This window comes from Phacochoerus africanus, chromosome 4 (assembly GCF_016906955.1).
Source record: "Phacochoerus africanus isolate WHEZ1 chromosome 4, ROS_Pafr_v1, whole genome shotgun sequence".
Taxonomy (NCBI): Eukaryota; Metazoa; Chordata; class Mammalia; order Artiodactyla; family Suidae; genus Phacochoerus; species Phacochoerus africanus.
In genome coordinates this window covers 60,279,405-60,393,086 of record NC_062547.1, presented here as the reverse complement: position 1 = coordinate 60,393,086, position 113,682 = coordinate 60,279,405, and the positions used below count along the sequence as shown (strand labels likewise).

The 113,682-nt window shown below is 54.0% G+C and overlaps 3 protein-coding genes across 10 annotated transcripts; 2 read left to right on the top strand and 1 right to left on the bottom strand.

Annotated features, from left to right (window-relative positions):
• Positions 1–8,728: 8,728 nt before the first annotated feature.
• Positions 8,729–92,467, top strand: CRTC1 (CREB regulated transcription coactivator 1). 8 transcript variants are annotated; one of them, XM_047776518.1, is made up of 16 exons: positions 8,729–8,883; positions 62,792–62,908; positions 64,099–64,146; positions 65,661–65,798; positions 66,841–66,902; positions 68,493–68,587; positions 71,062–71,147; positions 74,581–74,621; positions 75,113–75,333; positions 80,133–80,251; positions 82,179–82,331; positions 82,440–82,490; positions 84,666–84,770; positions 88,105–88,191; positions 88,831–89,011; positions 90,319–92,467. In XM_047776518.1, the coding sequence occupies exons 1-16, from the start codon at positions 8,758–8,760 to the stop codon at positions 90,528–90,530; spliced, it is 1,842 nt and encodes a 613-aa protein (XP_047632474.1). In that variant the 5' UTR covers positions 8,729–8,757; the 3' UTR covers positions 90,531–92,467. The 8 variants fall into 8 exon arrangements, with proteins under 8 accessions (XP_047632474.1, XP_047632476.1, XP_047632470.1 ...); XM_047776520.1 differs by lacking the exon at positions 64,099–64,146; XM_047776514.1 differs by having other exon boundaries at positions 82,179–82,490.
• On the top strand, positions 40,460–41,085 carry LOC125125484 (60S ribosomal protein L27a-like). Its single transcript, XM_047776563.1, has one exon. It carries the CDS (start codon positions 40,506–40,508, stop codon positions 41,025–41,027), a length of 522 nt encoding a protein of 173 aa, XP_047632519.1. The 5' UTR covers positions 40,460–40,505; the 3' UTR covers positions 41,028–41,085.
• Positions 92,468–95,847: 3,380 nt separating the features above from the next.
• Positions 95,848–103,697, bottom strand: COMP (cartilage oligomeric matrix protein). The gene is made up of 19 exons (XM_047776509.1): positions 103,595–103,697; positions 103,259–103,344; positions 102,849–102,900; positions 102,231–102,400; positions 101,434–101,571; positions 101,080–101,154; positions 100,829–100,987; positions 100,638–100,742; positions 100,443–100,550; positions 100,081–100,240; positions 99,440–99,558; positions 99,185–99,237; positions 98,900–99,081; positions 98,505–98,683; positions 98,329–98,377; positions 97,951–98,147; positions 97,168–97,340; positions 96,441–96,580; positions 95,848–96,358 (listed from the first exon to the last, which is right to left on the bottom strand). Exons 1-19 carry the CDS (start codon positions 103,671–103,673, stop codon positions 96,312–96,314), a joined length of 2,271 nt encoding a protein of 756 aa, XP_047632465.1. The 5' UTR covers positions 103,674–103,697; the 3' UTR covers positions 95,848–96,311.
• Positions 103,698–113,682: the final 9,985 nt, after the last annotated feature.

The following is a 113,682-nucleotide window of genomic DNA, read 5'->3' as shown; positions in this document are numbered from 1 at the left end:
AGTTTTCTGACAGCTTTCTGAAAGGGCAGGGGGATCACCCTGGGATCACCCTCAAAACTGACCCTCAGGCCTGGTGCTCCAGTGCAGCAGCGGTCGGGGCTCCCAGGGGAGGCCGTGTGTGTGTGTGTGTGTGTGTGTCTGTCTGTCTGTCTGTCTGTGTGTTGGTGGGGGGGAGGGGGCGTGGCAGTGTTGAAATAGGAACTTGGTTGGGAACCAGTAAGAAGCCCATGCTGCCAGGGGCACAAAAATGAAAACAGCGGCCCTTGGGAACTTACCAGAACATTCCAGCCCCTTCTCATCCCCCCAACCTGAGCTCTTCCAAAGAGAACCCTTCCCTGCTGGAGGCACGGCCCCTTCAGGGGGGCAGTGAGAAGCCTTTGCCAGCTGCAAGTCCCCCCAGATCAGCTCACACCTCAGAACATCTTGTCCCCAATGAGCTGGCAGTGGTGCCGGCGCAGGGTGGGGGGTGGGGGTTGCTGCCGTATCTAACCGGGTCGATTGTGCATAACCGTCTGGGCTGGTTCATGGAATGTTCTGTGGGGCCCCCTGCCCCTCCCTCTCCACACCCACTCCCCCCCCCCGGAAGAAAGGAAAATTATTTTTCGTATTGTAAACTTTAAACACGAAAAAGCTGTTTTTAATTTAGCAGAAACTGGCTTGAATCTTCACTTTGTGCACATTTGTGTCCTTCAGAGAGTGAAGAAACGTGTGCACACATGCATGCAGACGTTCACATGCACACCTGCACTCACGTATCATGACACTCACATGCACGCAGTCACGCTCACCTCACAGGTAGTCTTGCTCCTAGGCTTTGGAATGCGCTCACATGCTCACTCACACACAATTAAACACACACTCACATATGCACACACTCCTGACCAGCCTGGCCCTCCTCTGCACAGCACCCTGAAGGGGTCTGGAGCCTATCACGGCGTCACCTGCTCTCACCTTTTGCCCAGGCAGCTTGGGCATGTAGGGACTGAGCTTGTGGAGAGCCTGTCTGCTTCCAGATGTCCTGCTTCCCTGCCGTGGCCCTGGATGCGGTCGGCAGGAGCCTCCCTCTGCACCTGGCCTTGGGCTGTGGGAAAACGCCATCTCCTGGGACGGTGGGATGGAGGCCCGTGAGAGGGAGGCCAAGTGTGACTTCTGGGGCCTCACAGTAAGCGAGGGCCAAGAGGGCCTCGGGGGAGCCGTGTGAGGTGGGAATCTGCCCCGGACCTGGCCAGCTTGGAAACCCGCCCCTGGCTTCATCTCTGAGAACGCAGCTCCAGCTCCTCTGTTCTCATGGGCCCCAGAGATTTTGCTTCTCATGGTGGAGCTTCGGCGCACAGGTTTTATTAGGGGCACCTGGCCATGTATCCCAGGACGTGCAGCCTGAATGTTTGTTGCACAAATGAGAGATTCTGGTATGGGGAGGTGGGAGCAGACCCTCATCTACTCCAGCGTCTGTGGGCACCACCGGCTTACAGACCTCAAGAGCAAGAGGGCCACAAAGCTGTGCTCCTGCCCGCAACAAAGGCCCCAGCTTCGTTCTTGTGGCTGACCTGGCTGGTTGCCATCCTGGTGGCCATTTTTGCCCTCCTCACAAACAGAGCCATGATTTGGTGCCAGCAACAATGTGCCCAGCCTCGGGGGTTAATTTAGGATTTGGCTGAACCATTCTTGGCAACATGTTTTGTGGGGTTTGTTTTTGATCTGGGCGCACTTCCAAGGTCTGGCCAGCAAGTTTTCATGGGAGGTCTAGGGTGGGGGTTTCTGGGCAGAGGAGAGGTGTTATTACCCCCTTCCCTCTTTTATTGCTTCCTATGAGAACATAATGCCAGGAGCTTCTGCAGCCATCTTGTGGCCATGAGGAGCAAGTCAAGAGAGGCACAGAAATGCTGCCTTCTGGAACCCTGAAACTACGGGGGCACCAGTCCTACCCTGGAACCTCTGACCTTTGGACTTCTTTTTTTTTTTGTCTTTTGTCTTTTGTTGTTGTTGTTGTTGTTGTTGCTATTTCTTGGGCCGCTCCCTCGGCATATGGAGGTTCCCAGGCTAGGGGTTGAATCGGCTGTAGCCACCGGCCTACGCCAGAGCCACAGCAACGCGGGATCCGAGCCGCGTCTGCAACCTACACCACAGCTCACGGCAACGCCGGATTGTTAACCCACTGAGCAAGGGCAGGGACCGAACCCACAACCTCATGGTTCCTAGTCGGATTCGTTAACCACTGCGCCACGACGGGAACTCCTGGACTTCTTTTTATGAGAAATCACAATGTCTACGCTGCTTAAGATCCCAGTGGTCAGATATTCTGACAATTGTAACCCAAACAGTTCAAAGATTATACATGTAACAGATGCTGGGGTTTCCCCATCTTATGTAAGTCAGGGTTTTAACTTGCAAGCAGCAGAAACACTCTGGCCAGTTTAAATAGCAAAAATGTGCATTGGAAGACTATTCAGTTGCCCACAGAAGTGGCAGGAAGGCTAGAAAAGCAGGCTCAGAAAATAGTAGAAGAGTTCCGTGGTGGCACAGGGGAAATGAATCCGACTAGGAACCATGAGATTTCAGGTTTGATCCCAGGCCTCACTCAGTGGGTTAAGGATCCCGCATTGCTGTGAGCTATGGTGTAAATTGCAGACGCGGCTCGGCTGGCAGTTGTAGCTCCGATTAGACCCCTAGCCTGGAAACCTCCATAAGCCGTGGGTGTGGCCCTAAAAAGGAAAAAAAATTTTTTTTTTCATTTTCAGTCATAACTGTGGCATTGAATTTCTAGGGCCAGGAATGGAATCGGAAGCAGAGGTGTGACCTATGCCACAGCTATAGCTACACCAGTTCCATAACCCACCCTGCCAGGCCGGGGATCATACTGGTACCTCCACAGAGCAAGCCAGGTCATTGACACTACGCCACAGTGGGGACTCTCCAAAATTAATAATTTTCCCTCAGGTGGTGGGGGGCTGTTCTAGTCTGCCCTCGACTGGGCAGCTCTGCTTCCAGGTGCAACCCTGGAGTAACCGGGAGGCTCAGCTCCGCCTGCCTTGCATCCTCCTGGGACCAGCAGCTAGTGAACATAAGTTCTCTAACAATGGTGCCAGAGGACAAGTGGGATCATATAAAGCCTCCTAAGTCCAGATTTGGAACTCTTGTGCTGTTGTTTCTGCCCGTATTCCTTTGGCCAAAGAAAATGACATGGCCAAGTTTAAAATCAAGCCTGGGGAAATATCCTCGACCTCGTGCAGGAAGAATACACAGTGGTGTGGCAAAGGACAGGACACAGAAACAAATGGGGAACAGAGGGCTGTTGTTTTCTTTCTTTTTCTTTTTTTGTCTTTTTGCCTTTTCTAGGGCAGCTCCAGTGGCATATGGAGGTTCCCAGGCTAGGGGGTCTAATTGGATCTGTAGCCACCGGCCTACACCAGAGGCACAGCAACGCAGGATCTGAGCCGCATTTGCGACCTACACCACAGCTCATGGCAATGCCAGATCCTTAACCCACTGAGCAAGGCCAGGGATCGAACCCGCAACCTCATGGTTCCTAGTCAGACTCGTTAACCACTGCGCCACTATGGGAACTCCCAGGCCTGTTGTTTTCTTGATCATGCCATTGGCTTTGGAGTTTCTGTTCCCAGTCGCCCCCCCGGGGGGGGGGTTGCGGGGGGGGCGGATTCCAGTTAATAGGGATGCCCCAGCCTCCAGATGCTGGGCCACCAAAGAGGAAAACCAGCTGTATCTATTCTGCAGCTACTGCCCCCTAGAGGTTGGGGAATCCTCCTCTTTTATTGTTGAGTAGATTGTGGCTGTTAGTGTCCTGGGCTTTTGGACAGCAGGGAGGGAAGGGGGTCTATGCAGGGGAATTCAGCTGGAGCTCAGCCAAATCTCTGGGCACTGTGGTGTCACTGGAAGGTCTGCCCCAGATATCCCTTCAGCACAGTTGTTGGTGGGGGCTGGGGGTGGGGGGATCGGACTGCTGGCTCTGCCCCTGCCCTGCCATGTGCCACAGCCACCCCCCTGGTCCCTGCCCCCTTGGCAGTCCCACCCTGTCTCACTGTCTCACCTTCCACCCTACACTCAGCCCAGTTTTTGCTTTTTAGGGCTGTGCCAATGGCATATGGAGATTCCCAGGCTAGGGACTGAATTGGAGCTGTAGCTGCCAGCTTATACCACAGCGACAGCAACATCAGATCCGAGCTGTGTCTGTGACCTACACCATGGCTCACAGCAATCCAGATCCTTAACCCAGTGAGTGAGGCCAGGGATCAAACCTGCAACTTCATGGATACTAGTCAGATTCATTTCTGCTGTGCCACCAGGGGAACTCCTCATCTAACCTCTTCTTATTCAATTGTAAGGAGTGAGCTCCATGTCTAGTGTTTCTGGCTCTCATCAGGTTCTTCCCTTTCACTTCATAATCGAACCTGGCTCTTGCTTTGCCTTTCCTAACTCTGACGAGGGCCTGGTTTGGAAGTCAAAGATGGGTCCTAGATAGTTTTCCTCTTTGCTTTCCCACTCCAATGGCCCGAATTCACCTCCATGCAATGTGGGTACCCTGGATTGACTAAGATTCCATATAAGGCAGTGCAGAAAAGCAAGCCATGAAAAATAACATCTTGAGGTAGGGTTTTGCTTCCCTAACAGTTATGGAGTGCTTGCGAGGAAGCAGGCGCTGAGCTAAGTGCTTTACATGCATTATCTATTTAATCTTCCCGAGAGTGGGCTATGAGGAGTGCCATTATCCACATTTTACACAGGAGGACAGTGAGGCTTAGAGAGATGATTCGCTTTCCTGTTGTCACACAGCTGGAGAGCTGGCAAGGGCTGGGCCATACAGAAATGCTCAGGAATTTAGGTTTTAATTTCCCTTGTATGTAGAAGCTTTATGTTGAGGGGTTCTATAGCCTGGGCGCAGGAGAAAGGGCATTCTAGGCAGGGAGACAGGCTGTGTGAAGGCCCTGGGGCAGGATGCAGCGAGGCTGGAGAGAGGACACGAGAAAGGGAAGGGTGGGAGATGATGCTGGGGAAACTGGTAGAGAACAAATGGAGCTAGGCAGAGCTATGGAGCAGAGGAGAAAAGACTGTATCCAGGAGGCAAGAAGTAGCTTATAGGACCCTAAGTGTGCCTCTTAGCTCACACTTGGATGAGTTCTGTAATTCAAGTGAAGCAACTCAAGATTGGGATATTTCTGGTCCCCATGGATCAAGGCTGGCTAGAGAAGAACCCAGGGCTGTGTGAGTCTAGAGTGAGAAACAGCTCTGCTTTGGGGTCAGGAATGGCTTTCTGGAAGGGACATTTGAGGTGGGTTTTGAGGGATAGATAGGAGTTTCCTAGGCAGAAAATAATTCATTCAACAAACACTTCCTAATTCCTTCTCTCTGCCTAGTCTCATGTTAGCTCTGGGGATCCATGGAAACAGTATAGGTATAAAATGTGGCCTAAAGGAGTTCCTGTCATGGCTCAGTGGTTAGCGAATCCGGCTGGGAACCATGAGGTTGTGGGTTCAATCACTGGCCTTCCTCAGTGGGTTAAGGATTTGGTGTTGGCCGCGAGCTGTGGTGTAGGTTGCAGACACAGCTCGGATCCCGCACTGCTGGGGCTCTGGCGTAGGCTGGTGGCTACAGCTCCGATTCAACCCTTAGCCTGGGAACCTCCATATGCCGCGGGAGCGGCCTAAGAAATGGCAAAAAGACCAAAAAAAAAAAAAAAAAGTACTCAGAGTCATCAATAGAGAACAAGCCTTAGGTGTAGGGAATTGGGTGTGTCTGTGACCTTTCTGCATCACACAGGAAAATCAAGCCTCAGAGTGTTTGAGAAGGGTGAATGGACTTGAAGCTTCTGATCTCTGCTCAGTCTACAGGGACACAGACAGTACCCCAGACACCGATGCCTTCAGGGAATGGGATGTTCCTGAGTCATGGGACACAGACCCAAGGGTACATTTCAGATATGGCCCTCTGGAGGGTCTCTCAGAGATGAGACCTGAAAGATGAGAAGGTGCTAGCCGTGAAAGGATCTGGGGGAAGAGCAGTCAAGAAAGGATCTGGGGGAAGATCAGTCCGGGCAGAAGCAACAGCACATGCAAAGATCTGGAGGCGGAATAACAAGGAAGCTGGAGTGGCTGGAGTGAGGGGCCAGGGTGTGCGCGGACCCTGTGGGGCCACTGTGAAGTGGGTGGATTTTTTTTTTTTTCCCTAAGTGTGATAGACAGCATGAGATCTGCCTCATTTTACAAAGACCATGAGCTGCTCCAGAGTCCTGCCCGGAATACACCGGGTAGCAGAAGCTGCCTTTGATGAAGAGAGAAAGTGAAAACATCAGGCTGGGTTCTGCCTGGGTCACCAGACGCCTTGGCCTTACTCTCTTCAGGGCTGGGGGTCAGTGGAGCGGGACAAGGGCTTGGGTCACTGTCCGGCCATTTCGCAATAAACAGGCTTGTGGCTTCCTCTGACTCATCACCAGGGTTTAGGATGGATCGAGTTACCGCCGGGGTGTGGGGTAAATGGGGGTGAGTACGGCGGGCACTGGTCCCTTGTCTCTGCCCTGTGGGCATGGCTCCTTGCTGTGGCCCCTGCTATCCCCCCAATGTTTTCTCCTCCATTTTTATGTGCAGAAACCAGCTTAGTGGAGCCATATGTAAGTGATCCTCATGGACACTACATCAGGTTCTTAACCTGCCACCTGAGCCACAACAGGAACTCCTCCATAGAGGATGAAGGTTCAGTCCCTGGCCTCACTCAGTGGGTTAAGGATCTGGCGTTGCCACAAGCTGTGGCTTAGGCTGCAGATGCGGCACGGATCTGGTATTGCTGTGGCATAGGCCATCCAGTTGTGGCTGTAAAAAGAAAAAGAAAATCTCTGAGAGTTCTTTGGTGGCTCGGCGAGTTAAGGATTTGGCAATTCACTGCTGTGGCTCAGGTTGCTGCTGTGGTGTGGGTCTGATCCCTGGCCTCAGAACTTCTGCATGCCATAGGCATGGCCAGAAAAAAGAAAATCTATATGTGTCTATATAGTTAATGTGGACATTTCATTAAACTGTTGTAAAATGTAAATAAAAGCATGCTTAGAAAATGTTGGTGTCCCCCTACGATATCCATTAGCATTCCCTCCATCTATCTCTCATCGTGGTAAAAAGTGCGCTCGTTGTGCAATTAAAGCCACTCCAAATTCTCCTGGCTGTACCTCTTGAATTCTGCCCTGCCCATGTCCTGAAATCCCTGGAGCCTCCTGAATATAACCTTTTTTTTTTTTTTTCTTTTTAGGGCCACACCTGCGGCATATGGAAGTTCCCAGGCCAGGGGTCAAATCGGAGCTTCAGCTGCCAGCCTACACCACAACCACAGCAATGCTGGATCCTTAACCCATTGAGCGAGGCCAGGGGTCAAACCTGCATCTTCACAGACTCTACGTCAGGTTCTTAACCTGCTGAGTGGCAAGAGGAACTCCTAAACTTTTGATATTGGTGGTTGGGGAGGGACAACTAGGTATCAGAACCCCTCTGGTTTCCCTAGGTCACTCTCCTGTCACTGGGGAGACTCTGCTATTCCTTTCACAGCTTGGTCTGGGTGGGATTTCTGGACCCGTCCTTTAGCCCGCCATGGCAGATCGGCTTCCTTGAGCAAGATCAGGCTGGAGAAGTTCATGGAGAAGAGGCTGACTCTGTAGTTCCAGTTCTCTGAGCTTAAGGATCCAGAGAATAGGAACTGGATAGGGTATCAGGATAGGGAAAGACATCGGGATTTTGGACTGGGGACTGATCACATCCCCTGAACCATGGTGGCATAGGCGTTTCCCTTTCCAACATCACTCTTCTCCTGGCCCATCAGTGATTTCATTTTTTTTTTTGTGTGTGTGTGTGTGTGTTTTCTAGGGCCACTTCCCGCGGCATATGGAGGTTCCCAGGCTAGGGGTCTAATCGGAGCTGTAGCCGCCGGCTTACACCACAGCCACGGCAACGCCAGATCCGAGCGGCGTCTGCAATCTACACCACAGCTCACCGCAACGCCAGACCCTTAACCCACTGAGCAAGGCCAGAGATCGAACCCGCAACCTCATGGTTCCTGGTCGAATTTGTTTCCACCGCGCCACGACGGGAACCCCGCCACGACGGGGTTTCATTTTTCATATTACATTGACCGCCATCTGAAAGGTTCATTTGTTGGTGGGTTGTTTTCCCCCCTCCCTGACCTGCGCATCCCATGAGGGCAGGGACCAAGTCGCCTTGCTCATGCCTTTTCTCCAGGATACTTGGCACATATAGGGTCTCAAATGAATAAATGCATGCCTGGATGAGCAACGCCCTAAACCAGTCTCCGAAATGAACTGGTCCGAGCCCAGGCTCATACTCGAGTGCTGCCTGGGGTGGGTGCTGCCTTCATCCTTATGACTTGGAAGATGTTGAGTCCAGCAAATCTCTCTACTGGGGGTTCCAGCCAGTCCCCGGACCTTTCTCAACAGCCAGGCGGCCGCTGTCCAGCGGGCCAGGAGGCGGTTCACTGCGCCTGCGCCGAAATCCCCACCCTCCCTCTCCCACCTCCCCTGTGCCCCCACAAGTGCAAAGCCGAGACGCGCGCATGCGCTGTCGCCCCCGCGCCGCGCGCTACTTCCGAACGCATGCGCCGCTCTCGCGCCCGCCGACGCGCCTGCGCACTGCCCGCCGCCCGCGGGTCCGGCTGGCGCTTGCGTGGTGGCACCCGCGATTGGGGGGGCGAGGAGGTGGAGGAGGAGGAGGAGGAGGAGGCGGCGGCGACGGCGGCGGCGGCGGCGGCGAGAAGATGGCGACTTCGAACAATCCGCGGAAATTCAGCGAGAAGATCGCGCTGCATAACCAGAAGCAAGCGGAGGAGACGGCGGCTTTCGAGGAGGTCATGAAGGACCTGAGCCTGACGCGGGCCGCACGGGTAAGGGGGTTGCCCGCGCCGACCCCTCAGGGCCGGAGAGGGAGGGAAGGGGCGCGTGTCCAGCGCGTGCAGAGGGAAGGGGGGCGCGGGACGGGGGCGGGGCGCCGCGCGGCGGGGGCGGGGCTTGGCACGGCCCGAGGGGACAGGTGTCCCCACGCTCCGGGCGTCGTGGGCGGGACCGGTACCCCCACATCATCGATACCTGAAGGGGTACAGGTGGCCCTACAACGTTGTTACTTGAAGCGGGGGCCAGGTTATTACTATATCATTGTTATTTGTAGGGGCAGGGACCTCTACATCATTACTACCTGGAGGGAACAGGTGCCACTACATCATTGTTACCTGAGGGGGTAAAGGTGTTCTCACATCATTGCTGCCTGAGGTGGATAGATGCCCTGATAGCACCATGGTCTAGGGGAGACAGGATGATACTGAGATGTGTGAACTGGGCGCTGCTTGCAAGCATCCCTGTTACCTGGGGAGGGGAGATAGGTGCTCCCATATCATTGGTATCTAAGGGGTGGCAGATGCCCACACATCACTACTGCCTGAAGGGACAGTGTCTCTACATAATTGTCACCTGTGCTCTCACACCCTGGGTCTTGGGAGAAGGACAGGAACCCCTCCTTGCAGACCTGAGATGGAATATGTATCTCTCCCTTTTGGAAACCTGAGGGCAAGATCTGGTGCCGTCCCCTGTGGGAACCTGAGGGGGATTGGGAAGGCAGATTGGGCTCAGTCTTGGAGATTGGAGTGGAGCCCGTCCCCATGCAACCTGTATGGTGGGGGCCAGGTGATGGACAAGAGACAGCTGGCCACAGATGGCCCCTGGCCCTTCAGGACCAGGGTGGAGAGTTAGTTCTTCCTCAGATGGCTGAGCGCATTTCATGTGCAGGGGCAGGCCAGGTTACCTGCTAACCTAACCTGGGAAGCTGCTGTAGGCCTGGAGCAGGGGCTTGTTTGTGGCTGGGGTGGGAGACCTGGCCTTCTTGTGGGCCCTAGCGTCTGGCAACCGCCTCACGGTGCCAAGCTCTTCAGCTCTTGGTGTCCTCTCTTGTGGATTTTGTCTATCAAGCCCTTCCTCATGGGTCAGGGAGTGGAGCATGCTTTGCACAGGTGGCAGTAAGTCTCTGATCCTGCAGAGTGATGGGACCCCTGCGCTGCACCCTGGTGCCTTGGGGGAGGGTCGAGTGGGAGCTGCAAACACCCACTTCACTGGCTTTTGAATTTGGCCTCTGATCTGACTGTCCTAGGCAGACCTAACTCTGTGATGTGAGCCTCAGTCTCTGATTCCTCAGGTGGGGTTTTTGGGTGATGTTATTTTTTATTAGTTGCTTGTTTCTCATTGAGGTCATAACCTTAAGACCAGAATGTATATCTTCATTTCCATGTATTTGTTCAGCACATATTATTCGGATGCTTGTTGTTGGCCAGGTGCTACCTATCCCTGCTCTAGTAGCTCTTGGTCTCACTGAGGATGTGGTTGGTGAGTGAAGGAATAAATGAATGAATGAATGAATGAAAGAGTGCAACTTGAGTGTCCCCCATAAGTCAGGGCTTCTGAGAGCATCTTCAGCATGTAGCGGTGTTGTATGCAGTAGGTGTCAGATGTTTGTGGTATGACAGGGAGCAGGGGGTCACACTAGGTTCATGGCAGTCTTCATGGTCGGAGGTCTGGTTTCTGCTTTAGGGTTGGAAATGAGTTGTTGAAAAGATTTCTTTAAAATAACATTATTGAGGAGTTCCCATCGTGGCGCAGTGGTTAACGAATCCGACTAGGAACCATGAGGTTGCGAGTTCGGTCCCTGCCCTTGCTCAGTGGGTTAACGATCCGGCGTTGCCGTGAGCTGTGGTGTAGGTTGCAGACGCGGCTCGGATCCCGTGTTGCTGTGGCTCTGGCGTAGGCCGGTGGCTACAGCTCCGATTCAACCCCTAGCCTGGGAACCTCCATATGCCGAGGGAGCGGCCCAAGAAATAGCAACAACAACAACAAAAAAGACAAAAGACAAAAAAAAAATAACATTATTGAGATATAATTCATGTGCCATATAATTCGCTTGTTTAAAGTGTATATAGTTCAGTGGGTTTTAGTACATTTACAGGGTGTGCAACCATCACCACTGTGTAATTCCAGAACATTTTCATCACTCCCCAAAGAAACTCCGAACCCATTAGCAGTCACTTTTCATTAACCTCTCCCCTAGTCCCTGGCAACCACCAGTTTTTCTGTCTTTATGGATTTACCTATTCAGGACATTTTATGTAAATGGAATCATACAAATGTTGCCTTTTGCGTCTGGCTTTTTTCACTCACCATAGTGTTTTCAAGGTTCATCCATGTTGTATGTATCAGGAAATTTATTTCCTTTTTATGGCTGAGTAATATTCCTTTGCACATTTGTTTATCCATTCATTCATTGATGGATTTAGAGAAGATTTTTAAGATTAAGATTCGCAGAAAGCATTTCTCATGACCCTGATAACCACTCCCCATCTCTTTCCTCCCTCTGTTGCCTGCCTTTACATCAGGATTTGGGTAGGTGGGGTGAAGTGGGCTTGGGCCCTGGGCAGAGGTGAACTTACACTAGATTTTTGCTGACAGGTGTGTTATCTCTCGGGGGTGATTCTGTCCTCAGGGGACATTTGGCAGTGACATTTTTGGTTGTCTGGACGAGAGGAGGCAGTGCTTCTGGTGTCTAGTGGGTAGAGAGCAGAGATGCTGCTTAATACCCCACCATGCACAAACGACCTTCACCACAGACAGTGTTCTGGCCCCAGATGTCAGCAGCGCCAAGACTGAGAAACCTTCAGTTTGAAGGAAACGTTGTAAGGGCAGGAGTGTGAGCTTTGTGCTTGGGCAGATAGTTTAAAACTCTGCACCCACCAGTACAGCTGGGCCACCTTGGGCAGACTGATGGCTTTTCCTGTACCTGAGACCGGGATGGGTAGGCTTGTCTCCAGCCTGTTCCGGCAATGCATGTGGCAAGTGCTACATCTGCAATGTCTGGTAAGTGAACCCACCTGATGCAGGGGCCCCTCCTGCTTACCCTTCTGTGCTGCCTCCCCCTGCTGTAGACCCCAGGGTTTCACCTGACCTGCAAGTGGGTGGGAGTGGCCTAGTCGGTATCTGCTCCTCTTGGGAATTTCACAGGTCAGCATTGCCCACTCCTGGAGCAAGCAGGGCCACTTGCACCAATATGTGTCTGTTCACAGTCCTCAGTCGTGATGGGTGCTCCAGCAGTGCCTTCCCATGTGAAAGAACAGTGGGTATGAGCCTGATGAGTAAATCCATCCTGTCACATCACCTGGAAGCAGGGACCGCAAAGGCTAGTTTGGGTGAGGGGATGGAGCTTGATGATGGGGACACTGCTTTCAAGTTGCAGGGTAGAGGAGTGAATGAGTGAGCATTCCTTTCTGGTCCTCAGACTTGGGCAGCCTGATGTTCAGGGAAGGTTGTCACTTTGGGCAGGGTTCTTAACCTCTCTGGGCCTCAGAATCCTGATCTGTAGAGTTAGAGTAGCTGGCTTATTCCACAAAATGGCATTTTCAATTGCCTGGGACGTCTGGGGATTCTATTTGGCGAGCCAGCAGCATAGGAGCCATGTGAGGACCATATTTTCTGGGATCTGACATGGTTTCAGGGGGGGACAGGAGAGAATTGCTACAGATGAATGAGGCAGATGCTCTCAGAGAGAAGAAGCAAAGCAATGTGCTAGGACTGGCTAGGGTGGGAGGCTGACACCTGTGCAGTGAGACAGGGCCCCCCATGGTAGGGAAGGGTACTCCTCATGAAGGGGATGAGTGCAGATGCCTTGAGTTGGGAAGGGCTTGTCAAGGTTGAGGCTGGCATGTTGACAGAGAGCAGGGATGAAGTTGGCACCCTGGGAGGGTTTGTGGTGGTCAGTGGCCTGATCCTTTGCTTGTTTTTATGGAAGCCTTTTTTTTTTTTTTTCTTTTTTGGCTGCCCCATGGCATATGGAGTTTCTGGGCCAGGGATCAGATCCGAGCCATAGTTGCTAAAGCTGTGCCAATGCCCAATCCTTAACTCACTGTTCCAGGCTGGGGATTGAACCTGCGACCCAGTGCTCCAGAGATGCTGCTGATCCTTTGCCCCACAGTGGGAACTCCTATAGAAGCTGTATTGAGATAGAAACTTTTTTTTTTTTTTTTGCTTTTTAGGGCCACACCTGCAGCACATGGAAATTCCCAGGCTAGGGATTGAATTGGAGCTGCAGCTGCTGGCCTCCACCACAGCCACAGCAAGGCAAGATCTGAGCCGTGTCTGCAACTGACACCATAGTTCATGGCAATGCCAGATCCTTAACCCACTGATCGAAGCTGCGTCATGGGTACTGGTCAGATTCGTTACTGCTGAGCCACAATGGGAACTTCTAGTTCTTTTTTTTTGCTACACCTGTGGCATATATAAATATTTGGGCCAGGGATCAAACCCACACTTCAGCAGCTATCTGAACTGCTGCAGAGAAAACATCCAATCTTTAACCTGCTCTGCCACAGTAGGAACTCCGAGATATAAGTCTTAATAGATTCAAACAATTCATTTAAAATGTACCATCGGGGGGGAAAAAAAAAAAAAATGGAGTTCCCGTCGTGGCGCAGTGGTTAACGAATCCGACTAGGAACCATGAGGTTGCGGGTTCAATCCCTGCCCTTGCTCAGTGGGTTAACGATCCGGCGTTGCCGTGAGCTGTGGTGTAGGTTGCAGACGCGGCTCGGATCCCGTGTTGCTGTGGCTCTGGCGTAGGCCGGTGGCTACAGCTCCGATTCGACCCCTAGCCTGGGAACCTCCATATGCCGAGGGAGCGGCCCAAGAAATAGAAAAAAGACAAAAAAAAAAAAAAAGTACCATCGTGTGGTTCTAAGCATATTCACAGAGTTCTGCAACCATCACTAGTCAACTTTAGATCATTTCCATAACTCAAGAAGGAAACCCCATCCCCATTAGCTCTCACTCCTATTCCCCATCTCTCTCCAGCCCCTGGTACCCACTAATGTCTGTATGGATTTGTCTGCTCTGGACATTTCATATACATGGATTCTTATTAGGTGGCCTTTTGTGTCTGACTAATTCAGCGTGATGCTTTCAAGGTTCATAGGTGTTTGTAGAGTGTATAAGTGTTTGGTTCCCTTTTTAAAAAAGGGGCAAATATACAAAACATACAATTTACCACCTTAACCATTTATAAGTGTACAGTTCCATGGTATTGAGTACTTTTGCAATGTTGTGTAGCCACCATCACTATCCATTACTTCATTGCTTTTTAGGGGGGCTGTGCTTGCAGCATGTGGAAGTTCCCAGGCCAGGGGGCGAATCTGCTCCATGGCAGTGACCCAGGCTGCTGCAGTGACAATACTGGATCCTTAACCTGCTGCACCATAAGGGAACTCCATACTTCATTGCTTTTTAAGGCTGAATAATATTCTGTTGTGTGGATATCCCACATTTTGTGTATCCATTCATCAGGGGACCCTTGGGTTGTGGTCACCTTTTTGGTTACTGTGAATAGTGTTACCGTGGACATTTGTGTCCAGGTGCTTGTGTGGACGCAGGTCTTCCTTTTCCTTGGGCGTATATGCCAAATAGTGGAGTTGCTGGGTCAGATGGTAAATCTCTGTTTAACCATTTGAAGATGCTTTGGGTCTTAGAAAGGTGGCTGTGAGCTGAATGGGCATGGGGGTGAGAAGGGAAGCAGGCAGACCCGAGAGGTCACTGTAGCATCTGGGTTTGGGAACGGGAAGGTGGCTTGAGCAGGGAGGTAGCCATGGCAGTGACCCGGAACAGTGGATTTTGGTGATGTTTTGACAGCAGAGATGACTGGACATGTGGGTGGATCGGATGTGGTGGGTGAGAGGAAGGGATGGGGCAGGTGTGTTGTCCATTTGCCAGGAGCTCAGGGCACAGGAGGCTCTGCCTGTGCCTGATCATCGAGCGTCCCGGGGAGCAGCACCTGGGCCAGAAAAAAGCCTGCATGCGAAACAGTCCACTGTGGCCCAGCCAGGGTTGCCGGCTCCAGCTGCACTGAAGGAGGATATTCTCCTGGCCCTACCCTGTGATGGGGGTGGCTCTGCACAGGCTGTTGGAAAACAGGTCCCTGGGCAGCAGGCACAGCGCAGTGGTGGCTCGGGTTAGCTGAGCGTCAAGGCCGCCCCCAGTCCTGGCCCCCATCCTGGCTTTGGCACCGTCTGCCTCTGTGCCGGCTGCTCCAAGTGTCTGGTGCCATCTGCAGCCTTGACACACAGGCATGCATGCAAGACTCGCCGAGCTGCTCTGTTGAGAGGATGGGGTGCACTGTCCCCTATTATCCAGAAAGCTCCAGCAGTCCCAGTGCTCTCCAGGTTGTGAGCTGCCCACCCAATAGTAGGTTGAATGGGGGCCCTAAGAAGATATGCCCACGTTCTGACTCCCAGAACCCGTGATAGTGACCTTGTTTGGGAAGAAGGTCCCTGCAGGTTAAGTAGGGTAGGGATCTTGAGGTGAGGTTGTCCTGGATTTAGGGTGGTCCTAAGTTGGATGACTGGTGTCTTTATGAAAAGGGGAAAGGACATAGTCTGACACAGGAGAAGGCCATGAATGATGGAGGCAGAGACTGAGGTGATGTGGCCACGAAACAAGGATGCATGGAGCCCCCAGAAGCTGGAAGCGGCCAGGGGGATCCTCCTCTAGTGCCTTCAGAGGGAATGGGACCCAGCTGACACTTTGGATTTGGATGTCTGGCCTTCCGAACTGTGAGAGAATTACTTCCTTGTTTTCTTCCCCCTACCCCCCGCCCCCAGCTATTGGCAGTCATTTGTGATGGCAGCCCCAGGACACTCTCCGCTGGACTGAGACAGCCTGCAGAGTCCGGGTACCTTTTGGAAGACACCTGGGACAGTGGGCCGAGGGGTCGTCTGCAGATGTGCGCATTTGTCCTCCTCTGGCAGCTCACACAGTTCATGTTCTCCTCGAGTCCTCGAGTGGACCCTTCATTCACCCCTTGTCAGGAACTGGGCACTCTCACTGTAGTGGGCCTGGCGGTGATGGTCGAGAAGCCAGAGAGACAACAACAGGGGCAAGGGCCCCAAAACAGGAGGGGACATCTTGTCAGGAGCTGACCAAGAGCGGGATGAGGATGTGGTGGGGGCAGAGGGTGAGGATTTGTAAAGTTTGCTCTCCGAACTCTCGGTTCCTGCTCCCTGCCAGGGACTGTGTGGCTTTTGCTCAACCCTCATTCTTTTTTCTCAGTCCCTCCCCACTTGGAGAGGAGGTGTCGTCTTTGCCCTCTTGCAGATGGGGAAACTGAGGCCCAGAGCAGCATCCCACTTGGGAAGAGGCAGAACTGGTGTTTGTGTCTGAAACAAGGAATTGAGAATACAAGCTAGGAGCTCCCGTTGTGGCTCAGCGGAAATGAATCTGACTAGTATCCATGAGGATGCAGGTTCTGTTCCTGGCCTCACTCAGTGGGTTGAGGATCTGGCATGGCTGTGGGCTGTAATGTAGGCTGGCAGCTGCAGCTCTGATTTGACCCCTAGCCTGGAAACATCCATATACCAAGGGTGTGGCTCTAAAAAGACCAAAAAAAAAAAAAAAAAAGAAGAAAGGAGAGAAAAGAACACAAACTAGAACCTTCTGTTGCTTGCTAGAGGCTGCTTGGCCTCACTGGGGCTTTGGTTTCTCTGAAGCATGACTCAGTTTCTGCAGCTATGACCATGTTTCTTTTGGCCACCCCATGGCCTGTAGAGTTCCCAGGTCAGGGATCAGATCTGAGCATAACTTGTGACCTGTGCTGCAGTTGTGGCAAGGCTAGATCCTTGAACTCACTGTGCAGGGCTGGGGATCGAACCTGTGTCCTCCTGTGTCCTGGCTTTGCAGAGATGCTGCCGATCCTGTTGTGCCACAGCGGGAACTCCTATGCCCACATTTCTTTTGTGACTTGGGCATTTCTGGTCGCCAGTTGTCCTCATCTTGGAGGTGGTGGCCTTGGAACACCATCGTCTACACCTTGTGCATGGCCCATGGCTCTTCTCCCCATGAAAGCAACGGTCTAGACCAGGCTGGCTGCCCAAGTATCCATGGCTGGCATAGGACGTGCTCCTAGGTCAGTCCGACCAGTTATTGTGTGTTTTATTATTATTATTATTTTGCATTTTAGGGCTGCACCTGTGGCGTATGGAAGTTTCCAGGCTAGAGCTTGAATTGGAGCTGCAGCTGCAGGCCAGTGCCACAGCCACAGCAATGCAGGATCTGAGCTGCATCTGTGACCTACACCGCAGCTCAGGGAAACACTGGATCCTTAACCCACTGAGTGAGGCCAAGGATTGAACCACATCCTCAGGGATACTAGTCAGGTTCATTTCCACTGAGCCACAGTGGGAACTCCCGACCAGTTACTATTTGGTTTTTCGGGTTTTTTTTTTTTGCTTTTTAGGGCCATACCCACGGCATATGGAGGTTCCCAGGCTAGGGGTCTAATTGGAGCTCCAGCTGCTGGCCTACACCACAACCGCAGCAATGCCAGATCCGAACTGCTTCTGTGACCTACACCACAGCTCAGGGCAGCACTGGTCCTTGACCCACTGAGTGAGACCAGGGATCAAACCCGCAACCTCATGGTTCCTGGCCGGATTCTTTTCCGCTGGGCCATGACCAGCTACTCTTTGGAAGGAGACTTCTTTGGGGAGCCCAGCTATGCTCCGACCTTTCCTTCATGCATCCCACAGGGGATGGTTGAGTGGCCCTGCCAGTCTGGGGTTCTGTGTAGAGAACCCTCCCAAAGCTCGTGGCTAGCCGGGGGCCTCAGAACCATGCAGAGTGACTTTTAAAAAAACTTTTAAAAAACCAAAGCGAGGAGTTCCCGTCGTGGCGCAGTGGTTAATGAATCCGACTAGGAACCATGAGGTTGCGGGTTCGGTCCCTGCCCTTGCTCAGCGGGTTAACAATCCGGCGTTGCTGTGAGCTGTGGTGTAGGTTGCAGACGCGGCTCGGATCCCGCATTGCTGTGGCTCTGGCGTAGGCCGGTGGCTACAGCTCCGATTCAACCCCTAGCCTGGGAACCTCCATATGCCGCGGGAGTGGCCCAAGAAATAGCAACAAAAAGACAAAAGACAAAAACAAACAAACAAACAAAAAACCGAAGCGAAATCCATATGAAATGAACCTTTTTTTTTTTTTTTTTGTCTTTTTGCCATTTCTTGGGCCGCTCCCGCGGCATATGGAGTTTCCCAGGCTAGGGGTCTATTCGGAGCCATAGCCACCAGCCTACGCCAGGGCCACAATGTGGGATCTGAGCCGCGTCTGCGACCTACACCACAGCTCACGGCAACGCAGAGCCCAAACCCATTGAGCAAGGGCAGGGACCGAACCTACAACCTCATGGTTCCTAGTCGGATTCGTTAACCACTGTGCCACGACGGGAACTCCGAAATGAACCATTTTAATGTACATTTTGATGACATTTAGTGCATTCACGTGTTGTACAACCATCACCTCTATGTAGTTCCAGGACATTTCCATCATCCACAAAGGAAACTTCATCCTCATTAGCAGTCCCTCCCCAACTTCCCTCCCCCAGCCCCTGGCAGCCACTAAGCTACTTTCTTTTTCTAGAGATTTGTCTGTTTTGGACATTTCATGTAAATAGGTTCATACAGCAAGTGGCCTTTTATATCTGGCTTCTCTCATTCAGCATGTATCAGAGTTTCATTCCTTTTTTTGTGACCAAATTATATTCCGTTTTGTGGATGAACCACATTTAGTTTATCTGCTGCCTTTTGGTGGGTATTCGAGCTGTTTCCACTTCCTCACTGTTATGAATGGTGCTGCTGTGAGCCTGTGTGTGCAGGTGTTTGCATGAGCCTGTTTACACCTTGTGGCCTTATGCCTGGGAGTGAAATTGCCTTCACTAGGTTGTGACTGGTGGTCAGGGTGTGCAGTGGGCTGCTCTGGGGAATCTAGGAGGGCTTCCTGGACTTGCAGTAGGTGTGAAATCAGGGGTGTCTGTAGCTGGGTGAGGTAATGGTGTTACTGGCTGAGGGACAGGCATGGGAGCAAGGGCTTAGTTCTAATGCTGCCTTCTCACCTCCTCAACTGTGACCCACTGTTAGAAATTTGTGTTTCGGGCTTTCCTGCTGTGGTGCAGCGGGTTAAGAACCTGACTTCAGCGCCTTGGGTTGCTGCAGAGGCATGGGTTTGATCCCTGGTCAGGTGCATTGGGTTTAAGGATCCATTGTTGCCACAGCTGCGGTGAAGTTCGCAACTGCAACTCTGATCCATTCTCTGTCCCGGGAACTTCCATGTGCTGTGGGTGCAGCCGTAAAGAAATAGAAAAAATTAAAAAAAAAAAATAAAACAAAAAAAGAAATTTGTGTTTGATGACATCCCAGCAGCCACCAGCAAACATATAATTGAAATCATTTTCTTCAAGGAATCCACCTCTCCCTGTGTATGGGGAAAATTGTTATAGTTGGTTTCCTTCTGTTTAAAATGCCAGTGGGGACCCAGTGAATTGATTTTATAACCCAGTTATTCAGGGCTCGACAAGGTACACTTGCTTTTTGTAAATAAAGATTTATCAGAACACAGCCACACCCGTTCATTTATATCTTGTCTGTAGCAGTTAAGTCACTGTGACAGAGACCTGTGGTCCGAAGAGGGGGAGGTAGCTACCATCTGGCCCTTTACAGAAGGAATTTGTCATTCCTGAGCCAATGGGTCTTGCCTGTAGTTTGAGACCCACTGATTTAGGGCAACAAAGAAGGCTGGGAAGATGGTGGGCAGTGGTTCTGCCACTCTCGGGAGTCTCTGAACCACCTCAGAGCTAAAGGAGGCAGACTCCTGGGCCCCTCTGTAGGTCTAGGTAGAGGCCGGAGTTCCGAGTGGGGCTCTGAGGATCCTGTCATGCAGGCCTTGCAGGCATCACCAGGGCTGTGCCAGGTGGAGGGAGTGGGTTGGCCTTGGTCATGGGAGTGAGTGGGCTGTCTGGCCCTTAGTTGGTTGCGTGGTGATGATTGTTGGTCCATACAGCCAGGGAGTGCTCTCTGTCACTGTCCCTAAGGCTGGCCTGAGGGCACAGTGCCAGGTGATTCTAGTCCAAACAATGGGCCTTCTGGTCTTGGTCAGAGTTAATCAGGTTGCTCTGGGTCAGAGCTGGGCTGTAGTGGGCGTTGTGGAAGGCTGAGCTTTGGTCTTTCTCTGCTCCTCTTGACACCCGGAACTTTCTGATTTCAGCTCATTGGTATGGGCTCCCCTCTGTGCTGTTCCGTGAGGAGAGCAGGGTGTGTTTCAGAGACTGGGATTCAGAGTCCTTGGTGCTGGGGATTTCTTTTTAAAGAGAGATGCTCTGGAAAGTGCCATGTGGATGTCTGGGGTGGAGTCTGGTCTGGGGAGAGACTGGCCTGAGCGCTGTAGTGGGGAAGCATCAAAAACGGCCAGTATACGGGGTTCCCATTGTGGCTCAGTGGAAACGAACCCAACTAGTATTCATGAGGATGCAGGTTCAATCCCTGACCTTGCTCAGTGGGTTGGGGATCCTGTGTTGCTGTGAGCTGTGGTGTAGGTGGCAGAGGTGGCTTGGATCCCACATGGTTGAGGCTGTGGTGTAGGACGGCAGCTGCACCTCTGATTAGACCCCTAGCCTGGGAACATCGGTATGCAGCAGGTGCGACCCTAAAAAAAAAAAAAGCAAAAAACTCCCACAAACCCCCCAAAAACGGGTGGCGCTGGAGTTCCACCATTGTGGTGCAATGACATCAGTGGTGTCTTGGGAGCATTGGGACACAGGTTCAATTCCCAGCCCAGCACAGTGGGTTAAGGAGTGGCTCAGATCTGATCCCTGCCCCACGAACTCCATATGCCGCAGGGCAGCCTAAAAAGAAAAAAAGAAAAGGAAAAAGAGGTGCTTACCCAGCCAATTCTGCCTCCAGGGGCATTTGGCAACATCTGGTGACATTTTTGGTTGTCATGACTTGGGGTGGGGATTCTCTGGTGAATGGAGGCTCTGGTGAATGGTGCTTCTCTGCACCCTACAGTGCACAGGAGGTCCCCAGTGCTGGCAATGCCAAGGCTGAGAAGGCCTGCTTTTGTGACCCTCCATGTGCCAAGATTGTGCAAGGGCAGAGAGGTTGGTGGAGGCCCCGGTTTTATGACATGCAGACCTTGTGCCTTGTGATGTGACAACACCCTGGGCAGCCAATGGCATCCTCCCGGATTTCCAGAAGAAGAAACTGCAGCTCGGAGAGCAAATGTTGTAGAGCATTAGGTGAGGGAGAGCTGGGGTTTGACCCTGGTTGGACTGACCCAGTCCCCCCACATTTTTCTCCTGTCCCATGCTGCTCTGGGAGATGGCCAGCTGGTCTGGGTGTGGCAAGGCCTTCCAGGCCGATGGGACCCATGTGTGGAGGGAACGGCTTGAGGAGCAGAGACTGCACAGGCAGAGAGCCTGGGAGGGAGGCCCCTAGGTAAAGCCCTGTTTGTGGACCATGAGGAGTTATGGAAGGTTCCAGCAGGATGGTGATGTGAGTGACATGAAGGTGTGGGGAGTGGCAGGAGCCAGACTTGCTAGAGCCCATGTGCGTATGTCCAGCAAGTTGTGGCAGTCAACCCCCAGAAAGAGCCTGTTGCTTCCCCTCTTTGGCAGATGAAACATCGAAGCATGAGAGGTTGTGTAGTTTGCTGTATTTGGAGGGCCTGGAATCGAACCTGGGTCTAAATCCAGGGCCCACTTTTTTTTTTTTTTTGTCTTTTTGCTATTTCTTTGGGCTGCTCCCGCGGCATATGGAGGTTCCCAGGCTAGGGGTCGAATCGGAGCTGTAGCCACTGGCCCACACCAGAGCCACAGCAACGTGGGATCCGAGCCGCGTCTGCAACCTACACCACAGCTCACGGCAACGCCGGATCGTTAACCCACTGAGCAAGGGCAGGGATCGAACCCGCAACCTCATGGTTTCTAGTCGAATTTGTTAACCACTGTGCCACGACGGGAACTCCTCACATTTTTCTTAATGTAGCCATGGAGCACTCTGTTGGAGGCTGAGCTTCAATTCATATCCATCAGTTGAGGACCTTGGAGGTCATGCCCGGTTTTTGCAAATCACATGTTCACTGTGTTCGTCCCCATGCGTGCCCCACCTGTGTGTGTCTCTGCGCCCCTTGCAGCAGGGAAGGGAGTGTGGCCCCTTGGGCTGGGCCGTGGTGAGGACAGAGGGAGGGCCAATTCAGGGTGTTATTTCAGAGGTCATGATCACGGGGTTTATTTGGAGAGGAACAGGAGGGAGGGCTGTGATGGGGGAACCAGTGAGGAAGGGGTAGGGATGGGAGAGTCTCATCTCACCTTGGAGTTTATAGGCAGGAATGGACCCTATTTCTGGCTGAGGTGTCTCTGACACCTTCTCCTCCTCCTCCTCCTCACCTCCCTCCACTCTCCTGTGATGCCCCAGAGCAGAGGTGGGTGTGCCCTGCCCCAGCCAGGTGTGGCTCTGGTGCCACCAGCCGGATGGGGGTCCAGGTGCGCAAACAAGGAAGCCACTGCAATCCTTGCGGGCCAAGGATTCAGAGAGAGTCAATATTTATTATTTGCCAAATGGAAATGAAGCCTGGCCGGGGCTTCCTCCTCAGGGTTCTCAGATGGGCATGTAGGGGAGAGAGCACTTGGGGTGGTGGGGGACGGGGAGGTTCTGTAGCATCTGGTACCCAGCCTGGGGCCATGTTGCGGGGCTTCTCCTCACTTCCTCCTGGGTGAGCTTGGATTGCAGTCCCCTCTGGGCTTCTCTCCCTCTTCGTGAAGCTGGGGTCATAGCGCTTATCTGCCTCCCGAGATTATGGTGATACTTAGATGGGTTAACCCATGTAGTGTGTCTGGAATGGGGCTCACACATAGATGCTGGCTGCGTGTTTGCTGCTGAGATTCTGGAGGCGTGTGCGCAGTGAACACACAGTGGTACTTAGTGGCACTTGGTGGGTATATGGCAGGCATTTGGTAGGTGCTCAGCAAGTGTTCAGCAGGCACATAGCTATTGGTGGGCACACAGCAGACCTTCAGCAGGCGTGTAGCAGGCAGTTAGCAGGCACACAATGTGTATTCAGTAAGAATGAAGTAGGTGTGTATTCAGCAAGCATTCAGCAGGTATTTAGCAGGCCCATAGGATGTCCTCATCAGGTGCTCAGCAGGTACTTGGCAGCAGGCCTATAGTGGGCATTCAGCAGGCTCTAAGCAGTCCCTGGACTTTGACCTCCCTGAAGGCAGGCCTATCTCTAGATCGTTCTGGAATCTTCTAGGTGCAAGTGTCCTTTAAAAGGACCAGTTTCTGGAGTTCCTGTCACGGCTCAGTGGAAACGAGTCTGACTAGGAACCATGAGGTTGCGGGTTCGATCCCTGGCCTTGCCCATTGGGTTAAGGATCCGGTGTTGCCGTGAGCCGTGGTGTGGGTCTCAGACGCAGCTTGGATCTGGCATTGCTGTGGCTCTGGCGTAGGCTGGCAGCTATAGCTCCGATTTGACCCCTAGCCTGGGAATCTTCATATGCCGTGGGTGCAGCCCTAAAAAGACAAACGACAAAATGATAATAATAAAAATAAAAGAGCCAGTTTCCCATTGCACAGCCAGGCTTCTCCCTTTAAGCAGTGGAAAAGTAGCATGGGGTCCTGTTTTCCTTCTGGGAATGTGTACCAGGTGCCAAGGGACCATGGAGTCAGTTGGGGAGTGTGGTCTTTCTGGAGCTCTGGTTTTTCTAAACAACATGAGGGGGAGACCATGAGGTCGTATTGACCATGCACAATGTGTTATGGGTGGACTGGCAGACCCCCATGGGCTCCAGATGGACAGATGCATGGGCCTGGGACAGCGTGGTGCCTCCTTGGCCCTGTGAATACCCTGGGGGGAGGAAGGGGGGCGTGGGAAGCACCAGGCTGCCAGATGAGGTCTCCCTGCAGTGGCCATGGTTTGGACTGGAAAGTCCACTCCTTCGGTCAGTATTTATTGAGTACCTGCTTTGTGCTGGGTCCTGGAAGCACCTTGTAGAACAAGTCAGATGGAGCCCCTGTCCCAGGGGGAAACCACGCTAGCAGTCAGCTGGTCCCCAGCCCCAAGATCCTGGCTCTGAGTGAAGTGGGGTGGGAGTGGGGGGCTCTCTGGGGGAGATGACGTTTGGCCTGAGCCTAGGGGCAGAAGGGTGAGCTGTGGGGATGGAAAGCATGAAGCCTGTTGTTGGGGAGAGCCTGGCCTGGCCAAGCTCCATGGGTGATGCATCATGGGCCCCTATGAGGGGTTAGAGTCTGGTTCTGGGGTGGTGGGGTGTTCCAGGAAGGTTATGAGCAGGACAGTGGCATGTGATGCAGGTTTAGCAAAGATCCCTCCAGCCATCATTTGGGGACAGGCCTGGGGAGAGTGAGGACAGGGACTGCAGGGACCTGTGAGGAACAGATGCCCCTCTGAGGGAAGGTGGGTGCTGAGGGAATGAACTCTTTAACCACCAGGACTTGCTGACTTGGCAGAAGTTCTTTCATGTAAGAATTGGGAATCTCATTCCCCAAGGGGGCAGGGAAGGTTTATATTAAATAGCTTTCACTTCATGCTCTGGTGGCCCCCATAATGAGGAAGGGCATTTCTGCAGCAGGGAAGAGTCTTTAGGTCCTAATTTCATATGTGAAATTCCTCCTCTGTGGTTCCATCCTGACACCCTGCTGGTCACAGGGGTTTCACCCCAAAGCCAGGTCATGGCATTCTGTCCAGAGGGGCGAGTCTGTTGTGAAGGATAGACCTCTTCCCTTGTTGGCTCTTGAGTGTTCGAGTGTCCATTCCTGCATCCAGCCTCAGAGCTCAGTGGTCCCTCCCAACTTGCCCTGCTCCTTTGAGGACACCCTCCTGGGGAGAAGCCCTGTGTGAGCCTGTGCAGGCTGTCCAACCCTGCCAGCTGGGGTTGCGGAGAAGCACTCTGCCATACTTTTTTTTTTTTAATAAAAAAATGAAATTGTTTATGTCTCAAAATTTTGCTGAAAATTGAAAACAGAAAACCCAGAGCAAGCACTTCCCTTTTCCTCCATGCATCTGATACAGCTCACCTGCGCATGGAGGGTGGGTGGGTGCATGCCAGCTGGTCATTCGCCTGGAAATCTCAGGGAGGAAGTGTCGGCCCAGCCAGGCAGAGTGCCCGGGGCTGGCTCTGCAGGGCTGGCCAGTCCTTGGGCTGGGGACACAGGGAGGAGGAACATGCCACACAAAGATCAAGAGCTGTCTGCCCTGCTGGAGCCTCGAAGGGGCTGCTCTGTGTTCCTGCCCGGCTGGCTAAAGAGCCTCTCTCATGTTGAGATCAAGTTCAGTGTTTCTCAAGTGACTGAAGAGGCAAACTACTGCGGCCTTCCTCAGTGGGTCCTCTTGTACCTGTGAGCATCATGCTGCCTGGATCCCTTTTGTCCTCCCAGGCAGGAGGGCTCTGATAGCTGTAATTAGGATGGGAGAGGCTCATGAAATCATCACAGAATCAGTGCACAGCCTGAGGAGTGATTTATGGGCCCAGCAGCCGAGGTACCAAGGAGATGCTAATTTCATCCCCAATGGCTCAGCAAATGCAGAGGGAGGAGCCCTGAGGATCAGAGGCAGGGGCCTGCTGGGGGCCACTTGTGCCCAAGAGCCCCTCCATACCCACCCCCAGCGCAAGGCTAGTTGGCTGTTATTGTGGCTTAAAGCTTCTCCTCTGCTGGCTTCCCCCAAGGCTCCTCTTGTGCCTCAATTTCCTCATATGTGGATTGTACAGATGAGATGATGTGCCCACCCAGAGTGCTTAGCCCTGTGCCTGGTGGGCATCAGATGCCCCATGATGCAGCCGTGAGGGCAGGGTCTTACCCTTTGCTCCCACGTGTGGTGGCTTGACATGGGACAGAGGCCACAGCATGGCTTAGGAATGGAGTGTTTAGTTTTATTGGGGGAAGGTATTCATTTCTTTTCACTTTTTCTTTTCAGACAGTTTTAGATTAAGTCAAAAGTTGCACAGACAGTGCAGTGTCCGTAGCCCCTCACTGTGAACGTCTCATGGGACCCAGACATCAGCATCATCACAGTCTATCAACTGGACTCCAGTTTGTGTTTGGATTTCCCCAGATGTCCCCCACACTGATGTTTTCCTGGCTCAGGACTCTGTCTAGGCTCCCCTGTTGCATTTAGTTGTCAGGTCACCTCAGTCTCCTTCAATGTGTGGCCACTGCTCAGGGTTTCCACATCTTCCCCTCCTTGAGAACTTCTCTGTCTTTTTGTGGAATGTCTCTCAGGCCTCTTTGTCTGATGTTTTCTTGTCATTGGGCTGAGGTAGTATTTTTTTGGCAGAAATCCCATGAAAGTGAAGTGGTAATTTTCTTTTTATGTTTTTTTTCCTTTTTTTGGCTGTGACTGCAGCATGTGAAAGTTCCTAGGCCAGGGATCAAACCCCCACTGCAGCAGTGACCTGAGCCATAGTGAAAACTGCCAGACCCTTAACCCTCGTACCATAAGGGAACTCCCTATTTTTCTTTTTTTCAAAATTGCAGTAAAATATACACAACAAAATTGACCGTCTTGACCTTTTTTTTTTCTTTTTAAGGCCATACCCATGGCATATGGAAATTCCTAGGCTAGGGGATGAATCGGAGCTGCAGCTGCCGGCTTACGCACAGTCTCAGCAAAGCCAGATTCCAGCTGTGTCTGTGATCTACACCACAGCTCATGGCAATGCTGAATCCTTAGCCCACTGAATGAGGCCAGGGATCAAACCCACGTCTTCATGGATACCAGTCAGATTCATTACCACTACGCCACCATGGAAACTCCCACCATCTTGACCATTTTTTTTTTAAAGTGATTTTTATTTTTTCCATTATAGTTGGTTTACCGTGTTCTGTAAATTTCTACTGTACAGCAAAGTGACCCAGTCACACACATATATACATTCTTTTTCTCTCATTATCCTCCATCATGGTCCATCATAAGTGAATAAATATAGTTCCCTTGCTATACAGCAGGATCTCATTGCCTATCCAAATGTAATAATTTGCATCTATTAACCCCAGACTCTCAGTCCATCCCATTCCCTCCCCCTCCCCCTTGGCAACCACAAGTCTGTTCTCCAAGTCCATGAGTTTGTTTCTTTTCTGTGGAAAGGTTCATTTGTGCTATATGTTAGATTCCAGATATAAATGATATAATATGGTATTAGTCTTTCTCTTTCTGACTTACTTCACTTAGTATGAGAATCTCTAGTTCCATCCATGTTGCTGCAAATGGCATTATTTTGTGTTTTTTAATGGTTGATTAGTATTCCATTGTGTATATATACCACATCTTAATTCATTCATCTGTCGATGGACATTTAGGTTGTCTCCATGTCTTGGCTACTGTGAATAGTGCTGCAATGAACATATAGGTACATGTATCTTTTTCAAGGAAAGTTTTGTTCGGATATATGGCCAAGAGTGGGATTGCTGGGTCATATGGTAGTTCTATATTTCGTTTTATGAGGTACCTCCATACTGTTTACCATAGTGGTTGCACCAATTTACATTCCCATGAACCGTTTTCTCCACACCCTCTCCAGCATTTGTTATTGGTGGACTTGTAATGATGGCCATTCTGACTGGTGTGAGGTAGTACCTCATAGGAGTTTTGATTTGCATTTCTCTAATAATTAGTGGCTAAAATAATAAATTAAAAAAGAGGAGTTCCCGTCGTGGCTCAGCAGAAATGAATCTGACTAGGAACCATGAAGTTGTGGGTTTGATCCCTGACCTTGCTTGGTGGGTTAAGGATCCGGCATTGCCGTGAGTTGTGGTGTAGGTTGCAGATGCGGCTCTGATCTGGTGATGCTGTGGCTGTTGCATAGGCTGGTGGCTACAGCTCTGATTAGACCCCCAGCCTGGGAACCTCCATATGCCTTGGATGCGGCCCTAAAAAGCAAATAAAATAAAATAAAATAATTAGTGATGTTGAGTGTTTTTCTATGTGTCTGTTGGCCATGGTATATCTTCTTTGGAGAAATGTCTATTCAGGTCTTTTGCCAGTTTTCCAATTGGATTTTTGGCTTTTTTGCTGTTATGTTGTACAAGTTGTTTGTATATTTTAGAGATTAAGCTCTTGTCAGTTGCATCGTTTGAAACTATTTTCTCCCATTCTGTAGGTTGTCTTTTTTTTTTTTTTTTAATGGTTTCTTTTGCTGTGCAAAAGCTTGTCAGTGTGATTGGGTCCCATTGGTTTATTTTTGCTTTTATTTATGTTGCCTTGGGAGACTGACCTAAGAAAACATTTGTACAGTTGATGTCAGAGAAAGTTTTGCCTGTGTTCTCTTTAAGGAGTTTGATGGTAGCTTGTCTTATGTTTAAGTCTTTCAGCCATTTAGAGTTTATTTTTGTGCATGGTGTGAGCATGTGTTCCAGTTTCATTGATTTTACATGCGGCTGTCTAGTTTTCCCAGCACCACCAGTACAGTTCAAGGGTTTTAGGTACATTCACACTGTGGTGCCACCATCCCCACCATCCATCTCTGGAACTCTTTTCTTCTTGCAAAACTGAAACTCTGTTTCTATCTCATCCCCTCTCTTTCAGCCCCTGCTACCCACCATTCTGCTTTCTGTCTCTGAATTTGACTATTCCAGGAAGCTCATGGAAGGAGACTAATAATATTTGTCCTTTTGTGACTGGCTTATTTCACTTGTATTATCCTCAGGGTTCATCCATAGTGTTGCTGTGTCAGAATTTTTTTCCTTTTTAAGGCTGAATAATACTGCATTGTATGGATACACCACATTTGTTTATCCATTTATTCTTCGGTGGACACTTGGGTGGCTTCTACCTTTGGCCATTGTGAATATGGCTGCTGTGAACATGGGTGCATCTCTTCAAATCCCTGCTCCCATTTTTACAGGGTATATACCCAGAAATTGGATTGCTGAATCATTTGCTCATTCTATGTTTAATTTTTTGAGGAACCACCATACTGTTTTCCGCAGTGGCTGCACCGTTTCACATTTCCACCAGCAGTGCACAAGGGTTTCAGTTTTCTGCGTCCTTGCCAGTACTTTTTATTTTATGGCTTTTTGATTACAGCCATCCTTGTGGGTGTGAGGTGGTGTATCATCGTGGTTTTGCATTTTGCTAGTGGTTAGTGATGTTGAGTATCTTTTCATGCACACGTTGGCCATTTTTGTATTTTCTTTGGAGATACATCTTTTTGAGTCCTTTGCTCATTTTTTTTTTATTTTTATTTTTTCTTGGGCCGCTTCCGCGGCATATGGAGATTCCCAGGCTAGGGGTCTAATCGGAGCCGTAGCCACCAGCCTACGCCAGAGCCACAGCAACTCGGGATCCGAGCCGTGTCTGCAACCTACACCACAGCTCATGGCAACGCCAGATCGTTAACCCACTGGGCAAGGCCAGGGACCAAACCTGCAACCTCATGGTTCCTAGTCGGATTCGTTAACCACTGAGCCATTTTGCTCATTGTTTTAAAAGGTAAATTTCAGTTGTATATATGAGTGAAATGATATGGCATTTGTTTTTCTTCATCTGACTTATTTAACTTAGTATAACACTCTCATATCCATTCACATCTCAAATGGCAAGACTTCATTCTTTTTTATGGCTGAGTAGTACTGTGTGTTTGTATGTGTGCACATAAATACATATATAAAAAACATTTTCTTTATCTGTTCATCCATTGATGGACACTTTCTTTGGTTGTTTCCTGCATGTTGGCTATTGTAAATAATACTGAAGAGAACATAAGGGTGCATATATCTTTTTTTTTTTTTTGTCTTTTTGCCATTTCTTGGGCCACTCCCTCGGCACATAGAGGTTCCCAGGCTAGGGGTCTAATCAGAGCTGTAGCTGCCAGCCTACACCAGAGCCACAGCAACGCGGGATCTGAGCCGTGTCTGCAACCTACATCACAGCTAATAGCAACGCCAGATCCATGAGGCCAGGGATCGAACCCGCAGCCTCATGGTTCCTAGTTGGATTCATTAACCACTGTGCCACGATGGGAACTCCTGCATATATCTTTTTGAATAGCTTTTTTGTGTTACTTTGCCCATTTTTTTAATTGAGGTTTTTTTTTTTTTTTTTTTTGCTGTTGAGTTTTAAGAGTTCCATGTATATTCTGGATATTAATCCCTTATCAGACACATGATTTGCAAATATTTTTTCATGTTCCATGGGAATGGGGCCTTTTCACTCGGTTGATGGTATCCTTTGATACGCAAATGTTTTCAATTTTGACAGAGTCCAATTTATATATATTTTTTCTTTTGTTGACTGTGCTTTTGGTGTCATAGCCAAGAAGTCGTTGCCAAATCTAATGTTATGAGGCTTTTCCTCTGTTTTCTTCTGAGTTTTATAGTCTTAGCTTTTATAGTTTTAGTTCTATAGTTATAGTTTCATAGTTTTAGCTTTAGGTCTGGATCCATGTTGAGTTAATTTTCTGTATATGATATAAGATATTGGTCCAGCTTCAGTCTTTTGCATGTAGAGATCCAGTTTTCCCAGCACCATTTGTTGAAAAGACTGCCCTTTCGTTATTGAATGATCTTGGCACCCTTCTCAAAAACCATTTGACCGTATATGCGAGAGTTTATTTCTGGGCTCTCTGCTCTGTTCCATTGGTGTGTATGTCTTTATGTCAGTACCACACTGTCTTGATTGTTAGAACTTTGTATTAAGTTTAGAAATCAGGACGTGTGAGTCCTCCAACTGTGTTCTTCTTTTTAAAGATGGTCTTGGCTATTTGGGATCCCTTGAGATTCCTTATGAATTTTACAGTGGATTTTTCTATTTCTGCCAAAAATGTTTTCGGGACTTTGATAGGGACTGCACTGACTGTGGGTTGCTTTGGGTATTATTGCCGTCTTAACAGTATGAAGTTCTGTTCCCCTCCTCCGAGCTGCGTTACCTTGGGAAAGCACATAACTGGCTCCTGTCAATCTCCCCATCACCGCCCGCTCCTCAGATGCTCTGTGGAGGGGGTTAACAGTCCTTAGGACTGTACCTGCGCACAGTTGGTGCCCTGCACTGGTGACTTGGAGAGAAGAGACTACTGGAGTGTGGGGCCACGCCAAGAGGGCTCTCTGGAGGAGAGCTCTGTGCTGAGATTGGAGGGGGGTAGGGAGGGACTGTGTCTTTGGGTGGAGGAGGAACAGAATGTCCTGAGGTACACAGGCTGGGAACGGGACTGTCTGGGGCATGACTTTGGGGTGAGGGGAATCTGGGTCGGGGGCCGGTGGCTAAATTGGAGAGAGGTAGGTGGGAGCCAGATCCACAAGAGCCTTGAGAGCCAAGCTGGCTTTTAAGGTGGGAAAGGGGAGGAGTTCCCATCAAGGCCCCGTGGTTAACGAATCTGGCTAGGAACCATGAGGTTGTGGGTTCGATCCCTGGCCTCGCTCAGTGGGTTAAGGATGCAGCATTGCCGTGGGTCGCAGACCCACGTTGCTGTGGCTGTGGTGTAGGCCGGCAGCTGTAGTTCCGATTCGACCCCTAGGCTGGGACCCTCCATATGCTGTGGGTGTGGCCCTAAAAGGAAAAAAAGACAAAAAATAAAAATAAAAAAAATAAGGAGGGGAGGGGGAGATCTAGCATCAGCTTTTGAGTTTTAGGAAGAACTTGAAAGATTGGCTATGGGAATGGAGAGACCAGAAGCAGGAGGTGTGGGGTCTAGGGGTTCAGGAGCTGTGGCAGAGAGGTGACCTCTAGGCCGGCCACAGTGGGGAGATCTGAGGGAGGAACAGGGCCACCCCTGGGTTTCTGGCTGCCACACAGGGAAGATTGTGGTGTTGTTTGGTAGGGCCAGGAGGAGCGGGGGTGTGGAGCGGGGATGTGGAGTGGAGGATTTGGGAGGACACAAGCCTGGTGAGGGGCTGCCGAGGTGGAGGAGGTTCCTGTGAGCATCTCGGCGAGTGTTCTGAGCACAGGGCCAGGTGGTGTGCTGAAGTTGCCGGCTGACTTGGCATCCAGGGCCTCTCCGGAAAGGGTGACGTGTGAGAAGCACCAGAGGCCTGAGTCCTTAGAGAGCCGTGTTGAAGGGCGCTGGGAAGGGACCACAGGGTGGACGCTGGAGGAGGAGCACAGTAACAGGGAGGAAGGGGGGCCCCTTACAAAAGGAGCCATGGACACCAGGCTAGAGAGGCACTCCCAGTTGACAGATGTCTGACCAGCGCCTGCTCTGAGCCTGAGTGGTACTTGGAGGTGCCGGGGCTACAGTTGCTTCGGGAGCAGTGGGGGCTGCATGGTTGTGACCTGAGAACACTTGGTCCTTGGGACAGATGAGTCTCCAGGTCTCATTTGCCCTAGGTGGTTGTCCTTGTGCCTACACAGCCACTTATCTGTCCAGATGTCACATTGGGCCCCATCCTGGAAGGTGGCCGGGTTAGGGGTCTAATCCCCACCTGCCGCGTGCTGTGGACCAATCATCTGCTCCCCCTTTGCCTGCCCAATGCTGCTTCCTCTGTGTGGCTCCTCCCAGCAGGAGGACTCTGCCTCAGATCACTGGCTTTAATAACACATAGTGGCTTCTCATCACACTCAGTGAGATCCCATGAAACTCTGAGCCCTCCTCCCCCACACTCCTTGCTCATTTGTGGGAGGCCTGGCCTGCCCCCTTGTTCCCCTCCCCACTGACCATGCCCCTGTCAGGCTCACTTTGACCTGAGGGCCTTTGCACTTACTGGGCCTCCTGCCTGGAGTGCTCTTCCCAGCTCCAGTATCACCTCCTTGACCACCTGTTCCTGTACCCCCAACCCCATTTCCTGCTTGTTTTCTGCACAGCCCCTCTCACTCGGAAATCCTCAGCCTTCACCAGCCTGGTGCCTGGAGTGCCCCAGAACCTCTTTGTGCTTGTGGGTGAGCTTGTCCCCGGCCCTGCCGGTTTCTCTGCCATCCTCCTTTCCAGCACCCTCGGGCCTCCATCTGCCTGCTCAGGCCTCCTGCTGGTCCTGGGCAATGCCTGGTAGATCCTGCTGGCTGGGCCAAACATGCAGGATTTTCTGGGATTGCTGGATGGTGAAGACAGGAGCCAGTGTGGGTGGTGGGGCTCCTGGGTGGTGTTGAGCTCTTTTCTCAGGTCAGGGCTCTGACTGGGGGTGTAGTGTGGGCTCTGCCCCAGGAACCCCCGGCCCTTGAGCAGGGCCTTGTTCCTGACCCCTTGCCTTCGCCACTGTCTTCTCCCTGGGGCTTTGCGGGTCCCTTGGTGTTGGGGTGTCCACTCTGGCTGGGGTTGCTAATGGGTAAATGCGGAACAGGCAGCAGTGGATTTCCTTGGGGTTTTGGCTCAGGGTGAGACCTGCATTCTGGACCTCCCTTGGCCCACATGTAGCATCCTAGCTCTGTACCTTCTTATCCCAGTTGGCTTGCTTCTGGGGGCAGGGTGGGGGCTTCCTCCCTCCAGGCCTTGGGTCAGTCCACACAGCTGCTGAGCTGGAGTGAGGGGCAGTGGGGACAAGCTGGGCTTGGCGGCCCTGGATCTGCAGCCAGCTGGGTGACTTTAAGCTGGCCAACCCTCTTGGACCCCAGACTCGCACATGGGGCATGAGGGGACCCATGCTGCCCCCGTGTCTCGGTGTGGGGAATGTGGCCCTGTGCTGGCTGATAATAAATCACCAGTGAGGAATCTAGGCCCCAAGTTGTTGGCACTTTTAGTGTTTGAGGGGGAGCCAGCAATTCTGATGTTTAAGTTAATTTAAAAAAAAAAAATTAAAAGTTGGCCACTAGTTTGCATTTTTTGAAATGCTTCTTAGACCTCAGAAAGACCACAGCTGCGGCTGCAGTGCTCCTGCCTGTTGGGTTGCAGGCACTGACGTGGGCTGATGGACCCCAAGGCCCTGTGGCTTGGCAGTTTGTGGGTGGCTGTACCACTCTTGGGATGAGTGCCTGGCAGGTTGACCCATTCCTGGGCTGCCTGGAGAGGGGACGTGCTGTGGCTGAGAAGCCTCATGGTCCAGTCAGCAGTCCGCATTCCTCTTCTGCTTGCATGCATGGGGCTGTGGTGGCTTCCCAGAGAGATGACACTGCTCTGAAGGCAGGGACATAGTCCCTGGTAACTATCCCCCCACCCATGCTGTTGTCCCGCAGGCAGGGTCTCTGACAGGTCACTCTGGGCCTCACCTGCCTCTCACCTCCATGCTTACCTGTACTTTGCCCTTGGCCAGAACCTTGGGAATACTTTTCTTTTATTGGAGGGGGGTTGTACTTTTCATTTCTCTCACATATTGTTTTATTGTGGTAAAATTCATATAACATTAAATTTACCACTTTAAAGTGCACGGTTGAGAGGCATTTCCTACATTCACAAGGTTGTGCAATTGCCACCTTTCTCTAGTTCCCTGGGAGACCCCATCCCCATGAGCAGTCACTCCCCATCCCCCTCCCCCAGCCCCTGGCAACCACTACTCTGCTTTCTGTCTCTGTGGATTTGCCTGTTCTGGACATTTCATATAAATGGGATCATGCAACATGTGGCCTTTTGTGTCTGGCTTTTGTCATGTTTTCTTTTTAATTTATTTTGTATTGAAGTAACATTGGTTTATAATACAAGTTTAACATGTACAACATTATATTTCTGTGTCTGCGTACCCTAGAGTGTGCTCTCTGTCAAAAATCTGGTTGCAAAAATTTAGTTGCCATCTGACAGTTTATCTCCTTTACCCGTTTCACTGCTGCCCCCCGGCTCCTTCCCCTCTGGTAACCATTACTCTGTTCTCTGTACATACATGTTTGTTTCGTTTGGTCTGGTTTGGTCATTTATTTGTTTTTGTTGTTTGTTTTTTATTTCACATACAAATGAAATCATACAGGATTTGTCTTTCTCCATCTGACTTAAATTCACTTGTAATATCTTCAAGGTCCATCCATTGTTGTTGCAAGTGACAAAATTTCATTCTTATTTTGTGGCCAAATAGTATTCCATTGTATTACACACACCATATCTTTTTTACTCACTCATTTGTTGATGGGCACTTAGGCTGTTTCTGCTATTTTGGCTGATGTGAATAATGCTGTGCTGAACATACGGGTACATACGTATATTGTAGTTGATTTACAATATTATGTTAGTTTCAAATGTCCAACAAAGTGTTCAGTCGTATTGAATATATATTTTTGTAAAAGACAAAAAAAAAATTAATAAAAAAGGGATTTCCCGTCGTGGCGCAGTGGTTAACGAATCCAACTAGGAACCATGAGGTTGTGGGTTCAGTTCCTGCCCTTGCTCAGTGGGTTAAGGATCCGGCGCTTCCGTGAGCTGTGGTGTAGGTTGCAGACGCGGCTCGGATCCCATGTTGCTGTGGCTCTGGCGTAGGCGGGTGGCTACAGCTCCGATTCGACCCCTAGCCTGGGAACCTCCATACGCCGCGGGAGCGGCCCAAGAAATAGCAAAAAAAAGACAAAAAAAAATATTTTTTTGTTTTTGTTTTTTCTTTTTTGACCACGCCCACAGCACAGGGAGGTTCCCAGGCCAGGGATTGAATCCGAACTGCGGCTGCAACCCACACCACAGTTGTGGCAACACTGGATCCTTAACCCATTGTGCTGGGCCAGGGATTGAACCAGCACTGCCATAGAGACAACACTGGATTATTAACCCACTTTACTTCCTGCATATGTATTTTTGAATTAATGTTTTCATAGTTTTTGGGTAAATACCCAGAAGTGGAATATTTGGATTATATGTTAGTTCTGGTCTTAATTTTTTTTTAGGAACCTCCATACTGTTTTCCATAATGGCTCCAACAGTTTACATTCCCACCAACTGAGCATGAGGGTTCCCTTTTCGCCATGTTCTCATCAACACTTGGATTTCTTACTTTTTTGATAATAACCATTCTAACAGGTGTGAGGTGATATCTTATTGTGATTTTGCATTTCCCCAATAATTAGTAATATTGAACATCTTTTCACAGCCTGTCAGCCATCCGTATGACCTCTTTAGAGAAATATCTATTCTGCTCCCCTACCCATTCTTCAATTGGTGGTTGTTGTGTTGTGTGAGTTCTTTATATATTTTGGATAACAGCCCCTTATCAGATCCTTGTTTGCAAATATCTTCTCCCACTTAGTAGGTTGTCTTTTCATTTTGTTGATGGCTTCCTTTGCTGTGCAGAACATTTTTAGTTTGATGTAGTCCTATTTGTTTATTTTTTCTTTGGTTTTTCTTGCCTGTATAGAGGTGTTAGAAAGATTTTGCTGAGAAAGATATTTCTGTATAGAAAGATATTGCTAAGACTCATGTCGTAGGGTGTATTGCCTATGTTTCCTTCTAGGAGTTTTATGGTTTCAGGTTTTACATTCAAGTCTTTAATTCATTTTTTTTTTTTTTGTCTTTTTGCTATTTCTTGGGCCACTCTCGTGGCATATGGAGGTTCCCAGGCTAGGGGTCCAATCGGAGCTGTAGCCACCGGCCTACGCCAGAGCCACAGCAACGCAGGATCCGAGCCGCGTCTGCAACCTACACCACAGCTCACGGCAATGCCGGATCGTTAACCCACTGAGCAAGGGCAGGGACCGAACCCGCAACCTCATGGTTCCTAGTCAGATTCGGTAACCACTGCGCCACGACGGGAACTCAAAGTCTTTAATTCATTTTGAGTTGATTTTTGTATATGATATGAGATAGCGATCTAGTTTCATTTTTTTTTCTTTTGCATGTCGCCGTCCGTTTTTCCCAGTACCCTTCATGAAAGAGACTATCTTTTCACTGTTGTTCTTTGCTCTTTTATTGTAAATTAATTGTTCATATATGGGAGGGTTCATGTTTAGGCTCTCAATTCTGTTCCTTTGACCCATGTATCTGTTTTTCTGCTAGTAACATAGCATGATGTTTTCGAGGTTTACCTGTGTCGTAGCGTGTCTCAGTGCCTCATCCATTTTTATGGCTGAGTAATATTCCTTTGTATAGATGGACCGAGTTTGTTTATCCATTCATCTGTCAATGGACATGTGTGCTGTTTCCACCTTTTGACAGTTGTGATCAAGCTGCTCACATGGGTGTCAAGTTTTTGTTTGAACACCTGAGCTCTGTTCTTGGGGTCTATACCTAGGAGTGGAATTGCTGGGTCATGTGGTAATTTTATGTTTCCCTTTTTGAGGACCCACCAGACCACCTTCCAAGAGCCAGCTGGTTTTGCAAAACCACCCTTTCCATGTTCTCTGTGGCATCCCAGCTTGGGAGCTGGGGCTTGTCGCCCACTTATGGGCACTCCGCCTCCCCTCCCCACTTATTCTCCATTTTATTAGGCATGTTTTATTTTGTATTATTGAGGTTTGTGTTGTTTGCACGCAGCTCTGTGACTGTAGGGCTCACTGCTGATTGCTCCTAGCTCAATGTGTGGGGGCTTGATGCAGACTGGGACTCCTGCCCTGGTCCATCTGGAATGTTCCATTTATATGCAAAAAAGTGAAGGCCCAGGGATGTTACACAATCACCGCCCAGGCACTGAGCGCAGGGCGTGGGCCAGAGCAGGGAACCCCTTTATGCACACGTAACTGCATGTCCAAGGAGGTGCCCCTGGACACCTGTGCAGTGGCTACCAGTGAGTCCCTGCCCAGCTGTGCCCTGTCCCCACTCAGTCCATCCCCTATCCTGGTGGCTCAGCCTACATGTCTGAACCCCCCACCCCCACCCCGGAAAATAGCAGCCACATGCCTCCTGTGAGAAGCCAATGCTGGCCTCCTCCCCTCACACCTAGGACCACCGAGAGGCAGCGCAGTGGCAGTGCTCACTGGGGTCTGCACAATCCCTCCACTGTGATACCAGGCAAGCCATACACACCCAGGGAGACTGAGAAGCAGGAGGTCAAGGGTGCCCCAGAAACAGCAGGAATCACATTGGCTCCATTTCTAGGAAGAGGGCACAGTGCGCCTGCAGACCTTAGGGGGTACCCCCAGTGGGGTCTGCGCAGCCTCACAGTATGAACCTGGAACTTGTTTGCAGCAGAACTGATGCTCTGTGAACAAACAGGAGTAGTCTCCCATCCACTGGCCATGATGCTGCTGGCACGCCTGTACCACACTCACCAGAAGGGTCTCTGCAGAGCTTTCGTATTTCAGGATGGTGGGTTAGGGATTCAGAGGGGTGGTGATGACCTCAGGGGCCTCCACCATCTGGCTGCATGCCTGCACCTCCATGCTTCCCTCAGCACCTTTCCAGGGCTCTTCCTGCTGCCACTGGGCTCTGGTGCCACTGTACCCAGATGGAAGCGGAGCTTGAAGGGGTGCCCTTGGGAGTCTTCACGGACCATTCAGGCACTATGTTTATTAGTTTCCTGGGCTGCCACAACAAATGACCACAAACCTAGTGGCTTAAAACAATAGGAATTTATTCTCTCATAGTTCTGGAGGCCAAAATTTGGTTTTGGAGAACATCCAAAATCAAGACGTTGCCATGGTTGTTTCCTTCTTTGGACTGTACAGGAGGATCGTTCTTTGCCTCTTCCAGCTTCTGGGGGCATCAGGCATTCCCTGGCTTGTGGTCACAGCATTCCAGTCTCCATGTTCTGTTTTCACATCTCCTTCTCCTACCTGTCTTTTCCTCTTTTGAGAATGCCTGTCATTGGATTAGGGCCCACCCCCACTCCAGCATCACCTCATCTTAACTTGATGACACCTGCTAAGGTGACCCTCCTGGGACAGGTCTGCCCTCCCTCTTCACCATGACTCTCAGTGCACTGGCATCACACCTTTGTTTTCATCTGTACTTTCTTGTATGCAGAGGAACCCCCAGGGCTGGAGTTTCTCTGATTTGGCCTCAGCTGGGGGGTGAGTACACCTGCCCTTCCTGCCCTGCTCACTGCCATATTATGTTCCGTGGTCGAATTTGCCATGGCTGCTATTCCTTCCTGCTGTTGCTTCTGGTTTGCTGCTGTTTGCAGCTGCACCGGCATCCTTGCACTTGTAGCTTGGGGTGTGTGTGCAGCCATGAGACTGAAGTAGGGGGGGAGGTCACTGAGGGGAGATGACACCAAGGGCTGGGCCTGCAGTCAGGGAGAAGCCTGGGAGCTCGCAGCCACCTCTGGGGATTCCACTGTGTGCACAAAGCCCACGGCCCCCCTCCTGGGTCCTGAAGTCCAAGGAGCAGGACCTGGGTTTGAGCATCATTGTTGGAGGTGGTGCTAGTTCATGCATGGCTGGGGGCAGAGGCAAGTGTGCAAGAGGAGGGCTCATGCGCTGGGAGAGGCTGCTGGTGGAGTTAAGGGTCAGAGGGCCAGGGGAGGAAAGGTGCTCCAGTTCTAGGACCTCTCTGTTCAGGTGGGCAATTTGACATGACTCCGGCTGCCCCCTGCAGAGAGGATTGGGCACTGCAGAGTTGATTTGGGGCCCCAGGCAGGAAGCTCCTGCATTTGTGGGGCCAGGGGTGGTGGGGCTTGGGCCCGCATGTGGATAGAAGAGATGGGAGAAGGTGACAGCTGGGAGTGGGAGGGCCGGGTGCTGGAGCAGATGTGGGAGTGAGATGAGGGGGATGTCTCTGGGAGATGCAGTCCCAGGTGGGAGGGGTGGAGGGTGCACATATGTCAGTGTGCACCAGTGAGTGAGCACACATATGTGTGGATGGGTATGCATGCATGTGTATGCATTCAGTACTGGGTGTGTGAGCATTTGTGTGAGGGTGTGTGCCCAGACATGCATGTCTGCCTCTGTGCACACACGTGTGAGTGAGGTGTGTACAAATCTTGCTTGCGATGTTAGCCTCTCTGTGAGGATAATGGTTGCTGGGCTGGAAGTCATGAATTTGGGGGGGCTTCAAGGGTATCCTGACAAAGCGTGAGATGGGGACTGAGAAGAGGGTGGTAGATTTGGGAGTCAGAGTCTAAGTGGACTTCAGTCAGGAGCCAAGGGGAGGGCTCCTCCTGTTTACTAGCCTCTGGGTGGTGGCCCTCGGGGTACAGTGCAGCCCTGGGGCCTGGTCCAGTCTTCTGGGTGGACCATGAAGAGGATCAGGGTTGCAACCTCACACTGGGGCCTTGCAGAGCCAAAGGGCCAGGAGTCCCCCTCCTCATCCACAGGCCCATTCGACCCTAGGTGGCTCGGAGGCCTGCAGGTGCTGCTCCTGCCCTCCTGGGCTCAGGGGAGGAGGCAGGGTCGAGTGTTGGGCAGGGAACAGTGCAGATCAGGGCTTTGTGGTGAGGCAAGGCTCCTCGGAGGAGGGGGCTTGGTATGTGACCCCTCAGGTTGGGGTGCAGCTGTTCACAGAGGTGGGGGGAGCTTGGGCAGGAGGAGGGGCTGGTAGAAACAGAGGTTCTGAGGGGAGAGGGACTCAGCCATCTAGGGGAGAGAGCAGGAAGAAGACCTGAATGTCAGGGCAGGGAGCAAGGGAGAAGATGGCACAGCACCACTGGCCCCCATGACAGGGTCGGTGCAATTTTCATGGATTGATGGATTATTGCAGTGGATTTCACATAACATGAAATTAACCACTTAAAGTGGACAGTTGGGAGTTGTGGCTCAGTGGGTTAAGGACCTGATGTCTCTGTGAAGATGTGGGTTCAATCCCTGGCCTTGCTCAGTGGGTTAAGGATCCGGCATTGCCACAAGCTGTGACATAGATTGCAGATGTGGCCCAGGTCCAGTGTTGCTATGACTGTGGTATAAGCCTCAGCTGCAGTGCTGATTTGACTTTTGGCCCAGGAACTTCCATATGGCCAGGTGCCGCTGTAAAAAGAAAAAAACAGGGAACAATTGCTCTTTCATTGTGACTGCCAACATGTCACCCAGACTCAGGAAGACCTGGAAACTTAGGGGCCATGTGAGCCACGACCATGGTAGCATTGGCAAACACCAGAAGCACTCAGGAGGCCCCGGTAATGCTGGTGGCATGCACCACCACAGAATCAGCTTCAGCAAATATCACCCAGGATACTTTGGGAAAATTGGTTTGAGGCATTACCACTTAAAGAGGAACCAGAGCTTCTGCCCAACTGTCAACTTTGATAACTTGTGGACCTTGGTCAGTGAGCAGACACAGTTAAATGCTGCCAAGAACAAGACTGGAGCTGCTCCTGTCATTGATGTGGTCCTATTGGGCTGCTACAAAAGTCTGGGGAAGGGAAAGCTCCCAAAGCAATCTGTCATCGTGAAGGCCAAGTTCTTCAGCAGAAGAGCTGAAGAGAAGGTTAAGGGTGTGAGTGGTGTGAGTGGGGCCTGTGTCCTGGTAGCTTGAAGCCACGTGGTGGGAGATTTCAATAAATGTTAACAAGTGGGGGAGTTCCCATCATGGCACAGCAGAAACGAATCTGACTAGGAACTACGAGGTTGTGGGTTCAATCCCTGGCCTTGCTCAGTGAGTTAAGGATCTGGCCTCCGGCATTGCTGTGAGCTGTGGTATAGGTTACAGATGCGGCTCGGATCTGGCATTGCTGTGCCTGTGGTGTAGGCTGGCAGCTATAGCTCCGATTAGACCCCGAGCCTGGGAACCTCCATATGCTGTGGGTGCGGCCCTAAAAAGACAAAAGACAAAAAAAGAAAAAAAAATGTTAACAAGTCGGGACAGAAGTTAAATAAGTAAAGTGAACAATTGAATGGCATTTCAGATATTCATAATATTGTGCAACCACCACCACTCTCTGGTTCTGAAGTATTCCTATCACCCTAAAAGGAAACCCCAGCCCCGTGAGCAGTCACTCCCCAGCGCTCTCCCCCCGCCTCTGGCAACCAGAGATCTGCTTTCTGTCTCTAGGAGACAGAAAGCCACGCTTCCCGTTGTGGCTCAGTTTACCTGTTCTGGATATTTCATATAAATGGAATCATGTGGCCTTTGGTGTCTGACTGCTTTCACTTAGCATAGTGTTTTCAAGGTTTACCCACAATGTAGCCTGTCAGTGCTTCATTACTTTTATGGCTGAGTAATATTCCATTGTGTGGATGGACCATGTTTGGTTTATCCTTTTCCCCATCAATGGACTTTTGGGTTGTTTCCACTTTTTTGGCTGCCGTGAACACGTGTGTGCAAGTGTGGGTGTGGCTTTAGGTTGGCGTTTCATTGGGGTGTGTACGGAGGAGTGGAACTGTTACATCCCACGGCACCACTTTTTAACTTGTTCAGGAACCACCAAACCTGGGTCGGCTTTGATTTTAAATAGGATGGCAACCTACTGGTGTGTTTAAAACAGGAGCGTGACACGATTTGAATTTAAGAAAGGGAAGGAAGGTGTTACTGGCATTGGTGTGTGGTGAGGAATTTGGGTACAGGGGGGTTGGGGAGGAGGTTGTGCTGGTGTCCTGGTGCAAGGTGACATAGGTTGGGACCAGGGAGGGGGCTGCACAAGAGCCCTGGAGGTGGAGCTGCTGGGATTTGCTCACGGAAGTGACAAGGGGTAGAGGGAAAGGGGAAGCCGTGAGACTCTGGGCTGCTCCCCAGCCCTGCACTCAGGCCCCCTCCAGACTGCCCCGGCCACCTGTCTGGCCTGACTTTCTCGTGGTCTCCCCACCACATCTGCCTGCCCAGCCACCTGTGCCACCATCCATCTCATCTGCACAAGCCCTTTGGCGTTCACCTTTCTGGGCCTTTGTCCTTTTTTTCTTTTCCCTGGGTGGGGGCACAACTCTGGGCTGGTGATGGTTCTGCCTCAGTGAGGCCTGTCCTGGGATGTGTGCGCTGGACACCCACAGTTCCTCGTGGGACCCACCCTACTAGGCTGAGAATATAATCTGAGCTCAGTGAGGCAGCCCTTGAGCTGACCCTGCCTGTCCCCATGCCTGGAGCAGGTGCTGCCCAGGGCTCCTATGGGGGGCTGCAGGGCTTAGGAGCTCAGACAGGACTGTGAAAGTGCCCCAGAGGGGCACAGGATGGGCCGGGGCAAGCCCAGGATCCTGCCTCCCAGACCGCAGAATAGCGTGCAGTGTTATTATATAACTCCGTAGTTGTGCTATCTCTAAAAAATGGAGCATAAAAGCTATTTTGGGCCTTTGGTAATGAGGGCATCTCGCTTTTGTCTTATCTTCCCATGGCCTCTGTCATCCTGGGGCGGGGTGGGGGGTGGATGGCAGCATCGAAGAAGCTGCTCGAGAGAGGCAGTTCCAACCCAGAACCTGAGTTGTGTGTGGAGGCTGGTTTCAAAAGTCATGCATTTGGTGTTGGCCAGAGCAGCTGCTGGCAGATTGCCCCACGGTGCCTGGGATCCTGAAGGCCGGCAGGTGCTGACCTCTGCAGTGTGAAGCAGACCATGTTCCCTGCTACAGCTGGGACCCCACTTCCTTGAAGTGGGTCAGGCGCCTGTCAGAAACTCAGTCTGATGTTTTCAAGGCAGGCCGGGCAGAGGGCAGTAGCGGCCGAGTCCAGCTCCCTCTCCCTGCCTGGGCCAAGGGGCTGCGTGTTGTGAGGCAGCCCTGGTTTCCATTGGCCGTTCTCCTGGCTGGTGGTTTATGTTACTCAATTGGTGATGAGATTTAAAATCAAACTGTGGGATTTCCTGTTGTGGCTCAGCGGTTAATGAATCCGACTAGGAACCATGAGGTTGCGGGTTCGATCCCTTGGCCTCACTTAGTGGGTTAAGGATCCCACGTTGCCATGAGCTGTGGTGTAGGTCACAGATGCGGCTCGGATCAAGCGTTGCATAGGCTGGTGGCTACAGCTCTGATTAGACCCCTAGCCTGGGAACCTCCATATGTCGCGGGTTTGGCCCTGAAAAGACAAAAAGACAAAATAAATAAATAAAATTAAACCGTGAAGGGTCTCTTCCTTCAGCTCCAGAGACCTGTGCTCAGATGTTCCAGAAGCCGTATGTGTTTGGTCAGGGTGGAGAGACCATGTGTTTTAGAGTCCGCCGTATCTCTCTGTGGACAGCATGTGAGCACGTGGAGGGTCTCAGGCCTGTCTCAGGGTCTCAGTGTCCTGGGGCTACTCTAACAAATGACCACAAACTGGGTGGCTTAATAACAGAGATATATTCTCTCACAGCTCTGGAGGCTGAATGTCCCAAGCAAGGCGTGGACAAGTCTGTGCTCCCTCTGATGGCTCGAGGGGAGTAGCCCTTCTTGCCTCTTCCAGCTTCTGGGGGCTCCAGTGTTCCTTTGATTGTGGTTGCATCACCCCTGTCTCTGCCTCCGTTTCTACAGGGCCCTCTCTCTTGTGTGTCTGTGTCACCTCTCATCTTATAAAAACAGTTGTCATTGGATTAGGGCCCAGACTACAGCATGACCTCCCTTTAACTAATGAAATGTGCAAAGGCCCTGTCTCCAAATAGGTCACATTCCCAGATACTCGGGAGTAGGATATGGATGTATATATATTTCAGGGGGACACAGTTCAGCCCATAGCAGACCTTCCACCAGGCAGGTCCTCTGGCTCTCAGTGAGGCCCCTAGGTCCCTGAGGGGTGCAGTGGGTGACACACCCCACCTTACAAGCGCATAGGGGTGCTCGGGTCCCAGTAGGGCCAGGGCCTCAGCGAAGTATGAGTAGGGCCTTTAATGTTTGGGTACAAAGCCGTGGGTTGTGGGCATGTGGGGCACCTCCCCCCCCCCAGTGTCCCTGCATAGGCTCTCCATGTCCCAGGCACCAGGCCCTACTTCCCTGTGATATCATCCTGGCCCCTCTGATCTTGGAGAGGCAGCAGTAAATGATGGCTTAAAGGGAGACCTTAATTCTCTGCTCTGGAATTGAACCTGGGCAGCCTGGATGAAAACCAGGAATGCTGGCCCCTAGACCAGGAATCCTCGCTAGAGGTTAGAAGCAGAATTGCCCTGATTCTTGCCCCCTTTGAAAGCAAAAATGGTTCAAGGAGGCAGAAACTGTAAAAACAGGTATAAATTTTATTGTTAGAGTCACAGTACAAGTGAGAGAGCACACTGAGGAGTATTTTATTTATTTAAGTCAGAGGCAAAGAAGTAATGTACATTCTAAAGAGGAGTGTGGGTGCGGGCATCCCCTTGAGTGAGGAACGCACCAGAGAGGTGATTTAAATCACTTATACAGGACAGTTCTTCCAGGTCTTTGTTTTCCTTTGGCCAGTTACCTTGTATTCTCTCTCATACCTGGCTGGACACAGGAGCATCCCTGATATGTGTGAGCATCTTTTAGCAAAGATGGATTCCAAAGTGGAGGGTGCTGGGATGGTATCAGGACTTATGGCCTGGAGCCCCTCCGTTTTTGACCCTTAGGAGTCTTACTGTGCATGTGTAATTGGGGAGCTCTCCTTGACACCAGGAGTGATTAAAGTGGTCCACTTATCTTTCTACTCCAGCAGAGCTTAGCTCCTGCCATTAACTTTTTCTATGATGTGTTAAAGAAACAAGGCCCAATTTACTAGGCCTAACAAGTCCCAGCTGTTCTCAGCCCAGGGGTCCAGCTACCTCCTACCTCACTTCCACCATCCTGCCAGGGAGGCACTCCCAGCCCCATATTACAGATGAGGAAACTGAGGCCAAGAAGTGACAGATTTGGAGTTCCCATTGTGGCGCAGCGGAAACAAATCCAACTAGGAACCATGAGATTGTGGATTTGATTCCTGGCCTTGCTCAGTGGGTTAAGGATCCAGCATTACCGTGAGCTGTCGTGTAGGTTGCAGACGTGGCTCGGATCTGACCTTGCTGTGGCTGTGGTGTAGGCTGGCAGCTGTAGCTCCGATTCAACCCCGAGCCTGGGAACCTCCATGTGCCACGGGTGTGGCCCAAAAAAGAAAAAAAAAAAGTTACAGATTGGTCTGTGGTCCCTTGGCAGAAGAATGGCAGTCAGGAGTCTGGCGTGATAGAGAGGGTGGGCACTTAGAATAGCACTGGTGAAATAAGTTGAATGATGTCCCCTAAACATGATGTCCCCTAAACATGTATGTCTAGATCCTGGCCCCTGGAACATGTGACAGTGACCTTTAGGAAGAGGGTCTTTGGAGGGGTGATCTTGAGAGCATCTTGGAGTAGGGCTCCGAATCCAGTGACTGGTGTCCTTCTGAGAAGGCTGGGGAAGGGTGGAGGCAGAGATTGGCATGATGGATCCGTAAGCCAAGGAACACCAAGGGATTGCCAGCAGCCACTGATTTTTAAATTGAGGTGAAATTCACATAACATAAAATTCACCATTCCTCAGTGAATAATTCAGTGGTATTTAGTGCATTCACAGTGTTAGGCAACTATGATATCTGTCTAGTTCTAGAACATTTTTCTTACCCCCAGGGGAAACCCTTTTCCCATTAGCTGTCCCTCCCCACACCTCTCCTGCAGCCCCTGGTAACTTCTAATCTGCTTTCTGACTCTGTGGCTTTACCTGTTCTGGACATTTCATACGAGTGGAATCATATACTTTGTGGCCTTCTGTGTCTGGCTTCTTTCACTCAGCCCGATGTTTTTGAGGTTCATCCACATTGTAGTGTGCCTCAGAGCTTTGTTCCTTTGTATGGCTGAGTAATACTCCTTCGTATGGCTGGATGTTTTATTTATCCCTTCATCTGTTTGATTGTTCCCACCTTTTGGCATTTGTGAACAGTCTGTCTATGGTTTGTAAATGTGTTTACATCTCACCTGCAGTCTGCCTACTTCCATCTCCATCTGCCCCAGCGTTCCTGTCCCTGGAGCAGTGCACAGAAAGTGCCTGTGAACGAGGAATGAATGAAGGAGGCCACGCAAGGGCGGGTGATCATGCTGCCAAGGACAGCAGGTGCTGAACTGGATCTAGCTTTGGGGCCCTCTGACCTCTGAGGACGAATGGCACCATCACACTGAGGTTTAAAGTGTCACAAGTTCGTGGCTGGGAGTTCCATTGTGGCTCAGAGGGTTAAGAACCTGACTAGTATCCATGAGGATGCAGGTTCCATCCCTGGCCTTGCCCAGTGGGTTAAGGATCTGGCGTTGCCACAAGCTGCAGTATAGGTTGCAAATGCAGCTCGGATCTGCCGTTGCTGTGGCTGTGGTGTAGGCCAGCAGCTGCAGCTCCGATTCTACCCCTAGCCTGGGAGCTTCCATAAGTGACAGATATGGACCTAAAAAAAAAAAAAAAAGTTCGTGGCTGTGATGGGTTCAGGGCAGTGTTCCCAGCAGTGGGCTTGGTGCCTGCTGGCCGGAGGACCTTGTGAAGATCTCTGGAAAGCCAGGGGCATGTGCTCACCTGTTTGTTGTCTCTAACCTTGGGCCCTTTGTTTGGGGGCAAGGGGTGCGTGGGAGAGCCATGTGCCTTGGATAGTCAGAGGGGCCCATGAGCCAGAGGAGTGTGGGGCCCTGATGGAGCCCCATGGTTCTTGCCTGGCCTCTGTCCCCTCTGAGCCTGCAGAAGGCAGGACATGAGTCAGTTTGTCAAGAGTGGTGGTGTCCTTGGGCGTTCCCGTTGTAGTGCAGGGGAAACAAATCCGACCAGTACCCATGAGGATGTGGGTTCGATCCCTGGCCTGGCTCAGTGGGTTAAGGATCCAGCGGTGCTGTGAGCTGTGGTGTAGGTCCCAGATGCGGCTCAGATCCTGCATTGCTGTGGCTGTGGTGTAGGCTGGCAACTGTAGCTCTGATTCGAGCCCTAGCCTGGGAACCTCCATATACAACAGGTGCATCCCTAAAAAGCAAAATAAATAAATAAATAAATGAAGAGTGATGGTGACCAATGTCATCCAGAGGAGAGCTTGGCAGGAACATGGGCACCTTGGTGGCATCCTCAGGGCTCCATTGTCCACTGCAGAATGAGAAACCAAAATGACTGAGCTGTGACAGCTTAGGTCTTGGGTTGTGGTGTGTTGTTCTTTGTGCCTGCTGGAGTTCAGTTTCATTTTCAGATTTAAAGAAAGAGGTAATAGGGCACCATCTGTGGGTGGGGGAGGGGTTCAGGGCCTGCCTATCCTGCCTCAGCTTCCCTCAGAGGGGGAGACTGCTACCTCTCCTGGCATGGGCCATCTGTGGCTATGACTGTCCCTGGGCTGCCCTAACAAGTACTGCAGACTGGGGGCCCAAAGCAGCAGGATTTTATTCTCTCACAGTTCTGGAGGCTGGAAGTCTGAAGGCTGGGTGTCAGCAGGGCCATGGGTCTTTCTGAAGGTCTAGGGGAGGGGCCTTCCTTGCTTCTTCTAGCTCTGGTGGCTCCAGCGTTCCTTAGTTTGTGGCTGCATCACCCCGATCTCTGCCTCATCTCCACGTGGCCTTCTCCCTGTGTGTGTCTCCTCTTCTGTCTCTGATAAGGACACTTGCCATGGGATTTAGGGCCCACCTGGATAACACAGCAAGATTTCTCCATCCCAAAATACTTACCTTAATTAGATCTGTAAAGGTTCTCTTTCCAAATAAGGTCAAAGTCACAAGTTTGTGGGGTGGGGTTGTGGAGTTAAGCTTTTAGGGACACAAGTGAAACACACTGCATGTGCCTGTGTTCACCTGTATCAGGTGCTTGGATGGTACCCGAGTGGGGTGTGGGAAGGTACTATTTTGGTCTTGCTGTCACCATCTTCATTGCCCTTGTCATAGGGGCTTCTGGACCTGTCAACTACCCAACCCCCAACCCTGTCACCCCAGCATGCCTGCCCTGTCCCTCCCACTTCCCACATCCTTTTGGGGGGCCTGTCCAGATCTTGGGGGTGCCTCTCTGCATCCCTCCAAGTATGCCAGGCAGATATCTGTGACCTGCTGTCCATATGTGAGATCACCCCCCCCCCCAATCCCCAAGCCCCTTGGCCTGAGTAGGGGGACTTCTTCTCTGGCCTCTCCCCTTGTGCAGTCTCCCCTTCCCGAGGTCCATCCAGCTGGGACATCCCTCCCCATGGCCTCCAGGGAGCCCCCCACCCTCACAGAACCCCTCACTGTCCAGATCATTACATTGGCCTGTTTTCAGGTTCATGTCAGTCTCTGTCCTGTAGAGGACGAACCTGGAGTGTTGGGTCCCCGCCTTGAGCCCAGGTGGCCTCAGTGACTCTGGTTATGTGGTTTGCTGTGGTCCTTCCTTTGACCCAGAGTTCCTCTCTCGTCCCATGGGGCATTTCCAGGGCTTCCGGCCACCTTGTAGCCTGTACACTCCAGCCCCTGTTCCTACGTGGGGATGTCCCTGGAACGAGGGTGGCCCAGCCTTATCCCCGGTCTGCCTGTGCCTGCACAGACCAACTACAGAGACATTCCAGAAATGGCGACCAAGGGCGGGTTCCCCACCGTCCACCTGCAGGCCTAGGGCACGTGTCCTCTGCTCTTCTTTGGAGGTGAGCCCCTGGCCTGATCCTGCCTCACAGCTCAGGCTCCTTGCTCTGCCTATCGATGATGCAGGAACATCTTTAGGCATAAATCTGCCTTTTGGATGATCTCCCTCAGGAGAGCTTCCCAGAAGTGGGATTACAGGTCGGAGGGCAGGAACATCATTCAGGCTCCCGATGGATGCTGCCAAATGGATTTGCAGACACTGCCGGCCACCTGCCTCTCAGGGTCTGGGTCATTTCCTCTGTGGCTGACGTGTGCTGGGCGGGTCTGCATCCTGGCCCGGCTTCACCCCTCAGCCCCTGGGTGACAGCAGAGGAAATGAAGGGGGGAGGACTGCCCTGGGGGCCCAGGGCTGCAGGAGCAGGGTTGGGGCTTGAGCTTTGAGGTGTTGCCACTGTGGGATTTTTTTTTCTTTCCATTTTTAACAGTACTGTTGATTTACAACATTGTGATCATTTCTGCTGTGTGGCGTAATGACTCCGTTCTGCATATACAAACAACCATGCTTTATCAGGTTCTTTTCTTATATAGGTTATCACAGAATATCAGGTGGAGTTCCCTGTGCTGTACAGCAGGTCGCAGTTGACCATCCATTCCATACACAATAGTGTGCACATGCCATTCCCAAACTCCCAATCCCTCCCTCCCCCCAACCTTTTCCCTTTTGTGAGGGTACATTGTTTTCAGAGTCTGTGAATCTGTTTCTGTTTTGTAAATAAGTTTATTTGTATCTTTTTTTTTTTTTGGATTCCACATGTAAGTGATATCATGATACTTGTCTTTCTCTGTCTGACTTACTTTACTTAGTATGAGAGTCTCTAGGTCCATCCATGTTGCTGCAAATGGCATTATTTCATGTGTGGCATGGTTCTTAGTGTAGGACTTGAGGTGACACAGGATATAGTGACTGTGATGGGTTGAAGAGTGTGCCATCATCCCCCCCCTCGCCCCTGCCCCAGTCCCCATTCACATTTAACCAGAACCTGTGAATGGGACCTTATTTGGAAATAGGATCTTTGCAGTCAACATGAAGTCAACATGAAGTCTTCTTGGAACAGGGTGGGCCCTAAATCCAGTGACTGAAGACAAAAACAGAGTCACACAAGGTGAAGGCCGTGTGAAGATAGAGGCAGAGATGGGGACAGAACTATAAGCCCAGGAACGCCAGCTAAAGCCACCAGGAGCCTGGAGAGAGGCCTGGGATATATTCTCCCTCAGAGTCTCCAGAAGGGTCTGCTCCCGCTCAGACCTTGATTTCAGACTTCTGGCCTCTAGGATGGTGAAGGAATAAATTCCTGTTTTTTAAGTCACCCAGTTTGTGGTTATCTGTTACGGCAGCCCCAGGAAACTTATATAGTGCCCAAAAGTTGGGGGTGGATCTAGAGGGGCTTTGGGGGCCTGCAGAAGCATCCCCTCCCACCGTGCCTGGCCACCCAGTGAGGTCACTGGGGGTCAGGTGCACTGTCCTGCCCCCCATTCCCTTCTTCTTCTTTTTTTTTTTTTTTTTGTTACTAGGCAAGGACCATTATTAACCTTGTTCCAAACTTTATTCCCAGGTTTCTTCAGCTTAATTAGCTTCACAGAATGAATCGTGGATGAGCAAAACTGGGAAAGAGCTGCAGTGTCCAAGGGGTTTGGGCTTAAAAATATCAGCGATCTAGATCTTACCAGCTCCAGAAATCAAGTCACATTAGAACACAGTCCTAATAGAAACAGGCAGCTCCAAGTAACTACTTCAAATCTGATCTGCTTTCAGAGTTCACTCCATTCTGTTTGTCTCACTCTTGGAAGCCTCTCTGGCCTTGAGGCTCCCAACCCTGGGGCCTCCCCCAGATTCTCTTGCTGGCCCGGGCTGAGTAGACCTGTGGAGGCTGGGAGAACTTCCTGAGGTCACAGGTGAAACTGAATATCCTTGGTCATTTGGACTGGGCCTCACTGTGTGCTGGGCTTGGCAGCCTGCCTTGGGGGGATACTTGGACCCACCATGGGGGGACTTGGTGCTCAGGCAGATGGGATTGGGGTTGGCTATCCTGCATCAGTGGCTTCCTTTCTTGTGGACACCAAGCTGTGGAACCAGGGGAGCAGCATCTCCAGGTGGCCCTGCTGGCAGCTGGGCTTTGCCTCTGGGCTCTGTATGGACCTGCAGAACATGGCTCCTCTCTTCCCACTTGGGGCTCCTCGTGCCTCTCCTGGACCTGTCAGGGCTTGTGTAGGGCAGGAGTGGGTGAGCAAACACTAGGCTCTCCTGGCCTGCTGTACACAGCCCCCCATAGACCTGACGGTGACAGGCTGTGGTGCTGCAGTCTGTGTAGGAGAGGGGGTTGGGGGCAGTCATACTGCCAAGGCCTCTGCTCATTGGCTCCTGTATCTGGGCCCCAGCCTCCTGGGATGCGGTGCCCAGATACAGGCCAGAGATAGGTGCGCAGCCAGGACTGGTCCTGGGAAGACCCCACATCCCTGTTCCATCCCTAGTTTAGCCCCTAGGATCCTGGGGTAGGCTTGGCATAGGCTCTGGGAGGGGTGCTTTGAGGACCTTCAGAGGGGGGAGCATGTCTTAGGGACGGGCCCCTCTGTGGCTCCCAGTGCACCAGGACTCTCCACCTGGTGGGCCCACTATGATGTCACCAGCCCCTGGGTCTCTAGCCAGGTGACTGCCTCCCTGTGCTGTCCTGGTGTGGATATCTGTGTTGCCTTCCCTGCTGCTCTGCAGTGACTGGCCATGTGAGCCAGCCTAGCCCTGTCCTTCCTCCCTCTCTTCCTGGGCTTCCACTTCTCCCCTGCTGTTGCTTCTGCTTGAACCCTTACTAGCTCATTCTCACCCTAGAACATTGATTTGAGGGTTCCCATTGTTGGCCTTCCCCGACCATCCAATCTCAAGGTCTCTGCCTCCCCCAAGCTTGGCTCTGAGTAGCTTTGCCTTCTCTCTGGACCCCTGTGGACTCTGCTCTATGGCAGTTAGTTTCCTGGGGCTGTTGTAGCAAAATACCTTAAACCGGGAGGCTTAAACGTAAGCCTCATACTGCCTCCAACCCCCTCTCCCATATATCCCCTCTCCTGGGCATATATTTGGAAAAGATGAAAACTCTTATTTGAAAAGATACATGCACTCTGGTGTTCATAGCAGCACTGTTTACTATAGCCAAGACATGGATGCGTCCCAAGTGCCCACTGACAGATGGTTAGGTAAGAGACATCTAGAAGTTCCCTGGTGGCTCAGTGGGTTAAGGATCTGCCATCATCACTGCTGTGAATTGGGTTCGATCCCTGGCCCAGGAACTTCTGCATGCTGTGGATGCAGCCTAAAAGAAAGAAAAAGATATCATCTATATATACAATTGAATATTACTCAGCCATAGAAAAGAATAAAATAATGCCGTCTGCAGCAACACGGATGAACCTAGAGATAGCAAACTAAGTCAGAGGAAGACAACTAACATATGATATCATTTATATGTAGAATCTAAAAAAATGATGCAAGTGAACTTACAAAACAGAAATAGATTCACAGACATAGAAAACAAATTTATAGAGTTGCCGTCGTGGCTCAGTGGTTAACAAATCCAGCTAGGAACCATGAGGTTGCGAGTTCCATCCCTGCCCTTGCTCAGTAGGTTAAGGATCTGGCGTTGCCGTGAGCTGTGGTATAGGCCGCAGATGCGGCTCGGATCCTGCGTTGCTGTGGCTGTGGCATAGGCTGGCTGCTACAGCTCCGTTTCCACCCCTAGCCTGGGAACCTCCATATGCTGTGGATGTGGCCCTAAAAAGATAAATAAATAAAGTAAAGTAAAATAAAAATAAAAACCTAAAATGTATTCCCTCATAGTTCTGGAGATGAGAAGCCCAAGATCAAAGTATGGGCAGAGTTGGATCTTCTGGGGCTTCTGAGGGGGCGTCTGTCCCAGGCCTCTCTCCCGGCTCTGGTGGCTGCTCATAACCTTTGAGATTCTTTGGTTGTAGCTGAATTGCCTGATCTCTGTCTCCACCTTCACATGGCCTTCTCCCTGTCTGCCTGTTCTCAGAAGGACCCCAGTCATTGGATTAAGGGTCTCCCGAAATCCAGGATGACCTCACCTAAGAGCCTGAGCTCATCACAGCTGCACAAGCTACTTTCCTTTTTTTTTTTTTGTCTTTTGTCTTCTTTTGTTGTTGTTGTTGTTGTTGCTATTTCTTGGGCCGCTCCCGTGGCATATGGAGGTTCCCAGGCTAGGGGTTGAATCGGAGCTGTAGCCACAGCAACGCGGGATCCGAGCCGCGTCTGCAACCTACGCCACAGCTCACAGCAACGCCAGATCGTTAACCCACTGAGCAAGGGCAGGGACCGAACCCGCAACCTCATGGTTCCTAGTCGGATTCGTTAACCACTGCGCCACGACGGGAACTCCTCCTTTTTTTTTTTTTTTTTTTTTTTTTTGGTCTTTTTCCAGAGCCGCTTCTGCAGCATATGGAGGTTCCCAGGCTAGGGGTCCAATCAGAGGTATAGCCACCGGCCTATGCCAGAGCCACAGCAACACGGGGATCTGAGCTGCATCTGTGACATACACCACAGCTCACAGCAACGCCGGATCTTTAACCCACTGAGCGAGGTCAGGAATCAAACCTGCAACCTCATGGTTCCTAGTCGAATTCGTTAACCACTGAGCCATGGTGGGAACTCTGTGCACAAACTACTTTCAGACAGAGTTACTCCCTGAGTTCCCGTGTGGGCACGCACATGAGGAACACTCGTCAGTCCAGGACAAGGCTTGAGCGGGTCACCCTGGGCTGTACCTGCTCTGTCGTGCTGCCTTGCACTTGCTCCCACCCAGCCCCCAGTCTCTGACCCTGGTGAGCAGGCTCATGACTTTATATTTGGGCAACTGATTCTAAAAACGCCAGCCATAATTTTCCACCATCATGTCTCTGTCACCAGCAGCCCTGGGACAGCACACACGCCTGTCACCCCCGCTTCACTGCCTCTCATGCTCTCCAGGGCCAGACCCATAGAAGGCCCCTCCTCCCAGGCCAGGGGGCTCCTGCCGGGAGAGTCCTGGGGTCCCTCTCTGGGCTTTGCCTGGGCCTGGCTACTTGTAGGTGTTCCCAGAGGACTCAGGGTATGGGGCAGTTCTTGGCATCCCAGTTCCAGATACAGCTGTCAGTGGTTGCTTCCTTGGGACGGAAGCTGGTCCATGAGGCGCCCATGGAGGCCAGGCAAGCAGGGCCCCAGCTGTCAGGGCCTGCTGGCCCATCAGACAGACACAAGCCGGCTGCTTTCCCATGAGAGGCTGCTGTGGACCCAGTTGCACCCCCCCAGGTTCCTCTGTGGACGCCCTAACCTCCAATGTGACCATGTGTGGAGATGGGGCCCAGAGAGGTGATGAAGGTAGAATGAGGTCATAAGGGTGGGTTCCTGATCCAATAGGCCGGGTGTCCTTCTAAGAGCAAGAGAGAGAGACTTTTCGCTGAGCACACCCTGAGGAAAGGCCGTGTGAGGACACTGGGAAAAGGCAGCCTTCTGCAGGCCAGCAAGAGGGCTCTCACCAGAGGCTGGGCCGGCACCCTGACCCCGGACTTCCAGCCTCCAGAACTGTGAGAGATACTTGTCTGTTGTTTAAGCTGCCCGGTCTGTGGCCCAGGCTAACAAAGAGGGTTATTTTGCAAGTTAGGGGTCAGGGAAGGCTTCTTGAGGATGTGATGTTTGAGCTGAAAGCCAGAGGATGACAAGGAGGTCCACGGAAGGTTCCAGAAAAGGGTGAGGTGGAGGCAAGGGCCTAGAGGCAGGAGGCTGGGGAGGGCTTTGCGGGCCACCGGTAAGTTGGGGTTTGCTGGGCATAGAGCCTGGATTGTAACCGAGGCCCCCTCCCATTTCCAGGTGACCTCAGGGCAAGCCTGTCATCCCCCAAGGCCTCAGTTTCCCCACTTGTGAAACAGAGGGGAAACCATGTCTCCCCCTCTCCAGGCTGCTTCAAGGCCCCACCCAGAGTGGGCGCCTGGCTGCTGGGCAGGGGAGAGCGGCCCCCATGAGCCAGCTGTGCTGCACTCAGACCCCCAGGACCCTTCCCACATCCCAGCCGGAATGTCTGCTCAACAACCACCACCAACGAGGGAAACAAAACGTGCTCACAGTGGACCCTCTGATTCAGCTGGGGTTGGGGATTTTGGCAGCAGCAGCAGCGCCTGATTAAAGGCATTCCGAGGCACACTTGGTGTTTGTGTATCTGGTTCTGTATTTACACTTTGGGAACGAGCGAGGAGGCAGCTGGGGAGTGTCTCAGTCGGCTGGGGGCCGGGGGCCGGGGTGACTCAGCCTGGAATCTGCACTCGGCCACATGTCTGTGACGCTTTCATTCATTCCCTGATTCATTCATTATTCCTTCCTGTGCTTGGCAGATGTGTAATGAGAAACTCCAGTGTACCAGGCACACTTCAGTGGGGTCAGCCTCGTTCTCCTCGTTGTGGAGCCCTCAGTCGGCGTGGGCCGGTGATGAGGTGGGGCTGGGCCAGCAACAAGGTTTACAACAGGGAGTTACAAATGTAGCAGAAACCTAAAATGTAAGAGTGCAATCTATAAAATTCCTAGAAGGAAGCATAGGTGTAAATCTTTCTGGCCTTGGGTTAGGTGATGGAGGTTTAGATATAACACTAAAAGCACGAGCAAAGAAAAATAGATTAATTGGACCCTATTGACATTTAAAACATCTGTGCATCGTGAAAGACTGTTAAGAAAATGAAAGGAAAAGACAAAGAAAGGAAAGAAAATGTTTGCAAACCAAATAGCTGATAAGGGATTAAGAGCCATAATATACAAAGAACTTTTAGAGCTCAGCAAGGCAAAGCCATACAGTACAATCTAATCTTGAAAAAGGCAAAGGAGGAGTTCCCGTCGTGGTGCAGTGGTTAACAAATCCGACTAGGAACCGTAAGGTTGCGGGTTCGGTCCCTGCCCTTGCTCAGTTGCTGTGAGCTGTGGTGTAGGTCGCAGACGCGGCTCGGATCTCGCGTTGCTGTGGCTCTGGTGTAGGCTGGTGGCTACATCTCCGACTGGACCCCTAGCCTGGGAATCTCCATATGCCGCGGGAGCGGCCCAAAGAAATAGCAAAAAGACAAAAAAAAAAAAAAAAGGCAAAGGAGGAGAGTTCTCTGGTGGTGTAGCAGGTTAAGGATCTGGTTTGTCACTGCAGTGGCTTGGGTTGCTGCTATGACTCAGGTTTGATCCCTGGCCCAGAAACTTCCACATGCTCCAGGCGTGCCGCCACCCTCCCCAAAAAAGGCAAAGGACTTGAATAGACATTTCTCCACAGAAGATATACAATGGCCAATAAGCACATAAAAAGATGTTCAGCCTCACTAGCCATGAGGGAAATGAAAATTAGAACCTCAATAAGATACCACCCCCCCATCAGGATGGCTGCTATCGAAACAACAGAAACTAAAACTTTTTTGTTTGGTGTTTGTTTGTTTTGCTCTTTAGGGCCTTACCTGTGGCATATGGAGGTTCTCAGTCTAGGGGTCCAATTGGAACTGTGGCTATCGGCCTACACCACAGTCACAGCAACTCGGGATCCAAGCCATATCTGTGACCTACACCACAGCTCACGGCAACGCCAGATCCTTAACCCACTGAGCCAGGCCAGGGATTGAATCCGCAAACTCATGGTTCCTACTCGGATTTGTTTCCGCTGCACCACAGTGGGAACTCGGAAACCTAACAAGTGTTGCTGAGGATGTGGGGAAATTGGAACCCTTGTGCACTGCTGATGGGAATGTGAAAACAAAACAGGGGTGTTGAATGGAGCTGTGGAAAACAGTCTGGCAGTTCCTCAATAGATAGTATAGAATTACTATATGATCCAACAATTCTACTCATAGAGATACACCTCAGGGATTTGAAAACAGGGACTCAAACAGACACTCGTCATACATGTACATCCCCAGCACTGTTCATAGTTGCCAAAGGTAGGACAGACACGTCCATCAGTAGATGAATGGATCAGCAAAATGTGGTTCATCCACACAATGGGTACTATTCAGATGGTAAAAGGAGGAGTTTCCTTGTGGCTCAGCAGAGTAAGGATCTGGTATTATCACTGCTGCATCTTGGGTTGCTCCTGTGGTGTAGGTTTGATCCCTGGCCCCCCAAAGGTGGCCCATTCAAGGCCCCCTCTGCCATTGACAGCCTCCTGAGACTCCACCTGGGGGAGCCCTGTGAGGGGCAGGGCTTCAGGCCAAAATGAGCAGATCCCCTGGGGTCCCCGTCAGCACTCAGGTCCCAAAAGGATCATGCTTGCGAAATGGGTTTTTTGCTCTCTACCTCCCTCTCATGGTGGTTCTTTGCCTGTGTACTTGAGAAGCCATCTGTTCTTTTTTGGGCCTCAGTTTCCCCTAAGATGGGGGTTGGGCAATGCCATGTGGGCACAGGCAAAACGTGGTCCCTGCCTGGCATCCTGAGCATATACACGGTTGTTTCTGCACTCATGTGTTCACTTGTTGTCTGGCCCCTCAGTCCCCACTGGGTGCCAGGCTACTCCATGGTGCCAGGGTCCTCGTGGGGCTCACAGTCTTGATGATAGGAGATAGACCTTGGTCAGGTGGTTTTGGATAGTATGCTGTGGAGGAGGTGACCCCGTGGGTGTGAGCTGCACGGCATTGGGCTGGCCGAGTTGGGAGAGCAGAGGGCCAGACAGTGCAGGCCTTTGTGGTGAGAGGGGGAAACAGGTCTCCTCAGAGCTCACAGCTCCTCCCTGGCCCTCCACAGCTTGGCCCCCAGGTCTGCCTTGGCTTTGCAGGACAGAGCTCAGCCTTTAGCACGGCTGCTCCCCTTCATCTCATTACAAGACTGGCCAGTTGCCATGGTGGTTGCTGATGGGCCTGACTAAGGCCGGCTCCTTCTAGAGAGTGAGGCCTGAGAAGAGGTTGGCAGGTGGGGGTGTTGCTGCAACCTCTGGGGGTCCCAGAGGATTTGGGGCTGCCTCAGAAAAGTGACTGTGTCTGCCATGTTTTGTCTTTCCAGGGCCACTGGCCCCTGTTTGTCCCCTGGCCTCATGGTTCCCACTCCTCCTAGCCCCTTGGATGCTGCCGAGATGAGGGGGGCGTGCCCAGCAGGGAGGCAGACACAGAGGCTGGGGACGCATGCTGCACTGGGCAGCACTCTCCCTCTGTGGGGAGGGGGGGGGACTGGGTGATGTCCCACAAGCAGAGTGGTTAGGGGAGGCCAGAGAAGCTACCCATTTACACAGCGTTCTGCAGGGGAGTGGGCATAGGGTGGGGATAGGGGAGAAGAACTTTGCAAAGGTGGGGGACCCTGCTTGGAAATGAGGGGCCCAGGGCTAAGGCCTGAGGTGGCTTTTCACAATGAGAGTTGTGCTGGGCTCCCCCTTGACAGAGCCAGTGTGGTTGGGTTGATGCTCTGACTGCTCCCAGAGGGGCTGGTGTGCTCTGATCTGCAATGTGGTGGAGCCTCTGTGACACTCTGTGGTTCCAGCCATGTGCTGGTCCACAGGTTTATGCAGGAGTCAAGTTCCAGTTTGATGCTTAAATGAACTGAGACCTGAGAAGGGCTCTGTGCCCCATGGCAGGGTGTTGGGGTGCCGTCTGCAACATGGGGTGGGGAGATGCTGAGCAGAGGGTGGCTCAGGGCTCTGTTGTGCTCCTGGTCATCCATCGGCCTCAACCCTGAGACACCTCTGAACCCTAGGGTGTGGTGTCACTTGGTTGGTTGGTTGGTTCATCCCTGAGAGCAAGAGGGTTTGAGAGGCACAAACTGCACTGTTTTGGAACGATTTGGGGCTTTGGGATGCTGGTGAGAAGTGAGGCCCGACATACAACAGGACTTTCCAGGGGTGTAGTGTGGCCACATGCAGTGCTGGCACCAGACATGTTGTGTGACCAGCAGACTGAATCTCGGGTACTCACCACCTGGTGGGGACAGGATGGGGACCGTGGAGAGGGTCATGAGTCAGGCATTTTGGCAAATGTGATTAGGCAAACCAAGACGCATATGAAAAGGATCTGCGTCAGTCAGTAGTACTCTTACTGCTGTCATTTTCTTACTTTTTTTTTTTCCTTTTTAGTCACCCTTCGGCATATGGAGTTCTGAGCCACTGTTGTGACCTATGCTGCAGCTGCAGCAATGCTGGCCCAATGTGCCAGGCGGGAATCTAACCTGCATCCTGGCTCTGCAGAGATGCTGTTGATCCGTTGTGCCACAATAAGAACTTCATGTCATTTTTTTTTTTTTTCTTTTTAGGGCCGCACCTGCAGCACATGGAAGTTCCCAGGCTAGGGGTCGAATTGGAGGTATAGCCGCTGGTCTATGCCACAGTCATAACACCACCAGATCCAAGCCGCATCCATGACCTCCACCACAGCTTGCAGCAACCCTGGATCCTTAAACCACTGAGCAAGTCCAGGGATGGAACCCGCATCCTCATGGATACCAGTTGGGTTCTTAACCTGCTGAACCACAGTGGGAAGTCCAAACTCAGGATACTTTGAGGTCAGGTGGCCGGAGAGAATAAGGAATAGGGGGAGCAGAGAGCAGGGAGACCACAGTAAAAACATGGGTGACTCAGGCACCTGCCCACCCTCAGCCCAGGCCCTCAGAATCTGAAGTGGGGTTCACTGTCACTGTCAGGGAGCCTAGACTTGGACCCCAGGCTATCTACACACAGGCCATAAGCAAGAGGGAACTTGCTTATGGCCTATGGGTAGATAGCCTGCAGCTCCCCTATGCCAGTGGGTAACTTCTAGCATCTAGCACATTATGGCCTTGTCTAGGCTACACTGTCCTGTCTGCTCCCTCCTCTGCCAAAACCCATGAGGACGGAGCAAGGTGAAGGGGAGGCCCAAGCCTCTTTAGGGCGTTGGGAGTTGTGTCAGTGTCCTCAGAGTTTCTGAATGGCCTCAAGTGGGACTCTCACCTGGCTTGTGAAAGTCAACTTCTGAGGGTGGGAACAGTGGTGTTCATTGATTCATTGATTCATTCATTCATTCATTCACTCACTGGTGTCCATACCCTCCTTGGTTCTACCAGCAGATGCTGCTGAGTATTAGGCCCTAGCTCAGATGCCATGCTTATTATGGTGAGAGGTTGGGGACAGGGCAGGATGGGAAGTGCCATCAAGGGGGCACAGAGTGAGGACTGGTGGGTGGACAGATGTGTGGGGGACTATGGCTTGACAGCAGAAGGAGGCATGAGCTTCCGTATCCAGCAGCTTGTAAGACCCTGCCCAGTATTGTCACTCTGTTGCCCTCCTTGTGGTCCCTCTGAGGCAGCATGTCTGTGAGTGGAGTCCAGGCTGGCACTTCGTGGCCCTAGGACCCTACTGCTGGGGTTTTGTGGCCAGGCCTGGGGTGGCAGTGAGCACCTGCAAAGTTAGCGGGTACCCTAAGACTTACTACCTCCACATTTGACACTCCTTGCAGAATTTGAGGGTTCCCAAGACCACATTCAGCTCGACAGTTCACTAGAAGGACTTAGAAGTCACTGAAAACTCTTGACACAGAGTCGCTGGTTATCCTTTCTCCGTGGAGTCACATGGGCAGTACTTGCTTCTCCCAGGACCAGCACCTAGGGATGCTCTCCTAGCCTTGGTGTCCGGGGTTTTTGCTGGGGTTCACCATGCAGATTCGGCTGACTGCCAGCTCCAGCCTCCGCAGAGGGCGAGCTGGTAACACACTGGCCTGAGACCCCACTCTCAATCACACTGTTGGCATAGATACCCCGTTTGAGCCAAGGCCCCAGGCAAACAAAGACTAGGCAAGACTCTCCTAGAGCTTTCCAGGAGCTGGGGGCAAAGGTCAAACTGCCTTGGGCCAGGTTAACTCTTTCCTCCACAGCCCCGCATGCAACCAAGGATGAGCCTGGGGTCCACCTAAGGAAGATTGGGGCCCCATGCTGGTCCCCTCCAGAGGCTGTGCCACAAAGCCTGGCATTCCTGTAGCAAAGTGGGTGGTGGTGGGGGAATCACAGGAAAGAAAGGCTCTGACAGAGATGGAGCCTGGGAGGGCCAGGGTTGCAGTAGCACACAAGCTGTGATCATGCTGTCAGTCCCCAGTCCAGGCTCCCTCTGGCCTGGAACATGGCAACCGTACAGAGAGATGGATGCCAGGGTTTCCAGAGCTGACAGTTTAGCCTGTGACAGAAATGTGTGTGGGAGTTCTCTGGTGGCTCAGTGGGTTAAGGATCTGATGTTGTTATTGCTGTGGCTCGGGTCACTGCTGTGGCACAGGTCTGATCCCTAGCCTGGGAACGTCCCGTGTGCCGCCAGCGTGACAAAACAACAACAACAACAAACAAACACATGTGGTGCGATCACTTCCTGTATCATATGCCTGGTGTTTGCACAAATACTTTCCTGGATAAGCTATTCTAGGGAGGGGAAAACCGAGTCCCAGAGAGGGCTCTAGCCCTCCAGGGCCACATGGTACTTGAGAGGCAGACACAGTGCAGGTTCCTGCCACATGGCTCAGGCACCAGAAGGGCATAGGGGTGGGTCTCAAGTCCAAGGCATCCTGTGCCCAGGCTGTCCCCTCCCTCCTCCCCCGCCCTCCTGGCTGGGAACCGGCCTATTTCATCTCATGTGACTGGAGAGAGAGACATGGCGGGGTGTTCACGGTGAGCCTCTCCAGTCATTGGAGACAGACCCTGGGCCAGGCCCCGCAGACGCCTGAGAACTGCCCGTGCAGGAACGGAGCAAGGTCAATTTCCCTCCCAGCTCCACTGCAGTTCTCAGGAAACAGCTGTTTACCTGGGTGAGGTACTCGGCCGGGCAAGCAGCCAGTTCCTGAGCTTCACTTCCCCCTCCGGTGTCCGAGGCCCCCCAGGAAGCCAGGGCTGGCGTGGGAGAGTGGGGCGGCGTGGGCGGCCAGCGAACGGAGTGCTGCCAGGAGCTGTTTGTGAGGGAACGTGAGCCGGTCTTGTTGTGTATACAGTGTCGACCCTAGCAACCGCCCCAGCCGGCCTGAGTGGACACCCACCCCTCCCTGAGTGCCCGGCTACTGCCCCTCCAGCACAGCGCCCACGTCCCAGGGCAGCTTGACAGGCCTTGTGGGCCTGTGGCCCCGAGGACCAAGGGTGGTGTCAGGTCGGTCAGGAGCATCTGCCATTTTTGACAAAGAGGAATCACTACTCTGGTGAGAAGAGGCTCTGAGACAGCCGTGGCCGGTCAGGGAGCCCCAGGCTCCTGGTTCTGAGGCCTGGCACAGAGGGACATATCCCCTGGCAAGTGAAGGGCGAGGATTGTGCAGGGATGTGGCCCGCCCAGATGAAGGCTCTCCCATGGGTGAAGTTAGCGGGACGGGCAGGGGAGCCTGAGGGCTTGGGCAAGACCCCTTAGAGCCAAGGTGGGGTCTGGCAGAATCGGTCAGTCGGTGTGCACTGCCTGAGGAATGGTACATGCTGCACTTTGAAAGCCAGCGCTGCACTTCTGAGCTGGCCCCTCCGATTCAGGCCATTGGAAAGACAATTTCTCCCACGTCCAGGCGTAAATTCGCAGCCTCTGGCCCGAGCCCCAGGAACGCAGCCTTTGGCGTGATAAGAAATGGCTCCCTCGGGTGGGTGAGGGGCCTCCTGCATAGGTTCCAGGTCTGCTTGATACTCTTGCTTATTCACAAACTGTCCGAGTCAGCCAGCAAAGCTCCCTCAAGTTCCTGGAGACAGCACCCCCAGGGCAAGTTTCCCAGCCCAGGGAGGGCCACCTGGGGCATCTTGGGTTTCTCATTGTGCTGCCTTTGGTGGAAAGACTTGTGGCTCCTTCAAGAATCTGAATCATGAGGGGGACCCACGTCCTCTGTGACTGGTGCCACTGACCCCACAGCTTGGGGCCCTCTGCCCCCGCCATAGCTGCTGGCTTCTCTCTTGCAGCTCCAGCTCCAAAAGTCCCAGTACCTACAGCTGGGCCCAAGCCGTGGCCAGTACTACGGCGGGTCCCTGCCCAACGTGAACCAGATTGGGAGCGGCACTGTGGATCTGCCCTTCCAGGTGAGCCCCCATTTCTCCCCCATCCCACCTCCCACCTGGGGCGTGTTGCAGTCTGGGTCCCATCCTGGCCACAGAGCAAGTGAGCGAGCATGACAGCCTGTGAACAGCTGGGGTCACCAGACGATTGCCGCCACCGCCTACTTCTTTGCTTCCCCTGGGATGGCCTGGCCAGGCCCCACCCGGATCCGCACTCCCCCCCCCCCGCCCCCATCCCATCCCCTGTCAGCAGACCCCGCAGCAAGGCTGAGGTCTGGCTGTGAGTGTTTCGGCAGCCGCTACACCTGTTGGCCGGCTGTGCGGCAGCGGGAACCGCTCAGGGCCTCTGGGGCTTGGCTCCGTCCTGCTTCACTAATCCGCAAGCCCAGCAATTCTCAGAAGGAGGCCCCGCGGCCTGACCCCACTTGTCTGCAAACGTTTCTTGGCAGAGACCCACACAGCGCAGCTCCCGCAGGCCGCATAGCTGCCGAGGACGTCCTTATCATAAATAAGAAGAGATAAGGCCCACTGCCCCGGCCAATGCAGGGCCAGCCTTTTCCTCCAGGCCATGTTCTCCGAGCCTGGTCTGCAGGTAGAAATGGGGGCCAGCTGAGTCCAGGAGCTGGGCCACCCCCAGTACGATGTCTGTGCTCTGCAGGAACAGGTCCATTGGACAGCCACACACCTGTCCTGTTGCTGGGACAGAGCCCCAGAAATAGCAACATCCGTTACCGTGTTGACAGGCCAGGTGGAGCTGGGTCAGTCCCACAGGGAGCTCAGTCCCCCACCCACCCACCCCAATCACTTCCCAGCTCGTACTCCTCCTGCACTGCTACTAGGATGTGGCAGGGCACCAGCCCAGGTCCTCCAGGCTGGCTCAGGGTCCTGCCTGCTCAGCTCTGAATCCCCTGGGTCCCTTGGCGCACAGCCCTCCCCAGGTGGCCTCCTCCTCAGAGCAGAGGCCTGAGGCTGTCATGCCGATCCTGGTCTGCTCCCGAGGCCTGACCTCTTTGTCAGGACCCTTCCTGGTGGGGCCTTTCTCCTCTCCTCCCTGGCTCTCCCCTTCCTCTGCTTCCCCATTCCCTCCCTGCTCAAGGAAGCTGGGCTCTGCCTTGGGCCCCTGTCCGAGGGTGCACGGGGTCCTATTGGGCTTCCCACTGGGGGGCCGGGTGAGGCAGGAGTGTCTCAAAGTCTCGGTTCTTTGCATTTTTCAGCCCAGCGGATTTCTGGGGGAGGCTCTGGCAGCGGCTCCTGTCTCTCTGGTAAATGAGCCCCTGGGCTGAGGCCACGGCATTCCCGGCACGTGCACGGGCGCTGGGCATCCCTGTGGCCCAGCAGGAGAGTTGACCCGTCTGCCAAATGGAAACATATCTACTCTGCACCCCCTCTTTCTGGGGAAGTGCACGTGGTTGTGTCAAGAGACCCCTGCCCTGGAGATCCGAGCATGCACACCAGCGCTGCATGGTTCGTTCCTGTGACACACGCACACATGCGTGTGCGAGGATCCCAGACTTGGCCTGGCGAGCAGGGCTGTGGCTGGGCCTGAGCTTCTCTCTGCCTCTGGCTCTGCTTCCGCCACCTCAGTTTCTCCTCCGGGCTTCCAGGCATCTCTGGGAGGTGATGAATGACCCCTGTCCTCTTGGTGTCTGTGCCTGGACGGCGAGGTTCCTACCCTCCCTCAGTCTCCACTGTCTCCCAGACCCACAGCTTTTGGAGGCAAAATCGTGGAAAGACCCAAGCTGGCAGGGTCTTTGCTGGGTCAGAGAGAGACAGGGGTCCCCAGATGCCAAGGAGAGCAGCCAGCCCTGAATGCTAGCTGAATTGTTCGGATGGGTGGAGGAGAACAGTGAGCCAGCCAGTGGCGGTCTTCCGGAGGAAATTGCCTTTTGCCTGGCCGCCCAGAGAAGACAGGAGGGCGTAAGGGCCAGATGGCCGGGTATGGGGACCAGCTGCACCCAGAGCTAGCTAAAGCTGTCAGTCTTGCCCCATTCAGATGGTGAGGGACCCCATGGCGCCAGGGCAGGCGGAGAGCAGGCTCCCAGGGGCCCCAGGAACATGGAGCCAGGAGTGGGAGCAGAGTCTGGTCAGGGGCTTCATGCCATTCCCAGGTGCTGGAAGGGAGCCTGTCCAGCCAAGCCCTGGGCTAGGGCTCCAGAAAGCGCCTGCACCTGGCTCTCGGTGGTGCTGGGACAAGGCCATGGGGGAGGGCAAGAGGGGCTGAGTCTCAATCAAGACCAGCCCCAGGCTCAACAGGGAGCCTCCAGGGAGCCAGCACTTGGCCAGGTGGGCCCCTTGACGTCCTGGGCTGGAAGCCCCGGGGCTGTCTCTTGGCAGGCCCCTCCAGGGATGACGTAGGTGGGGAGAGAGGAGGCCGGCCAGGCCCAGAGAGAGAGGGCGGAGGTCTGACTGCACCTGGCAAGCCTTGCGGGGGTGCTCCGGCCGTTTGCATCCCTGGCACCTCAGCCGGCACCGGGCCCCGAGCTTGCGCCGCTCTGCCTGGCCCGTGCATGCCGGCTGCACTGCACTCCTGCTGCCCTGGTGCCTGGGACCCCTGGCTCGCTGCCACCCCCACAGCGTTCTGAGGGCAGGGGCTGCAGGAGGGAAAGAAGCTCGTCTGGAGTAGCCGAGGGTATCTCAGGGACTGGGTGGGGAGGGGATGGTGGGGGGGCCCTGAGGTCAGATCCTGGCCACAGCTGATAACCGTGGTTTGGATTCCTTTCTTTTTTCTATCTTTTCCTCTCCTCCCTCTCCACATTGGTCTCCTCCCTGCTCCCAGACACCCTTCCAGTCCTCGGGCCTGGACACCAGCCGAACTACCCGGCATCATGGGCTAGTGGACAGAGTGTACCGGGAGCGTGGCCGGCTCGGCTCCCCACATCGCCGGCCCCTGTCAGTGGATAAACATGGAAGGCAGATATCCTTTTCCCAGGGGATGTGGGCTGGGGTGGGGGTGGGTAGGGACTGCTTCATCCAGCTGATAGAGTTGCTTGCTGCCAGCCAGCTCTGGAATGGAATCAGGGCCACTTTAATTCTCCAGGGCTGTCGGGCAGCACTAAGAGGGAGTGTAGTTACATGGCAACCCCTGAGGGCTTCCTGGAGGAGGCAGCTGAGGAACCTCAGCCAGGTGAGGGCTAAGGAAGCACAGGGAACAATGGCACAGTAGTGGCCACTGAACCACATTGTGCTCAGATGCCTGGCTGGGACCCTGGAAGGCTGTGAGCAGGGCACCCCCTCATGAGGGCCATGGTGGTGGACCCCTCTAGGGACTGTATGGAGGGCAGCTGAGCCCAGGCAGCAGGACTGAGGGGAATCTGAGCCAAACCCAGACTGAGGGGAATCTGAGCCAAACCCAGACAGATCAGAGGGAGGCTTGATCTGAGGACACAAAATTTGCCTTTGCACCTCAGCCAAGCAGAGACATTGTCAGAAATCCCGCCCCCCTCCCCCGACTTGGCTGCCCTTGGCCAGCCAAGTTCCCCCACCACTAGAATCTGAGTGGCTGCTTCTGGGGTCCCTGGCTCCCTAGAACAGATAAGCTTATTTTCTCCTGGTTTGCATTTCCAAGGGCTGGGGAAGCCTGACCGGCTGGGCCCCAGACCAAGCCCTCAGGCCCTGAGAGCTGACCCGTCGGCCCAGAATTAAGAGTCAAGACCGGGGTCAGTTGAACTAGACTCTCCACAGCCCCTCCCCCACCACGGACCCCCGTTTCATGGCTGAGGCCCTTCTTGGAAGGGGTGCAGCCCGCACGTGCACTTGCGGGGGGTGAGTGCTGAGTGCTAGGTGGAAGGGCTGTACCCTGGAGGCTGCTTGCAGCCAGGCAGGAAAGGCCTCCGCCCCGAGGCCCCAGCTGTTTGCAGGCTCCCAGCAGCCTGGCTACTCCGGCTGGCCAGTGCAGGGTTCCTCGTGCTCAGGGCAGGGCCTGAACTGACAGCACTGACCCCTTAATGCATGCTCACTCAGACAGCTGCCCATACGGGACCGTGTACCTCTCACCACCTGCGGACACCAGCTGGAGAAGGTCAGTGACCCAGAGCTAACCCCTAGCCCTCTCATTGGAAACAAAATTGTGCTTTCATCCTGGTCGTGCTTGGGAAACTGATAACGCAGTCACTGAAAAATGACAAAACTAAGAAGCATCCAGAAGTTTCTAGAAATCAGTTCTATCCCTGTAACAATGAAGTCACAGTTTAGGGGTCTTCCAGGAATTTTTTTCTCCTCTATTTATGATCTTTTTTTCTTTTTTAAACAAAATTGGGATTGTATGGAATATTCAGTGTTGTGGCTTACCTTTTTTCATTTTGTGCTCTATTATGATTGGTTTCCCACAGTCTTAACAGCCATAGACAATACGATTGGAAAAGTATTATATATTTATTACTAGAAGATTAGGAAAATACATAAAAAGATAAAAACCCATAGTGCCATCATCTAAAAAGATCTAAAATAATGACAATAGTGTAGTTAATATAAATACCTATAATGACGCAGGTGACAGTTGCACACCAGTGTGAATGTACTTAGTGACATGGAATTGTACACTTAAAAATGATTATAAAGGCAAATTTTATGTTCCATTTATTTTACCACACATATGCAAAAGAGTATACATGGGTGATTTCAGTTAACAAAGGCTAAAATAAGCAGGCTGTTAAAAAATACGTGTGTGTGTATTAAACTACATAAAATATATAATTCAATAACATATATAAATACCCTTGAAGCCCATATTCATATATCAGGTCCCATTTCAACTGGCATGACGTATCTTAACTGATGTAAGACACACAGAGCTTTGTGGATTGTGTGCTGTTGTCCTCATCTCATAAGAAAGAGCACAGAGAGCTTAGAACACTTGCTCACGGACACACAGCTAGTGGGGTACCAGGCTCCTCCTGGCTTCTTGCTGCTTAGCTGGCCCCAGGGTCAGAGGCGGCCTGGTACTTTATAACCTGTTCCTGTCCTTGAGCCAAATTTGCTCCTCATCACTCTCTGGGACGTCCCTGTTGAGTGCATATGGCTTTTACTCTCATTCTCAAATTGGCTGTGCAGCTGGACCTGCCCTTTGCATGTCTGCCCAGCTCCCTGTGGCTGCCCCTGGTTTCCTAGGCAACTGAGGGGTTTTTCCGGGAACCTTCAGCCCGGGGGGTGGGGGAGGAGATTGTGTTACTGGTGCAGAGAGTGGAACCTCTTCCAGGCTCCTGGCCTGGGCTGGATGGAGCAAGAACCCCCCGCTGGCCATTTGTTACCAGTAGGGGACTCCATGATGGGCTCGTACCCTCAAGGCTGGGCCACTGTGGGGCTGTCAGGCCCTCTCTCTGGAGAGTTTCAGTGGGGAAGCACCACCCTTTCCCTAAAGCTGAGAAGCCCATCAAAGAGGCAGGGATGGGCAGGGGCTGGTTAGGAACAGAGGGACGTTTCTGCTGCAGCCTTTGAAGACAAAAACCAGTCCCCTTACGGTTCTTTAGAGTTCTGCTGAGGTACAGCCGCTCACAAAAACGACCCGTGACTGCCATCCTGTCCCATTGGGCATGTCCCAGAGAGAGCGGGGCCAGGACTATTCCTTCACCCTCTTTGGGGTCGAAGCTCACTGTCTCTCTTCTCTCCCCAGGACCAATTCTGACTCTGCCCTGCACCAGAGCACAATGACGCCCACCCAGCCAGAGCCCTTTACGGGTGGGTCCCAGGACACGCACCAGAAAAGAGGTATTAGCAGGGCGCACGGGCGTCTTTCCTAGGATCAAGCAAGTCTCCAGTGGGTGGCTGCTGTATTCCCAGAGGCCACAAACTCATGGGTGGACAGGCCTGAGAAGAAAAACTCAGCAGATGATGTCTTCCAAAGGGAAGGGTTTAGGGAAACGTTCAGAGATGACACTACTTGAGTTGGATTTTGAGAAGTGTGTAGGAGTTTTCTAGGCAGAGAGAGAGAGAGTCCCTGCAAACTCACATTTGGCCTCTGTTCATGGATTGAAAGTATGGTCATGTAGTCTGGAGGGCCTTACAGATTCCTTCAGATGTTGGGAGCAGCAGGCCCATGCAAAAGGTGTGTTTATCAGCTCATGACCAACAGTTAGGGCTAGATGTTTGGCTTCAGGTACGGTTTGATCCAGGCCTTGACACTGGATTGTTTCTCAGTTCTGATATGCCGAACCCTCTTGGGGTCTACAGCCCCTGAGCCCATTCTGGCTATGGTGGTGGAAAAGAAACTGTTTCCTAACTCTTTCCCAGAGCCTCCTTTCCAACTAGGTCATGCACACACCCCTACAGCTGGGGCAGATCTGTGCCCAGTCCCCCAGTCCTTCTTTGGATCCAGGTGTGGAGGCAGCATCCCCGGGACCTTCCAGGAAGGTACATGGCATCTTAAAAAATGGGGCATTGTCAGAGTTCCTGTCGTGGTGCAGCAGAAACGAATCTGACTAGGAACAATAGGTTGTGGGTTTGATCCCTGGCCTCACTCAGTGGGTTAAGGATCCGGCGCTGCTGTGAGCTGTGATGTGGGTCGCAGACGCAGCTCGGATCTGGCACTGCTGTGGCTGTGGCATAGGCTGGCAGCTACAGCTCTGATTGGACCCCTAGCCTGGGAACCTCCATGTGCCACGGGTGCGGCTCTAAAAAGACAAAAGACAAAACAAAACAAAACACTGGGGCATGTCATCCAGAGAGGGGAGTGTGGTGCTGTGAGGCCAGCTCAAGGAAATCCCACACGGGCCTGATCTTCTCCAAGACACTGAAACCAGAGAATTAATCATGTACACGAGAGGCCCAGAGGTTCTGCTGATAGAAGAAGGATGATCAATCAAAACTTCACCCCTTGGTGGGCAGGGGCTCTCCTCATGTGTTCTTCCTGAGATCCCAGCTCATGAGGCAGCAAAAGCAAGATGGCAGAAGGAGCTGTCTCTGTAATAAAAGCAGAGATTCCAGATGCCTAGGGGCGATGAGGGTGGACCTGGCACTTCTCTCCTGTTCCTGATGCTGGGGGCAGTTCAGAGGGTGCTGGGGGACATGGGGCTTTTAGGGTGAGCCAGTGGGCATTGCCATCCCCAGGGACTCTCTGTGACCATGGAAGGACCCCTGGCAACCCAGAGTCCAGTTGGCCTTGGGGTGGGGGAGGGAAATACATCACCTCTCCCTCTTCCTCTAGGAGGGGCCCAGGCAGTAACAAATCAGGGTTAGCCTGGCTGCCCTCCCATCTCCCAGTCTGAGTGGCAAGAAGAAGAAATGAACCCATCTGGCTATGTTCATAATGGCGCTATTGCAGGTGAAAAACTGAACTTTCAACAAGCGTAAAGAAATAGGGTCTCCTGCGGAAAATGTTTAATCTCACTCGAACTAAAAGGTTTAAGGAAAGAGGTCTTAAGGCATAGCTCTTTCCAGGGCCTTGAATAATGCCCCTCCAGTGCCCGAGACCTTCTCTCCCATCCTTTCATCCTCTGGGGCTGGTTCGAGTTGCCGCCAACTCATGGGGCCATAGCTACCATGGGTGGGTCAATGTCAGCCCATGTTGAGCTACCCAGACGGGCCCAGCCTCTGAGTGTTGACCCAAGGGGTGGCCAGGTATCCACAGGCCCACAAGTGGGGCACTCGGGGCAAAGCAGCCACTCAGAGAGGCAGGAGAAATTCTTGGCTCTTTGCAGACTGAGGCCTCCAAGGCCAGAGTAGGGTATGTGAGAGGCAGAGTCGACACACAGTCCTTAGCTCCAGAACTTTCGCTTTTGCTCCTTTTTAAATCACAGATTCTCTGACCTTCTTTTTTACTTTTCTTTCTTTCTTCTTCTTTTTTTTTTATTATTTTATAATGATTTTTACTTTTTCCATTATAGCTTGCCTACAGTGTTCTGTCGATTTTCTGCTGTACATCAGGGTGACCTAGTCGCAGTTACATGTATACATTCTTTTTTCTCCCATTATCATGCTCTGTCGTGAGTGACTAGACATAGTTCCCAGTGCTCCATAGCAGGGTCTCATTGCTTATCCATTTCAAAGGCAATAGTTTGCATCCTTTTTTTTCTTTTTAATGAAACTTTTGTACTTTAGTGCAGTCCCCAGAAGTTACTGTTGGGTGGTTACATTCATATCAGTCATGACTCTGTATGTCAGGGAAGTGCCCTCCTGGTGCCGCCACACAGCTGCAAAGATTCCTTTTCTGCTTCTCCTTCTCCTCCAAACCCACCCCACCCCAGTCTTACTATTAACAGTCCCGGGAATGGAGGAGACCACATCGGAGACGGACAAGAACCTTTCTAAGCAAGCTTGGGACACCAAGAAGGTAAGAGCCTAGGGGATTGTTCAAAAGCTGTTTTCTTTTGTGATCTTTTTTTTTCTTTTCTTTTCTTTTTTTTTTTAGCACAACTCAGATAAAAATGGCAAAATAGCACATTGGGGGAGTATCACTGTCCCTGAAGCCTGAACCTCATTCTCTTTTGACCAGTCACATAAGCTTATTGAACACTAATGGCAGGTCTGTTACACTGGTGAAAACCATGTGAAGAATTAAAACCTGGGAGTTCCCTTCCTGGCTCAGCAGTTAACAGACCCAACTAGGATCCATGAGGATGCGGGTTCGATCCCTGGCCTCACTCAGTGGGTTAAGGATCTGGTGCTGCCATGAGCTGTGGTGTAGGTTGAAGATGCGGCTCGGATCCCGCATTGCTGTGGCTGTGGCGTAGGCCGGTAGCTTTATCTCTATTAGACCCTTAGCCTGGGAACTTCCATGTGCCGTGGATACAGCCCTAAAAAGCAAAAAAAAAAAAAAAAAAGAATTAAAACCCATATTCACTTTGGCAGCATACATACTAAGATTGGAATGATGTAGGGAAAAGTAGTATGGCCCCGGTGCATATTCACAAAGCACGCCATTTTCTTTTTTTCTGTTTTGGCTTCCCTGTGGCACGTGGAGCTCCCAGGCCAGGGATCAGATCCGAGCTGCAGTCTCGTCCTAAGCTGCAGCTGCAGCAATGCTGATCCTTAACCCACTGTGCTGGACCGGGGATCAAACCCTCATTCCAGAGCTCCCAGGATGCTGCTGATCCCGTTGCGCCACAGTGGGAACTCTCTGTTCCATTTTTTTATGTGTAGGGATGGACGGTATCTATTAACTAGACATATTATGGTGATCACTGTGATATATACAAATATCAGATCATTATGTTGCATACATGAAACTAATATTATATGCCAGTTATATCCAATTAAAAAGAGAGAAATGGAATCCAGGCATATTGAGTGATTTGCCCAAGGTTGTAAGGATTCTTAGGGTTTAGAACCATTATACCTCCTAATTCTTAGCCTGTGATCATTCTACTAGACCCACGGTATTGGGTAATTATCATTGTTTATCATCACCCTTAAACATAATTTCCATTCATTTGCACAAAAATTGCAGCTTTTATTAGAGTACAGAGTCTGCTTGGAACTCCCAGTTGGATTGGTGATTTCTCTATTGTTTTCAGGTCCAGAAACAAGTTTCTCAAGTTCAACCTACAAAAACGTCTAGGGATAAGATGGAATTTGTGCCATGAGTACAAATTTCAAAGAATTTGAATATAACCAAAAGTGCATTTAACACTGAAGTGGTTTTGAAAGTTAAAAAAAGAAAAGAAAAGAAACCCTCTGGTGGTCAGGTTGCTGTGAAAGGGGCAGCAACACTAGTTGCCCATCCCCGGGGAATTCAGAGGAAGATGATGAATTAGCAAACAGAGCTATGTTCCCCAAAGGCGTGTGTTCAGAGCTTTTAAAATCAATTGGAAACAACTTGAATGTTGGACAGTAGGAGATTTATAAGGAAATTGTCCTCAGTCCCTTGTGTGGAAAGCTCTGTGTTTATTGAGTTAGGATCTTTGAAGGAATTTCAAAGGCATGAAAGATACTTGTGATAAAACTGTTATATGGAAAGAGGATAAAGATGTTTAGAAATGCACAAACCACAGATGCCCACAGATCCCTGGGTGTGCAGGACCAGGTCCCGGGAGAAGGAGACATGAGTGGGTGTGTCACCTTGCGTGACTGGTGTGGCCAGCACTGTTGGCCTTTTAATCCCTTTCTGTATATTCCAGTTTTGCACAAGGAACACATATACTTTTCAGAGTTGGGGAAAAACTTAAAAATTCTAACACCCCCAAGTCAAAAAGCAGCTGAAACATCTAGTTGCAGAGAGGTGTGTCAGTAAGGACAGCAGGGTCCCTGTGCGTGCCACATGTGGTGCTGCCCTAAAGAAAGCTCAGATGGCAAGCATCCTAACTCTGGGGAGGGAAACACTCCTGGGAGTGAGAAGAAGACGGCAGAGCCCAGCATCTTGGTGAGACTCCTTTTAAACTGCAGGGCCAAACAATGCATCCGTGAGGATGTCAATAAAGGAATTCCTGTGGACTTCTTGCGGGTAGGGTGGGAGGGGTGAATTTTAATACTGTTTAGAAATCCGTTAAGATCCCATAATGTTCGTGGAATGCTTTTGAAAAGACTCTTTAGAAAAAGTCATCATCAAAGTGCTTTGCAAAAAATCTGGTAATGAACCAGGTGTTTACTCACGGAATTAAGGAGCCCATGGCCAAGTAGGAACCCATTCCTCTGGCATTCCCTGCAGGGCTTAACGCCTGCTGGTCACCTGCCTGCCCCTCCCCCACTTTGGGCTCCACAAGCCCTGCCAGTTGGGCCTCCCCCCACCACCTGGTATGTGCACAGGAAGTGGGCCTAGCCTTGCACCGGTGTGTCCACGTTCCTGTGTGATAATCCCTAAAGAACACATCAGCCAGGAGTGTCTGCCTGAGGGCCTAAGAGGCAGAGAGGAAGAAGGGAGCATGTACACAGCCGAGCCCTGCGTTGGCATGCCAGGTTCTGTCCGGTCCTGTCTGCTGCCAGCGGAAGAGAATTCCCTCCTTTGTCCTTGAACAAGAGTGTGGGGACCCTGCCTGGGGCTTGCAGTTCTTGGATGGTGATGGTGTCCCAGGTTCACAAAAGAGGAAACAAGAGTTGCTCTGGAACCTTCTCCCCAGGGCTGGCCCCCAGGGCAGCCAGTCTTCATCCCCAGGCACCGTGGGCCAGGCCAGGGTCCCCATGGGAGTCACAGCTTGGGGGCACCCCTGGAAAGTGGGGGATGGGGGCGGGGGTGCTGGGCAGCACTCTGTATTATTTAGGGCATCCAGCTTGAACCTCCTCAAGCTTCTGCACATGACAGAGGCTTCCTTGCCATGGACAGAGGGCCACTGAGCAGAAGCAGTGCCTGGGCGCTGGAGCCCTGAACACCTTGATTCAGGAACAGCAGAGGGCATTAGCCTGGAGGCACCTGGGTTTTCGGTGGCCCTGACACACCCCCTACCCACTGCGCCACCGCTGCCGCCCTTCCGGGCTGGCTGCTGACGGCTGTGGCCCAGCCCTGGAAGGTTCAGATGTGAAGAGTGGGCAAGCCTTCTCTGTTCCCCCAGTGCCTGCCCTGACAAGGGACCACGCCACCCCTGGGCTGTGCCCACCTTGCCAGGCAGATAGGAGTGAAGCTGGGAGGGGCTGTGGGACAGCATTTTCCATAGAGCTCTTGGTTTTGCCCCTAGGTGTGTCTGGGGCAGGCTCCGCCATCCCACGGGGCCACCCTTCTTCACCTGCCAGTAAGCTCTCTTGTTGCAAGTTCTTGGCCCCATGGGGAGATGGGCCGTGTTGAGGACATGTGGTGCACAAGGAGGCCGCTCAGCCTCTGCTGTCTTTTCTTTCAGACAGGGTCCAGGCCCAAGTCCTGCGAGGTCCCCGGAATCAAGTAAGTCTCAGCAGGGCCCACCCCACGTGCCCAAGGCCACCAAGGGCTGCTTGGACAACCCCAGGGCTTCCCATCTGCTCACAAGGCTGCCTGTCATGACAAGAGAGCCACTGTGCCACTGGGGGCCACCCAGCAAGCCCCATTGGGGGCCACTCCTACCCCTCCCTGCCTGGGATGATGTAGCCCTTGCCCAGCCCCAGTACACTCACCCCTCAGACACACCACGTGTCCTTGGTCAGAGGGAAGACTCTCACCCCAGCCTCCTTCCTACAGGGATAGGCTGTTTCCTGAGCTTCCATTGGAGGTGCGAGCAGACAGGTGTTTCTTCGTCAGGGCAGCACCTGATTGTAGGGGATAATTTAGCACCTGCTAAGGCTTTTGCACCAGCCTTCTCCTGTCCCTGCCACAGCTTTTGGGGGAGAACGGGCCAGCCGCAGTCCTGAGAGCTCACTTCCGTCTCTGTCTGGCCTTTCCCACCCCCCCCTCCCCAGCATCTTTCCATCTGCCGACCAGGAAAACACTACAGCCCTGATCCCCGCCACCCACAACACGGGGGGCTCCCTGCCTGACCTGACCAACATCCACTTCCCCTCCCCCCTCCCGACCCCGCTGGACCCTGAAGAGCCCACCTTCCCTGCGCTGAGCAGTTCCAGCAGCACCGGCAACCTCGCAGCCAACCTGACACACCTGGGCATCGGCGGTGCTGGCCAGGGTAAGGCTGGGCCGGGCAACGGGGGCACTCCCTTCCCTGGCACAGCTCACTGTCTAGTGAGGATGACACACGTGTTTGATGACTTAGCAGCAGGGTCACATCCAAAATGCTGGGCCTGGGAGTGGAGGGCAGAGTCCGCCACAGGGGTTTGGAGTTGCCAAGCTGACCCAAGGGTAAAGGCATCTGGGTGGAGGGCACAGCCTGGGCAGGATCCTGGGGCTGGGAAGGCTCATGCCCTCCAGGGGTTCTGGGGGCTTCAGGGAGTCGGGGTGGGCCAGGCTTTCCCTGTGCCTCTTATCAAGGGACAGGCCTGATCTGTTCCTCTGTGCTGTTCCTCTGCCTGCTTAGGATGTTCCTGCCCAGCCCCTCCCCTGTGCTCCAAGTTCCTTTTTCCCCAGGTCACATCCTTGAGGTCATTTCATGGGGCCCTGGCCCATCCCAGTATCTCTTGGTGTTGCTCCATCCTTATTCCTCCTGGAGACTTCCAGTGGTGCCATCTCCCTGTGACTCAGGCAGGAACCCTGGAGGTGTCCTCAACTCTCCTGTCCTCTCACCCACTCTGACCCATGGCCGTGTCTTGTCGGCACCCCCATCAAGGTCCCACTCTCTCCTCTGCCTGGCCACTGTCTACTTCCCACCTCCCCAGCCTTTTTTCCACCCACAAGAGCCATCAGCTCATGGCCCTCCCCTGGTCAGGACCTTGCACAGCCCCTCCGTTCCCTCCTAGTGGAAGTTTGGGGCCCTCTCACTCCTGCTCCCCAAGCCAACCCCTCCCAGCCATGGGCCCTTTACACATGCTGCCCCGGCTCTTCAGCCCTCCTCCTCTTGCAGGCTCCTGGCCCCATTCCCTGCGCAGACCACCTCCCTTCCCTTCCGCAGCCCGTTCTGACTCCCTGTTCGTGCCCATGCCCCCTCTCACATTGGGTTGCTTTTCTGCGCTCATCCTGCTGCTGTGGAGTCACTCTTTTGCTCTCATCTGTCGCCTTGATCTTCCATGTCCTTCCTATGACCCCTATCCCCACGTTGTCTGTGGCCGGTGTGGGTTTGCATCCCTGGAGGAGATGGCCCCCAGCAGCCTCGTACAGGGACAGGCAGGAAGGACCATGGGGACTCACATGTGTGGGGACCCAGCAGTTGGTGAGAGCATTCCCTCACAGTGTCCTGGAGCCACAGTGTGGCAGTGCTCACCTTGGCCACGGCCTTCGCACCTCCTCCCCGAGCATGGTGGGTAGCGCCACGCAGGATTTTCTGAGAGAATCGCATGCTCGTGTTTGTCACAGTTCCTCTGGCTGCCCAGGGAGAGCTGGCTGCAAGGAATGGGCTACGGCGCCCCGGCCAGGGCAGAGCCCCATGGAGAGCTTCACAGAGAGAGATTTCAGGGTGAGGTTGGCCAGCCTGGGAGCCTGGTTGATTCAGGGAGGGAAGGAGAGCCAGGAGCCAGGAGTCATTCCTGACCTCGGTGCCGACAGGTGAGGGCTGTCCAGGGTTGTGCACATGTTCCCTAGGATTTTAGGCGAGGGGCTAGAGGCCAGAATTGGTAAGGAGGGGAACAAGATTCTGGCCTGAAGGCATCGAGGCTGTGTTTTTTCCATGCATCTGGCCCTGTGCTTGCCAAGGCTCACCCCACCAGGCAGAGGACACAGGCCCTGGTCATACTTCCCCCGCCCCCCACTCCAAGGAGGTCCCAGAAGACAACATGGACAGATTCAGGGGAGAACAAGAGCCAGGGCCCTCCAAGAAACTGATGGTAGGCAGCGTCCACGTCAGCCTGTGCAAGGCAAGAACCTGGGATCTTGGCTCTGAGGCCTCTGGGGAGGGTCCCCCCTCAACAGCAGAGTTGCTGTTTCCTGGCCCCTGTTTTTCTCCTCACACCTTGCAGCAGCCTCCAGAGCACCGCCCCCTCCGCCCGAGGGTCCTTGGCAGCCCCCCAAGCGCCCTCCGGGGAGCCGTGCACCTCCAGCCCGCGCCGAGTCTAAACAAGCACAGGAAAACACGACACATGTGAAAATCATAGATGCGGGAATGAGCGCAGACCCCAAGTGTGGGGCCCAGACCCCAGCCTGTCTGGCTCAGAGCACTGGCCTAGTAATGTCTGACATGTGTTCGGTTGTTTGCGAACCTGCCGCTCCAGCAGCTTGCCTGGCAGGGGCTTCTCTTTCTGGGCGCGTTTGAAATCAGGCTGAGCCGCAGGCCACTGGCACGCATGGAGATCGCCCCCACCAGCACCCAGCCCACCCTGTAGTCAGAACGTGAGCGGGAGTTAGTGGAACAAGGAGGAAGAGGGAGGCCTCCACCTCCAGGAAGACAGCGGTCCCTCTCGTCTCCTTCCACATTTGCCAAAGTTGTTGCCTTGGCTGCTCGCCGGTCCCGGAGGTGGGCAGGCTGTGGTCCTCCTTCCTGGCATAGCTCTGTGGCTGGCCGGCCCTGTGCACAGGGCTTCTGTGCCACTGGGCCAGGGCTCCTGACACCTGGTCTGCCCTCCCCTGGCAGCTCTCCCTGCCTGCGCTAGGCTTCCCTTCCAGCTGGCCCCACTTCTTTTCCCAAAGGTGATCCAGGTTGTCAAAAGGAATTCAACAGCAAGACATCCCTTGGCCCAACTGGTGTCTCAGGGTGTGGCTGCCCCATGTAAGGTCAGAAGCTCCCTTTGCAGCCTAGCAGAGGATTAAAAACTCCCTTGTATTCAGGACAGACGTTAGAGGCTGGCAGCCTAAAGGCCAAATCCAGCCCACCAGTGATTTTGGGTGGCCTGTGGTTGTGTGTGTGACGCCTTGAATCAGCACTCAAACGTACATGTAAAAACCTGGATTTCTAGCTTCTCTTGAAGAATCAGACCCAGCAATGGTGGGTTGAGTCCTACATCCCAAGGTGGGCTAGAGCGCCTCAGTTTGCTGCAGGCCCCTCCCATCCTTGTCACCTGTCTGACCCCCTCGCTCCTGGCATTTGCCTCTGCTGCTTCCTGAGCCCTGACATCTGCTCCCTACATGGGTGTCTAGTGTTCCTTGGCCCACCGGACATGTGAGGCATCAGATGCTCAGAGAAGACAGGAAGAGCCTGGGGTCCTGAGACCCAGCACACTCTCAGCAGGCATCTTCCGGACTCCTCCCCCCAGGCCTCTGCCAATGGCTCCCCTGATGTCACTGTGTTTGCAGCAGCCTAATTCTGGGCCCAGGGTCTGTGCAGAGACTGGCCCCTGGGGGCCCTGCCTCAGGAGCAGTCAATGGTGCCAGGCCCCTCCCTGTGGTGCTTGGCTGAGGGAAGCTGCCAGGGCATCCTAAGGGAAGTACAGGCGTGACCAGACTCGCCTCACACAGATGACACGGCCCCAGTGAACAGCTGCCGTGGGTGGAGGGAAGGCTGCCTCATCTCCCTGAGTGTGCGCTGGTTGCATTCATGCCAGCACTCGAACCTGCTGCCGTACTTGCTGGAAAGAGTTTGATCTGATGCCCTCTGCGGTATAGGATCAGCTCCCCCGGTGAGTCAGGCATCTTCACCTGGCCTTGACTTTGGGCCAGACTCTCTTCAGGGCCTGCTCACAACCTCATTAGGGCCTCACAGTGAACTCAAAAGGACAAAGAAAGTAATCTGGGGGATCGGTTCAGGCCCCCAGGGCTCCGCCATGTCAGGAGGCTTGTTGCTTCCCTGGCACGGTGCCTCAGGAGCAGCTGGCAGGCTCCAACTGCTGCCACACTGAACTTGACCTCACTCAGTGCCTTCACACCAACACATCCAAGGATCAGGTTGCTGAGGGATGGGCTGGGGTGAGGCAGGGGGCAACTTGGAACCCCTCGGCAGGAGTTCCATCAGGAAGGAGATGAAACAACTGAGTTTCTAGCGTGGTTATCATCGTGGGGTTTGTGCTGCAATATGGGGAATGCATTAGATGGGGGGAAAAGTGTGTGACCAGATACAAAGGTCAGGGGCCAGGAGGAGATCTGGCCAAAGGGTCGGGTTGTGGGTGGAGGATGAGGAGAAGGCTCAAAAAGAAACTAGCATCAAGCAGGACCAACTTCCTTGGAACTAACCAAAACCCAAGCCAGTTTAGGCAAAAAAGGGGACTAATGGTTTCCCAAAACCAGGAAGTGCCAGTGTGGCTGGGTCTGGGGCTCAGATGCTACCTTTTCCCCTCAGCTCCCTTGTGGTTATAGGATGCCCCACCGTACAACTCTGGACCTCCATTCCTGGAGTTACACCAAAAGCCTCTGGGCAGGGGAGTTCCCTTCGCGGCTCAGCGGTTAACAAATCTGACTAGGATCCATGAGGTTGTGGGTTCCATCCCTGGCCTCGCTCAGTCGGTTATGGGTCCAATATTGCCATGAGCTGTGGTGTAGGTCCCAGATTCGGCTTGGATCCTGTGTTGCTGTGGCTCTGGGGTAGGTCAGCAGCTGCAGCTCCGATTCGACCCCTAGCCTGGGAACTTCCATGTGCTGCAGGCGCGGCCCTAAAAAGCAAAAAAAAAAAAAAGTCTCTGAGTCTCATTTGGCTCCCCTGGTCACATATTCGTCTGGGGGCCAAGCATGGGGTGGTGCAGAGGTTGGGAAGTGCTCATCGACAGAGTCTGTGGGACACGCCCTTCCTGGAGGGAAGCCAGGATCATTGAGGGGTGTGTTGGTCAGCACTGGAAGTGGGAAGGAGAATGGAGCCCCCTGAGTGTCAGGGTGTTGGGGGTTTAGAGGGGACATCCTGGATTTGGCCATGGAGACGTGCCCACTGGCTTCTGAGTGATTGAGCTGTCTCCGGCAGTGACCCTGGGTGTGTGCCAGTGGCTGGCACCACGCCTACCTTCTCTTCCTCCCTTTCAGGGATGAGCACGCCTGGCTCCTCACCGCAGCACCGCCCACTGTCCCTGAGCACGGAGGCAAGGCGGCAGCAGGCCCAGCAGGTGTCACCCACTCTCTCCCCGCTGTCACCCATCACGCAGGTGCGAGGGCTCAGTGGGGCAGGGGAGGTGGGGCCCGGCTCTGTCTCTGTGGGAAGCCTCTCCCTCCTTCCAGGGAACAATCCTGAAGAGTTTCCTAACATTTTTGATTTTGGTATCAAATGTTCAAACACATGGGAAATTCAGAAAATGGCCTAGAGGAGTTACTGTCGTGGCTCAGAGGAAACGAATCCAACTCGGAACCATGAGGTTGCAGGTTTGATCCCTGGCCTCGCTCAGTGGGTTAAGGATCCGACATTGCTGTGAGCCGTGGTGTAGGTCGCAGACGAGGCTCGGATCCCGCGTTGCTGTGGCTGTGGCGTAGGCCGGTGGCTACAGCTCCGATTAGACCCCTAGCCTGGGAACCTCCATATACTGTGGGTGTGGTCCCAAAAAGACAAAAGACCAAAAAAAAAAAAAGTGGCCTGGAGTTCCCTGTGTCCATCACGACTGTTAGCTTGTGCCCGTGAGACTGGGCCTTCTTCATTGCCCTATTCTCTTCTTTAGGATCTTGTTGAAATTTCCCAAAATACGATGTTTAGATAGGGGTTTTGTTTTTTGTTTTTTGTTTTCAGTTTACTCTATTTGCTTTGTCTGCTTCTTTGCTAATTTGTGTGTCTAGGAATTGATCTCTTTCATCAAGGTTATCCCACATGCTGGCATACAGTTGTTTTTTCCTCTCTCACAGCCCTTTTTATTTGTGTAAAGTGCTTTATTATGTTCCCCTTTTCATTTATATGTGTGTGGGGGTTTTTTTTTTTTTTTTTTTGGTTTTTAGTTTTTTTTGGCTGTGCCCAAGGCAAGCAGAAGTTCCTAGGCCAGGGATCAAACATCACTGCAGCAGTGATAATGCTGGATCCTTAACCCACTAGGCCACCAGAGAACTAGTTTTTTTGTTGATGTTTTTGGGCTTCTTTTGTTTTGTTTTGTTTGACTGCACCTGCGGCAAGAAGAAATTCCTGGGCCAGAGGTGACCTGAGCCATAGCAGTGACAATTCCAAGTCCTTAACTGCTAGGCCATCAGGAAACTCCATTTCTTTGTGTTTTCAATATTACCTTGATGGTCTTATCCACCTACAATCAAATTAACAGTAATTTTCTATACCTTCAGATGCCCAACCGGGGCCTGGTTCCCTACTCTTGTCTATTGTATAGTTCTTGTTCAGATCAGGATCCAGACAGAGCCATGAGGGGCTCCAGGCCACTGCGTCGTCTGTTTCTCCATCTGTGACCCCAGCCTCTTTTCCCCTCCCTGCCACTCCCCACCCCTGAAACTTGCCTTCCCTTTCCTTTTTGGTCCTGAATTGCCCACTGTCGATGACAGGCAGGCCTCCCCCTAAATGTTTACATCCTGTAGCTCCTGGGCATGTCCAGCCTCCCTCAGAGGGCAGGGGCTTGCCTATCCCCAGGGACTATCTGCACAAACTCATGAACATTGAAAACCTGCCCTGGGTTATTTTCCTCTTTCCAACTTTAAGAGGGCCCGAGCTGGTCATTGCTGAGTGACCACACCATTGCCTCCATCACCTGCACGGTCTGCAGCCTCCCTCGGTGGCCAGGCTGCAGGGTGGTGGGAAGGAACCTCCCACCACTTGCCCTCTAGGACTCCACAGGGGCTAGGCTCTGGCTCCCTGCTGCCGGGGGCCTCTCTAGTCTGCAAGAGTGCAGAAGGGGTGTCGCCTTTCAGGTGCGGTGAGAAAGGCTTCCTGGGGGCAGTCTGTTCAGCTGTAGCCCAGTCCTCCGTGGGTCCCAGGGGAGGCCTGCCTGCCAGGCCTTTGCTTCCCTGGTCCAGGGTCTGGACCACCCTTCGTTCATCCTTCACGTCATTGCCAGGTGCTCCAGGCTGTGGGGATTCCCCTGGGGAGCAGGTGCTCGTGGCCTGGCCTGCCTCTGGGCAGGCCTCTCATCTCATACCCTCTTCTCCCTTCAGGCCGTGGCCATGGATGCCCTATCTCTGGAGCAGCAGTTGCCCTACGCCTTCTTTACTCAGGCAGGCTCTCAGCAGCCGCCCCCACCACAGCCTCAGCCCCCGCCACCGCCACCGCCTGCATCCCAGCAGCAGCCGCCCCCACCGCCCCCGCAGGTGCCTGTCGGTCTCCCCCCGGGCGGCTCCCTGATGCCAAGCGCCAGCCTGACGCGGGGGCCCCAGCTGCCCCCGCTTGCGGTCACGGTACCGTCCTCTCTCCCCCAGTCCCCCCCAGAGAGCGCAGGCCAGCCACCGATGGGGATTGACATTGCCTCGGTAAGCCCGGGATGGGGTTCCATGGGGCCTGGATGGGGGGCTTGTGCAAAAAGGGCCTGGGGCCTTTGGGAGACCCCCATCTGCCCTGCAGGAGAGCTGTCAGGGTGCCTGGCTTTATCTGCAGCCACCTTGAGGCTCCATTTTGAAGCCAACTCGGCAGGGGGTTGAGGCCAAGGCAAAAGCTGCCTGGGGTTGGGAGCTTAATGGGGATTCCACCTGGAATCTTCAAGCCAAGTTTGTCACCCCAGTGTAGATGGAGAAACTGAGGCACAAGCAGGGGTCAAGTACCCCAAACTTCATCCAGCATGAGCCACCCCATGTCTGGCTGCCAAGCCCTCCCCATGCCCTGAATGCCCCCTCAGCCCTTCCCACCCAGGAAAAGGCTTTTTCTGAGGCCGGCGGAATACAGAGCTCTCAGGGCCTGGGGAATGGACTTCTGGGAGTCAGAAGGACAGAGATGGACTTGGAAGAGAAGGGATGAAACCTGTTCTATGGTTCATACAGCACATTGCTCTGAGTCGGGGGGGCCTGCATCTCAGACTTTGGGACCCCCTGCATGGGGTTTGAGGAGGCCTGTAGCTCAAACCTTGGGACCTCTTGCCTGGGGCCAGGCTCGGGGTAACTAATGCTAGTTTTTGACAGCTGTCCGCACAAACCTTCCTGACAGTTCAGAAGTTCACCCTTTCACCCTGATTACGCTGGTAGGAAGGGAGTGGTCACAACTACCTTTGACTACATTCAGAGGCACAGGGACCCATGTTGGGGCCCAGCCAGCCCTCCCCTCTCATTTGGCCCATGGCTCCCAGCCTTGGGATACATGTCATCAGAATGCCATGTGCTCTGCAAAGAACAGACCTCCCTGAGCTGAGGCAGGTGGGAAGATAACCCAACAGGTAGAGACCCACCTTTCCAAGCTCAGAAGACAGACCTCAGAGGTCCCCTTGGATGGGAATGTGCTCAAGCCTAGCCTTTGGCAGAAACACAGTGGAGCTGCCTGGGGCACCAGTTCCATGACACCCTGCAACAGCAGAGCCTCACTGTGGAGCTTGGGGGACATTGGTCGCATGGGGTGCCCAGGCCAGGCTCTCAGGTCGAGGCGTTTGTCATCTGGCACTCCCACCCTCCCACCTCCAGGGAGTGCTGTCTCCCATAGGACTCGGGCTCCACTGGCCTCCTCTGAGTTTCTGCAGACCTGCCCAAGTGAGTGGGTCCCTCTGGTCATTTTCCCCTTTCCAACCCTGAAAAGGTCTGAGCTGGTCATTGCTGAGTGACCATGCTGGTCTCTCTTCGCACTCACATCCTGTTAAGCAAGCCCCCCTGCCTCACCTGGGCTCAACTCCCATCCCAAATTGCCCAGAACAGGCCTCCGAGGAAATGAAGAAAACGTAGGACTTAGGGGGCCCTAGGCTGGCCAGCTGGGCGTCACTGAACAACAGCCTCAGCGGTCAGGCTGTGAGGCACACAGGCCTGGGGGCACACAGCAGTGCCTTACCAGGTGGGACCAGAGAAGGGTCTAAATACAAGTCCTGGCCTGGCTCGTCTTTGCCCCACAGGGGTCTGGTAAGAAGCCAAGGCCCTTTGTCCTCTGGGTGAGGAAGTGGCTGCCCTTTGGAAGTCTGTGGACTAGGCATAACCTGGCGGGCTTGTCCCAAGTGGCACTGATGATCATGACTGTCCAGCTCTGGGAGCCCTGCTGTGTGCCCTTAAATAGCTTTTTTTTCAGTTCCCGCCACTGCTCCCAGCCTCTGGCCCTGGGCCTTAACCTGCCCAGGCGTGGGCCTGCGTGTGTGTGTTGTGTGTGTGTGTGTGTGTGCGCGCGCGCACACACACATGCATCCAGTGTCTGCAAATGAGTGGGGGTGTGAATGCGGGTACTCTGAAACCTGCTGAGTCGGGGCCAGCCCTTCGGTCCCACCCCAGGCTGCAGGGCGATTCCATGAGCTGGGTTCCAGGCTCTCTGACTGCCCTCGCCCCTCCCAGAGTTGGCTTTGGAGGCAGAGCCCCTCAAGACCCTGGGCTCAGGAAAGGGCCAGGGACCCCTACCTCCTGCAGGTACCCCAAGTACTCTGCTTACCTGAAGGGTGGGGGCTCTACCCGGGGCTCGGTGGGAAGCAGCCAGTCCCAAGAAGCCAGGCCTGGGGCCCCTCGAGCATCCTGACCTGTCTGTCGTCACAGGCGCCGGCTCTGCAGCAGTACCGCACTAGCGCCGGCTCCCCAGCCAACCAGTCTCCCACCTCGCCCGTCTCCAATCAAGGCTTCTCCCCTGGGAGCTCCCCACAAGTAAGGGACGCCGCCTCCCCTCCCCACCTCCCCTCCTCCAGCCTAGCTGGCGCCCCTCCCCCCACATGTCCCCCACCTGCCCGTCCGCCATCTGTGCCTCCTGTCTCACTCCATCCCATCTTGTTCACTCCACCGGGGTTGGGACTGGCAAGGGGAGGCCACCCTGAGCAGGGGCCAAGGAGAGGGCGCCCTCCCCTGCAGCTGCCACATTCCCACAGCGCCTCTGTGGTCTGTGCCAAACCCCAGCTGGGGGTGGCAGACTCTCTACTCACAGCAGTGATGCCAGTGTTGGCCATGCCCCAGCTCCTCACCCCATGGTTGGGATGCCCCAGTGTGCGGCTCAGAGCGGCATCGAGGCACCTGTGCCCTTGTCCCCACCCATGTCTGCCTGCCCTGAGGCTAATGCTTTCAGGCTTCTGAAGGAGGAGGGGAGCCCCCTGCTTCAGGGTGCAGCTGAGGTGATGGGGGCTCCAACCCCTCAGCCCTGTCTGCCCCTTGGGAAGGTGTTTCTCTCATCTCCTGGTCCCCAGCCCCAGAAGCTTCTCTGGCTTGACAACCTCTCAGCATCCTTGTCCTCTTCCCACAGATGAGAAGACAGAGGCTTGCCCCAGGTGACAAGCAGGGCTAGACCATGTCTGTCAGACCTAGGTTTTCCCTCCATTCCAGGCCCCACAGGACCCCATCTCTGACACAGACACACATGCACACCCCACCCCCGTTCCTCAGACTTCCCCTTGGCTCAGCTTCACCCACGGCTACATTCTGTCCGAAACCTTCTGTCAGAGGAGGAGGGGTTCCCACAAAGCTGACGTCCAGGCCCAAAACTTCTTGCTGTAGCAGCAAAGTCTCCCCAGGACCCCACCACCCTGTCCCCAGACTGTCACCAAGCTGAGAGACCTGTAGGAGCCATGCGGTACTCTAGACCCTGAAGCCTCATTCTCAGCCAAAGGGAAGATAGGGCTTTACTTCCCAGGTAGAGTGGAGGGAGGAGTTACTCCTCCAGGCAGGACCTGGGCTCCCTTGTCCCTGGGGATGTGCAGCTGTCCCCATCTCCCAGGCTCTCAGCAATGCACCCCAAGCCAGGCCCATGTGTCAAGACAGTGGGCCTACGTCTCAGGGGGACCCGAGGCTGTTCTCATAACTCGCTGACACGGGGGGGGCCTCTCCCAGGGCATTCCCTCCACCACCCTTGACAGCTAGGGGCCTCCCCTCCCCATAGAGGGCAAGAAGGTGCAGTGAGCTCAGGGCAGGGCAGGCCCGGCCTGGGGTCAGCCTGTTGTCTACATGCTCTCGGTCTGTCCCTGTCAGCTCTCAGCTCTCACGTCTGGTCTCATCATGGTCTCGTGGTGCCAGAGGAGTCAGGGGTGGAAGAAGCTGGTCTAGGCAGGGAAGCAGCAGGTGGGGTGTCCCCCGGTGGGCAGCCCTACCCCAGCCGGTCCCTGAGTGAAGTCCCTTTATGAGGCAGGACAAGAATTTAAGGGTGGATCGGATCTCAGAAGAGTTTGGCCTGAACCAGAGCGGTCTATCCCAGCAGAGAGCCTGTTGCTGTGTTGTCAAGCCTGTGTCTTGTGTGTCAGTCTGTCCATCCATACATTGTGCCTTGGCGAGGGAGGCAGGCAGCTCACTCAGATATGAGGATGGGGCCGGCAGATTGTCTGCCCCCCATCAGGAGCTCACTTGGGAACAAACCATGGCAGAAGGCAGGCCTGGTTTCCCACTGCAGCTGGATCTTGGAGGACGCATTCATCAGCCCCAGGGGCCTGGGTCACCCCACGTTGCCTAGCCAGTGTCTCCTCCTGGATGCACAGGGCAGCTGCCTGCCACATCTGGCCTTGAGTGGATGCTGTATCTGTCCTGATGCACCCTGATTTTCCAGTGGTTGGGATCAGGTCCTGTGTACTGCCTCCCCTCTTGTATTCTGAGCAGAGCTCTTATGGCAGCTTCACAAGAGAAATCGTACCTGGGGTCTCCTGTGTGTGCCAGGCCTCTCTGGGATCAAGGCCACGGACATAGGATCAAGTGCCCCAGAAAGACCAGCCCCCAGCCTCCACCAAGGCCGTCATGTGCCTCCTCCATGCAGTCCCACAGCCCCCCTTTTCCAAGCCCGAAGCTGGCGATTTTTAGGACAGCTGTGGCCTTTTTGCCACATGGTCTTTTCTCCTCCTTTACTCCTTTCACATTTTTAACTCTTTCCTGGTGGTTGAATGGAACATCCAGCCCCAGGAGCCACCCCGCCTGCCATGTGGCAGTGTGTTCCTGTCTACTGAATACCCAGAGTGGCCAGTGGGCTCTGGCAGTTGTCAAAGAGCGTGAGGACCTTTCTAGAACAGGGAGCCCAAAGGGAGGCGGTCCAGGGCCTATGGTCTGTGGAAACTCCGGTCTGGATACATGCTGAGCACCTGGGAGCAGCTGCAGGACAGTGACTTCTGTAAGCCATGCTATCCCACAGAAGAGGAAATAGGCCAGGGTTCCCAGCCTCAGGGACACTGAGGGGCTGGGTTGGGCATATGTTTCCCCTGGTTTGTTGCCTCCAGTGCGACCTGGCCACACATGCCATCCCTCACTTCCCTTCCACATCCCACTAGACTCCTTCCCATTGTCTCCCTGGCAGCATCTCAGGAATGGGCAGGGGCTCCATGCTTCTCTTGTTGGCATTTCCACGGCCACTGGGCATCCCAGCCCCCTGATCCTCTCCCGGGGGCAGCCCCCATCCCTCTGCCCCAGCTGGCATTGAGCAAGTAGGGGTGGCAGGCAGGCAGCCAGCCGTGGGTGGACTAGGGCTTTCCGTATACCTGTCCCATGCTCGCTCTGTGCAGCCTCTCTGCCCATGTGTGTGTGGCCTGCTGCCTGTCCTGTGTCTCCCATGTCCTGAATATCCAGAGTGCCCCCCACCTTGCCCTATTCACACACTTTCCTCTGGGGCCTGTCAGGTGGGGTTCCTGACCCCTGTGGCCCCTCATCTTCCACATGAAGAGAATGGGCTCACCCACACCTGGGCCCAAATAGAGGCGATGGGGTGGCACTTTGGGCGAAGTTGGGGTACAGAGTCCCCCCAGAAGTAGGCAGTGGAAAAGAGCAATCATCCCCAGATTAGGGGTGCGCTGCTCCATTCCGGGGCCTGGGCTCTCCCCGGAGCCCTGGGAGAGATGCAGTCCGCCTCTTAACGTCCAGAGCATGCTCCGGGAAGTTCCAGAGGCCTCCCTCCTCTCCCAACCTGGGCCGGCTGGTGAGGTCCTAGGAGAGAGGTGTGGGAGCACCCCACCTTGCCATGGTGGCCTCACCCCTGCCTGATTTGGGGGACCCTGACGACAGTGGGCCTCTTTTCTGTCTGCAGCACTCTTCTACCCTGGGCGGCGTGTTTGGGGACTCATACTATGAGCAGCAGATGGCAGCCAGGCAGGCCAATGCTCTGTCCCATCAGGTGAGCGGGCGCCCACTGCAGACGCTCGCCAGATCCCACCCACTCCTCGGGCATGAGCTTCTCAGCCTCCTCCCGACTCCAGGCTGCAGAGGCTCAGGTCCTGGAGGGGGTGGCTTGGCTTTGCCCCCAACCCCCACCCCGTGTCTGCATCCTGCCTGCAGAACAAGGCCACCAGCAGAGGGGGAGGAAGGGTGGGCAGTGAACGCTGGCAGGGATGGGCTGTGGCTCTTAACAGGGGTTCCTCAGCGTGAACTGTGCACGTGGGTTTGCTGAGAGGTTGTGCTGGCTTTGTGTGGAGGCCAGCATTGAGGGCATGTGGGCACGGGAAGGGTTGCCTGCTGCCTGGGGCTGGTCACTCATCTGTCCATCCAGCCAACCAGCCAGCAAGCTGGGGGCCAGGGGTGGGGGGCATGTGCTGGCAGGTGCTGGCAGGTGCAGGCAGGTTTGGAGATGAGCAGACCCCAGGGCAGAGGGACTCATGCTCGGCAGCCCCAAGTGTGCCTTGACATGGCTCTTAGGCATCCTGAAAAGTTGGAACTACCAGCAGCCACAGACAGACTCGTTGGCCTACAGCAGCCCGGGTCCCACGGTGGCCACCTGGGTGGCAGTGGCCTCATGCCTGTATGCTTCCTCTCTTAGCTGGAGCAGTTCAACATGATGGAGAATGCCATCAGCTCCAGCAGTCTGTACAGCCCGGGCTCGACGCTCAACTATTCCCAGGCGGCCATGATGGGCCTCTCGGGCAGCCCTGGGAGCCTGCCGGACACACAGCAGCTGGGCTACCCCAGTCACAGCAGCATCCCCAACATCATCCTCACAGGTGAGGCCAGCCATCACAGCATCTTGGGTGAGGGTCTTGATCTCTGTGGGATCTGGCTGCCATGAGAGGCCTCAGCCCTGGGGGTGATGGAGTCTCCACCCTTTGTGAGATGTGATGGGGCTGAGGGGTCCCTGCTCTTGGTACAAACCAAGGAGGCCAGAACCTCCCCAGCCTTGACTCACTGCTGGGCTTACAGTACAGGCTAGGGGGACACACACTGGACCCTGGACCTGGGTGTCTGGTGTCCTGGGCTAAGAGTGTGAATTGGATAGAAGAGGTCACTCAGCTAGTCCTTCATCCACTGCCCAGGCTCCTGAACCCCATTAGCTGAATGTGCTGGGGCTGCAAGTGACTCTGTGGGGTGGGCCCTGCCTAGTGGGGCTCAGCCTGTGCAGCAGCAGACACGTACCAGCTCACACGGGCTGTCAGGAGTCCCCAGGTGGTCTCAGCACAGTGCCCAGGAGCGTGGACATGCACACGCACCTGTGAGTAAGCCTTTACCCAGCAGAGCTCAGGGTCCCTGCCCCCACCCCTCATCATGCCCTGAAGTTCTGAGTTTTATCAAAGAAGGAAGCAGTTTCCTCACAAGCCAGAGCTGCATGGGATTGAGGGTGAGACTCTCCTAGAAGTCCCCACTGTCATCTCTAGGATGGAGGGGGTCCCTGTCCAGAGCTCCCCATAGCCGAAACTCTGGGTGCACATCCGGTGCCTCCTCCTTGCCCCCACGGTCTGCAGGAGATGTTCTGCGTGCAAAAGCCTTGGCCTTGGGGGTTGTGTGAGAAAGATCAGACACCATTGATTGTCCAGCAGGCCAGACAGACCAGAACCTCCTGTCCTTTTCCCAGATTGGGAAACTGAGTAGAGGAAGGAGTCCAGGTTGGAACCTAGGTCTCTTGGGGAGAATTTGAGTTTCCCTCCAACCCACAAGGAGGCTCCTGATGTGCACGGAGCAGACTGCCTAGCAGAACCTGGCAGTGGGCCCTGCTCCCACCAGGTCACACTGAAGTTTGTGTCGCAGCCTTCATCCCAGGGCTTCCTGGCCTTGACACCCCAACATCCAGGTCAGGACCATCCTATCTACTATGGGGTGTTGAGCAGCATCCCTGGCCTCCACCCACCCGATGCCAGTAGCATTCCCTCCAGTTGTGACAACTAAAAATGTCCCCAGACATTGCAGATGTCCCTTGGTGGACAGACTGCTCAGGTGAGCTCCCCTGGTGTGGCCTGAAAATTGAGAGGGGCTGCAGGGGTGCAGGGAGCCAAGGTCAAGCTGAGCCTTTTGTCTGTACCCCACCCCCCATACACAGTGACAGGAGAGTCCCCTCCTAGCCTCTCTAAAGAACTGACCAGCACGCTGGCTGGGGTCAGTGACGTCAGCTTCGACTCTGACAACCAGTTCCCACTGGACGAACTCAAGATTGACCCCTTGACCCTGGACGGACTGCACATGCTCAATGACCCAGACATGGTCCTGGCTGACCCGGCCACTGAAGACACCTTCCGGATGGACCGTCTGTGAGCAGCACGCCCGGCACACTGCCGCCCAGCCCCCGGCTCCGTCACCCCACCGGTCAGTGGTCCCGACGGTGTCTCCCTGAGCCTGGGGACGGCGGCGCTCCGTCCCTCGCAAACGGCCGAGCTTGTGATTCTGAGCTTGCAATGCCGCCAAGCGCCCCGCCCGCCCATCCCCCCCACCCGGTTGTCCACCTCCCGCGTGAGGCCCTCGCGTCGCCCCCGCGGACCCTCCCTGCTCTCTCGTCCCCCCTGTAAGATGCGGAAAGCGTGCTGGGCAGGGCCGCCGGGCTCGGGGGTGGGGCGCTGTGCTCTGCGACGCGGTGGGCTGAGGGGCATCTTCCGACTGTTGTCCAGCTCTCACTGCCTTCCTTTATCCCTGGCCCCCCCACCCACCCGTGCCCCCAGCCCGTGGTTAGGTAGTGAGCCAGCCCCACCCTGCCAAAGGGAGAAGGCGCCAGAGAGGGGGGCCGGGCATGAAGCGAAATAAACACTATTTGGACTGCTGTCTTTTATATTTCTGAGCACACACACAGAGCTAGAGTCCATCCCATGGAGGTGGGATGCGAACATGTGAACAGAGCATGCGAAGCAGCTGAATCTTCCTGGGGCCCAGTGGGAAGCCCGGGCCCCTGCCTCACCTGCCCCAGCCAGGCCCCTGTGTGGCCACCTTTGCTGTGAAACTCCTGCCCAGGAGGAACAGGCCTGCTTGGGATGCACGTGGAGGCAGGGATTATTTCTGGGGGTTTTGCAACTTGTTTCCATCTTTCTTTCTCTGTACTGTGGTCACTGTTACTATTATTTAAAGAATGGGGTGGGGAGGGGGTGGCCAGGACATTTGTGTTGTGTTTCTTTTTGTTTGTTTCTTTAGTTTTGTATTTACATTTTGGTCGTAGACCAGTAACTGATTCCTTCAAGCCAACACTTGCCTGAGAGCATGTTTTTATTGTAGAAATCTAATGTTATATATATATTTGTAAGCTAACTGGAAGCAGTCTGCTGCCTGCCCAGGTCTGAGCTGCATCTCTGATCTTTTTAGTTTCGCCCCATCATCTCAAAACAGAAGGACATAAGATCAGGCAGGGCTGAGCGGGTATTCTGGCGGAAGCTGGCAGCAGTGACCAGAGGTGCCTCTGCTCTGGTCCTATAATAGACACCTGGGAAGGAGCCGTGGCTTTCACCAAGGGTCTCTCAGCCCAGCTCTGCCAGGCCCTCCCGAGGTGCCAACCAGTCCTCAGGGCGGGCCTGTCCCAGACCTCGTGGCCGGCAATAGCTGTGGCCCCTCAGCTCGTAGATGCCCCAGAGACAAGGCCGTCCTCACCACCCCACTCTAGGAACTGACCGACATTCGTTCCCTCTGGCCATGCCGCTTGTAGCTCCTCCTGGCAGGCTAGACGTGGAGGCCAAGAGCAGTGTGCATTTTAGCGGTTGGTTTCCAGGTGCTTCTCAAAGTGCCTCGGGAGGCCCAGGTGACCATCCGTCGGGGCTCACTGGCGCGCCGGAGGCCGTCCCTCTGCCCTACAGGCCCTATGAGTGGGTGGTAGGGCTGGCTTTGTGTTCTGTCGGTTGCTTTGGAATAGGAACCTCTGTTTCATTCTCTCCGACATCGCATCTCGCATCTGGAGTTCTTGCTCCTCCACCTGCTGGCCGGGCCGGCACCTCTTGCTTGGTGTGTTTCGGCCTCCGCCAGGGTCTTGGGAGCACCCACCTCTGTCTGTGGGAGCCGGGTTTGATCTCCTTGTTCCCCAGCCAGGTGGTTAGCACTCAGCCAAGCGGCTGGGTGGCCATACATATGGAAAGTCCCCCACCCCCATCCTTGGTCATTTGACCTCCACTGCTGTTTTGGAGGCTTGGGGACACTGTGTCAGTCCATCCAGGTCAAGGGCCTGTTATGTTTCCATGACGGGGGCTGGGGCGAGGAGTGGGGACTTTTTTTTTTTTTTTTTTTTTAAGAAAAACTACATGTATATAGAAGGGTTTGATTACTGTTAGACTTGTATGTAGAACTTTTTAAAAAATGGCCTTAATAAAATAACAAGCAACCTTCCTGGATGCAATTTTCAAACAAGGCACTGGCGTCCCTCTGAGGGTGCCCTGTCAGCCCTCACTTCCCATCTGCTCAGCACTGGATTTTTGGTGCACATGGGCAGGAGAGAAGGGGGTGTTCAGCCCCGTGGCCCATTTCCAGTGTCCCTCGGCCAGGAGCACAGGTGACATTGTATTAACATGGTAGCCTCGGCCCAGGAGGGGCGTAGGTGCAGCGCTTTCCCTGGGGAGGGGGCCCCAGCCAGGAGCCAGCGGCCAGGCATCCTCAAAGCGTTTACTGCCCCCTCCTGGGCCTGGGCAGGACTCTGGGGATTTTGGCTTTTTCTTAAGTAACACTTCTCTACTAAATATTCTTGAATTGCCAAGACCTTTAGAAACAAGACAGCTTAAGGGGAATCAGCCCTTTGACTTGTGACGTGAAAATACTGTGATTTCAGGCAAGCTGCACCATGAGGGGTGAGCCGGGGCCCCTGCATTATGTACATAGACCCGCCGTCTGCGTCCTCGCTCACTTTGGCCGAGCGACCCTCAGCTGTGCAAAAACCTTTTCTCCGGGAGCACGAGCCAACCAGCGTGTCCCCACCTGCCTCAGTTTTACCCTCTGTCCTCTGAGCCCCCAGGGTGGTTGGTGAGTTTGTTACTGCACGAGGCTCACGGGCCAAGGGTGAGACTCGGGGTCAGCTTCTCTCTGTGTCCTCCAGAGAAGAGCGATCATGCCCCGCCCTTCAGCGTCACTCCCTAGAGTGCCCAGCACTGACTTGGGGGGGCAGAAGGAGGAGTCTTATGGGGATCCCATCCCTGTCACAGGTACCCTTGGGGACCTCCACCCCCGCCGTGCCCTTACCAAAGGGAAGACAGGCAGTACTATTTGGGGTATCCTGCAGCCTCCTTCTCAATCTCCCCGCAAGCCCTGCTTCCCCCTGACACTTATGGGTGAGAAGGGTCAGGGCCAGTCCCTTGAGGCAGCGTGCCCTGAGACCTTTAGTGGAAAGCTCAGGGAGCAAGTCGACCCTTGAGCAAAATGTGGGGCCCACAGCCAGCAGAATCCTAAAACCAGTCAGGCTACCCTGTGGGGACAAGGCACAGCAGAAGGGACCCTAATGGAGTTGGGTCCAGCCCCCACTGCAGTCCACAGAGCTCCCTGGGACCTGGCCTGCGAGGCTGGAAGGCAAGGGCAGGTGTGTATGTGTTTGTGGCCCTTTCTCAGCAATGCCTCACGCTAACCTCCAGCCTCCCCACTGGCCTCAGGGCCACCTGCCTGCCCAGTGAGTGTGCACTGGGGGTGCAGCCCTGTCTTGGATGCTGGGCTGGGCTTTTCGCCTGGGTGTTCTGACCTACTCATGGGTTTAAGGGGCTGGGTAGGAGAGTCCTGACGTCATGGGTGTGTTTGGTCTGATTTCTTCAGGCAACCAACCTCTCAGGAGGATGGCTAGCCAAGCAGGCCCCATCACGAGGCCTGTTTATCACAGCGGGATGGGCGGGGACGGTTGTCCATCTGTGCGTTCATCAAATGCTGTGAGACCCCCGCCTAGAGGGTGAGAGGCACTTGTCATCCATTCATCATCCTACTGGCACAGGTGTCCAGTTTCGGATGGGTGTACTAGGTGCTGGCTGGGTGCTGTCAGGTGGGACAGGAGTAGGTGTTGCCTGTGGGGGGCTGGGCTGGGCTGGGCTGGGCCCATGCAGCAGGGGTGACCCCGCTCTGTCCAACTTTCTGGGCCGGATGAGTCCCCATGATCCCCTGTTCCTAGAGGGGGCTCTGTTGACCTGGAGGCCCCCGGAGGGCTCAGGACACCTGGGATGGTGCATCTGTCGCCAGACCTCCATGTCTCAGCCAACCCTGAGCAAGTTCAGAACCAAACATGCTGCCAAACGCCTGTCCCCAAGTGGATTCTGAGCTTTCTGCATTTCCAAAGAAGGCATCCTTACCGCAGGGTGCAGGCTGGGTGTGGTGAGGCCTCGTTGTATCGGGAGACGACTCCTACCCTATAGCCACTCCCAGCCCTGACGAAGCAGCAGCACCCTTCACCCTCACTGGGTTCAGTTGGAGCTATAGTAGTCAGAGGCCTCAGGGTACCCCTGGTGTGGGCCTGGGGCACAGGGTACATGGTCAAGGGTACTTGGTGTCCCTGAGCCTGGTCTACCACCCCTGCAGGTGATGCTTCAGGTGAGGGAGCCGTGGCCACCTGAGCACCCCTTGCATGGCCTGAAGAGCTGGGAGGAGACCTGGTGCCCCACCTACCCTGGGAGGCCTGCCGGGGGTGAGTGGGTAGCCAGGTCAGTTTCTGCCCAGGTTCTCCGTGGACCCCGGGCCCCCACCCCTCGGGGGTCTCACAGCATATGATGAGGGGTCCCTGGGACATTTCCTTCTTCAGGCCCTGCCCAGGCAGCTTGGCCTGAGCCAACTCTGTTTTCTGGTTTCCCTCTGCCTTGGGCATCCTGCCTGCATGGGGAACTCCTCATAACCATTGGTGTTCCATAGGCGACAGGCCTCAGACAAGAGCTCTCACCTGGGGGGACCTGCACCCCCAGGCCTGGGCACTAGAGTACTCTCGAAGGCACCCAGGGGCGCAAGACCCTTGTGACCTGGGCCTCAGTCCCCTTCTGTCACTGGCTCAGGCTCAAGGTTGTGAGGGCCACAGCCATGTCCCAGGCAGGGTAGGGGCAAGGGCTGGATGTCAGGGTGATGCTAGTCCCAGACTGTTCCTGTGCCCTCCTAGCCAGTGCCCAGCGCTCTGTCCTGAGGAGCCAGTAACACGTGGGTTACCCCCCATCTTGCAGGGTTGTGGTATTTGGGGGCAATCGATGCCCTGACTGTCCCCTCTGACCTCCCGCCAACTGGGGACAAGGGGACACAGCTGTGGCATATGCCACCAGACCCCGGGAGGGAGGGCTTTGGCAGCCTGGGTCCACTGGCCCCGCCATGCTCTCTATGGGAAACTGCCCCTCCCCGTCTAGGGGCTGGGCCATACCACTGATATATGCAAACCCGCCAGTCCGAGCCCTGCCCCACCTGTGTCCCTCTTTCCCCAGGCTGGCTCTGCCCCCACCCACCCCCCCCCAGCATGTACATTGTGCTGTAGACGTCCCGTGGGCCGCACGCGTGGGTGCCCACAGCGGGTGGGGGCGGGCGCTCAGGGTGTACTCGGCCGGCCCCTGCCCATCCTCTCTGGCGTGGACGCTATCGTCTTTGTACCTTTGCATCCTTTGTAATGAAACGTAATAAAAATCCAATGTTTTCGTCTTTGCCTCCTCCCCTTTATTCCTGTCCTCTTCTCCCCCCTCAAAGATGAAACATGGGTGTTGAAGGTGCACCAGGCAGGAGCCACACAGAGGCCACACACACATACACACACACACACACGCACGAATATGGACACACAGGTGTGAGCCCCTCACACACACACCCCAGGGTCCTGGGGCAGACATTTGAGGGGAGTGGGTGGGATGCAGCAGCAGGCCTGGGGTCTCTGAGTCAGGGCCGACACTCCTGGTCATGCTGCAGGGGCCCCAGCCAGTCAGCCGGAAGTCAGTGGTAGGCCCCCACTCTCCCAAGCCCTGGGTTTGGGGTCCCTGGCCCAGCCTTCCTCAGAGGCTCCACCCTACCATCTCCCCACAGCAGAGACCACAGCTGTCATTCCGCCACACACACACTTTATTTCCTCTCTGAACCCCTCTCCCTTCCTCTCAGGTCTGCTGCCTCTTGGGGCCAGGTGCTGATGGCAGGTCCCACTCCCAGTCCTTAAGCCTGCAGCAGCCGCTGGGCCTCGTAATCCTCCGGGATGGTGTCTGTGGAGAGAGAGCGAGTGGGTGAGAGGGATAAGCCAGGCAGTAGGGACTCCCCATCTTCCCCATCAGGGCCCACTCTTACCATTGCAGCGGTACCGCAGGTTAGCCCAGATGATGTTCTCCTGGGAGAAGCAGAAGACTCCCAAGCGGCCGCCCCGCATGGTTGTGTCCAGGACCACATTGCTGTCTGCCACCAGCTGAGGGCCCTCATAGAACCGCACTCTGCAGGGGAGGAGGGAACTGTGATTCGGGGCCCTGGCCCAGGCCCTCCCCTCTGAGAGCTTCAGCCTCCTGCCCTCCTGTCTAGGAGTGGGGGCTGTGTGTTCCCTTGCCTGGGCCACACTCGGCGCAGAGGGGGCTCCTGACCTGAGCCTCAGTTTGCCTGCATGAGAGGGTGGACATCTAGGGCCCTGCACACAGTAGGTGCTGAGCATAGTGCCTGGACTTCTGACAGCACAGAGTAGGGACTGAAAAGCGGAGTGGGTGAGACCCCCACCTTTCATTGTGTGCTGGGTCCCAGGAGAGGCCAAATAGTTCATTCTTTTTTTAATTAAAAAAAAATGGAGGGGGGGGGCACCACGTGCAGTGACTTGACGTGGGATCTCAGTTCCTGGGGTGCAGCGGTGAAAGTGCCAAATCCTAGCCACTAGATCACTGGGGAATTCCCGAAGCAGTTAATTCTAACTGCCTGTATCATTCCCACTTTACATATAAGGAGGCCAAGGCTCCCTGGAGCCCCCCTCCCCTTCCCTTAAGAATCAGGATAGAGCAAGGGCTGCTGGCCTTCTGGCAGGGAGTGGGCTTCCCACCTGATGTAGCCCACTTGGGGCCGGTGCTGTAGGAACCAGCGGTAGGATGTCTTGTCCTTCCAGCCCACGTTGCGGGGATCCTTCCACAGCAGCCGCACCTGTGATGCTGTGTCCCCTGTGTGCCACAGGGCATTTCGAAGCTGCTCCCCAGGGCCTGTGGAGGACTTCACGGCCTGCCACACCCAGAAAGAGAGGAATGGGATCAGAGACCACACAGGCCACCAGAGCACCCCAGACAAGTGAGGGCCTGTGAATCACAGAGTAGTTGTGGAGGGTCCCTATGTGCCTGGATCACAGAGTAGTTGTGGAGGGTCCCCACGTGCCTGGATGGAAGATCCCCTAGGATGCCTTCTTGGGGACCACATGGAGGTTGGTAGGTAGGTCATGGCAGGGGGAGCAATGGTCTGGGGGCTCATGAGAGGATTTGGGAGTCTGCAGGAGGATTTAGCGACCTGTAGAAAGTTTCGGTTGTCCATAGGGTAAACTGGAGTCTAGAGGACCTGGGGAATATTAGGGTTTCAGTGAAATACTGAGGGAGTCTGCAGGAAGATTTGGAACCTGAGGGAAAGTCTAGGGTTCTGTGAGAGGGTTAGGGGCCACAGGCAGGCTGAGGGATCATGAGAGAGTGTGGGCCTATGGGAGCAACTGGGAAGATTTAGGTGGAAGGACTTTGAGGTCCATAGAATGGTGGGGGTTTGGGGGCGTAGGACTTTGGGGATCTCTGGAAATCTTTGGGGCCTTGGAGATGGCCTTGAGACCAAGGGTTTGGGTGAAGCCCAGCACCTTGAGCTGGATGCCAGGCTCCGCCACGGCGCGGAAGGGGTTTGCCTGCCAGTATGTCTGCTCCATCTGCTTCCACATGACCACATAGAAGCTGGAACTGTCTTGGTAGCCAAAGATGAAACCCGCGTAGTCGTCATCCGTGACTGTGTTCACGTGGAATGTGCCTTCGAAGTCCACGCCATTGAAGGCCGTGTAACCTGGAGAGAGGAAGGGACGGTGGTCCCGCCTCTCCAGAATCCAGAATCCCCAACCCTTGAGCCCAGACCACCCAACTGGGCTCTGCCTTTCAAGAGTCCTGGCTTGATCCTGTCCCACCTCTCCTCTAGCCCTGCCCCCTGAGCCACTCCCTGCATAGCCCGACCCCTCCCCATGTCTCACCCACAGCCAGGCCAGGGTCACTGTTCATCGTCTGCACGATCTCCATCCCCTGGTGGGATTCAAAGGAAGAAGGGCCTTAGGCCAGCCGTATGGGCCCTCATCTCCCCGTCCCCAGCTTAGGACCCAATGTGGTGGTCCCGGGCTCCCCCTACCTTCCACCTGGGCCCTGCCCCCACCTGGTTGAGCACCACCCAGTTGGGGTCTATTTGCGCGTCACCCTCCGGGTCCAGCACGACGGTCTGGAAGGCCCTGAAGTCAGTGAGGGTGACCTCAGCATTCTCCGGACACACATCAATCTTGTCTACCACCTTGTCCGCATCAAAGTCCCCTTGGCACGCGTCCCCCACACCATCCCCTGCAAGGAGGTAGGAGATTTCCCCCACAGAGAGGTAAAATCAGCTCCAGGCTCTGCTCCAGGCCTGGCCACACCCACACAAGCTACCAGCCACTCCCACGCCACGCCTCCAGCTCTGCTCACACTTGCCCTGACCCCACCATGCCTGCCCCAAACCTCACCCTAGTGGCTCCACACTGGCCCTGTGCCCACCACAGGCCCTGCCCTCTGCCTTACGGTCCACGTCTTCCTGGCCGGGGTTGGGCACCAGGCGGCAGTTGTCCCGACTATCAGGGACCCCATCATTGTCATCATCGTCGTCACAGGCGTCACCCTGACCATCGTGGTCTGAGTCTTGTTGGGCGCTGTTAGGCACTGTGGGGCAGTTATCTCGAGAGTCCTGATGCCCATCTCCATCCCTAGAGTGGGTGGGTGGGGCAGAGAGACAATAAGACCTCAGAAAGCTGGGTTGGGGGCTGCCTACCCTGGGTCCCCACCTTAGCCCCCAGATGGCCTCCTTACTTGTCTTGGTCGCTGTCACATGCATCTCCCACAAAGTCGTGATCCACATCCCTCTGGGTGGGAGAAGGATGCAGGTGTTTACAATCAGAGCAGAAGAATTCAGAAGCCTCCCACCTGCCCACTCAGTTCCAGGGCCAAGGCCTTCCTGACCCCAAGGAATAACCCCCAAGCTGCTCAGACTGGGCTGGAGTCTTGTTAACCAGCCTGGGGCTCACCCCTAGGATCTGACCTGGCTGGGCTCTGGCCTATGCTTACCTGATCTGCATTGCTCTTCTGAGGACAGTTGTCACAGGCATCCCCTATACCATCACCATCACTGTCCTTCTGGTCTGAATTGGGCACCCTGGGGCAGTTGTCCACCGTGTTGCGGATCCCTGTGGGAAGCAGGGACACAGAACAGGATCCCAAGATGGGGACGGGGCCAGGCGGACTTCAGCAGAGCAGGTGCACACCTGGGCCTGAGTCCCACCCCATTTCTGGCTCCCAATAGCTACAAGTTATTTATGCACAATCCCCAGCCTCATAGAGCCTAAATGAATGGCGGGCGGTGAGGGGACTGGTTTTGTGAATGCACCACCTTGAGCCTCTGCCCTGGTGTAAAAATGGCTCTTCCTGGCCCTACATCCCAGTCTCATGTCTCTGCCCTCTTACTTCCTCCCAGCGTCATCTAACACAGGGACCGCTTTCCTCCCCTCCAAAATTTCCTTCCTTTTCCATTCAGCCTCATGTCCCAGCTTGCATTTTTCTACCTAGCGGAGCCTAGTCCGCGGTCCCTGGCACCCTGGGCGAGCTCAGCTCCCTCCGGCTTCCAAAACCGGCCGAGCCCCGCCCCCAGCCAAGCCCCGCCTCTCCGTGCCTGAGCTTCTCTCTCCTTTCCCCCCTGCCCCAGAGCTTACGGTCGCCGTCTATGTCGTCGTCGCAGGCGTCGCCTCTGCCGTCCTGATCTGTGTCCTTCTGGTCGTCGTTCTTCTGAGACCGGCAGTTGTCGCACGCATCGCCCCACTTGTCGCCATCCGCATTGCGCTGGTCTGGGTTCCGCACCAGCGGGCAGTTGTCCTAGAGGTCAAGGCCGGTTGGGGGATTGGTCAGGCCTGGTGAGGCAAAGGTCAATCCCCACCCTAGTCCCTCTCCGAGGCCCAGCCTCCTCTGCAGGGGCCCCTCCCCCCTCTAGGACCAGGGAGATCAGCCTCTGAGGCCACGCCCATCACCCAAGACACGCCCCCATCCAGTCTCTCCTGGACCCCCGCTTTTGCCCCACCTGCTCATTGAGGACGCCGTCCCCGTCGGCATCCGGGTCGCAAGCATCTCCGATGCCGTCGCGATCCACGTCCTCCTGCCCTGAGTTGGGCACCGTCACGCAGTTGTCCTAGGGGTGGGAGCGGCGGGCATGAGGGGCGTGGTCAGGGAGCCCCGACCGCTCTCCCACCAGGTCATGCCCCCAGACCCCACCCACCTTTCTGCACTGGCGCTCTGAGCAGCGCAGCTTCTCATCCGGAAAGCCGTCCAAGTCTGTGTCCCGGCCACAGAGGATCCCGTTGCCCGCCCAGCCGACAGCGCACTGTGGGTAGGGGAGTGAGTGGGTGCTCTGTCGTGGCTGCACCCCGCGCCCCTATCTTACGCCCTTCCTGGGCCGCTCTCACTCACCACGCACGATCGCGATCCATCACGCTCCAGGACGCAGTCGGCCTTCTCGTGGCACGGGCTGGGTGTGCCGTCTGGACAGAAGCGCTGTGAGCGCCTACGGCAGCCTGATGCCTGGTCGCCCACGAAGCCGGGCTGGCACGGACCGCACTGGAAGGAGCCCTGCGCCCGAGCCACAGGTCAGCCCACACCGCCTGAATCTTCGCGCCCAATCCTCCATCTCTCAATCCTTCCCCTCTTCTCCCAGGCCTTACCACGGTATTGACGCATACGGAGTTGGGGACGCAGTTATGCTGCCCGGTCTCACACTCGTTAATATCCGTGCAAACCTGGGTGAGAGGGAGCCCAAAGGTCACTGCTCTCAGGCAGATACCCCCAGACCTCCCACCCGGTTCACGCCTTTGAATCCTACTCTCCCCTACATCTTGATCCCAACCCCGACCGTCCCTGAATCGGACCCTTACTTCCTCTATCTCCCAGACCCGGATCCCCTTCCCCTCGCATTAGACTGAGGCAGAGAAAAGGCTGCGAGGCCGGAGGTCGAGTTTACTCAACAAAACGGCCCTAGCTCCTTCTGGCTCCCCACCCCAACCTCCTACAGCCCTTACCTGCTTGTTGGCCTTGGCAAAGGCCAGCCCCACGCCCTCGTGGGTGGGGCCGCTGTACCCGGGTGGGCAAGCCTCACAGCGGAAGCCTGGACTGGTATTGATGCAGCGGACGCGAGGGAAGCAAGGATGGGCGTTGCACTGCGGGAGGAAGGGCCGCTGAGCGTCAGAGGTGAAGCTGGGTCTCCCAGAGATCAGTGCCTCAAAGCTTATTGGGCTTATCCTTGGGAAGTTCAAGAGCCAACAGCTAGCTTGTGGAGGGGAGGGTGCCATATGTGGCAGAGGCCATAGTCCCAGGCGTCACACATGGCTTTGCCTTGATAGGGGAAGGGACAAGACCAGGAGGGGAGAGTTGTTCCTGGGACCGGGTGGGCTGGGTGCTCAGGGGCGGGGCAAGAAATTTTGAGGGCGGGCGTCCCCAGAGGAGGGGGGAAGTGGTCGTCGGGATGCGCGTGCCCAGCGGTGAGGTGGTCGTTGGGACGCGGGTCCCCCAATGATGGGGCTTGAAACACGCGGCGGTGGGGGGGGTCGTTGAGGCAGACCGCTCCTGGCAATAGGGGAGTCGTCCGGGGGGACGTCACTGGCTACCGAGGAAGTTGATGGGACCGGCGTCTCAGGTGGAGATGGGGGTGGGACGGGTGGGTGTCCCCCATTGGTGGGGAGGTCGTCCGGACTTGCGCCCCTGGAGGTGAGGGAGTCCTCCGGGAGAGCACACTCAGCTGAGGAGGAGGTCGTCGGGGCACTAAGGAGTTGTGGGGGCAAGAGTTGGGGGATCGTTGGGGCGGTGGGGGCGGACGCACCTCGTTGACGTCCGCGCAGTGCGAGCCGTTGCCTGTGAAACCTGCGGGGCAGGGTCCACAGCGCGCGCCACTCGCCGTCTCGGTACAAGCCACTCCCGGGAAGCAGAAGCCGGGCGCGCACTGGCTTAGGGGCCGCACGCTCAGCCTCGGGGTGCGCGCGGGTTGCATCCCTGCCGGGGGTGGGGGTGGGGGGTGGAGTTGTTCAGGGCCACGTCCAGGGGCGGAGACTATTCAGACCAAGCTCCAGTCCAGGGGCTGGGCCCTGGGGGCGTGGCGAGATCCTGGTGGCTCTGCGACGCCGCCCCGTACAGCGTGCTCAGCCCGCCAGGCTCAACAGTCTGGATCTCTGCTCTCGTGCGTGTTTTGCCTCTCCCTCTGTGACTGTCCACCTCCCAGCATCTCTCGCACGGTTTCTGGCTCTTTTGGGGTCTTCCCCTCCCAAAATCTCTGTCTCCCCTTCCTGTTCCTCTCTCTCCATCAATCCAATTTCTCCATTTCTGTCAGTCTCCGTCTTCTCCTCCTCTGTCTCTTTTCCTCCTAGTCTGTCCTTCACTCTGTCTCTGGCTATCTCTTCTCCCTCTTCCGCCGCCCTGTCTCTGCCGCCCCAGCTGCACTCACCGCACGCGTCACACTCCATCACCGTGTTTTTCAGGAACGTGATCTCCTTGACCTTTGGTGCGAGAGGGATGGGGTGTGGTCAGTGGGGCTCCATCCTTTTCCTCCTCTCTCTCGTCTCCCCTCTTCCTCTCCCAAACTCCATCCCCGAAGAACACCCACTCCCAGCCCCTCTCCTCCTTCTCTAGGATTCCCTTCCCCCTCACGGACCCCTACCCTCTCCCGCTATCCCTGGGACCCCCCCTTTTCCCTCTTCCTTTTCCATAACCCTGGACCCTCTCCACCTCCACCAGGACCCCCTTCTCCAGTCCTCCTCCCACTTCCCCACACTCACCTACCTCCAAGACCCCAAGACCCCCTTCTTCTCTTCCAAGCCTTTCTCCGCCCTCCCCTGCACCAACCCCAGCTCGCACCTGCTGCCTCAGCAGCTCCCGCACATCCTGCAGCGCCGCGTTGGTCTCCTGTAGTTCTCGCAGCATCTGCGGGCCCAGGTCTGCACCTGCGCTGACAGGGGGCACTGGTGGGGCGAGGGCGCCCAGGGACCCCCTTCGCCACTCCTCACACCGCCGCCACAGGGACCCCTGATGCCCACTCTGTTTCTTGAGCCTCCGCCACGCTCCCTGCTTTCTTCACCCCGCATGCCCCCAGCGAATAGTCCCTGAGCCCCCACGGAGACGTGACGCCAGGAGTCCCGCGAGTCCCGTCCCTTTGGGGGTCGGGGACACAGCGTAGGGGAGGGGGCAGCTTACCCAGCGTTATCTGACCCTGGCCGGATGCACCGAGGGCCGCCAGGGTGATCAAGAGAACGCGGGCGACGGTGAGAACCATGGCGGCGGCGGGGAGCTGGACGGCGGCTCGCTCTCTTCTGCCCACGAGGCCCGCGCCGCCTATTTATACCAGCGGCGCAGCCGGCCGGCCCCGGGAACAGCCCACCCGGGCGCTGCCCAGCGTCCAGCCGCAAGGTAAACAGATGGCGCTGGCCTCTGCGCTCGAGGCCCCGCCCAGCGCAGCACAGTTTCAGTAGGGAAACTGAGTCACCAGGAGGCTGTGTAGGGGTCGGTGGGGGCGGGGAATCATGTAGGACCACCCTCCAGCCCTCTCATTCACTTATTTGAGTACCTGTTGCAATGCCAAGACAGGGGCATAGTTGGGAACGAAGCGATCCCCACAGCAGCTCCCCTCAGCTCCCACTTGGAGAAACTGAGTCAAGAGTGGCTAAAGGAGTTCCCCTCGTGGCGCAGTGGTTAATGAATCCGACTAGGAACCATGAGGTTGTGGGTTCGATCCCTGGCCTTGCTCAGCGGGTTAAGGATCTGGCGTTGCGGTGAACTGTGGTGTGGGTCACAGACGAGGCTTGGATCCTGCGCTGCTGTGGCTCTGGCGTAGGCCGGTGGCTACAGCTCCGATTAGACCCCTAGCCTGGGAACCTCCATATGCTGTGGGAGCGGCTCAAGTAAAGGAAAAAGAGAGAGAGAGAGAGAGAAAAAAAAGAGTGGCTAAAGATTAGGACCTATATTCTCCCCCACCTCTTCTGATCTTCCCTCTCTGTGGTTACCTGGCTGGTGGGTAGAGGGTGGAGGCAGCCTGGTTGCCCAGGGCCCAGGAGCCCACTCAGTCTCCAAATCTGTGCAATGGTCTGTGTGTGTTCTTCCCCATCAGAGGGGTAAGCAAATTAAAGGGCTCTGGCTGAAGGAGGTCTGGCGGCAGGAATGGAGTGGGGGTGTGGGGGGGGGCTGGGGGTGTGTGCCCAGTGCTTCTGTTTGTCGAGACTTTGCCATACCATCTGAGCTCCACTCCAGTTCTGTGGGAACAGCCTGTAATAAAAATAGAAATTACTGCTAATCAGGAAAATCCTTCCAGCCCAGCCTTGCTCTTAAGCTACAAAACACCTCTGTTTTCTGGAATTAACCCTCTCCACTCCTACCCTGCAATGTTTGCAGCCTCTGTTCTATAGATGGGGGAACTGAGGCCCAGCGAGAAGTGACTGGCCTAAGGCCTCTGCCAGAGGCAGGGGTGGGATGAAGCTAAGGTAGGGTCATTGCCAGATCCGGTCTGGAAGGCTGCAGGGAAGTCACAGAGGGCTTCCTGGAAGAGGCAGCAAGGAAACCTAAAGGAAAGGAGGACTCAGATTAGCAGAGGGAAAAGGTGAGGACAGTAATGGCAGAGGGAAGCATGTGGAGCTTCGAGGTGGGAAAATTTCAGGCACATTAATTGAATGTCCTGTACCGGATGCTTGGGACACAGAGTGAACAAGCCAGATTGGGCCCCTCCCTCGTGGGAACCCCAAGTTGATGGGGAGGCAGCTACGTAATCATCCCAAGGGGCCAGGATTGTGGTGGAGGATGTGTAGGCAGCAGTGGGAGCTCAAAGAAATACCTGGCTCAGGTTGGGGTGAGAGGGGGTGTCAGGGGAGTCAGTCTAGGTGGGCCTCCTAGAGGAGGAGGGAACACCAAGTTAGGACCAGGAAGGTGAGGAGGCCACAGCCAGATAAAGAGATGGTGGAAAGGCATTCTGGGTAGAGGAACAGCATATACAAAGGCCCTGTGGCAAAAAGGAGCCTGGTCTGCTGCACAGACTGATCTCGGGGTAGAGAGATCTTCTGGCTCAGGAGAGGTAGTATCACCAATGCTATGGCACTTGGGCTGTCTTCTAAGGGCAATGGGGAGCCACAGAGGATGAGTGAGGAGTGGTTGGTCTGGAGGGGAGGCTGGTAGGAACAGCCAATCTCAGCCCTGGGCACTTCCAGTGAAGCCCATGCCCTGATTGATGCTTGTGGTGGGGCCGTGAGCTCACCTCCTGTTTTCCTTGGCGTCTAGCACACCTGGGGGCCGCTCCCGGCTGGTGCTGGAATTCTTAGGAAAACCACTGCTCCAGTAGGGCCTGTGGGCTTGCGTGTGCCTCATGCAACTGGGACAAGGGCACATGGAAGCCAAGCCCCTGCCACCGTCTGGGCACGGGGCTAGGGTTTGGACACACGTGGCTTTGTTCGTGGCTGGGCCATGAGGACATTCTAGGCAGAGGGACTGGCAAAGCCAGAGGCTCTGAGGATATCCCAGTCTGCAGATCAGACAGCAGATGCCCGGAGATGGGCAGTCTGGTTTCATGCTCCTGCCTTCTGGATCCCATCAGCCCTGAAATCCCCATTCCCAGGCAGCAGCCCTCTCCTCTCACACACACCTGGGCAGGCTCACGTTACACAATATCACACTCTGGGGGTCCTTCTGGCCTTTGTACCTGCAGTTTCCCACCATTCCAGATACCTTCCTTTGTCTCTAAGGTCAGCTCTGACGTCTCCTCCTTCAGGAAGACTTCCCTGCTCTTCCTGGGCAGGACCAAGGGGCTGTTACCTGTGTGACATTCTCCTAGGATCCCTGATAGAGTATTTGTGGCAGAGAAGGGTGGGATGGCCTAACCCAGGGGAACTGGGAGTGTCTGCGTTTTGTTTTTTTCCTCCTAGCCTGGGGGGCGCTGCCATGATTAGTGTAACATTGTTATTATTCCTTATAATTAACATTACATAATTACTATTAATAATAGTAACCCCTGCTACCACTGTACTTTAGGAGAGACCCAGGAGCCACATGGCCTGGGTTCCAATGTCAGCCGAGCATAGCCTTGCTCTGTGACCTAGGCCAAGTCACTTGACTCCTCTGTGCCCCAGTTTCCTCGCCTGGAAAGTGGAGGCGATCACTGTTAAGAGGAGTGAATGACATAACCTGCACCCAGTGTCTGGCTTCCGTGTTAGCCTTATTATACAATATGGGACTTATATACTATGTCACTTATACCGCAGACCGTGCTTATTCACATTTTCCTGAGAGAAGGCACGAGACATCTCAAGGTCACACAGCTGGGGTTAGCATGGGGGAAGGCAGAACCCTGAAGGCACTCATCCCTACCCGCCTCTCTGTCTTTGGCCACAGATTCCAGACGAGAAATGCTAGCCCAGGCCCCTCATTAGCTGTGAAGACTCTGCTGCCCGGGACCTCTTGGCCTGAGCCCTTGGCCGGTGCCCAGCCGGCCCCCCTTCCCACCACGCTAGACCCAGCAGTTCTGGGAGCCTGGCCAGGCTGGGGCAGAGGGGCTGGTGCCTGTGTGATGGGGCCCCTGAGCCCTTCCTGGCAGAGTCCTGCTGGGCCAGGAGACATGTGGGCGCCCCCAGCTTGCCCAGCCGCCTCTCCTTGTGAATCCAGAGGGAAAGTATGTCGGGAAGGCAGCCGCCCTGCCCTGGGCGGGCCCAGCCACAGGCCCCGGGTCTGGGGAATTCATTAGAGCAGCGAGGGAGGCCACTTAGCCACTGTTGCATCCACAGCTGAGGAGCCTGACCCAGCCTGCCTTGGATGGCCCTGCTGAACCCCCCTCTGTGGAAGGACCAAGTGACGGGGAGAGGGGCAAGGAGCCAGAGAGGGTGCCATCCAGGCACTGGAGTCCAGCAGACCCACCCTAACTTGTTCTGTGAACTTCAGCAAGCCCTGCCTTCTCTCCCATCCTCCACTGGCCCCAGCCCTATTGTCATTCTGTCCAGGCTCTCCAAAAGGTATGATAAAGAAAGAAGAAGGAGTTCCCGTTGTGTCATGGCGCAGCAGAAATGAATCCGACTAGGAACCATGAAGTTGTGGGTTCGATCCCTGGCCTCACTCAGAGCATCAAGGATCCGGTGTTGTCGTGAGCTGTGGTATAGGTCGCAGGCTGGATCTGCTATTGCTGTGGCTGTGGCATAGGCTGGCAGCTGTAGCTCCGATTCGACTCTTGGCCTGAGAACCTCCATATGCTGCAGGTGCAGCCCTAAAAGGACAAAAGACAAAAAAAAAGAAAGAAAGAAAGAAAGAAAGGAAGGAAGAAAGAAAGAAAATAACAATAAATATGAGATTGCAATTTTATTAAGTGCCAAATGCTTGAAACTTTGCCACATCACTTTTGTGGGTTTTCCCTTTCTGACCCCTCTCCCCTTAGCCTCAGGGGAGGCAGGAACCCATTATCCTGAGAGGCAGCAGGATACAAGATACAGGCTTGGTCTCTGAGTTTCATAACCCAGCCCTGCAGTGCAGCTTGAGACAAGTTGCTTAACACCTCTGTGCCTCACAAATTTTTCCTTCTTTTTCTTTCTCTCACTTTTTTTTTTTTTGATGCGATGGAAGACACCTTCAAAAGTTTTCTATAATGTAGATTTTTACTTGTCCAGTTTAGAGAATGGCTTGCAGAGTTGCCTCAGGGGAGAAGGGACTTCACTAGGAACTGACTGGACTTGAACAGTGTGGCATTCAGAGGGGCACTGAGGTCTGAAAATGGTTTTACACCACCATTATCATCATAATTTTCCAGGGATAACTGTGGCAGGACAAATAACCACGCTGCTCTTTTCTCCTTTCCTTTCTCAATTCATGAGAGTTTTTTAGGCAACAGCAAAACAAACATGTGTCTGCATTGCAGGGAGAAAGACTGCTCATGGGCTCAATTCAGAAGTTCCCTTCTCACGGAGTTCCCGTTGTGGTGCAGCGGAAAACAATCTGACTAGTAACCATGAGGTTGGGGGTTTGAGCCCTGGCCTTGCTCAGTGGGTTAAGGATCTGGCATTTCTGTGGCTGTGGCATGGGCAGCTGTAGCTCCAATTTGACCTGGCCCAGGGAATTTCCATGTGCTGTGGGTGTGGCCAAAAATTAAGGGGAGGAGTTCCTGTCGTGGCGCAGTGGTTAATGAATCCAACTAGGAACCATGAGGTTGCAGGTTTGATCCCTGGCCTTGCTCAGTGGGTTAAGGATCCGGCGTTGCCGTGAGCTATGGTGTAGGTTGCAGACGCGGCTTGGATCCTGAGTTGCTGTGGCTCTGGCTTAGGCCGGCGTCTACAGCTCCGATTAGACTCCTAGCCTGGAAACCTCCCTGTGTCATGGGAAGCAGCCCTAGAAAAGGCAAAAGAAAAAAAATTACAGGGGAGAAAAGCGCACTCAGCACTTTTTGGTGGTGGTGGTTGTTAACGTCCCCACTCTACAGATGGCCAAACTGATGCTCAGCATGGTCTTGTGTCCTTGATTTGTGTACCTGTTGCTCAGAGAGGGAGGGCACACAGCCCTGCCACAGGGATAGGGTCTCCCACCCAGGTTTCTGTGGGTAGGTGGGCAGCAGAGAGCACAGAAACTGGAGCCCTGCCCCCAATTCCTCCTCCCCGATCCCGATTCATTAACAGGAAGGCCCTTGTTCAGACCAGTGACGGGCTGCCTGGGAGGGAGGCTGAGGGTGGGGTGTGTTTACTCTCTGGCCCGTCTGGCAGCAGAGGCCCAGGCGCACCGGCCAGTGGGGGAAGGAGGCTACCAGGCAGGAGGAGCCTCAGCCCCAAAGTGGGAGGACTGCACACAACAGGTGCCAAATAAGTGCTTAGCCATCAATAGGATGAAATTCAATAACTTTATCCACTGCACGAACATTGACCCCTTGCCGCACAGCCGATGGGACAGAGGTGGCATCGGCCTCTCCGCCCTGTTGTGGGTGGCCTGGGAGGTGGACAGATGCACAAAAACTGCGTGGAACCCTTGCTGCATGAAAGCAGAGGCCAGCTGGGCTGTAGGAAACAGAGCCCAGGAGTCAGGAAGACGCTTCTGCAAGGCAGTGCTAGTGGGAGAACTGATCAGGTGAATGAGTTCCAGCTGATGAGGGGTGTCCTGGGCAGAGGGCTAAGCAAAGGTGAAGGTATGGGGGTGGGGTGTGCCTGACACATGGGAGCTTCAGCAAGGAGGCAGATGTGGCTGGAGCAGAGGGGTGAGAGGACCTGGGGACTACGGAGGCGGAGAGGGTTGGACCACAGACGATGTGGTGATGGGAGCCCTTTGCAGCCAGGTTTGGGCTTTGTGGGCTTCTCCAGCCCCATCCCTTCCTGCCCTTCAGGCCTTTCCTTGGGCTGTGACTGCTGCCTGGTGCATCTTCCCATCTAACACTGCTCACTCCTCCCCATCCCAGCTGGGTTAGAAGCCTCCCCGGACCTCCAGAGTACCTTGAGTATCCTCCATCACAGCTCTGACCACACTGCATGGACACAGATGCATTACGTGGCTATGTGGCTGCCTCCTCCATTACACTGAGCCCCACCATGTCTCCAGCATCATGCATATGTGCGAATAAAAGAATGATAGGCAGCTGGATGGATAATGGGTGAGTAGATGGATGGATGGGTGGGTAGACTGGTAGATAGATGAGTGACTGCATGGGTGGGTGGGAGGATGGATGAATGAGTGAGTGGATGGATGGACACACAGCTAGGTGGATGGATGGCTGGATGGACAAAAGGATGGATGGTTAGATAGATGATTGTTGGCTGGCTGTATCAGGGGATGGTCGGATGGATGGATGGATGGATGGATGGATGAATAGATGGAATGGCTAGATGGGTAGATGGACAAGACAGGCAGATGGCTGGGGAAATGGCTGGATGTGTGGGTGGATAGGTGGCTGAGTGGTGGATAGGAGGATGATAGGCAGATGGATATATTGTAGATGAATGGAAGCACGGGTGGATGAATGGATGGACACCCGCTAGGGGCCTCCCTAGCTATGTGGCAACCCCATTCAGAGGTCACTGTGAGGAGTCACGAATGAAGGCGAAGCATAGCAGGTGATTTTGCCCATTCTCTATCCCCTTCGCCCTACATAAGACAAAGGAAAATGAACTGGCATGGCTCATTTTAGCCACACTGGCAGCCTCTCTCTGTGCCTCCTACTCTCAGGCTTCTCCCCACCTTAGGACCCTTGCACAGGCTGTGACTCCCACCTGGAACATTCTGCCTCCTGCTCTTTACCTGGCTGACTCCTACTTACCCTAATTTTTAAAAAAATCTTTTTAGGGCCGCACCTACGGCATATGGAGGTTCCCAGGCTAGGGGTCAAATCAGAGCTGTAGCTGCTGGCCTACACTACAGCCATAGCAACGCCAGATACGAGCCACATCTGTGACCCATGCCACAGCTCACAGCAATGCTGGATCCTTAACCCACTGATCGAGGCCAGGGATTGAACCAGAAACCCCATGGTTCCTAGTTGGATTTGTTTCCACTGCACCCTGACGGGAACTCCAAAAATGTACACTTATTTTATTTTATTTATTTATTTTTGTATTTTTGCCATTTCTTGGGCCACTGCTGCAGCATATGGAGGTTCCCAGGCTAGAGATCAAATCGGAGCTGTAGCCGCCGGCCTAAGCCAGAGCCACAGCAACTCAGGATCCAAGCCGCTTCTGCAACCTACACCTCAGCTCACGGCAATGCCCAATACTTAACCCACTGAGCAAGGCCAGGGATTGAACCCGCAACCTCATGGTTCCTAGTCAGATTCGTTAACTACTGAGCCATGACAGGAACTCCAAAAATGTACACTTATTTTAAATAATTAATAGAGATACAAAAAATATAGTCCTCATGGATGCTCGTCAGATTTGTTTCCACTAAGCCACCACGGGAACTCATTTACCCTAATTTATTTATTTATTTTTTGTCTTTTTGCCTTATCTAGAGCTGCTCCCATGGCATATGGAGATTCCCAGGCTAGGGGTCTAATTGGAGCTGTAGCCACTGGCCTATGCCAGAGCCACAGCAACATGGGATCCAAGCCGTGTCTGTGACCTACACCATAGCTCACGGCAATGCTAGATCCTTAACCCACTGAGCAAGGCCAGGGATTGAACCCGCAACCTCATGGTTCCTAGTTGGATTCGTTAACCACTGCGCCACTACAGGAACTCCTGAATGATGTACTCTTTCCTAGAGCCAGGAAGTTCCATAGCATCCCAGAGGTATAGGACCGCAGATCAAGAGGCCACAGAATGGGAGTTCCCATTGAGGCACAGAGGAAATGGATCCGACTAGGAAGCATGAGGTTGCGGGTTCAATCTCTGGTCTTTATCAGTAGGTTAAGGATCTGGCGTTGCCATGAGCTGTGGTGTAGGTTGCAGATGTGGCTTGGATCCTATGTTGCTGAGGCTGTGGCATAGGCTGGCAGTTGGAGCTTCGATTAGACTCCTAGCTTGGGAACCTCCATATGCTGCAGGTGTGGCCCTAAAAAGCAAATAAATAAATAAATAAATAAAATCCACAGAACTAAGGAATGACAGAGTCGTAGCATCATGGCTTAAGCCACAGGACCACAGCACACTAAAGCCATGAAACTGTGGGATCCTAGGGCCATGGGACCGGAGAGTGCTAAAAGTCACAGACCAGGGTGATGTGGCCACCAGTCAACAGAAGCACAGACCACAGGATGGTGGAAGTCACAGCAGCCCACGGAGGCTGAGACATGGCACTGTGGAATCCCACATGGGAGGTGCCACAGGATGGAGTCTCAGAGTTGACCCCACTGGAATCACCCCTTTGGCCACATCCTAACCTGTCGCCCATCCAGGGAGGTTCCCAGAGGGCACCGGAGCTCTGAGCCTCTCTCCCTGGTCTCCAGGACGGCCACAGGAGAGAAAGACCATGCCATCACCCATGCCTGGAGCCAGGCAGCCGCCAAACACTCAGTGAGTCCCTGTTGCCAGGGCCAAGTGAGGTTTTCCAGGTGCCTGGAAACAGTGCCAGCCTCCGGCCAGGCGCGCCGGGACGCCGAGTGCTCAGCAGCAAGTGGAAAAAGAATCAACGAGTTACTTCTACATCCATATCCTCTTAAAAGCCAACAGCAACACGGCATGGAGGGGAGGCTGTACCCTGGCTGCATCACCTCCGGATGGCGGTAAACTGGTAAGTTGTCCCCCACCCCCAGCGTAGGCCTCTGCCCACGCCCAGAGTCATAGCCCAGCTCAGATTCCACCAGACACATCCATGTGGTAATGAGCTCTCCCAGCAGACCCGGCAGCACCTGACGCCCAGAATAACCAGTCTGTTTTGGAGAGGGGAAACTGAGGCCCAGAGGTAAAGACCCCTGGCCCAGGACAACAGAGGGCCAGAGGTGGGACTCCAACCAAGGAGCCCTGTTAGATGCTAAGTGTGAGTTTGTCACCACCCAGCCGGGCTTCCTCCTGGGGCCCCAGCTGTTTCTTCCAGATGTGACACAGCATGGAAGGCAGGAATGTGGGCCTTGGCAATTTCTTCTCTTTGCTAAACTCAGAACATCTTGTTCATAGGTCTGCCGTTGGGGACGAAACATGATCATAGTGAGTGCGTACTGGGTCCTGGTATTGCTGGCCTGGAAGAACTTTGCCCTCCTCCCATCTCATAGACGGGAAAGCTAAGGGCCAGGGAGCAGGATTCTGGCCCTCCTGAGACCCCCGATATCTTCAATGAAGGCGGTTCTCGTCATGAAGGGGACATGGGCATGAACAAATGCAGTTGATTTTCTGAAACACCAGGTGACACGGAGAGAAAGCCCATCTATTCCTTGCTGCCTTACCTTAGCATCAGGGTTGCCTTTAGGCATGGCTGGATCCAGAGCCCAAAAGGATGCCTTCAGGATCTGTGTCTTTCTGTCAGCTGACTTCTTCCTTTTTTAAAAAGTTGTGACAAAACACACATGACATCAAATTTATCATTTCAACCATTTTTTTTGGCCACCCCAGCGGCATGTGGAAGTTCCTAGACCAGATATTGAACCTGCACCACCGTGGTGACCTGAGCTGCTGCAGTGATACCACTAGATCCTTAACCCACTGCACCACAAGGAAACTCCTTAACTATCTTCAAATGTACAATTCAGTAGTTTTTGTGCATTTGCGATGTCATGCAGCCATCACCTCTATCAAGTTCCAAAACATTTTCATCTTCTCCCAAAAGGAAACCCTATCCCCATCATCAGTCACTTCCCCTCCCCCTCCCCCAGTCCCCAGCAACCACTAATCTGCTTTCTTTCTCTGTGGATTTGCCTGTTC

Coding starts and splice junctions, on each gene's coding strand:
- CRTC1 (XM_047776514.1), top strand. CDS start 8,758: ATGGCGACTTCGAACAATCCGCGGAAATTCAGCGAGAAGATCGCGCTG. Junction 74,622..75,112: donor TGCGAGGTCCCCGGAATCAA/GTAAGTCTCAGC, acceptor CCCCCTCCCCAG/CATCTTTCCATCTGCCGACC. Junction 75,334..80,132: donor CATCGGCGGTGCTGGCCAGG/GTAAGGCTGGGC, acceptor CCTCCCTTTCAG/GGATGAGCACGCCTGGCTCC.
- LOC125125484 (XM_047776563.1), top strand. CDS start 40,506: ATGGCCAGGTGCCGCTGTAAAAAGAAAAAAACAGGGAACAATTGCTCT.
- COMP (XM_047776509.1), bottom strand. CDS start 103,673: ATGGTTCTCACCGTCGCCCGCGTTCTCTTGATCACCCTGGCGGCCCTC. Junction 99,082..99,184: donor TGTGACAGCGACCAAGACAA/GTAAGGAGGCCA, acceptor CACCCACTCTAG/GGATGGAGATGGGCATCAGG. Junction 96,581..97,167: donor CCCCAAGTGGGCTACATCAG/GTGGGAAGCCCA, acceptor CCTCCCCTGCAG/AGTGCGGTTCTATGAGGGCC.